At 41.0% G+C, this 144179-nt stretch overlaps 3 protein-coding genes across 8 annotated transcripts in view; all 3 read right to left on the reverse strand.

Moving 5' to 3' along the window:
* Nucleotides 1–12149: 12149 nt before the first annotated feature.
* Nucleotides 12150–65150, reverse strand: SIAH3 (siah E3 ubiquitin protein ligase family member 3). 2 transcript variants are annotated; one of them, XM_008929112.2, is made up of 4 exons: nt 65123–65150; nt 58596–58694; nt 57313–57429; nt 12150–12843 (listed from the first exon to the last, which is right to left on the reverse strand). In XM_008929112.2, the coding sequence occupies exons 2-4, from the start codon at nt 58647–58649 to the stop codon at nt 12250–12252; spliced, it is 765 nt and encodes a 254-aa protein (XP_008927360.2). In that variant the 5' UTR covers nt 58650–58694; nt 65123–65150; the 3' UTR covers nt 12150–12249. The 2 variants fall into 2 exon arrangements, with proteins under 2 accessions (XP_008927360.2, XP_017926533.1); XM_018071044.1 differs by lacking the exon at nt 65123–65150 and adding an exon at nt 65045–65092.
* Nucleotides 65151–88308: 23158 nt separating this feature from the next.
* Nucleotides 88309–134074, reverse strand: ZC3H13 (zinc finger CCCH-type containing 13). Of its 5 annotated transcripts, none has more exons than XM_018071124.2 (20): nt 133967–134074; nt 128332–128454; nt 122212–122323; nt 115523–115631; nt 113205–113344; nt 112303–112457; nt 110783–110980; nt 109227–109400; nt 105931–106241; nt 104471–104935; nt 103376–103558; nt 102473–102483; nt 100758–101308; nt 99591–99694; nt 98167–99183; nt 96678–97187; nt 93527–93682; nt 92645–92845; nt 89390–89553; nt 88309–88800 (listed from the first exon to the last, which is right to left on the reverse strand). In XM_018071124.2, exons 1-20 carry the CDS (start codon nt 134044–134046, stop codon nt 88630–88632), a joined length of 4935 nt encoding a protein of 1644 aa, XP_017926613.1. In that variant the 5' UTR covers nt 134047–134074; the 3' UTR covers nt 88309–88629. The 5 variants fall into 5 exon arrangements, with proteins under 5 accessions (XP_017926613.1, XP_029816863.1, XP_008927359.2 ...); XM_029961003.1 differs by lacking the exon at nt 133967–134074 and adding an exon at nt 127784–127893 and having other exon boundaries at nt 128332–128676; XM_018071123.2 differs by lacking the exon at nt 133967–134074 and adding an exon at nt 127784–127893 and having other exon boundaries at nt 88435–88800; nt 93533–93682; nt 128332–128676.
* A 1725-nt stretch (nt 134075–135799) lies between these two features.
* CPB2 (carboxypeptidase B2) overlaps nt 135800–144179 on the reverse strand; it is a 12199-nt gene continuing 3819 nt past the window's right edge. The window contains exons 6-12 of the mRNA XM_029960921.1: nt 143853–143954; nt 143215–143319; nt 140547–140663; nt 139514–139604; nt 138121–138323; nt 136197–136281; nt 135800–136069 (exon numbers count right to left, since the gene is read on the reverse strand). Coding sequence (XP_029816781.1) covers nt 135885–136069; nt 136197–136281; nt 138121–138323; nt 139514–139604; nt 140547–140663; nt 143215–143319; nt 143853–143954 — 888 coding nt within the window. The 3' untranslated portion in view covers nt 135800–135884. The remainder of the gene's footprint in view (nt 136070–136196; nt 136282–138120; nt 138324–139513; nt 139605–140546; nt 140664–143214; nt 143320–143852; nt 143955–144179) is intronic.

Raw genomic sequence — 144179 nt, forward strand, 5'->3', positions numbered from 1 at the left:
CTGCTCTGATTTCTAGCCTGGTTTCCTTCGGAGACGTAGTTTACACAGGCCTGCATCATTCAATGCCCCATCATGCCCAAACCATTGGGCAATTTCACCTGGGTGCACCAGAGCTGTGGATGGCTCGGCCTCACCACCAGCAGTTTATATCTAAGCCTGGATTTGGTTTCTGCCATGCCCATGCTCCTCGTAGATGTGAGCAAGCCCTCTCCTCTGCCCCATCTGTCTCCCAGCATGATGGGTTGTCTCATCCTCAGGGGAAGTTTAAGTGTGAGATATATGGGCAGCTAGGGAATCAGGTGTCCCACAAAAGCAAGTTTTCCAGGCTAACCTGGAGCTTCCAGATGGGTTTCAGGAGTATAGGTGACCAAGCTGAAGACAGGGAGCTCCCAGTGGTGCCTGCAACAGGGTACAGGCTGCATCATGTGTGCGCTCCCGGGAGATAGTGTAGAGCCTGGGAAAAGGATGTGAGAATGCAGAAATATCCTAGGCTTGTGGAAAATCCAGCTGGAACTCATAGTTTACCCCTAGCATAAGCCACATGTCTAAGCTTTGGACTGGAATAAAAAAATGTGTGGGTGCTTCAGCCCCCTGCACTTACAAACTGGGGAAAAATCAAAGTTCTTCTGTGTAAGAAATGTCCTGATCCCCCATCTAGGGCTGTGTGGAAATCCACCTGAAATATTATCAAAGCCTGTTCTAATCCACTTTGTTTGCTGATCACGTGTGAACAGCCTCAGGAAAAATAAAGCAACTCTTGCTTCTAGTTATTTTTTCCTTTGTCCATTACCATTTCATTTTCCTAAGATTAAGGAGAAAAAATTGAAGACCCAAACAGCCTCATGTTTCTGAACACTTTGCAGCAGCAGAAAGAAACAAAATGAAACAACCCCTTAAATTATTACATTTTCAAAAAGAATCATCATCTCATTGTACAGATGGTGTGCGCCAGGCTCTCATTAGCATCCTGCTCTATTTTTAGTCCCCCTTCTTGCTGCACATGAAATCTGGTTGCATTAAAGGAGGTATCATGCTGCCTTCCCCAAACATCATTTTGGTCCACAAAAAGCTCTCCCCCTCTCTGCCTTACGTTTTAAGGCACAGCTGCCTTCTCTGCGAACTCGGGACTGCTCTGCGACCACCAGTGTATTTGTTCACGGGGAAGTGGAGGAAAATCACCTGTCACATCTCCTTCCTTCCATCATCAGCAATTTTTTGTGTGTCTGCTGTGAAGAAAGTTGTTAATTCTGAAAGAGGTAGAGTTGTCCACTTTAGACCTTGTTGAAACAGAGGCTAAGATTGTGCTGGCAGGCCAGAGAAAACTAGGACAAGGGAAATTAAATTCTCTGCTGCTGAACTGGAGACCTGTGCTAACCCTCAGCCTCGGATTCCCCTTTGGTAGCTTTTTGTTATTGCCAGTTGGTAAATCAATGCTCTTCCTGGGCAATTTTAACATGTTGGATGAGCGCAGGCACAAGGTAACCTTGCTCCTAGCCTGCAGTGTTTGGGATAGGTTTTTTCCTGGAGATTTGAGCTCCCAAAAGAGTGGAGGTTGATGTGAGCAGTGTAAGGACTTTATTCCTTGCCTCACAAAGTACATGTCTAAATGCATCACATCCTCAAAGTGCCCTACCTTCACCCCCCCAACAAGGGAAACTATTGCTGACTTGTGCAGATGCAGGCATTTATCTTCCAGATATTTAAAATCAGAGGGGGTAACATCCATTCTTCATGTCCAAGGGGAGAAGCTGGTTCTTGTAGGTTCTTGTAGTCCTTTCAAGTCCACTTCCATTTGCACATACATCAGGGAATTTCAGGTGCCTTCACTCTGGATCAGATACCGTTCTCTTTCACACTTTTGTTGAATTACTTAACACGAGCTTGATGTCCCTTGCAGCTAGGTTCCAGAGGAATGAATGGTAATGAGGCTGTAATTTGTATGAGAGACAACAGGTCAGCTGAAGATACCCTGCTCTGAGAAGAGGGTGGAGATTGCTTCAATAAACCATGAATATTCATCTTGCATGTCTGGTCAGTTTTGATCAATCAGCTCTTTTCAAGGCAATTTCTATCAAGCTCTATGAGTGCCTGAAACAGGTTTTGGCAATAAGAAAGTAAAGAAAAAGATTGACGTTAAAAGGAATTGATAGGCAATAGGGTTAGAGATCCTGCCCCAAATCTGATCTTGTGAATAACCAACCTGAAATTAAATAGTTAATCTGCGAAGGTCCTTGACAACTTACGTGGTAATGCTAAAAAATATTCTCTGTTAAATATCCAGAAGAAAAAAACCAAACAGACAAAAATCAATGCCCAAAGCCTACAAGAAATAAGGAGCAGACTTGTGTTATTTCCATTTAGTGAAATGCCAGAAAGATTAGAATTCCCAAGAACACCTTTCTTTCTTTTCCCACATGACCAGTTTTAGGCTAGACACAGGACCAAAGCTCTGATTCCTATGTGCATTTTCAAGTTCCTGTCTCAAAATGCAGCAGTGCTGAATCCAGCTTATGAGGGCAAGTGGGGACAATCCAAGATGGGACTACTCGGACCTGTGTTTTGCCTTTGGTGAGAGTGACACTTTTCAAACTGATTCTGACTGCAGAAGATTAAAGGTAAGCAATAACAAATTGTAAGGCAAGCTTTAGCAGGCAGTGCACTTTGGCAATAGTTTTTTTCTTCCTAATATTTCATTTCTATTCTCTCGTGATGCACTACCCTCTTCATTAAAGTAGCGCTCTAATGCAAGTAGGTGATACAAGCTGAGAATGCCAAGTATGATTTTCATGGCAGACATTGTGAAATGTTTTACAGATACTAATAGAAAGGTTTATTGCTGCTCTTTCATGTAACACATCATCATAAAAATGTCTAGAAAATTATATACATTGGTCCAGATTAAGAAATTCTCTCTGAGGTGCCATTGCATGTTAAATTAAAGCACTTCATACAGTGTAACATGCTAAGTTGATGTAAAATATTTGGGGGGACAGTGGAATATGAACAATAGCAAATACAAATACGTGTCAAAATATGTGGGAAAAAAACCACTGCTTAGGTACTATGCCACTTTCTTTACTTAAATTCCGATCTGCATACCTCACCTGAATTCAGATAAGTTATCTGTGCCTGCCTTCAAGTCTGTGCTAGGCCAACAGCATCCTGGCCTGTATCAGTAATAGAGTGGCAGCAGGACTAGGGAGGTGATTGTTCACCTGTACTTGGCACTGGTGAGGTTACACCTCTAATCCTGATTCTGGGCCTCTCACAAGAAGAAAGACATGGAGGTGCTTGAGCAAGTCCAGAGAAGGGTAAGGGAGCTGGTGAAGGGTCTGGAGCACAAGTCTTATGAGCAGTGGCTGAAGGAGCTGGGAGTGTTTAGGCTGATGAAAAGGAGGCTCGGGGGGAACCACTCTCTGCAACTACCTGAAAGCAGGGTGTATCAAGATGGGGGACAGCCTCTTCTCCCAGGCAACTAGTGACACGATAAGAGGACAAAGCCTCAAGTTGCACCAGGGGAGGTTTAGTTTGGACGTCAGAAAGAATTTCTTCATGGATTCTAACAGTCTCTTGCTGGTTTTCTGCCTGCTGTGTGCTTTGCAATGCCTTGCACTCGTTTGCCTTAAGGTTAGATGTGTCTGTCCTGGGAAATGACATTCTGTTATGATATGTGGCATCTAACACAAGGCTGAAATGAGAGCCAGGATCCTCTAACCCTTTGGGAATATGAATACTTGTACAATTATGTTGACATAATACAGAAACAGTTTGGGTTCACTTTTTCAGCTGGAAAATTTTCATTTTAGAGAAATTAAAGTGAGGGTCTTTAAGCATTACAAGCCTATTCCTGTGGAGTAGTAAGGATAGTTTTGTGGAGTGTTTGGGCTGGGAGCAAAGCTGCTTGCCTGTGAAGGAGACTGCTCTGGGGTGTACTGATGAGGGGGCAGCCAGCTCTTCTGCCTTGGGGGTGGTGACCCCATACCCCATGACAGTGCCTGAGCTGGAGCTGCAGCCTGAAGGGTGTGGTCTGGGGGACTGAGGACCATGCTCAGAATCATGCATCACCATGACCACAATCAAAATCTCCCCCAGATGAAGTGATCTGAATGCAGTTATCACCACTGGATGAGAAGAGAGCAGAAAGCCATAGGTGTTTTAGTGATAATAAAAATGCTTCCCAGCATCACCACTGTTATTTCTGCCTTTCCCTAGAGGACCTCAAGCCAAAAATTTTTGAAGCTCTCCTCATCACAGCCTCACATGGGAGCTAGCCAAAATCAAACTCTAACTACACAGCCTTTTTCCAATATACTCCCACTTGAGAACAAATAAGCCCCCAATCCAGTTTGGTTGGTACTTTTCTAGTGAGAGAAAACTGCCATCAAGTCTTTTAACATACAGTTATACTTTGAAAGGTCACTCTGTGAAAATGGTGCCAGGAGGCTCCACGTTTATTGACTCCCTTCCCTGGGCAATTTGCTCAGTTTACATGTAATGAATAAACTCTGTTCTTGGCTGCTGCCCAATCCAGCTGGTCTAAAAGCCAAGCTGTGTTAGCCTTCTGCCAGGGCATTATCACCAAAACTAAAGGTTGTTCCAGAAAAACCTTTTGACCCGTAGCCTAAGAATGTCTTCTTCCTGTCACATCTGCATTTGGGCACTTTATTATAATCCCCATTTACCACAGTCAATATCAGCATTCCCCATTTTTCTTGTTTTCAGCTGCTCATGAACTCCACTATTCCTGCACCTGAGTTAAATCGTGGTGCCATTTGTCCCACTGTCAATCTTCAACTGTGCAGTAGCTCCTAACTTAGCTTTGATGGTTCAGACTTCTCTCTAGAACTGGTTGTTGTATCTACTCAAGGCAAATAGGAGAGGAAAATGGGGTTTGCTGTGTATATCAGTATATCAACCTTGTGGATGGATGCAATTTGTAGGGTTAATTTAGCTCCAGGACAGGCAGCTGACCCACCATGTCTGAGGAAGTGTCTTAACCTGGCAAAGTAGTGGAATTGTTATGGCAGGATGGCTTCTGATGCTTGTGCTGGCTCATCTGTAATTAAATCACAAACCTCACAGCAATGCACTGTGAATGTAACTGCTTTACAGATCTGGGACTGGAAAGGATCATTCCTACCTTGTGGTCAAATGGTGCAGATGGGATTTCTGCAGTAAGTCTGCACCTAGAGGAATATCATCAAGTCTGGAGAAGAGCTACACTGTGCCTACACAGAAAAACACTCATGTGAGTCACTGAGGAACTGAGTGCCCAAAGTGTGGCCTATTTGACCTGATAACCTTTGAGGCTGAATAGAAAGTGCATCACTGCATATGGAAACTTTGTAAGTCATGGTAGGGCTTTCACTTAGGTTACAACTTCAGTGAAGATGAGTGTGTTTTGCACTAATAAATCCTCTGTTTCACTCTGGACAGGAGGATATATGAAGTTAAGGCTCATATTCAAAGATTTCTCTGTATTTGAGTGCTCTTTTGTGTTTCTCTCTATGCCCAGCAACTGGATCTCCAGGATGAACACTCCTGTGGTGCTTCATTGCAGGCCTCGGTGGCCTGGACACCTCCATGGATGGTTCAGCTCTGGTTCATCCAGTTTTGCAGTGGAGAGAAGAGCAATCAGGAGGCACGGGTGAGGTGCGATCCAGCACAGACAGTACTCGCTCTCAGTACACTAAGGATATATCTCATGCAGAAATATTTTTTAAATATGACTGTCCTGTGTCACAGCCACCAGTCAACATATGTCAGTCCTGCATGACAGGCTATAAGGCCAGTGAGTTTGCCATAACCCACAGCCTAGCTGTCAGCATCAGCCAGTACAGACATACACTGCTGGAGGGCCCAGGTTTAATCTTCACTGGTTTTCATCATGGGAGTTATCACATGTAAGGACTGTACAATAGCAACAACAATTTACAGGCTGCTAGGAATGCAGCCAGTCCTCCTCAGACCTGGGGCTGTCTCCATTTTCTGCCAATCCAACAGAGGAGCCGTGCGGAGGCTTACTAGAGGAGACTGGATAAATCACCTTGGCAGCTCTCCCACTGGTCAGGTCACACCATTCAGTGGATATTTATACTCTTTTTTTGCAGCTCTGATTAAGTATTTCTCTGTCAAAATTCTGGAAGTGACAGAGCAGTGGCTGTGACATGCCGAAGTTCAACCCTCTCTGCCTACTGGAATTCCTTTTCCAAGGACACATGCCACAAGAAACAGCTGCCCAGAGGCAACACCAATATGTTTCTGTTTCACTCAGGACTCTTGTAGCTGATTTTTATTTTTCAGTTCAGCATTTCTTTGAGTAATCAGGGTAACCCTGAGACTGTCACTCTTCTGGATATCTTCTTCCACATCTCAATAAGGCAAAAACACAGGCCTCCCCTGAAGCTCATTTTGAGTAATGATCTCTATCAGTATCATCTGCTACTTATAAAGATGTTATCAGCTCTCCCTGTGTTATTATTTTATGTTAGCATATTATACAATTATTCATTTGTATTACTGTAGTTCCCAGAGACCTCTCTCTGGATCAGGACCTTACTGTGGAAGTTGCAGCAGCACCTGGCCATGTTTTGTAGTCTATTGCCATTGTCAGAAGCCAGAGAGGAACCTGCATTTCAAAACAGGAACCATCTGATAGATATATGAATGGGACTCATGTTTCTGTGCAAGATACTGTTTTAATTCTCAAAACTAAGGGAGGAACTCCCATTGATTTTGGCCGGTGTTGGACTGAACACCTCTGGAAGTGGTAGCATCCAGTTCTGTGGTCCAGCCATTTGCATGGTTTGTTAGGAAAAACCCAGACTGATCTCTGTGGGTGTATCTAGTGGTCCTGATGTGAAAGGCAGAGGCAAAGATGTAAGGCTTGCCTGAATTCCTTCCATGTACTCACATCAATGACTCTTGTGGAGCCACAGTGAAGCCTCGCTATCTCATGCCCTTAAACCTTCTCAGCCTAAAAGTGGATATTAGTAAATAGTCTCAAAGCCATCAAAGGCTTCAAGGTAGCTGCCTGACAGCTGTTATCTTCAATGGTTGAAGCAGGGATTGCAACATGAAGAAAATGTCTACATGGTCTGTCTTGGCAAATCTGGCTTCACCCTGAACAGGTAGGAGATGTAGCGCTCTCTGCACACCCTGCTGGTCAGGCAGTCTGGCCTGAAAAAAAAGGTCCTTTACAGACTTGTTTCATACATAACACTATTTGCTTTACTTTTTAAAGTGTCTCCCTTAGTAGAGAAATGAAGATTATCTGAGTGTTTTTGAATTCAAGCCAATAGGACCTGTCTGGCAGTGAAACATCTCTTGCTATGCAGACATCCAGTCTCAGCAACAAGAAAAGTGCTTTAAATATCACCTGAAAACTTTGTCCTAGATCGCACATTTGCATTTGAATAAGTTTGTTTCTTTGTCTAAAAGCTCTGATTTTTCAGTCTGCACTACAAGGATATTGAAGCAGTTCATCACTGTTGCTATGAAAGTTCAAAGCCATTTATCTTCAGTAAGGTTACTTGATACAATTTCTAACAGCAAGAACCTCTCTGTCCTGGAGCTTTCCACAAGATTAAGTGATGTATTCAGATAAGGAATGTCTCAGGAGGATTTTCAGTACCTGGAAGACATAAAGCTCATTCTAGTTGAGGAATGGCAGGTTTTGCAATCGGTGCTTCCCATTTTCCTACCAATAAGCTTTGTTAGTCTCTTTCTTGGAGCCTGGCATCCTTTTGTGAAAGTACTGCAAGAAGAGCCATCTTTGCAATGAAAGTTAGTTCTCATCCTTCTCTTGAAGATTATTACTGCTTGCTAATCCTTCATGTGCATGTTCTGGAGTGGCAGAGCCCAAAGGGAGATAAAAAAGCTCTTCATTAGTCTTTTGCCTTTGTGGAGAGAGAAAGAATGAGTGCTTGTAGTCCTAACCAAGGGTATGAGATATAGGTTTAATGTGATGTTCTGCCAAGGATTTTTTGCATTGTTTTCAACAAATGCTTTCCTCTCTTGGTGGGAGCTATGCACATGAAAGACAGCAAAACTGTCCTGTGTCAGGACCTGGAAGAATCACTAGCAGCTGCAGGTAGCTGGGTACCCACCAAAACCAAAGGAGCTCTTGGTCAGGATGGGACTGGGTGTTTGCACTCACTATGCAGCACCATTGTGCAGGACCATTTACACGCAGACCCAACTGATCTGCTCATCTGCACTGCTCCAAAAGACAGGGCTCCCAGCAGATGAGAGGCCCTTTTCCTGGGTGGAAGGTGCTGGTGTGAAGAGGCACAGAGCTTAACTCAGGAGGGCTGATTATTTTCCTGGCAGCCTGTGCTGTGACCTCACTGCAAGTGTTTTCTGTTGGGCAACTTTTCTGTGCAGGGGCTGAGCTCTGCCCTCAGCTCTATGTGAACACCTCTGGAGCCCACAGGTGCTGCCGTGTCCTACCCTGCTGTTAGCCCCCTTGTTTTCCGCAGGGCCATCTCTGTGAAAGATGAATCATCTTTCTCTGTGAACAGTTCTTGTGATGACACATGGCAATCTTTGTTTTCTGTCCTTCACTCTGATGGCATAAGCGTGCAGAGTTAACTGCATTAAAAAAAAAAAAGAAATTAAAAACCTATGCTTGTGTCTGAACAGTTCAGAATCTGGAGCTCTTCCATGTGAGAAGGTGTTTCTGATCCAATTGGAGAAGAAGTACATCTGAGTCTATTCTGACAGATTCTTCTCCGATGAGTGTTTTTCAGGTCTGTGTTGGGCTAGAAAAACAGATAAATCACCTGTGCTACAGTACTGTCAATTGCTGATGCACAAAAAAGAGAGTCATGCAGCAGTATCCAGCAAGTTATTGTAAATTACTCATTTTGTTATAGCTCTTTTATTGTCCAGGATTTACCATCTCTCCTTTCTTCAGTAGTTTACTGGCCTGTATTCATAAAGGATGGTATGAAGGAGAAGATGTGATATCAAGTCCAGTGAGGACTACTGCCCTACTTCTGAACAAGCCCTACAGCTGCCACTGGCACTGCAAGATCCTTTGTCATCTTCAAGATGATGAGACTGAGGATGCTTCAGCTGATTTATAAGGAGTCATGGATATATGATGTGAGCTTAATTCATAATAGGATTGAGCTGAAAGCACTAATGGTGTTTTACTGCAGATCTGACATTAACATTCACACAGTGTCTGATGGATAGTGCAGAAGAACCAAAGTAGGTTTTGTAGTGGATCTGGTAGCAATCCATCCTACTCAGCCTGATGAAATTATTGTTGCAATTTACTAAACCAAGCAAAAGAAAATCCATCCATGAACAGAGATGTGGAAGAAGCTTAAAAAACCCAATGAACTAAACCAAACCCAAAACCAATATCTTGTCTATGTTAAAAAAAAAAAAAAGGAACACCACTCTCAGATCAGGTAGGTAGGAAAATAGAATTTTGCAACAGCTGCACAGGGATTTTGCAACCTCATTTTCTCCTGCACCAAATGAAGGGTACTTCCTTACTTCAAACACATGTAAGGTTGTGTTCTTCACAGGAAGGAAGGAATTAATTAAGAGTAATTTGTTTTAATACATTATAAAGATGCAAAATACTAGAGTACAAAATTAACTCTAGAAGCCCTGATTACAGCCAAATTTAGGAATCAAACTACTTTTCAACCATAAGCAGAGAGCTGTAAAAAGTGCTATATTATGGGCACTGAAAGAGTGTGTGCAAATTGAACTTCACTGTTGATCCTATTTCCAGCATTTTGGATTTATGTCCTACCATGCAGAATATTTGCTTCACCTTTGCTTTATAACAGTATAAGGTTACTCATAGGCCTTGAATTACGACAGAATTAGAATGCCTTCTGTGGTAGAAAGCCCTTAAATATATCCTTAAACATTTGAGCTTCATGTTGAGATGCTTACAAAGGCTGGTTTTAGCACCCATCTCTCATATCTGCCTGAAATGTGTCCTCCTTTTGTTTCCTGGGAATCTCACTGGACAGATTTTCATCAGTACTCCAATGCAGTGTAGTACTCTAGTGTAGTACTCCAATCTAGATTTCTGAAATCCCTGCCAGAGCTGGGTCTTTGCAGTTGTGGAGAAAGCCAAGACAAGCAAGGAGTTTACTTTGTTGGGTTCACAAAGTAGATATTTCAAATACAAAAGGTGCCAACTAACAAGAAGTAAATAGTCTGGAAAAAGTAAATAACCAAGAAATATACCTCCCCCTAGAACTTCTTGTGATCAGGCAACAAAAGCATCATTACATTTGGTCTCTACCCCAGTGTACAAAGACGTCAGAAAGTTTAAGCTAGAGGAACTGTTTTTCTTGGGGTCTTATTGTTTTTGCTTTGTTTTATTTTTACTGGAGGAGCTGGAGAAGCCAGTTTCAGTCCACAAAAGCACCAATGATTTATTTATTGCTATCAGTTAAGGCAAGGGCAGTATTTGATGGTTCTGAATATTTAACATCGCAGGGAAAAAGCAAGCTGCTCTGAAGCCTGTGTGTTCCAGCGAAGCACTGCAAATCAGTATGTCCCCCCCGGCCTTCTGAATTCAGAGGTGGGAGAAATGCGTAGCTGTGCTCCAGTGTATTCTTACAGGGACTGAGACTTCTTTGGACCTCAGCAGCCTGTTGAAGAGACAGGCTCCTCTCTGACCTGCTATGAAAGTCCAGGTAAGGAGGTGATGTACATCTATGTCTCAGAAGACATTGCCTGCATGGTATTCATCTCAGGAAAACTTCAATTCATTTCACGTCATGCATAATTTATAATAATTCTCAGGAGAGCAACAGATGGGAGAGATCAGCATCAATAGTCTTGTCTACCTGAAGTTAACTACAGCGAGATGTGTTTTGAAGAACTAAGGACTATTCTCAGCTTGCTTCCCCCCTTCCTTGGCTTTCCAAGAACTCAGTCTCTCTATCTACTAACTGACCCAACCGACCAGATGTTTCTTGACAAAGCATTCAGGAGCAGCCAGACCACAGTCACACACAGGCAGAAGGGAAAACAGGAAAAGGCAGTTTCCCATGCTTCTCATGTGTCACAATCCCTGTGGAGGCCTCTCCTTCAACATGTCACCTACTGCAGTGGGATTTCTCTGTTGTTGTTAGCTATGGAGGAAACAGGGCTGACTGCAGATGGAACCGAGTTGCCAGATCCTGCCTCCAACTCTCCCCAAGGAGCCATCCAAGGAAGATGCTCTTAGAGAAGCCTGTGTCTTTTTATGATCATTGCTGTTTGTAAAACACCCTCAGCAGAAGAAGGGGACCATCATTCTTTCCCTGCCCCCAAAATGTATGGAAGGAAGAAAAGAGGTGGGTTTTTTTGAAGGAATGTATTTTAAATCTCACGTCTATATTGTTTTAAATCAATATTTAGTAGCACAAACTGTGGGTTTAAGGGGCACAGAATTCCATAGCAAGATCAGTGCTGAGCTTAGGACCGTCCTTATACTTTATTTTCTGAAAAGTGTTTTTTGGATGCTTAAGGAAATAGCAGCTAATAAGATGAATGCCCCAATGACTGGTTATGGTTATATCACACCTGTAGCCAGACTATCTAGCAACCTCTCATTGCCCTGTATGATACAAGAGTGATATTTAACCATGCTCACTGTGACCACCTACTAGCTGTCCTAAATTGAATGCAGGATGAGGGTTTCCAGGCCCCTGCTCAGCAGAGGTGATGACTTCTTCTTCTGAAGCTTTCAGTGTTTGAATGAGGAAGTTGTTCCCTCAGAAGCTGAAGGGAGCTGTGAAACTGCAGGCTCCTGCAGGGCTTGGTCATAACCACAGCATAAGAGTTAAATCACTGTTGCTAATATGGAAACCTGGGTGCTCTTGTCCCTTAGTGGAATACTTGACCTTTCATCAGGCACAGGGGCCTCCAGTCAATTAGGCAGGCAATGAAGGAAACATATTTGCATAGCATTCTCAGAGCAAAGGTTTCTGTGAGTCACCCTGGGTGCACTTTTCATTAACATGTGTTGTTTTCAGTGCTGCTGGAGGGCTACAATAAATTGATTAGCCTCTTTAAAATTTATCATAAAATTGTATTAACAAAATGGTAAATACATTACACAGAGACTGTAACCACGGGATGTTTACATAATGCCCACTGTGGACAAGTACTAAATACCATAAAAGACCTGAGACCCCCCCGAAAAGTCTGCAAGTTCTGGCTCTCACAAGGCAGCTAGAGCACCACTGTTGTTGCTGTTTCTCCTCCTGCTCCTCTTCCCCCTCACATTTCAGCTTCGGAGTTGTGAACTTTGCTGGTCGTTATTGCAATTCCTATCGCTAGGCTTCCATTGTCAGAAAAGAGTTGAGCCAGGGAAGTGTTCAGCACAAGGCAATCCCCGTCAGAAATGACAGAGTCCACACACTCCAGTACCGACCTGGGGGTCGCCTCCCACTTAAGGCGCCTCTGGTTCCTGTTGAGCTCCAGCCGGTAGGTGAAGTTGTCAGCTTGGGTCGGTGTGCCAATCAACATCATCGTGGCGAAGAACTGCGGGTGGCCTTCATACTTCTCCTGCTTCCTGAGTACCAGCAAAAACTGGTGGCCAAGGCAGGAGTGCATGATGATCCAGTCTGTGGGTGCGGGCAGGTGCATGTCCGTGGCCAGGAAGACAATCTCTGCACCCTGAAGGATGTTGATGTGATGGGTCTGCCTCAGGTGGGACACCACCACCTCCAGGTGCCCTTCCCATGGGCAGGAAAAGAGCGGGCACATGCAGGGAACCAGCTGGGGGTCATGCACTGCTTCGTGATGATGGCAGGGAGGAAGGATGCCTCTCTCCGTGGACGTCTGCGCAGCTGCACAGAGGGTCGGTGCATACTACAAGAAGAGAGAAATTACATGTGATAGCAGGTGGACCAAGAATCAGTGTAGATATGCAAGGTGCAGACCCCTGCAGATATCAGTCACCTAACACTCCACCTAAAACAGCACTAGTGGGATTGCAGGGAACTCAGCACTCTGGATATCAGAGGCAATTCTGACCTGGATCTGCACAACAAAAAGTGCCTCGTTCTCCAGAAGAGAGAAACTGTTTGAGTCATGGTAAATCACTTAAAATGAAAATGATGTATGTGTTTAAAGAGCAATTTCATTAGTTTAGGGGGAAAAATCTGATTAAAAGAAAAAAAAACAACAAAGCAAGAACAGCATGGGGCATTTTATATAGTTAAGGCTTTTGCTGCTCAGAACAAGGAAATGAAATATGTATGGCATTATTACTCTTTAATGAAACATACATGCAAATACAGGCATTTTTCCTGAAACAATAAGCTTTATAACATCCATAATTTGTGAAATAAAAGTCAAGTTTTTATTGTATACGATACCTTCATTTTTTTTTTTTTGTTCAATATATTTGTGCCTAATAGATGCACTTACCTCCATAAATCTTAAATTGCTCTCAAAGGTGAATGGATGGTAAATTTAGGGCATTTTTGCAATAAGGTAAATTTGGATTAAGGTAGGGCTGCTCACTAAAAAGGCAGTAGCTCCTGCAGAAGGTTTCCACATGAGGACTAGAAAGCAAATTGCTCTGCCTCTGTCAAGTGGATGTTGTTGAAGAGAAATAAGTCTTATTCAACCAAAAGTGTATTCACAAGTAATGCTATTCAGGAAGAGTAATGGCTTTCCACAATAACTCTGTGCATAGACAAACCCTAAAGCACAGGCATGCTGGTCATGATTCATTCTACCCAATTTTAAACATTTACTTCAGCATTTACTTCAGCCAATCAAGCCACCTTGGACTGCCTCTGAAGTCTGTAGGGTGCGGCAGCCCTTACAGCGGAGGATGCAGACCTCAGGTGGAGTAATTCACATTCTAAAGGTGACATCAGCTGATGCCAGACAGACTGAAATCCAGTCTGTCTAGTTGTACCTAATTTTTGGCTGTTTAATAAGTTTTTGTCTTTGAACCCCTCTTCTAAGAGCGTCTCATATATCCATTAATGTCTCTTATAAGAGTACATACATATGTATGCACATTTCGCTTAAACATATGTTTTTGGAAGATTCATGTAATTCCCTGAATACTGCCCCACATCCACTCATTTTAATATATGTACCCAAAATTCCAGGAACTACATTATAGTTCTAACATCTAACAGTTGTTTTCTTCCATACCACATCCAAGACATAGCAGATTTGGCATTTATTCGGTTATTTTTTGGGCAGAGACTTGTTTTAATCAGGGGCAAGCATAATCCTATAAAATGGGTGCTAAATTTGTTGCAAATGGTGTGTTTCTCATCTCTTTATGGATATCATGGTGCCTTTCATTACAGCCTTGCTGTAAGCAGTTTTGCTTTCCAGGATGTTTTGGAAGGCAATTTCTTGGGTGAATTGTCCTAACTCTCAGATGACTAAGGCTTCCTTGCCAACCAGGATGACAAGTCCTGGATCTCCATTCTCACTTTGTCAGTAGCTGCCCAGGAATGTGATGGGCAGAGCAAGGCTGTGATTGCTGCTGCTGTGAAATTCATGTTTCCTCCCAAGGCACTGGATGTCAAAGGGAGCTGTTTCTTCTTCCTCTGGTATTTGATGTGAAGAATAATTGACTAGTTAAGCCCTATTACTGAAACTTCCTTTTTCTTTGGAGAATTATTACTTCAACAGTACAGTTCTACTTTTCCCTTCCTCATTTTTTATTTGTTTTGCTGTGTAAAATTCAAGAATATAAACTTTCTAGGAACATAATGAATTGAGGACAGATAAATGACTATCATTGTCTGGGAAATAAAACAGGTCATTATAAACTAATCAAGGTTTGTGGCATTAGCTGCCTGCTTATCGCAGTGGGATTACTGGTTCACACTTAATTCTGCATTAATTTTTGCATCCCATTAGGATGAAAGTTATGGTTAATTTAAACTCTTTTTGGTGAAGGAGGGTATTGCAATGGAAGATCATAAAAGCCTAAAAAAAAAAAAATCCCTGAAATGCTAATTGCCTCATAAAATGAATTCTAATCTCCCAATCTAATACAGTGGGTGTGAGCAATTACTTTCTCTCACCAAACTGTTAATGCAACATTAGTGATTATACTAATTAAAACTAATGAACTCGTTCTCACATGCTGATAAACCTCTCAACCACTCAACAAGTTCCAGCCTTCTATCAGTTTTATTTAACTCTCCTTTTGGAAGATGAATCTTAAATTAACCTCTTGAATAACATTCAAAATTAGGTTTTGAAATGTGAAGCTTTATAGACTGTGTATAATTCTTCTCCAAAGATTACCAGAGTCAGAGAAACCACTTCCACTGAGGATGTAATTGAATTTAGAAATGCATTCTCCTAATTTGATAAGCATGGAGACCAACGGTAGCTCATCCATCTAAACTGCATCCAAGGTAAGAAAATAGAAATACCTTCAAAAAATCTCTTTATGATGAACACATTTCTATGGCTTAGGAATTAGGAATATAAATTACAATGAGCAATTTATTCAATGTATCTTTCTTCTTTCCTTAATCTGTGATTTTGTGTGTATGTGCACAAATAATTGTGAATTGTCTTTCACACCTCATATTTCTGAAACATTCTCAAAACCTTTCCATAAACCACTTCAGCAAAGGATTTCTGGTCTGACTCTGTTCATTTCAGGTTTACTGAAAATTCTGAAATCCAGGACAAACCACATGATCTATCTTTATTCTCTGACTAGGTGAGAACCATCTTCAAAATCTGATTTCTGAATTATTCAACATTCCTGTTTCTAAACTTTAAATTTGTAGTATTTTTAAATAAACGTTTAATAATTCTCTGTCACTGTAAAAAAAAAAGTCTCAGAGGAAACTATTACTTTACTCTTACTTTTGAGGTATGAATGTAACTATTGGGGTGTCTGTGCCCTTGTTGGTGATTCATATGACTGTGAATTGAAACACTAAAATTGAAATGCAAAATGGGCATAAAACGGTCACCTTGAGTGTATTTAAATGCTTGAATAAATATTTATGAACATTTTTTCTCATGTTTAATCTCCTCCAGTATTTACTTTCCATCATTTATTGCCCGATTACCTAATAAAATTAGGTTTATTATATTGTTGTGTCAGTCCAATATTATTCTCAATTATCTTTTAGCCTGTTGGCCAATTTTAGTCAAACTGAATTGTGGGATAGAAATCTCAAATGCTTTAATTTTCAATCATTTTTATGAGAAGAGGCATCAGGGTAGAGAAGTATGACCCTTGCACGTCTCCAGGGAGGAACAGTTTGCCACGTGTGCAGTATTACATTGGCAGACAAGAGAGAACCTAAACAATGGCAGTTTGATCCCAAATGTATTATAGACACCAGCGAATCCACATGAGACAGTGTCTTTGTGAACAGGAGAAAAGGCTTCAGCCAGAGTGCTCCTCATTAGACGCAACATAATCCCACCATGAGGCACCAAACTGCAGGAAACCAGGCTCTGCTGCTCACAGAAAAATTTCTTTTTAATGATGCAGCTTATTATGGTGTAATTCTTTTTAAGAACAAGTAATTTGGCAAAGAGCAATTTATAAACACATGGTGCTTTTCTCATGGAAAAAAAAATACAAACCATGATTATACTTGGACCTGGGACACAGGTTTTCTGCTAAAAATGCAACAAACCACATTAGATGTGATTCACTTGTTTTACCTTTGATGTCTGAGGAGTGGGTGGCTAACTCTGAAGAATATCAGTTCCTTTTACAGCAGAGCCCATAGAGAATGCAATTCACTTGATCCCAGGAGGTGCCAAAGGAACATCCCCCTGGACACCGCTCTCTACATGCAGCAGGACCAAACACATCCTCAGTGCAGTTTTACCAGTTTCTAGACAAAGAGCAGAAGGGCAACCCTATTTTAGCCAGGGAAGAGCTGTACCACCATGGGCTTCTCCTACTGCATTGGAGACAATACAGCCCGTGGAGAGAGAAGCAGATGCCTATTCACATAAGGGTGTAAATCCTTGGTTCCTTACCACTGGTACACTACTCAAGTCACCTCCAGTGACTTCGTAGAAGTCTTCTGACATTCAGGGGAAGTATGAAGAGTAGATCCAAGAGTTAGAGATCTCCAAGATCTCCAAGAGGTCAAAAAGCCACAAGTACATTTCTGACTCTGCAGCTGCAAAGGTGAGGCACCCAGCTGGGAGAAAGGTCTTTGGTATTGCTCCTCATGCTCTGAGACCTTTTGTATTCGAACTATCAAAGTTTTCAGTCAACTGTAGTACAAATAGTGGAAACAGAGGTAGCAACCCCCACTGCACGTCTGCTGGCTGAGCTCATGGCCCTGTGGGTTGCAGACACTGGCTACACCACCATTCCTCTAGCCCTGCTTCCCTGCTCCACATCGGCACAGTTTCAATAGGGACAGCAAGTGTGGCTGCTTCCCTGAGCAGCTAAATGCCTTGCCATTAAAGTTCTGACTTGAAAATGGTGAATTTACTCAAGATAAACTCCACAGGGTGAGGAAGGGTTGAAATCAGTCCTCCCATCCCACAGCAGGGGGCCCAGACACTGATGACCTGCAGTATATGGAGAGTGAGTAGCACCACCACATTGCAAAAGAATAAACAGGCTCAGGTCTTCAGAGAGAAGGTTAAGTGTCACCTTTCCACACTTTTCAGCATTTGCCAGTGTTATATTGGGAGTCTGGATGCCTCATTCATACTTTTACTTACTGTAATGCACATAATGTACAAAAATCAGCCTGTGAACAGTACCGGTGTGTGCTGAGAATATCCTAAGGAGGGAGGACAAGGACTAGTTCACTGCCCAGTGAATAAGGGTTTCTGACAGCAGAACAGGTGCTGCAAATAATCATCCTTTTCCAGACACTTCATGCCTGTGCAACTGTATTTTCTCCAGTGATCACACGCACTTTGCAAACACTCATTAATTCACCCATGTGCTGGGCTATTTGCTTGGGGAAGTCAGTGGTGTAGTCTGAAGGCCATCATTGTAGGGCTGTTGAGGAGGGTCACATAGAAAACAGCAAAGAGGAAAATAAAGCCACTGGACATGCCAGCCAGCCCAAAACAGAAGACAGTGCTCCCACTCTACTCCAGTCCCACCGCAACCTAATCCTCCCAAGAAGGAACTGCTCCTTCCATGCATCCAAACTCTTTCCTCTTCATCCTCAGCCTTCTTGGCTGGATTACAGGAGAGTTGATAGGAGCTGTATATGTTCATGGCAGCTGTGACCCTTGGTAGGAGCCAGGGGTTGAGAGGGGCTGTGCTAACACCCTTTTTACAAACCCACCAACTGTGCTGAGGCTGCCTCCTCCTATGGTCAGCTCCACTATGAGATATAGTTTCTTATTGTGTACAACTTCGTAAAACTTACATTGTTTGGGGAAATACCTGATTCAGGCTGACTTTAAAATACATATTAAATCACATATACACTTGCATTAACACACATACACATATTTATATATAGACTCATAATACATATTCATTTCAAAAGTTTCTGAGAATAATGCAGTGGGAGAAAACACACTTTTGTCCAGGTTAGACTATTCTGATACCTTTTTTGTTTAAAAAATAGTGGGATCTGGGGGGATGGAAGCCTATGCATCTTGATGATGAGCTTCTCTTATAAATTTTATTTTATTATTTCTCCTTGTGAAAACAGTCCCAAATTTTAGAATGCATATTTTTTATTAAACCTTCTTCTGAGAGGGGTGCTTTTTGCTGTGTAATTTTTTCTTCTATGAGGCTCATTGCTGTGTCTGTCTCTGTGCATAACAGCCACTTGCCAGCTGATACCCTTGATGCTGAATTGAAGAACAACAGCAGTATTTTTCTCTTACTGTTGGGTCAAGGAATTTAGGCATGGAGGGATTAAAGATCCAAGTGTTGTGACCGTATTTTTTTTGTCCAGCTTGTATCAACCAGCCCCTGATTTTTCATAGTACAATTGCCTCTGAGAGCACTTGATATTTTCTAAATCCAGCCTCCATTAACCTCAGATGCAGCTACAAGTGATTAAACTATCTGCAGATCAGGTCCAAGACTTTGGCAATGTGGATTTCCTCACAGCTACAGGAACTCCTTAATAACATGTCATTATTTACCTCATCTCCTCCACCGCCCTGTGTGTGACAAGAAAGAACAAGAGATGCAGTCACCCTATAGGTAGGTAAGTAGCCTACCTACCTACTCATTTCTACCTAGTAGAAATGAGCCTTGAGAACTCAGTGGATTTTTTACTGTGTCCTAAAGATTTCCACAGACAAGGAGAGACCCAGGCCTGCAGCTGTGAGATGCTTTGAATGAGCAACTTTTCAGGGTTTTCAGCAGCTTTAAGCAACCATGGCAACTTTCAGGGTTTCGGTTGAAACAAATTGGCAATTTCTTTGCTGGAGAAATGTACCATTTATTCAGTTTTCTTACTGTCTTCCTCCTCTTTCTGGGCTTCTCAGGGTCTGATTGCTTCTTCTCATCTGTATGGAAACTGCCTCCAATAATTTTCTAATTCTCAGCTTCTTTCTGCCTCACAAAAGCCTTGCCACCCACTAACATCCACCTCCACGTTACTTACACCCACTGCCTAGGGACAGATGCTCAAAAGAACTATAAAGGTAACATGAAGAAAGTAGTGAGTCTTTTAATCCTGGTCTCAATTTATCTCCTGCTCTTTTTTAATATGCTAATAAGATTTTTTAAATCTCTCAGATGAAAGAAAAGAGAAGAAAAAAAAAAAAACAACCCCCTGAACCTATTTTGTCAAAAGCTATATCTGAAATTAAGAAATCCAAGCCAGGGCTCATGTTGGGGATTTATTTAAAATTTTAATTACACAACATCTTGTTCATTATGAATGCATCAGTTGAATTTCTTAAGTACTGAATATTAGTTGCAGCTTTGGCTGTGGGAGGATTTGTTTTTCCTACTATCAAAAGACAGTGAGAGGACAACTTCAAGCTTATTTTGCTAATCTCACTTTGCAGTATAATCAGGTGTGATTTAGTGACACAGCATAGGGGATGTGTTAATGGCTGTCCTCATGCTAATTACACACCTCTGAGCATGCAGAAATAACTACAACTTTAGTATACGTCCACACTGTAGCACACACTTCGCTCTATCAGACAACCCTGAATTTTAGATGAAACCACATATAGAAGTATTTTGGGGAAAAAAAAGTGGTTTTGTAGTAGATATAGCAAGACTATGATACAGCATTTTAAATGTATCCCAGATAGAAAGAAAGACATTATTCCCATATTAAATTCCCTTGTTTTTTTTTCAAAAATAAGTTTTTTCAGCATAAACTGCCATGCAGTCTTGAAGTACAAGCAAAAGAATTCAAGAAACTTGACATTCTGCAATATATTGAAAACAATGTAATGATAATGAAATATAAACAGGATTCACACTAAAGCATTTCAATTCCATAGATGCTTTCTGAGAGACACTTGTGTAGACATGGACAGGGTGGAGCAAAGCCATGCTCTTCAGTTCTTCTGCGTTGAAACAAAGTTTGATGAACCCTTCCCAGCCCAGATGGAAGGAGACTGAAACTTCTTGTGTTTAAACTGAATGGAGACATACCACCTTGCTATCTCTCAGCCAAAGCTGCAGCTGGGTCAGGGACATCCAGGCAAATGGTCCTGGTTTAGCTTTAGCTGCTGCATTTGATGGATCTCACTTGACATCACTTTCTGTGCTCTCTTTGAGGAATAAAATACACTGAGTAGATATAAGCAAACCACATGCACGGGCAATTTCTGTGGAGCATCTGGCAGTTATTTGCTAGACAAAATAAATGAAAAGCATGGAGATGAAATGGGTGAAATGGAAACATCTGCACCTGTGGAGATCTGGCAAGTTGGCAAGCTGATACACATCACCTACTCTGGGATGATCGCCCTGTGCCTGCTCTAAGGGCTTAACTAAGGATGAAGCTGTAACAAGAGAAAAAAAAAGGCATTCTGGCTTTGGGTAAAGACAGTATGAGACCATGACTCTGGGAACAAATAGGACCAGATATGTTCATAGCGCTCAGAGAGCATCCTTGCTCAGTGCAAGGTGCTGGACCCATGCTCACTACCCTCTCCTGCATTTCCTTTCTGCTACTTGAAATCCCCTGATAGAAAAGTGGCTTTCTAGGCATTTTGAAGAGCTTTTCATATGAAGTGGAACAATAGAGGACAATAAACTACTCCTGTTCCTCAAGAAGAAGCCCACTAATGTTCTCTTGCCAGTACAATTTAAGCCCTTTGCAGAGGCACCCAAAAGAGGAGCTGAACTGAAGCTGTTGAGGTGGAGCAGGAGCTGATGCATACCATGGAGGGAGCGAAGACAGACTCTGCCGCTGTCATGAGGAGATTCCCTGTAGGGTAAATGGTTACTGGGGATGAATCTAGATCCTGGATCCTGAGCTACAGCTACTGTCAGCAATAGAGGTGGAAAGCGTGGACAGCTACAGGTCAGAAACAGTTCTCCTCTGTTGGTAGTTTGGAGATAATTTCCAAATTTCCAATTTGAGCATTTCCATCTCTGGTTCATATCTAGGAGTACCTGAGCACCCTCCGGGCAGACTTCCCAGGTTTGCCAAAAGGCTGAAACCATTAAAGATTTGCAAAAAGCCAGGCTAGAGGGTGACACATGCCCTTGGGACCTCATTTGCAACTTGTATTCTCTCTGCTGCATTTTAGGACTGGATACAATGCAGTGATAATAAGCCATAGTGCAGTGTATTTGATGCTGCATTGCAACTGCTGATGCACTGGGGCATGGAGATGTTTACCCTCTTCTCTTTGGACTAGAAGAAGATTTTATACCTTGTTTTAAGAAAGGGTGATGCCTCTAAACGCCATCCCCTTTGGCCACACAAGGCAAGTATCGAAGCCAAGGCACACGCTATCAGCTCTTTCTCCAGAAGGGCAGGGTGCAACCATTGTTTATCACCAGACCGCTCATGAGGCACTGCTGACTGTGGCTCTGGGTGATGTAGTGAACAGCCTGCATATGTAAAAAGAGATAATAAAAAATGCAGAATTATCTGAAGATTCACTTCATCCTTTATCCACTTTGTATTTTGGATAAAGCCTGTTAATAAAGTGCAAAACCATTATAGGCTTTAATTAAAAGCAAAATGATAAAGTAGTTCCAAGCTGCATCTGCTCTGCCTGATAGGGAAGGCAGAGTTCATAAGAGCCCTGTATCTGACCTGTTGATTTTTTGGTTTACATTCACACTGAGAAAGAAATTAATATGGAAAAGAGTTTAAAAAAAAAAGGAAGAAGAAATGATTGCCCACTGTGCTGATAAACTTACCAGTTCAGACTGCCTCTAAATAACTCATCATCTGATATTCATTTACAAGTTACTACAGTAACAGCGTGTCTCCAAGAAAGCAGATTTGCTTAAGTCATCTGAGATAATTAGACCAAATCCACCCTGAGACAATTGAAATTCTTCCCTTCCACCAGACAACCTCCAGCTATCACAATTATATGACACATAAATCCATTAACTGCTCTTTCAGAAACGCACCCTGGGAGTGCCAAAGGATGGCACAAAGGAAGGAGGTAAGGGATGAGGTAGTGATTGTTAAGCAAGCCCACAGACTCTCTTGGTAGGACCAATGTCTCCAATCCCATGTACATACCCCTTCTGGCCAAGGATCTGCTCTGTGGTCTATGTCACATTGGCCTTGCAACCGTCACAAGGTAATGTGCCACCAAACCTGCACCAGGCAGGTCACAGCTGAGTGCAGATGCTGTACTGGGGCCATGTACGTGGAGTGACAAGGGAGCACAGGGCTCACAATGGTGCCAACCCTGTCTCTCTGTCCTGTCTCATAGCTTGTGCCTGTGCCTATGTCTCTGTAACAGTCACTGAGCAATGAGAGACTCCTTGCAATGAGGAATGAGAGACTGAGCAATGAGCCGTAAGAGACTCCTCATTTTTGGTTAAGATCTCCTAAGAGCTGTGTCTCAGGAAATACAAGAGTGGCTGAATATCATGCTTGTCTCCCTCTTGCTGAGGCATTGCTAGTACCAGCAAGTGATGAGCATCTCAAACCCATCCACAATGGCCTGGTATGGTGGAGTCATGCTCAGGTTTCAGGAACACTAGGAAGAGAAGAAAGGAAAACAGATTGTTCTGGGCTCAGGGTTAACTCTCCATTGCCCTACACGTCTACCCCTTCTCCACTAGTGACATTCAGCTTGCCCTTGCTCTGGGTACCTGCAATGTGAGTGTGGCACTGAATGAAGAAGTCTACCTGTTACAAGACAACCTAAAATTCATGATTATTCTACTGTCAGCTGAAAGTGTGTCTTGAGTTTGTGCATTCAGGCTTAAGAAAGGGGAAAAACCCACAAAACACAAAACAACCCAGAAAACCTGTGTGAGCCATTAGCTTTGGGCATGAAAAACAAACTTCAAGTCTGGGTAAATTTATTTAGTTTGTGTAATGTATGCAGATGTTTCAATGATATATATTTTTTGCAGTAAGGAAAGGAAAATTTCTCTGGGAACATTTGGTTTGTGTCACAAATACTTCTTTTAATTTTGTGCAAATCATAGGCTGTTTCTTCTTTTTCCTCCCCTTCAAATTTTGGAAGATAGTTCTTCTAGAAGTTTTATTCACATGGGGAGGATGCAGGTGTAAAGAAAGAACAGAAAAGGAGGCTCAGCTTAGCCAGAGAAGACAATGTTCCAGCCCTATTAATAGAGTGAAAATTTAAAGGATTTTGTTGAAGGAAAAAAGCCCCAAAAATCCACAACAATGTTCTAGTTAAAATTCCTGCTTACAGAAAGCTACCGTCTATCCTATCCAGGAGGGGTTGAATCAGTCTCCCTGCTGTGCCTCCTGCAGCACTGCCCTTTTGGGGAGGGAATCCCCTGGCATCCTCTAGCCTGCTGGCACCTCCCCTCTGACCTCGTGTGTCACCCTCAAGAGAATCACAGAAGGTTTGGGGTTAGAAGGAACCTTTGAAGATCATCAAGTCCAACTGCTCTGTCATGGGCAGGGACATCTATCAGAAAACCAGATTGCTCAAAGCCCCATCCAAGCTAGCCTTGAACACTTCCAGGGATGGAGCATCCACAACTTCTCTGGGCAACCTGTTCCTCTGTCTCAATATCCTCATAGTAAAGAGTTTCATCATTATGTCTAATCTAAACCTGCCCTCTTTCAGTTTAAAACTGTTACTCTTTGTCCCGTTACTACAGGCCCTGGTGAAAAGTGTCTCTGTCTTTTTTATCAGCCCCTTTACGAATTGAAAAGTTGCAATGAGATCTTCCTGGAAACTTCTCCCACCCCAACTCTCTCAGCCTGTTTTCATAGGAGAAAAGCTCCAGCCCTCTGATCACCTTCATGGCCCTCCTTTGAATCTGTTCTAAGAGGTTCACATCATTCTTATGTTGGAGACCCCCAGAGCTGGATTCACTATTCCAGATAGGGTGTCACAAGAGGGAAGTAGACAGGCAGAATCATCTCTTCTGATCTGCTGGTCACATTTATTCTTATACAGACCAGGATATGGTTGTCTTTCTGGGCTGCAAGCACGTATTGCCAAGTCATATCTGATTTTATATGGACGTGTACCCCCAAGTACAAGTCTCCACAGGACTGCTCCAGATCCATTCACCACTCAGCCTGTATTGATACCAGGGATTGACCTGACCCAGGGGCAGAGCCTTGCACTTGGCCTTGTTGAACTTCATGAGATTCATGAGGCCCTACTCCTCAAGCCTGCCAAGGTCCCTTTGGATGACATCTCTTCCCTCGAGTGAATCAGCTGCACCCTCAGCTTGATGTCATCTGCGAACTTGCTGAGGGTGCACTCAATCCCACTGTCTATGTCTATCTTTCATGAAGATTTTAAGTAGTATTGGTCCCATTATGGACCCTTGTGGGACACACTGCTCATTACTGGTTTCTACTTGGATACCGAGCCATTGACTATAATTCTTTGGATGCCGCCATCCATCCAGTCAATTCCTTATCCATCTAACAGTCCATCCATCAAACCCATCTCTCTCCAATTTAGAGGTAAAAATATTGTGGGGGATTGTATCAAAGGCCTTACAGAAGCTGATGACATCTGTAGCTCTTCTCCAGTGATGCAGTCACTACATTGCAGAAGGCTACTAAAATAGTCAGGCATGATTTGTCCTTGGTGAAACCATATAGGCTGTCTCTAATCACATCCCCATCTTCCTCATGTTTTGACATCTTCCAGGAGGATCTGCTCCATGATATTATCAGACACTGAGGGGAGGCTGACTGATTGGATTTTACCAGGGGATGATGATGTTGTTTATGGGTAAAACATGAACAATCAGAGGTGAGAGACCCATCACGCAGTAGTGCTGCAGTCCCTAGAGTCTAGTTGTTTTTAAAGTTGGAAATCCATTGGCATAGACTGTGCAGCTCTGGCTGCAGCACCATAGGCTCTTTCTGTCAGTTCTGGTCTCCTTGGCTCTCTGTTTTAAAGTTTCCTATTTCAGTGAAGTGTAGCACTGGGGAAAGGGGGAAGAGAAGCCACATATCTTATTCAAAGCCATTCTCACACTTTAGTGTCCCTCCTCACAACCTCACTTGTCTTGTGGGAAGGTTTTATGTTTTAACTTCAGTCAGGTCCTCCCCATGCAGGCAGCTTAACACGTGTTCCTATAAACTTATCTGGCTGTACAATACTGCATAACTTGCACATCATAAAAGTGAATAATTTTACAACTATTCTGATACACTTATGGGTTTTGAGGATTTGAGAGTGAAGTAGATTTTCTAAATTTATTTTCAACTTTCTATAGAGAGCTTTTTATAGATCTTTCTGTGTGATGTTATTGAACAAGATGACAGACCATTCATTTTTATCACATCAAAGGTGTTCCCAGGACAAACTCTTTTCCTTCTTCCCAAAGGGCTGCAAGGAGGAAGCGTGGCGTCTGAGGGGTGAGAGACTGAGGGGAAGATCTTCTTCCTGTCTCTCACACTGCAGTGCTGCCTACCTGCCCCCTGGGCAGGGTGCACCATGTTAGAGAGGGAAACAGCCTCATCGCCCTCTGAGGGTGCCCTCAGTCCATAGAGATTCCTGCTGCAGTACCTGCTCCATGTTGGGCTATGATTCTGGGGTGAAGAGCATGGGTTTGCTACAAGGAACTGTCCACCCCTGTGACAACCTGAGTCAGTCAGGGTGGGCATTACACCACCTTCTGGTTTCATAAAGGGCTAGGAGAGCTCAGGGAAGCCCTTTGGGATCAGGCTTAACAAACAGGAATGTCTATGTAATGTTTTATGCAGCCTGCCATGCCAAAGGCACGAATCGTGTGAAGTTACTGCAAGAGAGACACACGTTCTCCCAAGGGGAACAACTCAAGTGTTTCTTCAACTTCACCAGCAGCTACTTGCTCAGTGAAGGCTGTTAGGCACCTTCATGCCCCTGTCAACATAGCTTCCATCTGTCTTTAAAAGCCTTCATTTCCTTCTTTTCCACCCTATAAGCATGCAGTGATGGCTTACTCCGTAATTTCCAAATCCACAGCGAGTCCATGGTAATTCAGGATAACATCTTTTAGACAGGGGGGCTTGCAAAGACTTTGAGGGTAAAGATAACATTACTCGGCAGAATAAATACCTGTGACAAACAACTGGATAAATTTTGCGTGGAATTTGTCTTGTCTAAATGTATTTATCTAAAAGATAGACATGTTCAAATCTGACCTACTCATGAAGCTTAATCTTCTTAATAATGGAGATAAGATGCACCTCCACAAAGTTATTCATCATCCTTGTGTTGAACATGTTCATCTTCAGGGAGAGATGAAATTACTGAGAGCACCTGCAGGAGATGTTCACTTCTCTTCCTTGTCTAGAAGTGGAGTTGGGGTCACTGGCCCAGCACTGGACATCAGACTTGAGAAGTTTCCCCATGTTCACTATATCAGGAGAATCACAACTCTTGAGTAGCAAGGGTGTCAGGACACAGCCACTGTGACTGTTCAATGGATGATTATGAGCTGCCTATTTGCCTAATGCAGAAAATCCCTGGAGCTGTCACGTTTTCTTCTCAGCTAAGGGATGGTCATCCTAATTTTCAGTCCTCTAGATTTAACAATGAAATAAAACTAATTTACAGCTCTTTCTATTAGGAGGACAAATTTTCATCTCTGTCCTTTGGGTGAGAGGCCCTATAACAAATGAATGATTACTTATCCATGATACCTATTAGAGATTGCAGTTGAGTCATCTCATTTGTTGTTTGAACACAAGGAATTAAGAGCCCTAGCAGGGCTGTCACAAAAATTGAATTCATAATGAGATGAACACTGCTTTTACCAGAGGTTCTTTCTAGAATTAAATATGGGAAAAGCTCAGTGATGACAGGACCTTAAGCTGTGGACCTGAATCACAGAGCCTAGTAGGACTTTCCACTTGCACAGGCTTCCTCCCATTGCTACTTAGAAGTGCAACCTAGCTGCCACACGGTGGAATTCACAGAGACAAAGGGGCAGTTAGCCATGTACTTGCTTGGCCCTTTTCCCTCCATCATTGTCAGCAGTTTACTGGGGACAGTTTACTCCGAACAGCAGCCACCCTGATAGATTCCTGTGTACTTAGTCTGATGCTGATTGAAGACCAGTCCCTGCTGCCAGGTAACAAAGCTGATCTCCTTCAAAAGCATCCTCAGTGCAGGGAAACAAATAGCTTTGAAGTTTTAGGAGTAATGTTGAAGAATGGCACGGATAACTTGACTTTGAGCTGTGTGAAAGCAAAATTATACCCTAGTAGTTCTGCAGAGTCTCAAGGTCAAGACACACATATTTGGCTTCTGCTCAGACCCTTCTGCCCCTAGACTGTGGAGCCATCACACCTGTGCACCTCAGCACCACAGTGCCTGTCCACTCTGGATCAACCTTCCCTGACCCAGCAACATTGCTCTCCTCCCTGCAACCTGCCCTGACTCACCAGGCATTCCCCATCGTGCAACACAGTGCCCTGGCATTGTCTCACATATTGAAGGAAAGAAAATTGTAATAATTGACTGCCATTTATTAAACTACAAGCTAGCCATTAGTTAACTCATTGTTCTTGTTTGTCCCAGTCATAAGATGGAAAACTAACCCATTTTCTTTCACTCATAGAAGTCTGTCCACACTCTGTTACAGAGTGTATCCACAGAGAAAGTACCCAGAGCAGTATTCTACTCTTACCATGTGCATTAAGGATCTTTCCTTTCTAAACTGGGGTTGCAGTTTGGCACTGGATGGAAGGAAATCTGAAATTATAACTCTTTTTTCTACAGCAGAGCAGGAGAGCTGACTGCCCTGTTTTTGTGGGCTCAAGGAAGCACAAACAGGAGGCTCTGCAAGGTTATGGTGGGAAGCTATATGGCAAGACCTGCTTCAGATTTAGACCAGAAGATAAATGATCAGTGAAAGACCTCACTGTTTTCCTCCATCCACAGCCACTCAGGTCAGTCCACTCCAGCACAGAACAGAAATGTATGAACATAGATCCTCCACCACTACAAACCAGAGAAACCCAGTAATGAGCAGCATGGAATGAAGATCATTAACTTCATCCCTGCTTAGCCTCATCCCCGCTAGGGGTCTTGTCACACAGGTGAGAGCAGCTAACTTCAGGGCAGGTAGTGGAGAACCTTTTTCCACAGAAAGTGCTGATGCAGTTGTAATGCTGCAGTCCCAACTTAAGGATCACAAATGCTCTTTCCCTAGAGATGCTTTGTGTCTCTGGTGGACTTGAGGAAGTGACATCAGCATTGCAAAGGCAGACCTGCAAGTCGCATCTCTACTTTGTTTTCCACATGAGCTTTCTCCCCATTTATTTCTGCTGCCTGTTTTACATGAAGATCTGCTTTAGCTTTGGGGCTTGCTCCAGCACAATTTGCTAAAATTATATCAAGTATTGATTGGTCACAGATATATTACAGGGCAATGCTATTGAGCATACATTAAGTAAATGGAGGAACAGGCCCATGCTGCTTTTCTTCTTTTATCAGAATGGTAGTCAGCAGCAGCAGAGTTGTACAAGATCTGAAACTGGCCAGAGATTGCCCAAATTATTAGACTACAGAGAAGACTAGGTGTTGTGTTAAATGCCATGGGCCTGGTACTGCCCTTGGGTACAGAGTAGTTACATAAAAGGTCTTGGGAAATAAGAATGGTTTAAGGAAAAGAAACCTTGCAATTCAAGACCCTCAGCACTGTGGTGATATGCCATACTGATCTGTGTTTCATTTGCACTTACTATTGCTCAATATTTAATTTCATTTTTACTTAGAAAGGTGCCCTAGTGACAGTGACGGCTGGCTACTATATGTCAAGTCATGCAACTCGGGCAATGAAGAAAGGACAGTAAGAGAAGAGCAAAGAGGAGATACAGTTGCAACTCCAGGTGGTGGACATTAAGGTGACACTGGTAGAAGATGAGAGGAAAGTGAAAGTTTCAGGATGAGAAACTGAGGTTAAAAAGAGTTTTAAGAAGAAATTTTTAATTAAAATATGGAGAAAGGTAAACTACAACTCTTTCTTAACAGTCAGATGTGAAAATGGGTATCATTGACAGCAGTATCAACCTAAAGTGACTTGCAAATGTCCTTTCGCTGGAGTTTCCTGCTACTAACCTTACAAAAGTGACTGCAGTTAAAGAAATGCAGGCTGGAAATTTAGAAAAGACTGTATTAAATAATATCAGGATTGAGTTAAACCATCTGAAGGTGCAGAGTGGCAGAGTTACAGATAAGCTTACTTCCCAGTTTGGTCTGACATTGTCCTGATTCTGGTATTGCTTGGCTATTTTTCTCCACTGCCTATAAGAGGAGTTGAGAGTGACTAAGCTGAGCTCAGATATCTGGTTTTTGGAGATGAATCCTACCTTACTCCTGCCTCTGAGCTTCCTGGTCACCTTCAAGCCCTTTGAGTCTGTCTCTTCCTTATCCATCAGTCTGGCTCCACACTGGCTTGTCCCCATGTTGCCTTGAGTTTAGAGCATGGTGCTAATAGTGCCAAGGCCATAGGTTCAATCCCCGGTGAGGCCATTCACTTATGAGTTGGACTCAGTGATCCTTGTGGGTCCTTTCCAACTCAGAATACTCTGTATAATGGGGTCCTATTGTTGTCTTTATATCCTTTTCTAGATCAGTGTTTTTATGAATTTAGGCTCTCCTGATAACATCACTGCTCTTCCTTGAACTCTGCCCTAACTGAGCCATGACACATCAACATCCAACTCTAAACTTAGACTGCTTTCAGGATCTCAGCTAGCCACCTGGAATAACTCTGTGCCCTCTCTTTGCCATGTGAAGATGTACATTGACACTAACCATCCAGGTGATAAATTCTGTTCCACCTGGTCCCTCATGTGAAAGACTCCCTGTGACAAAGCAAGCATCTATGTTTTCACCATGGCTTGTCGCCTTTAAAGGGTGATGGTATGCAGGTCATGTACAAAGCCTAAACTGCCAAATAAAGGAGTTCAAGGGACAAATCTTTGTCCCAAGTTCAGATGACACAACCTGGCTTACAGATATACCTTCATTGTAGGGAGACAGGGTAATCTTGAAGCTATGCCATTTAAAAAGTTCTGCAGGTGATCAAGGTCTGGATCTCAACCAGACCTCATTCCTAACTTATAAACCTAGTCTACCCTTATATAGGTGAATAAAACAGGTCAGGAGTCATTCCTTGGCTCTGAGGACAAGTGGCACATCTTCTGTCCATGTGGTTTAACTTGCCTCTCACACAGAGTGGCTTCTGCATTGTGCTTGGTGGAAACAGCCTCTGGTCTCTCCAAGGCAATTAAGGAAAATGTTTGCTGGTATGAGGCAAATCCAGGGAGAATGCTGCCCATCACACTGCTGTGACCTTGGCCTGCTGTGGCTTGGTGGGTACAGCCATATACAAATTTCCCACGCCCAGAGGTGGCTGCTCAGCATGTGCAGGCAAGAGGTAGAAATTCACATCAGGGAGTTCATGTGCTGCTTCCCAAGCCCTTGAAGGTTAATGGTTGCACAGAGACTGTCAGCTTTAAGGGACATCTTTTGGCACCTTTCCTAAGCACTCAGTCATTTGAAAATGAAAATAATAAGCATTTTCTTGTGGAAGGCCTTTTCTTTTGACACCTTATGTCAAGATGCAGTTACATGTCAGGTACGTGTTTGTTTTCACAAGGCACGATGTAAAAAACATCTCTTCCTTCAAGTGCACATTGTGTCAGCAGCTCTTTTGGACTGATTTCAACTCCTCAGCTGTACTGCAGCTCTTCTATGTCTAGAAAAGGGCATTCAGGCTTTACCTTCCCTGTCAGCTGAAGAGTCACACCACTTTGGAAAGTACCCTTGAAATCAATGTGGGTGCTATATTAAAACTACTTAGCACATAAATTGTAGGACACAAGGCAGTGTGTGTAACAAGGCATGATAACCATGCAGCGAACCTGCTGTACAAGCTCATTTCAAAATGTAGCACAGACTCCTTGCTCTTCTGCTTGCTTGGTTCAGAGCTTTAAGGAAGAGTGTGCTTATGAGGGTACACGGCTAACCCCATCCAAGCTCCAGTAAGTCAGAAATGGGGCTGAACTTTCTCACACATCATAATTTTTTTTGCTGCTGATATGCCCACACTGTAGGCTTGATGTTAAAATGAGCTTTCCCACCTAATTTGTGCTCTTTTGGCTGAATCTGAGGATGTTACTGGATGGACAGTGATGAAAGAACAATAAAACAGGAATGGAAGTGTCATAGCCACATTTCAGTAGGTGCTTCCACAGGGCTTGATCGTGTACACAGTAATAAAAAAATTATAAATGGGCACCTTACCCTGGAGTAGTGAGACAGCGAGGGAAAGAACAGGAACTATCTCTGCAAGTTTGCATATGCCTAGGCATTTGACCATGGAAAGGATGCATTTAGAAGGTGGTTTTATTTCCAAGCCTGCCAAGGGGAGATACATCTATGCAGGTAATTATTAAAGTGTATCTTCAGCTTCACAAACCTGAGCCTGTAAAAAGCTAAACTCATGTGCCCATGAAAGACTTTCTATGTGAAAAACTTAAAGGCTCCTTGGACGTGCCAAATTGATTTCTTTGTCTTCAAGTATGAATATCAATTAAGCAGAGGTTACGTCCTAGCTTAAAAGCTGAGTGAGATTTATGTGAACAATCAGTTTCAGTTACAAGGAATTAATTTTATGTATATACTATGACCACAGGAGTACATTATTTGCTTTCATGTCTTTTGTTTCCTGATACTGGCACTCTGGAGCAAGGGTATCTCAAGTAGATTTGGCTTCTCATTATACATCCAAATCCCAACCATACAACTAGAGACACCTGTTGAAGGATCACACTCAGATGAACATGATTAGCTGTGTGCATCCCGATTCAGTGGAGGCACCCCAAGGTTTTGCTAATAGAGGAGCCATGGCTCCAGGGAGAACAGCAGATGCTGAGTGGTCAGAATGAGACTCATTTGCACTGGAGTGGTGCATTTCTCACTTTGCTGCTTTACCATTGTACAACCCTCATTACTTCTGCTATTTCTTTTTCTCCAGCACTGAACATAACAAGTACCTTGAAAAAGCACCATACATAAAGGGTGAACAACTGTAAACCCAAATTCTTAGCTGAACAAAGCCAAGACAACTCCAGTGCAGCCATTCCACTGCCACTACAGCTAAGAGCAGGGAGACACGAGGACAGCAAAGGCTTTCACAGTTTGCATGCCAATGTGAAGGAAGATAAATTTAGGATCCAGTCCTGGTTTCTGTGGATTGTGTTTTACAAGAGACATTATCTAAAAGAAACCAGTATGTGGTTTACTCTTTGCACAAGAGGCATAAATATGGAATCATATTTCTTCTATGCCAAGATGCTTATGTTTTTGCCTGCATGTTTGCCTTGCTTCAACAGAAAGAGTGGAGGGTGATTCCTACTCCAATCTATTCCACCATTAGGGCACTTGTGTGGGAAGTAGTAGATGTGGCTCCCTCCTTTTTGGGAGAGACTTCTTGTTTGCTAGGTTGCTCTGTAAGCAGTAGATGAAACACAGACTGAAAGCTGCTGCTAGGGAGTTGTGCCTTCTCCTGCCCTGTGTACTGTCAGTTTGTGTAGGGTACACTCACAAAATAAATACAGAATCTAGTCCATTGGGCAGCATAGGACTATCTGATTTTCCACCCAGAGTAGTACAAGTGAAAGACGTAGAGCTGAACAAGATAGTCCAAAGACATCAGCCCTTTAAGGGCGAGGAGGTACACTAGGTACATTAGCACATTTTCAGTGGCAGCTTTGGTATATAGAGACTCTTATTGTGTCGAAGCGATTTGGAGTTAGAGAACAAATGGTGCCTAACTGTATTTTAGGAGCTGGATCCTGCCCCAAGTCCCCAGCAGGTCATGTTCATGAACAGGTAAAGGAAATGGCACAGTTTTCTCCTACACTGGCTAAGCCACCATCCATCATGGGAATTTGTCCATCCCCTACTTACTGGGGGACCACTGAAAACCTGGGGTGTCTCAGTCCATTGACTACAGAGAGTTTACTCTGATCTTAGGGGCAGGTAGATAGGTAGCAACTCCAGGACTCAAGAAGAAAAACACAAGCATGGGAATATATAAAATCCTAGAGTTTCCAACACACAGAGTTGGAAACTGGAAACTCGACAGCACTGAGAACCTGTTACAAGCGCAGTAGAAAGCAAACCCTCCCCATCTAATGGCTGATTGCTTGCCCAGCAAGGACTCTTCAGGTGTCTTATGGGGGACACTGAGCATTCTGATGCTTAGCCTGGCAACACATTAAATCCTAGCTATCTCTTGTCTGTGTCAACCAATAAATAACTGTGTTATACTTCAAAGTTGTTATATCCTGCTTACAGAATCTCTTTGTGCATAGCAAAAGGTGCCTGAACAAAGCGACCTAGAAAATGAGGGTTCCAGTTTCCTCTCTCCAATATATAAAGCCAGCATGACCAATAGAATAAAATCCAGTTTCTTTGTTCTTGTTCTCCCTTTTAATCTTTGTTATCCCTGCAGGTAATGAGAATGACACACTTTTATCGTTATTTGTTGGTGTTGGGGGTTACCACAGAGGCATAGGGGTAAAATATGCAGCCAAAGTTGTATTTCCACCTCTACACAAGTGGAAAGTGGTGTATGTAACATATCATGGTGTTGACTCTTTAGGGACAAAAAAGTTGTCTTTAAGGACAAAAATTCAGATTTTAGAAAGAGCCACAGAACAAAATACTTTTGAAGATGTGGGCCATTTAGGTAGTGGAAGGTGATGGTTTGCTGGGCTAGAGTGTTACGATCTCAAAAAGAGAAATTTGGTAAAAGTTTTGTGCTTGATCTCAAAGTTTTGAGATCACTGTAAGGTTTCAAAACCAAAAAGTTTGATTAACTTTACCTAACATCTGAGGTTCACAGATATCTCCATATGATCTAGTCAATATAGGATCTCTCAAAAATCAATGAAAATAGCATGGACTCACCTCATGATCTGCTTTTGCATCTACCCCAGCCATACCTATTTCCCTTCAATTGGTAAAATGACATTCTTCATTTAGTCAGGTATCTTTTATAGTTGGCACCAGAAAAGAACAATGTGAAAGAAGGCAGGAGTCACGGAGGGTGTGGAGTGAAATAAAATGAGCACTGGGGCTGCCTTGGATGGAACTAAGTTTTTAACAGAAGCCCACATGGTGCTGGACTTCGGATTTGTGACCAGAATGGTATTGATAAAACATGAATGTTTCAGTTATTGTTGAGAAGAGCTTGCACAACATCAAGGTCTCTGTTTCTCACTCTGCCTCCCCCCGCAAGTTTATTGAAGAATGGCCAAGAACTTTGGAAGGGACACAGCTGGGACAGATGACCTAAATTGATCAAATGTATATTTTGAAATGTCATGTTCATCAATAAATTGGGGGGAGGGTATTCTTTCAAAAGTAGTCTTTGCCTGGAGATCAGCTGACATTGGTCTGTGACTGCATTTGCATTACTTTTCTTTATTTTCTCTCTTTTCTTCACTTATCTGTATCTTAAGATCTGACTTTTTCTCACTATTGCTTCTCTGATTCTTTCCCCCATCCTGCTTGTGGGGATTAAGCAAGGTGGACAGGATTAACCCACCACAAAGGACAAAAGGGGCAAGAAATTTTAATGAAGATTGAAGGGAAAGGAAACTAGAAAATGGATGTTTGCATAAAATAAACCAAACTCTGTAGTCCCCTGACAGCATTACTAAAACACAAAGGAAATGGGAACAGCACTTCCAGGGTTCTGCTGTCACAGAACAGGCAAGGAGCCCCAGCCTGAAAGTAGTAATTTTTCTGGAAGTTTATAACATCTGTTTGAACAGATATGAAAAAAACCCACCCCACTTTGTATGAAGTCTCAGCAATGTTACTGTTGTAATACTGAAAATTGTGTTTGAACAATGCCTGCTGTGGGGGCACGCAGAGTCAATGAAAGAACAAAGCTGAAGGCATGACCCAAACCTGAAGGCATGAAGGCAAACAAAGCTGAAGCATGACCCAAACCTCAGACCAAAACAGCAAAGTGAAAAATTCTGAGATATAGAGAATGACACATTTGGAAATGAACTTGTGTTTGCGCCTTTTATGGAAAAGACAGGCCACAATGCTGAGCCATCTCTGCACTTAACCTAGTAGCAGGGAAAGACCTTGCAATGCCATAGAGATAAGGTGCAAGGGACAAACAACAGAAGAGCTGGTCCATGACATCCACCACAACAATGCAGAGAACACACAGGGTGTGAAACGAGCCCAAATGACAGCCCCCAGACCTACACTAGAAACAGCACTAGGGAAAAAACAGTAGGAAACATTTGCCTACACAGTTTGAAGAGTTGAGGCACCTCATATTCCAGTTGTCTGCATTGGAGGAACTGCATGGAGAGCAAGAAGTGTAGAGTGCCAGCAGCTGGAATTGCCAGACTGATTTTGTGATTTGCATCAGGATGACCAGAAAAGAAGTGCATAAGAAATGAGAGGTCAGCAGCCAAGACTGGCATGCTAGTTTTGTCCAAGGAGGCCTGCCAGAAAATGGACTGAGCTGGTAGTGAAGACTGGTCACATGGTCTTCAGCCCCTGCAGATGAAGGTTAACCTGCACTGTGATAGCCTGCTCATTTCAGGTGGGATGGCAAAGACAGCAGCTGAGCAGCTGCTGTAGGAATAGGGTAACACCATCTTTTGAAAATTTGTTTGTCTGTGATGCCTGGTAGGGAACTACAGAGGAGGGAAGTGGTAATTTACACCCCAGGGCTGGATGAGAGTGCCCATTTGAAATCTTAGCAGTGTTTCTCTCCACCCAGGCCTGACGTAGGTGAATGCAGAAGGGGAGAAGTGATCTTCTCTTTAATCTTTCCACATACCTTCTTGGTGTGAGGCTGTCTCAAAACACAGTGCAGGTGTACCCTGACCACTGGCACACTCAGCATCACGTATAATTACGTGCCTCTCCTCTGATGGCCTTCATGGTGCAGCTCTGCCCTTCCTTCCCTGCTGCCCCCTCCCCACTCTGTGGCACATAGCTCTGAAATTAGCATGACCCCCACAGCCCACCCTGATCCTCCAGTCTGCAACTTGCTGCCCATGGTGCTCCCCATGCTTGTAGCCAAATCTTGGCCCATTGGCCAACACTGCAGCAACACGTCTTTAGGACTTTCTCCCTGTTTCAGTTACTTATTATTTGACACAGGCTCCTTGTGGTTTGGGAGCATCCCGGTATTTTCTGACCTTAAGCTAAACTCCCTTATTGTTGCTTTAATTTCTGGTCAGTTTGTGTATGATATGAAATGCTTAGGAGCTCTGGCAACCAAACATGTTGTGCCAACACTTTGGCAGCTTTCTCCCAATGCACTGGTTTCTTGTGGTCCTCACAGCGCTGAGGTGAAGCTGTGATAAGTCAGACATTATGGGTGCAACTACAATGACCAGGTTTGGAAGCCTCTTTTTGTATAAAGTACACTTGTGGAAATGTGGCAGTTCATTGCTTCCAGATAAATAAAAAATGACTGAAGTGGGTTGCTCTCCCCTGCCTTTGGATGTGATGAAGGACACTGCATTAACAAGTCTAGCTGCCATGATAACATTTCTGAGCACGGAGCCAGCACTGGCACCCTCAATGTCTCCTTTCCCTACCTCCTCTGAGACAAATTGACCCTGCCTAAGTAAGAAAGGACTTTCCTAATCACATTAGGATCAGTTTAGATGGCAGAGAGGGTAAGAAAATTAGAGCTTTTAAACCATTATCTCTTCTTAATGAACATCTGCGTTGATACAAGCCCATGGAGAGTTAAGGAAAGCTGAGCTATGTCTGATCTCATTATAGCTTTAAAAAACAAAGTATGTGATGGAAAGCTGGTCCATGGCTGTAAGAAAACCAGAAGTCTTTTTGTAAGAGGCAAGAAAGGGCTCTGTTCAAGCCCAGAGTGGCTATATTCTGATTCTTGATTTAAAAAATAAAATTATCTTCAATTCCTCAAATCTCTTCTTAGGCCCCATATGCCAACTAATATATAGATATGTACCTAGTCATGTAATGTGTCTATAATTTCATATTATATGTGTTACACTATAGTGTTTTAATTGTGTTGTCTGCATCTTGTTTGATGCAATCAATTATTGTAATATTTTACATAACCAGAATTAATATATTGTATGAAGATGCTACAGATCGTGTCTGATCTGCTTGCTGTGACAGCAATAACTGAAGTGATATTGTTATTGTACTAGGAGAGAAAAACAAGCTCTGCAGAAAAACTGGACTGGATGAAACAGGAAATAGGACTGGATTTTGGCTAATGCAAAGTAGACACTATATGGCAGATGATAAAGTGGTCAGGAGTTTTACTGTGCAATATATTTTTCTTAAAAGCAATAAATGGGAACTGTTCACATATTTCTTAGAATCACAGAATCTTTTAGATTAGAAAAGATCTCTAAGATCATTGAGTCCAACCATTAACCCAGCATTGCTAAAACTACCACTGAACTGTGTCGCTGAATACCACATCTCCACATCTTTTAAATACCCTCAGAGATGGTGACTCAACCACTTCCCTGGGCAGCCTGATCCAACACTTTACAAAACCCTTTCAGGGAAAAAAAATTTTCCTATTGTCCAATCTAAACATCCCCTGGTGCAACTCGAGGCCCCTTCCTCTCATTCTGTCACTTGTTGCCTGGGAGAAGAGACCAATCTCCACCTTGCTACAACCCCCTTTCAGGTTTTTGTAGAGAGTGATAAGGCCCCCTGAGCCTCCTCTTCTCCAGAACACCTCCAGCTCCCTCAGCTGCACCTCACAGGACTTGTGCTCCGCACCCTTCCCCAGGTTCACTCCCCTTCTCTGGACTCGGTCCAGCACCGTGATGTTTTTCTTGTAGTGAGCAGCCCAAAACTAAACACATGATGTGAGGTGCTCTCTCACCAGTGCCAAGTACAGGGGATGATCACATCTTAACATAAATTAGGAAGAGACCAGGACTTCCAGTTGACTTATCAAAGTATAATTTACTGTTACAAAAATCCCCTCCTTTTATTCATATGTTTGCATATAAAAATAAAACTAAGATTGGAAAAAAATCAAATAACACTATCTTGAATTTGATTACATGAGACAAATGGGCCAAAACCATAAAGCTGGTATCTGGAGCTGGCTATATCCATCAAAAGAAGACCAGGTACTGAACCCGAGTACTGGAATTCTGGTCATCCACATGCCTGAACAATCATCTCACTCCCTGGCTCTCTTCACACCACCCTCGCTACATCTCTCCAAGGTGAAATTGTTGTAGCAAAAGCTAACCCTAACCTGAAGCTGAAGAAGTCATTTGCATGTAGCTTCAGGAAAGAGATTACTTCTCATCCCTCTTTTATTTAACAGTATAGACATAACCCACCAGATGTTTGTACTGGATTTCCTCTGTGCTAACATCACTTCTGCAGTGCATTTATGTTGATGTGTGTAAGTGCACATGTGCTGCACATACACACACACACACACACACACACACACACATATCTCCTTTGCTCCAATTTGGCAGAAACAATTTTGAAATTTTGAAATGCCAAATCTAAAATGTAATCTCCCAAAAGAGTTTGCAATGCAGATCACTTCAGCAGTCTGGTTCACGGCACAGCTCTAAAACAAGTAATAACAGTAACAGACTGAGCTGAGAGAGAAAAAACTTTTTAAGCCAGCTTCACCACCAAAGTCTATTATGAAACTGTTCTCTCCATCTGCAGACATTTAATTGCTACCTGGCTTTTGACCTCATTAAATTCCAGATAATTAATCCCCAAGCACTAGATTTTCACTGCCCCAAGACACTTTGAAAGGTTTTCTTAGCAGTGGCCCTGAAATGATCATTTCCTGCTCTCAGTGCTGAACATGCTGCGTCAAGCAGTTTGATCCATGTCCATTAATAGCAGACCACTTGGTTATACCAAGAGGAAGAAAAAGACAGGAGAAAAGTACAAGCCTTGCATTATCATCAGTTTTGGTGTGAATTTGAGGGATGAGAAAAATGTAGATTTGTCTACTTGCAGGACAATTACCCTGTTGCTCTCCAGGGAGCTTAGTTGGCAGAATGGCTAAAGAGCCAGGCTGAGCTTCAGAGCTGCTGCCAGCAGTGTGCTGCCATGCACCTCTCCTGCCTTGGGATTGTCACCTGCCCATCCACAGGGAAGATACCAAAACCCAGTCCCCATGTTTTGGCATTGAAACCATCTCCCACTTTGACTTTCCATTCTCCAGTTCTGGTTCAAAGGTGGACGGAAAAACTCTAGGAAACGAGGACAATACGTTCCCGGTTGTAGACTAGGGGCATAAAAACATCGCTGCAATTTATTGCTAAGTGAATTCTACCACAGATTTAATTTAGTTAAAACTTCCCTCTTCCTCTTAAATAATCAGCAGAAGGCATTTGCTGTAGGTTTCCCCACACTGACCACCACCAGCAGAGGCATGGCTGGAAGGCAGCATCCCACAGGCACTGCCCAAGCAATATCCTTAGGGACAAACAGAAGGCATCTTGCAGGCTTTTGCCCCTGAGAACTCAAGTGTCTTCATTTTTTTCTATGATCTGTATAACAAGTTAAGTATAATCTTGAGACAATGCAGTGCAGACTTGAAAGTAACTTTCTTAATTAATTTTCTGGACTGTTGAAGGTAGCACAGCAGCCCTGCCAGGAGCTGAGATGTTCTTACAAAGCTCATCTACTTTAGGGTGAGACAAGAAATAGCATCTGTCCTTCAACAGGCACCTTTTCTCAACTATAAATGCTATCAGCTTACATTTACTTTTCTTTTTTTTTTTTTTTTTAACTGCATTTCTGTTGTTGTACGTGACAGGTGCCTGGACTGATTATCTCCAAAACCAGCATAATTAATGGCTTTCCGTAACTTCAAAATCAAATGTATTTTGATCAGCTTCAAAAAAAAGCCTTTCTTTCTGCTGATGGGAGGTGTGAACCTGTAAGTGCTGAGCCCGTGAGACTTTCCCTGACTTCAGAAGTTCCATCTCTCATTTAGCAAAATTACTGAGAATGGCATTTAATGAAAAGGGAAGAGACTGGAGCTTTCTTCTTTCTGTGTCACAGACCTTGCCTTAACCTCAGAAAGGCCTTAGTTTCTTCAGCTCTAAAACACAGGTGACAGTATTTATAAGCAGACTGGGAATTTCTACTTGAGGAACATTTTATGAAAGCCTGGCTATTTTCCAAAGACAAGTGTGATATTTTCCAGACCAATGAGCCATGGACTCTCTACTGCAGGTATAAAAAAAAAGGTACAAGAATATCTAATCCCCCAAAATAGGAGTTTCAATACTTAATTAGAACAGAAGTGGCATTAAGGCATTTTAACAATGCCAGGCTAGTAATGTCAAGGCTAAGGGAGCAGAAAGCCTACAGCTGATCCCCCTGATGTGGGATGACCAGGGCTGCTTCAGGAGCCTGCAGAAGCAGATGCTCTGTGGGGAGTGTGTTCTCTACCTGCTCTTGGATGGTGAAACTAGCTGGATTGATCAGGACGTGACTGAAGGAAAAGTAAAGGAGCAATCTGGCAAAATGGGGCAGGGGGAGGATGCTGCAGCTACTGTGGGAAAGCAGTGGAGAGAGCTGGGCCTCTGCTGTTGGGGGGTAAGTGGTGTGTGCAGATATTGCTGGCTTTTACAGAGTGCTGAAGCACCAGTCAGTGGTTTTACAAGCTGGGGTGACTTTCACAAAGCCTTGGAGGGCAGAAAGTGCTGATGTAGCAGCCAAGAAGAGCTGTAACTGCACCTACAAAAGCTGATAAAGAGAGGAGCACAGGGAAGAGGTGCTGTGGAGGGAGCAGGCTCACGTGGTAAGCACTGAGGGAATGTAAGCCTACTGCAAAACTATCCTGGGGAAGGAGAATCTCACCAAATTGATACAGCCTCTATTTTGAATCAGCTGTAATCTGTTTTTCTGGGGTTATTTCATCGTCTCCCTTCCAGCCTCTAGCTAAGTTACTCTATTTTTACAACAGATGCAGTGTTTTGGTAGGGATATCAAAGTTCTCCCAAGCAGGAGGGAGGGGATAATTCCTGTTTTTTGTGGGGGATCTTAAACTGGTGCTATTTTGTTAACATTCAGGAAAAAGAAAACACTGAACAACGTCTTCCCAGCTTCCCCAGAGCCTTCCAAGGTAATCAAATGTAGCCTTCTTTTTTTTTTTCTGCTGACAGTACCATTTCTAAAAATATCATATTTTGTCCATAGACATGCGATCTTTATTGATGAAAATCATTGTGTCCAAACTAGAGGTCTTTCTGAAGGACGTCTGGCAGCTGAAGTTATTGTCTTAAGCTCCTGAGAAAGGACCTTGGGTTTCGATTTATGCAGCTAGTCTGGTTAGGTTGCCCTAGGAGCCTCTTCTAGCTTTAAAGGACGTGAATTAATGTCTGCGAGGCAAGAAAATTTCACTGTACCTTCATCAAAGCTTCACCCTGTATTATGTCTGCGATGTTTCAAATGGGATCCCTCCTTTTGCCTGTCCCTGATGCCAGCTTCGCAGGGTTCTCCAGATGCTTGTTATCAGAGATGGATAAACATGCTGTGAGTAGACAAAGTCTGACAAGCAGGGGAAAATCCTCAGCCTTGTGCTCACTCTTCATTTAGGCCAAGGAAGACAGGAGCGTAATGCCCTGTGGTTCCTGGGGTTGGTGGCTGAGAGACAGTTCAGTGATCCTAGGAGACATTGGCATAACCCTAATTTAAGGGACCAGTGCTGCACTTCCCAAAACTATATCCTAAGTACAAGGCAGATGTGGAAGAGCCATTTAGCTTGGTAATTTCCATGTTATCCAGGGATTTACAGCAGATGGAACCCTTGAAGGACCACACTGTTGCTAGGTCCTGACAGGTACAAATTCCCTTCCTAATTAATATTTGTTAGCATGTGTGTATCACTTAACCCAGATCTGATATACAGAAATGTGTTGTTCATGGTAACCACCTCAGCTCCTTTGATCATGACAGGCCAGCAGCTTTATGAAAGCTTTTGGTACCTGCTGTGTCTACAGAAGAGTTGATTTATGGTTCGCTTAATGAATATTGTTCTATTACATATTGATTTTCTGTGTGGCTAATAGCTTAACTTTAAAATGATGTGAAGGCCATAACTACGGTAAGTCCATATGAGCAGCAAAACACCTCAACATAATAAAGCAAAAATCGTTGAGGACCTGCAGCTGGTGCATCCTCTCTATGAGAACCTGCTTAAGCATCATAGCTAACATGTTCTCTGAAATAGTATTTCTCAGAGGTGAGCTCATAAGCAAGTTAATTAAATAACAAATTGGTTATTGTGAGTGCATTTGCTGGGCATGAAAATGTGATGCATCTCTGACATTTCCATCTGTAAATATGTTTTAAATAAGTCATTGGTAGTTAATTACCATACTGTAAAATTAAGGCAAATAGATGTATTCTGGATGCAATAAGGCATCTGCTGTATGGTAATTAAATAACATCAGTGGATTATTCTTAGAATAAAAATTTTGGAAAAGCAAGAGCATCACATAAAGATATGGCATTTATTGCTTTCCTGGGCATAGCTTCTGGATTAGACAAGGCGCAGAAGATACATTCACATCAGGAAGGAGGGGGCTGATTTGCAGCAAGATGACCTGTCCACACCCCCTGTTTCCTGGCATGAAGTCTGGGGTGGTTGCCAATGCTGCAGTACACCACAAGTCGCTTCGCACCAGGAGACGATCCACGTGTGAGCCACAGAGCACAGATGCAGGCTTGAGACCTCAGGGTCTCAAGCACCCCTGCTGTTCTTGTCCAAAGAAGGATTTACTCCCTTGAGCTCATGTATTTATTTCTTTCTTCAGCTTTGGGATTCGGTTTGAGAGGCAAGCCCACCAAAACAAGCAGCCTCTTGCTCTTGCTCCTTTCTTTGCTTTCCAGCTAGGGCAGCCACCTCCAGCTGATGTCATTTGAGCCTTTTTGCGGATTTGGCCATGACACCATATTGTATCCCAGATGCAATTCAGCTGGTCACATAGCCTTATCTCTCACACTGGAAGATAATATGTGGGGAAAAAATAATAATTTGGAACTGTGACAGCCTCAGTGCTCATTTCCTATGGTGACAGATATCTGGAAAATCAAGTTCCTTGCTCGGACAAAGGAAGACCTTGCCTTTGACTACATAGTACATAATCATCTACTAATGCTTGACGTGCCCCTCCATTCTCATTCTGCCCTTTCCTGAGGCAGTGCACAGTACACCCTTGAATTTTATGCCAGTTAAGAACCTCCTGAATATCACTGAGCTGACAAGTTTTTATTATTTTCCACTTGACATTTGGACATTTTGTATGAGAATTAACTCCCCCCCCAGAATTAAGGCCCAGAAACTTTATGGTGGCTGTGCCGCAGACATGGAGATTTCTGCCTCTGCTGGAAACTCCCCATACTTGGGACTGGATGAGGCACAGTCTTATCACTGTTGTGCATGGGGAACCACCAAGAAAACTCAAAGTGATGAAGAGCATTTTTATTTATCAGTGAAGATAAGGCTGGTGAATACTACCACACATTTACTTTTTTTTTTATCAGGTCATTGGTGTGGTGAAGCCTAGATGATTTATGATTGCCCTCCCAAGGCTTTTGCATTTGCCAGGGAGAAGCACAGAGGTTGCTGCATTGACACACACTTTTCTAAAACACTACCTTCAACCTTGACCTAGGTGGCTGAATTTTACTCTGGTTGGAAGCTGAAAGAAAAATGTGCCGACTTTGCTATCTTTGTTAGGGAAAAAGTCAGGATGTTGGCACAGATCTGCCCCGAAACCTTAATGCAGGATGACAAGGGAGGTTAGGGGGCTGTTCATGCCTTGTATTGTCTATCTCAGACCATCATTTTCTGTCCACCTCTGCCTCCTCCCACAGTCCCAGGCTAAGCAGACATCCTCTGCTTCCCTCCTGAAGCCAGGAGGAGACAGCGAACTCTGTAATTCCAAGGTGGCATGATTGCTTCATTCCCTCTCAGTGGTGGCTGCATATTAACTGTGGATTAGTGAGCCCTCTAAGTATTACTTAGTGCTCCTAAAATGCTTTATATTTTCTACTTACAATATAATCATCATTAAGGGATTAAGATTTAAAAAAATTTTAAATTTAGGTGGCTACAGTTAAGCTTCAGCATCCTCATTTTATTTCTTACCTATTTACAGTGGTGAGAGCAGAAGAGCGTATCCTTCCAGCCTTACTGACACCAAAAAATTGGCAGCTTTACGCTATTTATGGCAGTGCACCAGTTTTGCAGACGGGTCCTTCACACACATACAGAAGATTAACCTACACCAGGAGATTTAAGTATTTTGGCATCCACCCCAAACCACTTAACTGATGTCAGAGAACACTGTCCCTCACCTCATTTAAAGAGAGAGAAACCAAAGGCGTAGATGCCTGCAGAGCATCCCAGCTAGATGATGCCCCCTGCAGCTCTGGCAGCACAATGGATTGCTGTAGCACCTGGATGTGCCCATCAGGCTTGGAGGCAGATAGACTACAAGGCCTTGGCAGGATACTGTATTGAATGGATCCTGCTTCCTGCAGGGCTTATTAGTTCAGGCACAGCAGCCGCCTAACACACCTATTTATCCCGTAGGCTCAGCCTGGCTCATATCCAGCCTTGGCTGCATCTCTGTTCGTCCATTCTTGCACTCCAGGTCCAGGGTCAAGGGGGGCAGGAGACGAACAGCCTGCTGAGGCTGTTGGTGTGCTCAAAGGCTCTGTTTGTACATGGAGGGAAAAGGTAGTCTGGGTACAGAGGTAAGCACAGCAAACTCTCTGTCATCTTTAGCTGTAGCCTGGGCTCAGAGCATTGGGTCAGTCAACAAGGAGTGCTCTCCAGGGAGGTCAGTCTGATTTTACCCATGAACTCAGGAACAGATGGATGATAACCACCAAGACGTAGGGTTGCTCCCTACGAGGGAAAAAAATTATCCACAAAACCAGACTTAGGCTGCAGAACTTGGTTGCAGAGGGCTGGACTAGATTCTTGCTCAACTTTCAACACTTAGCTATTTGCGAGCACCAGGTGGCACAGATCTTACTGGAGCACTGGAGCTGTAATTTTGGGTCATCCAGAACTGGAGGTAGCTGCAACCCACTGCGTGACTTGCCTGTAGAGAGTATCAAGGTCCTTTTCCATGAAAAACAGTTCAGAAGCTACTTGATCTGCAAGTTTCTTCTGTGTTGTGAAAGTCAAGAAGCAAAAGTTACTATTACAGAAAATGCTGAAAGGCTGCTTTTGGCACATTTTCCCTGTGAGTGAGTAAGGAGAAGGTTTTCCCTTCCACAACATCTGCTTCATCGGACTGAGTTCTCTTGCAACCGGCTGTTGATTGGCCTCTGGCAAATTAAAGTTGCTTTAGTTAAAGCAGAAAGTAAGCAGAATACCCAGACACAGCCTGGATTTATCTGTGAACTGGGATGTTCTTTTCTAATCACTAGCTTATTATTGAAAAATCGTTAGAAGCTTAAAAATTGTTATGAGATACCTCACCAGTATGCTCGTGTTTAGCTGCAAGTCTAAATTATCTCCAGTTGCCTTGTGAAGCTTCTGGAGATTAAGCTGGTCTCAGATCTGTTTTCTGATAGTGCCTTCATCTTTTACCAACAGCCTGAAAGAAAATTCAGTCTTTATAATCAGTTATTTACAAATCAGTGGTCATGTTTGTGCAACCATTCATGACCCTAACATTTTTGAGTCTCTTTTTTGAAATATTTTCTATGGCAGAAGAAACTCAGTAAAAGTTTAGTTTTCTTTTTAAGTTATATCATTTCCTGTATGATTTAGACCCTTGAGATTCCAGGCAGGAATTGTAATTGCACAAAGAGCTTCAGTTTGGCTGTATAGGGGGAACCAGAAGCAGCGATGGTGAATTACTGCAAACATTTGCATCTGTTTTCCTGCCACAGTTTAAATCTTGACCTGGGCATAGCCGTGAATTGTCTGCGAGTAGACACATGCCAGTTTGTAATGAATGTGCTCCTGCTGCATTGCTGCCTTCTTTGAGTTTGCACTCTGACGAGGTCAGCATGTGCCTGTGGAAAACTTGTATGACTCCCTGAAGTGCAAATATTAAGTTTAAACCTGGGTTCGTGTCTTGAGGGAAATATTTATATGGGATACTGCTTGACTGAACAGGGATAAAGACATCCAAAAAAACCATTTTCCAGAATGATGGCAGAGAGGAAACTGAATGAGTCAGACAAGCCCCTGACCACATCACAACTATTTTGTAAGAATGTGAGGAGAGAAAATAAAATATGAGCATATGCCCAAAGCCAACAAAACTTAAACACAAGATTTTTCAAGGACCTGTGTCTTGGGCTCCTGTCAGCTATCCTATGGTGAAGCCTAGGCCATTCCTGATTCCAGGACCTGCACAGCCACTGCCAAGGCATCAAAGGAGAACATGTGCCTGCATTTCAGTTGCCTCTTTAGTCTGACATACTAATGCAAACTATTTTAATAAACCCATAAAGGCCTGTGAAGTGGGTTGGGGCTGGCATAAGGACCAAGCTTTGTCTCCCCCTCTGCTGCTGCTGCACCAGGACTGTGATACCTTTTAAGGGACTAAAAAATTCATGGGGGATGGCAGTATTTTAAGATCTCCCAAGAAAATACAGATCACCCACAGACTTCCATACTGCAAACCATAAGCTGGGTGAAAAAGGCATTTCCTCACCTCTAGTGATGCTATCTCATCCTAAATTACCAAAATCTGTGTAACGCCTCTGGCTTTCAGTCATCAAAGAAACAGAAAGAGACTCCCAGAGCCTGTGAGCAGACACAGAATCCAGGCACAGAACAAAACCAACACTACTTAAGTAACATCTCTGCTTTGTGCCTCTTTGCACAGCTAATTAACACAGCTTGCATGTCCAAAAGCGGATCTGAAGCATTAGGGATCTTGCCATAGGGGGGAAGTAATCATGAAGCAGTTAATTGAATAAGCCCAGGAAAAGTTTGTTCTGCCGGCAGCCATCCCATAAGGAGAATGAAAGACAGATTTGCCCAAGTGGATTATTTTCTCCTTGTGACTTGCTCTGCTCAGCACTCTTTAGGAACATGTTTGTTTACACTTGTGCTACAGTGCAAAGTCTTTTCTGATAGATGTTGAACATCTGTCCTCTACTCTTCAGAGTTTATTTAGCATAGCTTGCAATTACCAATAAGGGTGCTTATCCCAAAGCATATTTTGGAGTATGTCTTGCCATCCCTCATCTGCCACAGTGACCTCCTTTCCAATCTGGACTGATTTAATTAGCTGGTAATATCCCTGGGCTTTGGACCACCTATGAGGATTTGCATTTCTGATGAGTTTAAATTACCAGATAGTTGTATAACTCATATAGCTCCATACTTTTTCACTGGTGTCAGTCCCCTGTGCTGATCCTTGGATTCCCAAGTGTGTCCCACATGACCTTCTGTCTGCCTTCTTCATTCTTTTCAGATATGTTTTTCTGGTGTTACTTTGGTTTGGTCATTGTTGAGGCAAATGTTTGAAGATTGCTGTTGACACCTTTAGGCTGCTGTACCTCTCTGTACACATCACGTTCTGTTTTTATATAGTATTGCAGCATTAGAATCTCCTTGAAAGCTTCCTTTTTGGGAGTGGAAAGAAGATTGTGTTACCTGAACCTCTGTAAAATAGTAATGAATACTTGGTGGTACTGTGGCCAACCTTTCTGGCTTTATATTAAGGAGACAATTATCATACTTGGTTTTTCTTTTGCATAAGTCAAAGGAACTGTACAGTATCAGTGGAGTTTATTTAATTTACCTTCAGTTAGACAAAAATGACATATCCATTCCAAGCTAGTCTTCTGCCTCCCTTGATTGTTGGTGGCAAGAAAAACAGTCTGTCTTTGAGAACAATGAATCTCAGTAATTGTAGATTTGAAAGGATGTTACACCACAGAGGGATCTTCAGGTCTCAGGTAGGACAAATAGGGAATTCACAGTACTGCCCCACAAGCAAAGCCTGGCTCCACTAGCCTGTGATGTGCCTTTTCATACCATGGGAGTCCATCCAGCATGGATAGCACATCTCTGCTTGCAACGAAGTATCCTCAGGTGATATTGCTGTCCTTGCAATGCAGCAGTCAGACATTCCTATTGAAGAGGATGTCTTTGGGCTTCCCTCTTCAAAAGAAATGGGTAAGTTTGCTGAAGTCCATCAGGTTTTCCATATGGTCTTTTGCTGGATCAAGTTCGATAATTTCCAGAATAAGTATGTCTGACTAAAGGTCTGCTCCTGCAAAACATCCATTTTATTCTGTCTGTGCATGTGCTTGACACTGAACCCCTGAGTGTTCTTGCTGAGGTCAAGGTACTGCCATGATCACCCCACTTGCCACCATCCTGCTGTTCCCATTTCACCCTCTCATTTTTGCAAAGCCTGAAGGTGACCATAACTCTCCCCTTATCTCAGCTGCCCTATGTAATCATTATGTGGTGGTCATTTACTCCATTTTCACGCTTATTACTTTGCTTATTTTCCACATGGCAGTTCTTAAGAGTGGAAGAACATTTCCATCCTCTGCTGATGTGGTTTTCTGGTCTGTAGTATCCGCCTCCTTGCTCATCTACAGCATTTGTCTCCTGCACAAGGAGACATTACCAATTTAATCTTTTTCTGTCTTATTTATGCTCCATTTCTCTGTTTCGTTTTACATTTCAGCTGGCATTTGATGAGAAAGAGTGTGTGATCTTGTGTTTAAGGTATTCACAAGGACACGTGTCTCTTCTCCACTATGCATTTACTCGGGGTTGATGGGCATTTCACCAGCCACTCTGGAGCTTAATATTTCCGCGTGTGAAATACTGATGCCTAAGGTGTCAATACCAATAACATCACTAAAGCTCTTCAAATGATTTTTTTTTTTACTGGGGAGGCCAATCTGGAAGTGAAAAAGAGTTTCATTTTGGATCAGTTCAGAATGAAATTGCTATGGAAGAAAAGGCTAGAACTGAAAGCATTTCATCTGGTATGGAAATAGCTGGTTAATATCTTCACAAAGTTGTTGCAAACATTTCTGCCTTTAAAAAAAACCCACCAAAATAAACACACAGAGTACTCGGAGGTCTCTGCTGTTCTCCTACAGGGATGCTTTCATGGTATTGAGGAGACTAAAGGAGAGAGCTAAAGATAAATCCATTAATGTTATATAAGATGCTCAGAAGTGCCTCTAAATAAATAAAAGTGCTTCTAATTGTACACTGTGTATGCGTACGATTTATTGGCAGTGCCAGGACACACTTCCCTCTTTGGAGAATGCTGTGGGAGAGCTGAGCAGGAGTGTTGCAGGTGGTTATTAGCAGCAGGTCACCCTGGAGATTTTCAGATCTCCAGATGCAACTGAAATTTTTCCATTCAGCACAGCCCTCAATAATCCCAATGGGTAAGAGCCTTGCGGGAGGTTCTGAAAAACAGCTGAGGCCACTCCCCTGCCCAGCTGCTTGCTCCTGCTGCATTGAAGAAGAAGGGATGTGTGCCTACTTTGGCAGTGCACACAACAGACTGCCAGCTTAAATCCACACTGAAAGTGGATTTGCTTTGCCACACCAAAGCAGAGGGAAGATATTCTCTTTTACCAGATGGTGTGATCATTATCATGGCTCACTATACTGGGTGGACAGCAAGTGCTGTGGCTCCTTCAGTTGGACCTGCTTGCTCGAGCCCTACTCCAGTGCATAATGGCAACTAGGTTTTGTAGGCATGTAGAACACTTGACTTCCTTGCTTGAGCTACATCCACAAGTGGTGACAGCAATGGTTTGCTGCCTTTTGTAGCTTTCCTTATCTTGCCAATGACTGTTTTAAAGTGAGACTTAGTCAATGGAGAAATTGGTGGCACCAAACAAGCTGAAGATTGAATGATTGTAATTTCTTCTGAAAGAGCTTACAGGAAAATAAGAGTTCCAAAGTTAGTGATGCTTTCCTTTCAGCAGGAGCAGAAAAGCCCCAAATTAGCATATTGAACAACAGATGAGGAGAATCTTTTGCTTTGAGGCTTTGGTACAGCAGGGAATGGGAAGCATGAGAAGGAACAATAAGACAGAAGAAAAGGTACTTAACAAAAAGAGGTAAGCCATGGAAAGAAAGAAAAATAATGCAGTCTGATAAGGTGGTTGTCTGAACATCCATGCTTTCCATTTCCAAATACACCATGCATATGTAGGTTGGCTGGGAAGTTGCTGTCATGTTCAGCCATACCCAAGTGGAAACTTCAGGCTCTACGCAGCTCCACCAGAAGTTGAACATGGTGGCTCAGCTCTGCCCACTTCTATTGCAAAAATCACAACAGAGGCAGGTCCAGCATATTGCCTCCAAAGGACAAGTATTATGGCTTTTAAACAGCATAGGAAAGCCAAAACCCTGGGAAGATAGGGCACAGACACAGTAGCTCCTTTCTCTCATTTTACCAGAGCTCTTTGGGATCTGATGTGCTTCTTTAAACACAGTTGCTTGGATTACTTAAGAACCTCAGATTTTTTCTGAGAAAAAAAATGAAATTTCTATGTCCCCCAGCTAAGTGTGCTGTGAGTTCTTGGATACCAGGAGAGAATCCTAATGGTTAAACAAAAAATTACACTCTCTTTAAATTCTGACTTTGAGGCAAAATCCATGGTAACTGGGAACCTGGACTAGGACTTTATTGGACTTGAGGGTTTGTGGGAATGTCCAGGGGTGACTTCTATCTGCTGGGAAGCAGACTGAGACCTTGCTGCTGATTTCATGTAATCAAGGCTTATATTAAAACACCCCTCTTTTCTCTGCACCCTCTGTGTTAGCCATAGCAATTCATTTGGGGCAGTATTTCTCCTGAGGGAGTTATTTGGGCCATTATGTCTAACCCAGAGGCTGCACTGAGAAATTCCTGATATACTGAGCCATATCAGAGTGGGTGGATTACAAAATGATATTTGGCAGTGTCTGATGGCTACTTCTCACCCTGCTGTCAAACATCCTGTCAAGGGGAGAGAGATTTCTCTACTATTAAAATAACAGCACTGTCTTCCATTGATAATATCTGACTTCTAAAGTTCTGCATCCAGGTGGGATTTATTGTCAAGTCATAGAATCCTAGAATAGTTGAGTTGGAAGGCGCCTTCTGAAGGTTGTCTAGTTCAACCCCACTGCAATGAGCAGGGATGTCTTTGACTAGGTCAGGCTGCTCAGAACCTTGTCCAACTTGACCTTGAATGTTTCCAGGGATCGGGTATCCACTACATCTCTGGGAAAACTGCCAGTGTTTCACCACCCTTATCGTAAAAAAACCTCGTTCTTATATCTAATCTAAATTGATCCTTCTTCAGTTTAGAATCATTAGCCCTTGTGCTATTGCCTCAAATTCACCCTCAAAATCAAATGTGGGTAGGAAAGGACTCAATACCTACCCACTGTATCCCTTCTCCAGAGCTGCAGCATAACAGGCAGGACCAATTAACAGTGGTAATTAATTTTCGGCAGTGGGTTTGGGGTGGGAGGTGAGAGAAGGAAGCCAGAGCCTATTAACGCAGAAACTTCTGAAGTGGGAGCTCTTTCCCTCCCTCTCCCAAGGAGACATTGTAGTTGATATTCTGTGAGACCACACTGAAGCTCAGAGCTGTCCTGCTTTGCAGCATGCTTGGAGTAAAGTCCATGCTGCCCTGTGTTGTAGTCCCATGGCTCGTGCAGGTGCAGGGATCTGCAGGTTTAAGGTTAATGCTTTACTGGATAGAGGAGTTCCTGGGACCAGGTAGCAGCAGCAAATGGAGAGTCCCTGAGGAGAGCTGCCAGAGCATGCTATGCCTCACCTCTGCAGAGCACCATTATGCTCACATCTGCAGGACAGACTGAGGCTTCTAGAGTGCTCGTGGCCAACTCAAGTTCCAGTTTTGCCTGCTGAAAGCCCTTCAAACAGAGGCAGGGCTGAAGGAGGGCTGTCAAAGCACTACTTGCTGCTATTCACATACCTACAAAAGGATTTAAAAGTCTGAGGTGCCCAGTGCTTACACAGCCTGTCCTACAGCCAGGATGGGACATAGGCACCTTGCCAGGAGCCCAGGTTTGCAGGCAGCAGTGGGTATTGCAGGTCCCCTCGACACAGCTGTCACAACCCTGCTGGACACCAGGGCCAAATGCCACTTAGTCCCCAAATCATAGCCCTGCAGGGGAGATTTGAGGGTGTTTGGGTTGAGATAGTGGCAGAGGACATCTGGAGGTTGTTAGCAACAGGTTTCAAAGTCATTCTCCTCCCTCCAAACAAATAAATCTCATGGGGGTGTAATGTATCATAGCACTTTAATCCTACTGGGGATAAAGTGGATTACAATGCTATTTAGCTGGCCACTGCATGCAGAGCCAAACTGTTGTAACATGATTCAAATCCCTTCCCTAAGTCAGAGCAGATTTGCTTTTTGATTTAAAAAATTGCTAAATGACATCTTGGCCCCATAAACCATGTTACGATCCTTTTCAAATATAAGATTGAACTATTTATATCCTCATTTGAATACACTTCTTTTGTAATTCAGCAAGTTCTTTGAAGTTCTACAGAGGTGGAGATCAGTGTTTTTTACAAGAGCATTGTAAACACACATTTTTACTCTTTATAAGAACATTTTTCACACTCCCCAAAGAGTTAAAGTTGTGTGTAAAAAGCCAGTAACTCCTTGAATGAAGATCTGTTTTATCCAGCCATATGCAGCATCTTGCCAAGCATCTGCACCTGGCTGAGCTGTGATTGCACTGCAGTCCCCTGCTGTGTGTGGCTGGTTTTGGGGACAGGGACTGTTGCCAGCTAAGGAGTGAGGACAACCTCCCACACCTTCAGCTTCTTCGCAGGGTGCAATTAGCAGTGCTGGGGAGAATTGCTATTAACAAAGGGGGAAGTGTGCAGGAATTCATTGAGCCTCATTTCTGCAGGATCAGCAAACTCTGCTCATTTTTTCCATGCACATGGAGCACCTTAAAACTTTCCCTTCACATTGGGACCTGCAGCCAGTGGCATAAACGGTGTTCCTTCAATTAATACAGCCTTGGAGGGACCATCCACTTGGCTGAGGAGCTCTACTGCCTGACTGTGTCTCTCCAAAGGGAGATGTCAGGTTGACCACACGCTTGAATGGAAACAGGTTACAAGGTAACGCGTATAATATGACTGAGGACGAAGGTGACCTATGGAAGTGCGGTAAATTAGTGGTTTTCTCTGCTTGGCAAGTGAATTTTGATCCCAGTGTAGTATTGTGCTGTAAGATGCTGCTGCTATGTCTGGGAAACCTCAAGGGAGGACAAAGACCAGAAAGTGGCAAGAAGGACAAGGAGGCTCTGGAATACCTCCCCCCCTCATTCATACTCCTGACAAACCATCGAAACAGTGGGAGACATTTGCAAAATTGTCTTTCTTGTGTCAGGAATTGTCTTAGCCTGTGTCAGGCTGTTGTGCACAGGGAAAACAGCAGCAGATCAATAGAGGTGTCTGTGCTGACACTTCTACCATCTTGCCCTTTAAAAAACACTGAAATGCTCATCAGCCTTCCCAATTAATGAGCCTTTCAGTGGGAAGAAACACATGGGTTTCTTTCTAAGTGTGTATTTCTCTACCAACCTCTGGACCTCTCCTAAAAGAATAGGTAAGTGATGGGCTCTGGTCATGGTCAGAGGTCCAGGCTGTGATTATGATGACAGCTTGCTGGCATAACTTTACAAGAGAGTCCCCTTGGTCCAGCTGTGGGTCTGTGACAGCACAAGCTAGTGCAGCCTTTCCCTGGAGGGTACCCTGCCCTCTGCTGCTCACCAAGTGCTTTACGTGATGCCAAGTCTCTAACATACATATGTGACCACCAACCATGGATCCTCCAGAGTGGGCTGGATCCCACTATCATCCCTGAACACTCTCTTGGAAGTGGAAGGAGCAAGAATGGAGGTCCTGCTGCAATTTGACTTTAATGGAGTTATGTGCGTTGGCACTGATTGAAGACCTGACCTGCGTGAAGGATGTCAGTGAGGATAATCACAGCAGAGTATGATGCCTGTCATTTATCATTTGCACCAATCAACCAGGAGCCCCCTTGCACCAGTGTTGTAGAGATACAGAATAAAATAATCCCTTTGCAAAGAGCTTACAGTTTTGGAGTTAGCACAAACACTTAAGCCTTGAAGAGAAGGGAGAGAAATGACATTGCTTCTAGCCCTTGTTTCCTAGCAGGCTTGTATTCATCGACCGCAAACCTTAATACAGATTTCACTCCACTTGTCAATTGTTAAGATAGATTTGGGGGCTGTCAAGAAAATGTTACAGTTGAAATGACCCAGGTAGAAATAATAGACTATGAAACATACAGCCATAATACTGTAAAGCAGCACAGAGGAATACATTTGGCCCTTTCATGTTTAATGGTCCCTCAGGTGTCATTTGAGAGCAACTACAGCCTCCCTGTGTATCCCTGGGGGAGAAGTGGGCACCCGGAGAAGCTGGCTCATCTGGCTTGTGTCTGACACCAGGTTTTGGACAAGGTGCCTTGCTTACTCGGAGCCAGCTGATGCTGGCCCACAGGCTGCTTTGGGTGGGAACTGATACTGTCACGCTGGGCACAAAGGGGTCCAATCCACCCATCTCCTCTGGGTCCCGCCACAAAGTGATGAGTCATTCCTTACAGAGCTCATGGGAAACGAAAGTGAACACCTGGGGAGTAGACCAGAGCTAAAGCCCACTGTATTTATGTAGCTTGATGTGAGCTGGGTAACTTGGGAGTACTTTCAAAGCATGTTTCACTTTACAGAGAGATGGGTTTTCCAGAGCAGAGAGCTTTCTTGTCAGCTTGTCTATCTATATGGTGTCTCAACAGGCTCCTGTGAAGAAACACTAGCTGTAGGGTTCCTAATGTAACTTTATCAGGAGAGCAATTCCTACCCAGGTCAAGATAATTCTTGCTGGGGCTTCGCTAACACATCAGACCTTTTCCTAGAGGGTCTTGTTTGTTTCCAGGAGAGTTTTGTGTCCAATGTCTGCATTCAAATTATTCAAATCCAAGGCAGTATCAGGATTATTCATCTCTCTACTGGGCTCTGGGTCTGAGCAGTGAAGAGCTTGGCCATGGCGGATTTTAGTAAACTAAAATGCCCCATGAGTTTAACACAGAGTAACAGTCACCAACTTTTTTTTGTATGCTCAAAGTGCTGCAGTTCCTACAATATAAAATCTGCAACTCGGGAGGACCTGAAATGATAAATTCAGGTCTAGTCTTAGATACCAGTGGAGCAGTAGTCACCCCTTAGTGTGCTTATGGTGTCTCATCAGACAGTTCCACTGGCACTAAAACTGTGTTGTGACCTTCAATAACCTTTTTTCTGCTCAAAATTTTTTTTATTAATTAAAATTATAGATGAAAGTAGCAGGAGACAGTCACATAAAAGGAGTCGAGCACAGAAGCATTCACTTACAAAATCCCCCCATGCACTTAGGAATGCAGTTATTTCTTTTATCCATTCAGACAATCAGATTCTTTCAGATAATGAGAGGGCTCTGCAGTTTTAACTCAGCTTGTGTTGACTGGGGAGTGCAATGCTGGAAGAGGAGTGCCTGCACTCAAGCAGTTCATCCCCTGTGAGTGCCTGCCCCAGCCGGCAGTGCTTAGAGCACAGCCTCGCGGGGAAATCCTCCTGGAGCTGGCACTCTGCTAGAAATGACCTCTTCCTGCCTGAGCGCAGCCTGAAACTGGAAATATAACTGTGGGAAACATGCCATTTTGGGGGAGCAATGCTGCTCTGAAAAGGGATTTACCCCATCAATAGACCTCCCATGGACCTGTAGCTCAGGAAAGATGCTCCCTGCAACCCCTCCAAGTACCTCACAGGGACCGTAGCAGAGACGAAAATAAGTTGTCCTGAATTAAATTAATTTCTGAGCTTGTGTCAGGATAGCAGAGCTACCTCACAGGTCAGGACCACAAGGACTGACCACAAAACAGAAACCACTTCATTAAAGTTGGTCATTCACTACAGCAATAAAGTAATTAAAGCCTCCTGATTGCTTTCTCCCCCTGCTGCTTCTTCTCTACTACAAACATGAAGGCTCTGATATAGATGGAGCTGTTGACACTTTGTCAGTGGAAATCCAGAGCTGTCGGAGTAAGAGAAATGTTTTGTGGGGGCTATAAATAGTTTTGCATTAAAGCAAATGTATTCTTCCACCTAAAATAGATTCACCTTGCAAACAGCTAAAGGACGCTTTCAGCGCCAGAGGAACACCTTCAGACTCCCCTCAGGAGACAGAAACAGCCTTTTTCCCCTGAAAGAGCAAACAACAGCAGTGAAAATGCCTCTGCTGCCACCTCCCCTGTTCCTGTTCCCCACTGCCTGGTAGCATCCCTCTGTGCTTAGGTGCCATCCTGGGAGACCACCCAGCATCCTTTCACCAAAAAAGGGATGTTAATTAATCCAAGTAACTTTTCCAATAATTTTTTACTACATGCTTGCAACATGCCTGCTCATTATGTGGGTGAAAGGGATGAGAAAACTTTGGGGAGAGGGAGCAGCGACTTCCCACAATCACTCAGAGCAGTGGGTTGCTTCTCCTTTGCTCCAAAGGGAATCATGCATTCAGACAATGCAAACATCCTCTCTGCCAGGGCTGCAATGTGTTAACAACATTCTCCTCTTGCTGCCAGAGCATAATTTCATTCTCTATGGAGAAACACGGGTGCTGGTGGTGGGGAAGACAAGGAGGTGTTAGAAGAAAAAAAATATTTTTAACTCACCTTGAGGCTATGTGTTGGGTTGACGACGCAGACAAGTTGCCCGGCAGCTGAGAAAACCCTCTTTGCCTTGTAGTGCTGAAACCGCAGGTGAATAAGATCTAACACAGCCCCAAAGCACTGGGTGAAGAAAAGCATCACAACTTTTGGCGTTGCTGCTGCTGCTGCTGCTGCTGGCAGTGGGCAGGGGAAACAGTCAGGGAGCCCCTGAGTCCTTGAGCCCGGGGAGGGAGTGCAGTTGGAGAGAGCTACTCTCCAGCACAGCTTAGCATGCCTTCATATTCATCATCAAAATAAGACGGGAAGAGGTTTGCAGCAGCAGGGCGGCCAATGGAAAGGACAGAAATGTTATCCTTGAGGTCCGGAGACAGCCAATAACAAATGCCTCCCCTCCAGAAACTCCCTGATGAATTGAGCCTGGCGGAGAATGTATTATTGAACATTACCATACATCAGCACATTGCATTTATCTTGTGATTACAGCCAGTCATACGTAAGGCTGTGGAGATATGCAGGCAAAATTGATTGCTTAACATCTCCATTTATTAATTGCCTTAATTTAACAAAGGAGCAGTTGGATACCAAAGCTACATGTAAGGCATAAGGAAGAACCCCGCCAGTGAAACTGTTAGAAAGTAGCAAAAATAGGTTAAGCAGACTATGTTTTACTGAGGGAGAGAAATCAAATATGCAAAGAGAGTCACAGTTCCTTGCAGCGGTTAAGCAGAAGTAGAGCTTGCTACATAAATAGACTCGCGTCTGTGCATTCACAGGCTTCAATTTGGATTTTCACCACTCTGAAGTTTTCTAAATTTTATATTCTGCCTACTTCACAAGAGTCTCAGCACACAAATAACATTTCCCCCATCACTAAAAATAGGAGAGGTCACATCTCTGCTCTGGTGCAACTTGGAATAACTACATTTAGAGTCAGTGATGTTTTCCTGATTTACACTTGCTGGTGTAAATCAGGTCTGATCAGGTCTGTTGGACTCAAAACATGGTAATTACTGGATGCTGGAACTATGAGAGCATAAAAAGGCACAGAGCATGCTTCTAAAAATAATGAAATACGTGATGCATGAGAGCACACAGAGAGAAACTTGCACTGAGGGAAAAGTGACTTCTAAATCAACAGAATAATTAAACATGCAGAAGGTTTTTGCTTGTCATTCATCTGCATATCGGTGAGCAGGAAATTACAAATTAGCCATTAGATAGTCCTAGGCATTAAAAAGGAATTAGGGAAGTGTAACAAAAATAAACATGCTTTTACATATTATTACCAGTGCATATCTCTGTTGGTGGGCAGGGATCCCTCTCGAGCCATTGAGTCTCATTAAACTTGAGTCCCTGTAACTGGGTTTTCCAGGAGGTGACTGCAGCTGAGGGAATCAGAAAGCACATTCATTTCATGGGACAATCCTGTGTGATATGTTGCTCTGCTTGTTAATAAATCAAAGAGAGTTAATTTAATTAGCTCTCTGCCAGAACTTCCTATCAGGGTGCTATTTAGGCTTGCTAGCTAAGTACTCAGATGGCTTATTTAGCCTTGGTAATCCTTTTTCCCTTCAAAGCAGAACAGAGAAAAGTAGCTTTTCTTTAATTTTTTTTTTTCTTTTAAAATGTGAGCCCCATGCTTGGGGTCACACTGCAGCTGCGGACAGAGCAGCCCCTGTAAAGCGCAGGAATTAGCCTGGGACTGTATTGTCACAACTACCTCTTCCTAAATCAATACTGCAATTCTGGTTCTGCCAGACTGCAGAGAACCTGTGCATTAAAAAAAAACAAAAACCAAAAAACAAGGAGGCCTGAGTAGATAAATAAGTGAAAATTGTGAATGCTGGAACAGCTGATTACACAAGCCCCCCAAAAAACATTAAGGATGGAAGGAGTATGTATCTCTCAGTTCTTAACATTTGGTTGTAAATGAGAACTGGAGATAATTATTGCAGTGCTGAGTGACACTTTGAGAATATTTTCGGGCAGACTTGAGGACAAGTGAGTGAATTGATTTGCTTAAATGTATTTTTTTTCCATTCCCAAAGTAACTGTGAGCATCCAGCTATTTATTATTTGTTTCTTCCTGATTTGTAGTTGGTAGCTGCACAAATACTTTATACTAGGAAATTTCAGTCTGCAAGTTACCAGTGCAAGTATTCTGCCTTAAATGAGCAAAACATCCTCGCTATTTACTCTGGTTATTGCCACCTGAATTCCTGGAGATTAATTCTTTTTGACTGATTGACTCAACTGAATGACTAGACTTGGGGGGCACCCCCATATCCATGGGCAACAGAGATTGAACCCCTTATCCCTACTGTCCAGATAGTCTCACGGCTCTGGCAGTTCCACAATCCAGCCCCCTTGAGACCCAGCTACTTTCTGGGGGTTGGCAGGAGAGGTGTCCCTGATCCCGCAGGTGCATAGGAGCATCTTCAATCTAAATATGCATCCATGCCTCTGGGCTAGTATACAAAAAGGGTTGTTGTTCTTCAAAGCAAAGACTACCTTCAGGGATGGTGAGGGACCTTTGCAATGCCCAAATCCCTGTATACATCTGTGCCCATCTTGCTTGCTATAGGTGACCTTCCAAGGAACAACTCTCCAACACCAATATTTGTGAAAAAGGATGAAAATGGGTGTTTAGTACATCTGAAGGCAACTCCTGTTCAGCACATGAGTTCACATTCATGGGAGCACTTTTTGAAATTGTTTTACTGCCCATATTTTGTCCAGAGGCCTACACACCGCATCTGCTTACGGCATTTCAACACAGGATTTAGCACCTGCTTGACAAGGGACCCAACATCCACTGAGCACAGCAGCTGGCTGTGCACACAGCTTCACTTGCAAACAAAAGCTCAGCAGTGTGGTCTTGCATGCATGTATGGATCCAGTTCTTTCTTCTCCTTTTGCAAACAGAGGCTCTTGACCAGCATAACCCCATTAATCGGAGTACATGGTGGTCTCATCCAGGCTTGGGGATGCAAGGTCTGCTACCCTACCTGGCCTCAAACCTTGGAGCGTGTCCTTGATGGCATTATTGAGCTGTATGGGGGCAGCCAGAGAGACGAGGAATAAGTTCATGTGCAAGGGGCACGTGGTGAATCCCATTAAATTGCTGGTTACAAATTTCCGGTGACTGCAGCCATTATTTCCAAGATGGTTTATTCTGTAACAGACAAGTGCGAAGTGGCGGAAGTCCATAGGCTAAATCTCCATTAGGATCCAGATTTTGCCAAATTAGCAGCTCAAGTGGCATCACCGTAATACACATGGGATTACAGTGCTCTAACAGCTCAGCTGCTGCTGCGACTGCATCAGGTTTGCGTGGTAATAGGATCAGCTAGACATAAAAACTGACTGCAGCAGCAGTAACTTTCCAGTTTTTCAGTTTTCCGGTTTTTCAGGTGAAAGGAAAATGCTTGTGGAAACCCTCAAGTGTCTAAGCACTGCGTGACTTGTCAGGATGATAGCCTGAAAGATGCATTGCTCGGTCCAAATCCAGCATGAGATTTTGAGTTTCAATCAGTTTTTTTAATCTTTCTGACTGGGCACTTGTAGAGGTGACCATCCTACATGATGCTCTCTCTCCCTTCCTGCTCTGTAAGACATTGCAGACATAGCAAACCCAAGCTCCTTTTCATCCTATCTGTATATTTTGCTGACACCCATGGGATGATTGCCATGCAGCTGATACTAGGGTGCTCTCCATTACCAACAGCCATAGGAGAAATGTAACCTGACTTGGACAACATCAGCACTAGTCATTATCCCAAGAACAGGAGAGGCAGTTGCTGCTCAGGGTATCACAAGTGTCCGTTCGGGCAGCTAACCAGCCTGCTTGTGTGTCCATGTTTCTGACTGCTGGTAGGACTTCTGGCAAGGCTGGCTGGTGTGGGATGTACTCTGGCTCCACTGTTTATATTTCCTTGGGAAAGGAGCCAGACCAATCTAACTGGCCACTGCCCTCTAGCAGGGACAGCCTGCATGGGCGCCTTGGTGCAGGGAAGGATCCCTCTTACATTTTCATCCTTGCCTTCTAGGGATGTTAACTGGGTGTTTAAATGTGTCACTGCCTCCATCTAGCTAAGGTTCATTTTCTGTCTGGCCAGGGGCTGGAGGAGCAGGATCCATGCCAATTAGGCACTGCTCCCTTGTGTGTCTACATCTGAGTGCATCAGCCCAGCTCCTTTTATAGTCCTTTATAGTGGGGGGAATAGGGCACACTAAGGGTGCATTTCCTTTGACCTGACTGGGGCATCAGGCAGTTTTCTGCATCCTTTGAATGCAAACAATGTACAAAGCTTCCTGTGTTCTCCCAGGTCTCACAGCAGGTTTTGAGGAGAGATGTTTGCACTGTTAGTTATCATTTTCCTCTGTTGTCTTTTAAGCAGGAACATAAGAAAAGTCTCACTAGTTCAGCGCAGTGATCTCTCCAGCCCAGCCCCCTGTCCCCAGCAGTGATTACAGGAGATGCCATTTTGAACTGGCTCATGGGCAGGGACCACCATCTGCTGTCCATTCTGCTAGTATTCCCTAAGCACTTACAACTGTCATCTTGCGACATTAGAGGGCACATCTCTAGAGAAGCAGAACCTTTTGGAAGAAGAAGCAACTTTTAAAACTGGCAGAAGAGTTGCAGCCCTCCAGGCTGCCCCCTGTAACGTACATGTAACTTCATACTGACTGCTTTGTGCTTTGACTGGACCCCATCCTTTCCAAAAAGCCTGGCTTTGAAGATTCCTTTGAAGGAGACCAGTGGTACCTCCTGCTAAGTTCTAAGTTCTTCCAAAGATTATTTATCTTCACCACTAGCATTTTTTTATCTTTTTTTCCCAGTCTGAATTATTTTCCTGCATGAGCTTCTGCCTTCATAAAGTCATTGTGCTTTCCCTCACTGTCGTCACAGACTTTCTCCATGTGAAGACATAGTTTTGCCTAAAACCTCCATCAGCAAACCCAATAGACAGCACCTTTCTTGCCCAAGATAAGGTCACTCCTGCAGCTTCTCCATGCATGTTCTCTACCTCCTCCTCTGCTCTTGTCAAGCCTTGTCCGCTTCTCACCTCCAGTGAGTACAGAAGCAAAAAGACCCATTTGGCTCACAGTGTCATGGTGCTCTGGTTACAGGTGTGACACGTCTGCTCCTTTGGCTCTCCATTCCCACGCTTCCACTTCACTTGCAGGGCAGATTTGACACCACTCAGTGCAACCACAAGGGAGACAGAGCTGCCTGTGGACAGGGAGGAGAACTGCAGATCTCCCTGGAAAATGCATGGAGGTATTCCCTCTTCTCATCTTTTTTAGTGTCTATGATGATGAGAGGTGAGAACATCAACAGATCTTTTTTCCTGTTTTTTAAAAATCAGCTGTTTTTTCAAAAGCAAAGTACTGCCAAAAGTTGTTGACTTTACCAAAATACTTTATCTGTGGTGAATTATTTTGCCACATAGGTTTTCAGAAATCTATTTTGACTGCATGCAGCAATATAAGCCATAGCTGTTCTGGAATTGTACACAAGCACTGGAATTGTACACATCAGCAGAAACTGATCTTAAATGTCTCAACAGTTTTTGTTTTCTCCAAAGGACAGCTTTCATTGGACGAGAACTATCAAAAGCAATCTATGAAGCAGTTAAATAACATGCCAATTAAGATATCAGTGACAAATGCCACAGACAGTCTTATGAAACTACGGAGAAAATAGAATTTGCTGAACTCGAACCAATTTTGCAATTCAGAGGTTCTTCCCAGCATTTCCTGAGTGCTGCCTTCCTTCTCCCTCTGGACAGCTCGCTTTCAACCGTGTGTGGTCATCGCCCCCAGAGCTACTTTGCAACACTGCACATCCAACACCATGACTGGTATAACTGGGGATGCATGCTGCTGCTGTTCACATGCTTGGGCCATGTCTCCCCCATCTATCACAGAGCAAAAGTCATTTCTACACCCTCTGGCCACCTGCAAAGCATCATCACTGCACAGCTGCTGAGCTGGGCTTTCCTGTTAATCTCCCTTTGGCAGAAACTTACATTTCCCTCTGGTATTGAAGGACACTAATGTGGTAAGAAGTGTTTTTCTTTTATTCCTTTCGAAGCCATCCTTCCTAGATTGATATTAGCAGTACATGCATTTTCTAGTTGCTGGGTCAGGAGGGGAATCCTTCGTTTCTCCTTGGGGTACCTCTGCTGCCAAGAGAGAAAGGTTTCTGCCTCCACCTTCTTAATTTTGTCCCTTCACACGGCTGCATTAGGTATGCGCTGTCTTCCTCTGCTCGCTTATTAACGGGAGAGTTTATGGCAATATCTCATGCCACTTCTCTGCAAATGTTATACCCGAGAGAGCATCTCCTTTAGCTCTCACTAGCAAGCCAGCAGCTCAATAAAGACACTTTACATTTTCATGCTGTTACTAGATAAAATAACTGCCATCATTTCCTATTCATAGTGGTTGTCTGGTGCCTAAATTACCATAAGGACCTATTGCTTTCAATTGCCAGCCTAACAGTGTCCACCAGAGATTCCTGATTCCTCAGGCCATATCACCTGGGTGGATGGACCGTATCTGCCTCAGTTGCCTTGTGTTGGAGAGAAAAACCACCAGCAGCCAGAAGAAATGGATGGAGGAGGCTCCTTTTCCTGCTGAAAGCACAGGCAGTGGCTTATTCAGAGGCAGCCTCTAATTCTGAGTAGGTTTTAAGGGATGGGGAGCTTTTCATTTGCTGGAAAGCCTGCCTGAGAGGCTGTCTCTGGCCCCTCTCTTTGCTCCCAGAGGGAACGCTCAGCCAAGGGAAGTGGCAGTGCAGTTGATGCCCTTTTATCTCCTTAGTGTGCTCTAAGTTACACACACTGGTTTATAATCAGGAGGCTGGGTGCCTCCCTAGGAGCTGCCACAGTCCCAGTGGGCTTTTTTTTCAATCCAAGTGCTTTAAAATAAACACAGAGACACACACAAGGGGATGTGCGAAGGACAGACAGGTAGCAGGAATGAGACAGACTTGCTGTGCTCATGTCAAAGGGTGAGAAACTTTTGGCAGTGCAAAGGAGCCCTGATGAAACAGGTACTGCTGTTCCTCGCTTCCCCACCAAGGAGGAGGGCCTAGACAAAGCAGAGGTGGAGGGCTGTATCCAAATGACCCAGCAAGACAGAATGAAGTCCCTCCTCTTCTGGGTCACAAGAACGATAAATTATTCAGGCTGGGAATGGTTGAACAAGTGTTTTGATTTCAGACCCCTTTTCTAAATTTCCAATCCCTTTTCATGAGAGTCCCTGGGACAGATTACAGCAATATTTTTCTGTGCAGTCCTGGTCCCTGGTGAAACTGGGGTCCACCATCACTATCTGAAGGTCTCACAAGCTCCTGCCATCTAAAGGCTTGCGGATCCCACTGATGACCAGAGGCCAAGTGGGACATGTAGTCTTTCCAAATCTGTATTTAATAATTTGAAAAATGTGCCTGCCAATGCCAGTGTTTCTGAGGCATTTCTGCAAAGTTCAATTAGCTAATGGCACAGAGATTCAGACTGATGTGGAATGAGAGGTAGTGTTCAGTGCCAAGTGCTATTAAGAAGATTACTGTGTCCCAGTGTATCACCAGTGTCACCCATCCCACATGAGCTGCACCCAGTAACAGCTTGGAATACATCCTTTCCCATCTGCACATGTACCAAAGGCATCCTGGCAGCCAGCAGCATTTTTTCAGCCCACAGATAGCTAAGGTTGAGCCCACCTTGGTCAGCAATGGTGCAGGGACCCATCTGCCCAGAAAGTGCACACAAAAAAGGTTGCTCAGCAAGAAGGGCCTCACCTGGAGGACCAGATCCTCTTCCCATGTTCCCCCATGGTGCTCCCATGACATCAGTGGCATTTATAGACAGGTATCTGATGGCAGAATTTTACTTAGACTATTTATTTTACCCTGAAAGATAATCTCAGGAAGAAAAAACAGAGGTGGCTCTCCTCTGTTTCAGTCCTCCCTGAAATGAATTTTTTGGGCTGTCCTTCAGCTCAATATGCTCTTGTAATTATGCTGATGTCAGCAGAGACGAAGCACACCAATGCCTGCCATTGCCATCTGTCCAGCATGGTGAAAGCCACCCAGCTCCCTCTCGGCTACATTCTGCAGTGACTGTTTCTTTGCATCTGGACTAGTGTCTTGTGAGCCAGAGAGACAGGCTGTGGTGTCCTGAATCCACATCACAGCCCATCTTGCCTTGGCTACCACAGCAAATACCAAGGCAAGAAATACTGGGGAGTGTTGTCCAAGTACGACCTCTTTTTACCTTCTCTTTGCATCACAGGTGGAAGAGTAATGCTGTGCAGTGCTTCAGCTGGAAGCATGGACAGGGCAGAGGATGCTGGTAGAGCAGCGGAGGGGGGCAGAAGGCGAGATTTAGGGGGTCAGAAGATGTTCCTATAAATATCGACCTGCCTTGTGTGGTAGAGGAGGTATGTCTAGAGTTATAAACCTTGAATTCACTCTTTTCTTGGAGCAAGACAGCAAAACTTCCCTTCATGCTGGTGGGCATGTCACCTCACCAAGTCCCTCTGGGCAGGTGGTTTCTCACCAGTACAGGTTTTCTACAGTGCTTGAAGTAAATTTAAAATACATAGCACTGGAAATGACAACAACCAAATGAATATTTGCGGCCACATCACATTCTTGGTTCCCCTGAGGAGAGCAGTTTCAATACTGAGTGTTGCCTGTTTTGGGGCACAGCCACAGGACAGACCTTATTGCTTTTCTTCCCGTGTTTGTAAATTTAACTAAATTAATTTGATTTATATAGCAAATAAACGGGTGATTCTTTCTCCTGGTGTCACACACAATTGTCAAATGGACTGCTCCTGCAGCCACCTCTCCACCAATAATAACAACATCTTTTAGTGGAAAATAATCATTTGAAGGGACAACAGTCCTAATTGCATGATGTCTTAATTTCGGCTCTGTTTTCCAGAGAATAACCAATGTTTTTCAAATGAGATCGGTTATCATCTCTGGGGATACAGCCACCTCCTTCCTGGAATGCTTTTCATGCCGGAGGATGCACATTGAAACCGAGAGCAATATTGTCAGTGCAAATCCCAGCTGACACCACGCATTTCTGGCTGTGATACAGCCAGCTCCTGAGAGGCGAGCAGAGCCTGACCTTGGCGCAGCCAGCAAAGACCAAAGCTGAAAGCTTCCAGCCTGGGATATAGCTCTGCTGCTTTACACTGAAGGGAAAACTCCCAAAGCCTGGTCTCCAAGATTTTTCCAGCAAAGCGAATGCTTTGAGTTAAACATCTTGATGTGAAAGCATCCCTCTGCTGGCAATAATAGCTGAGGGAGCATTCCCAGTGTGATTTGTGTGTAATAGCACTGGGACTAAAACTGCATGCATTGCTCATCATGGCACATCAGAGTCAGGCAGTAATTCAAAGCCTTATTTCCTTTCTTTGGGGGCTCAGTGTTTCAGTTGTTTTTGACATTTTTTACCAAATATCTGAGCCTTCAGTAAAACTGAGCATCCAGATAGCTCATCATGAAACCCAAAAGCAAGCTATCAAGACCATTCTGACTATGTCTTGACCTATTATCAGAAAACAAACAACTCCTGCATAACTCTTGCCAGCAATTAGCTAGTGGATAGCAACCCACTCCTCCCCAAGCCCTTCCACCACTGCCTCCTACCCACCCAGCTGTCACCCTCAATCAAGGAAAGCCCCACTGAGCAGATGAGCCCTGACCCGCGGCCTTGAGGCCACCGCACTCCGGCTCAGGGGGTCTCAGGAGGCTTCCTTCCCGAATGCACACTGGTTTACATTTTAAATGGCAATTTATAAAACCATGATGCAGCTAATGTCGAAAACACGACTTGTTTGAAAGCAATCCCTGTCACACAGCATAACAATGGCATGCCTCAGGGTTTGCCTTGTGTTTTTTTAATGTAAAGATATCAAATGATCAGCTGACTCTCCTGGTGTTATTTCACCTCTCTGTATGAAGCAAGCTCATCGGACACACTTTTCTTAATTTCTCAGCAATCCCACTGAGATTCATTTTTCTCCAGGGTTAAAATATTCCAGGCATTTAAAGTACAAAGCAAATGATTGTATTAAGTTTGCCAGAAGGACTATCAACCTTTTATGGGTGTAAACAACCCTATTTGAATGATTTGGAAAGGTGGCTGTGATATATTTTTCACTTCCATTATTTCTTTCGATAGCTTTATAAATGTGCTCTCCACTGTCTACAAGCAGTGTACATCTTAATTATATATGACATGTTTGTTTTTAACTAAAAGCAAATCAATAAAGAGACTCCACTTTTTTTTTTAATGTTACTATTGGATGTTTGTGTACAACAAAAAAACCCCACAAATACTAGTTGAATCATAAAAATCCAAACAGTTGCTTAACAGAGCACAAAAAATAGATGCCAAGTTTTTGTATTTTGGAATTAGATTATAAACCATGCCCCTACATCTGAAATGCAAAGTAGCAGAGCTGGAGGATAAGGCATGAAGCAGCACCTTCACCCCTCTGCCTGTTGGCATGGTGGCTTTGATTTAAAGCTCAAGAGAAGTCATCCTGCCTTGGAGAACACCTACCACCCACCCTGGCCCATGGCCCATGGCCCATCAAAAGAAAGGAGGAGCTGTGACAAATTGCAGTCACAAAGTTCAGATCAGGATTTTTTTTCTTTTTTTTTTTTTTTAATCCCAATTTCATTCAGCCCCTGATCCAGTGTGCTGCCCAGGCATCACCACCTCATCTGCATTTCTGCTGTGCCTGCTGAGGGTGAGATGCTCCAATGCACAAGCACAAATGGTACAAAGTAATAAAGGAGGACCTGACATCTTGGGTGCTAAATCCATTTCCCTCTAGCAAAGAAAATAAGCATGTTTTGGTTCCTCCGAAACATCAGTGAAGGAGGCTTGGCCACTCTGTGTCTCTTGGTCCTTTGGTCCCTGGCTGAACCTGTATGGAGCTGGAGCCATTTGGCAAGAGAGCAGAAGTGTCAGTTTGGGGACAGCAGAGGCATGTTCCTACAGCAAGATTGGGCACAGAGGGCATCTGTGTGCTCTAGGGTGAGGCAGGGGTGGGAAGCACTCATGGCACCCTAATCTCAGCTGTAAGGATGCTCATACCACACGTGGGTGTCCTCAAGCACCTGGGAAGCCCAGCCTTTCCCAGTCCATGCACTTTTCATTCTCACAGCCCCATTTATCTCCCACTGCCAGTCTTAGAGTGGTGATTCCTTGCTACCTGTGGCTTGTCTGGATGTGGATACATCCATGGATGAGATGGACTTCTCCACCTCAAAGGTCAGGGCAAGGAGAGTGGCAGAGGAAGAACACAGAACCCAGACTAATTTACACTTAGCAGCTATTGCTAATATTACTGGTTTCCATCATGAGCAAGGTGAGCAAATAAAAGAATTTAAATGGCTTTTTCTTCTTGTACATATGATTTTTCCACTGTTGGCAGATCCCTTCAATTAATTTCCCCTGGAGAAGAGTAAGCCCTCCTTGATTGTTTTCCAAGGCCTTGTAATTAATGTGATCATAGTCCTGATGGACGTCGATTTGTGTTGAGAGTGTCAGTCTCATTTACAGTTAATCTGGGACAGATCCACTCCACTTCGCTTTGCTGGGCTGTAGCACAGAGTCAGATCTGTTCATGAGATGCACTTTATTACCAGCAGAGGTACCCTCAGGGCACTACATCAATTTACAAGTACTTAGTCGATGCTTCCTCTTAACCCTCTGACCACCAGGATATTTGCATTTTGTAAGTTAAATAAACTGCATTCAGTGGCTGACTGGGGCAAGTAGCAATTTCTTTAGCTAGTGCCTTCTAACTAACAAGATATGAATAAATATGAAAAACACATATCCTAGGAATACTGCCATTGAACTATGATATTTCAACTGAGAATCCCTGGGATCTTTATGTGACAGTGCAGGGGACAGAGCAGTGGGGTGGATCAGCAGTGAGTATGAGAGTGTCCCTCTGCAGATGGACACGGGAGCAGAGTGACCCATCACTGCCTGCAGAAGAAGTTTGGGCAGTGCCTGGAAGTTTCCCAGACTTCAGTGCACTTCTCCCCTTTCCAGCTCCAGCCTTCTACTTCCTAGAGTCAAAAGTAAATGAGAAATCCATTAGTCGGTTTCCTCCTGACACCAGAGCACCACAAAATCCCACTGGTTACCAGGATATTTAAACAATGCTGTGAGCCTTCTGCAGGAGCTGAGCCAGGTAATGCTGACCCTTTGACCACACGCTCACTTTAACCATGTGCTGACCCTTCAACCACAGCACCATCTCTGTCAGTGGAAGAGGGAGAGGCACAGTTGGGAAAAAGGAGGTGAAATAAACAGAAATGAAACAGTGTAAGAAAGGAGATAAGGCTCAGATGTGACTAGATCTGCTAGACTGAGAAGAAAATTGCCCTGATGTTTACAAGTAAAAAACCAGCTTTTCCACTCAATAAACATTATCAAGAACATGATTGTTTCAATGATTTTCCATGATCTGAAAAGTTTTAATTGTCAAGAAATTCCTAGATGTTTTCATTTTGTAAACTATGGGTTTCCCATGGAGAAACTTGAAAAAACATCAGCACAGACAACAAAAGTCCCCAATTCCTTGGGGAAAAAAGACCTCTATGAGCTCTGGCTGCAGCCTAGAATCAAACATGCAGATAGGACCCGGGAGCAATTTCCCATCCAATTTGCTCAATTCACTGACAAGGAAAAATTCTCCCTTGGTTAGGGCTGCAGAGCAGGCTTCCTCCTGCACTGTCACAAGAGGGAGTAGAGGTTACACCCTGTAGCACAAGGAAGATGTCTTATGTCAAGGTCAGTCTTCTTCTAGACTCCTACAGAAAATATTGTGAGAGAAGAGAAATGGACACCCATTGTAGCAGCCTGTGAGCCATTTTTCTATTTGAATCACATTTTTGTTGGAAGTTGGGGCAGGAAAAGCCCGGAAGAGAGGGGCAGTAAAACTAGGATCTGTAGTAAATGTTAGCATTTCAAGAGGGTTTAAATGGACAGCTTACATCCAATGGAGTAAATGTGGTTAACACAAAGCATTTTAAAGCTGATGGTAAATGACAACTGTGTGCCTTTGTACCTTATTATTAAATCGTGTTGGATTAATCTGGCATTAAGTGGTATTTCTGTCTCTCCTCTACCAAGCAGATGCATCGTTCCTGTGAAACACTGTTTCATATGTGCCTCAACCAGCAGTGTGGGATCAGCTTCTGTTTGCAGAGGTGAGAAATGGATTCCTCTTCCCTACTGCTCTCATAGACTGTTTTCCTACATATTACAGGGGGAAAAGGAAGTCTACATAACTGGGACATTGACTGTTCAGGTTCAGCTTGGCTGGTTTTGTTCTTCCTAATCAAAATCTGTCTGTCTGAGAGAAATTTTCTCCTTGTGAAAATTGCGGTGTGCTATCATAAGACAAAATTCTGATGTTCCACCTTGGAGAAGACAGTAATTAAGAGATGTCAGGACACATTTTCCTTAGGTGCTCTGGCTTGTCTTGGAGTGATGGGTCTCAACTGCACACAGAAACAAACAGATCCCTTAAGGAAGTTCACTTTTATTACAGTCACAGTGGAGAGTAAAAGCAACAGCCCTGAGAGGTGTGTTTCTCCTGTGGAAGTGGCCCTAGGACTGTAAGCAAAAAGTCATGGGTTCTCTACAAGATTTTCCACCAATCTCTCGGTCGCTTTGATAATTTTCAATTATTCCCTTTTGGACCTCAAAGCTGAACTAAAAATAATAATACAGAAAGAAACCTAAAATAGCAGCAATTCCTGGAAATTCTCCTGAGCTTTCTGGTACAGTCCTAGTAACGTAGCAGGAAGCAGAGTATGACTGCATAAAACATTTGGCATTGATTGAATATATAGATTGGTGGTGTCTCAACCCCTGTTTTAATCTTTCCATTACCTATGGTATTTTTTACAAAGAAAGTCTTATTGTTTAGAAAACAATTTCTAGCAGCCTTCAAATAGATGAGAAGCTGCAGTATCTTAATGGAAGGCAAATTACTGGTGCTTTCACAGCCAGAGCCTCTCCCCGGTCTGATGGAAAGGTTAAACATTTACCACCTTCTCTGAACACCACTTTCCATGAATGAGAATTCAGCAGAATTTGTCACAGTACAGTCGATAGTAGGAAAAGCTTCTCCACATTTGCTGCAAGGGATAGTTACTCCATGCCAAAGGGGGCTAATTTTTTAGCAGTGGGGAAATCCCATATGGGGAGAGCATGTGGCAGGGGAACAACTTGCAGGGAACCAATGGCTCCAGTCCCGGTGACAGGCACCCCTAGGCTGCCAGATGGGAGCTTTTCACCACCAGGGTGATTTAAGTGATCTGTCCCCACCTTCCTCCCCCAGAGCAAATGAGCAATCACACTTGATTCCAGCTGATGTGTCTAGGTGGGGAAGGCAATTCCTTTAATCCACTAAGCTACTTTAGTTCCTGGTCTTTATCTAAAACTCACAGACAGAAAATGTCACTGGGAACTTGATGAACTTAACTACCTAATGCAATCAGCATTCCTGGGTGCAAATTGGGGTTTCTTGGATGCCTTGCTTAAAAGATAAACAGCAAAAAAAAAAAACAAACCCACAAACAAACAACTCTATTATAACCTTGGATGAACCATTTTGGAACCAAATCATCATCAGACAACCTGTGCCAATCAAAAAGAATCTCAGAAAAGGATGAGTACAGGAGTGGTGCGGGATGTTTGGTCTGAAAATGGCTGCAAGCCTGAAAGTATGTTTTTTAAAAGCCAAGCAAATTCAATGCAAACGCTAAAAAGCGTGAACTGGTTAAATATGTCAGACTGCCAGCAGACACTGTGTGATGTTGATTTTCCTGTCTCTCCCTGTTATTTTGTAAACCACAGAGGCTTCCTACACCTCCCCATTGAATCCAGCTGTCAGAGATCCATAATTTAGGGTGGGCACCAGCATTGCAGCATTTGGATGACTGAAAGCAGCACGATACATAATGAAAGTCGCTCTTGGTATCAGACTCTTAAAGCCCCCCCACCTATTTTTGTGCTTAGATTTTGACACGGGGGAACTTTTTTTGACAAGAGCGAATGCTAAAACCCACCTCTAGCTCTGCCTGTGAGTGGGCAGCAGGTGTGAGGCTCAGACAACCCCTCCCTCCATCCTGCACCCTTGTACTGTCTCAGCTCTAGATTTGCACACAGAAGTCACAGAGGTACTAGGGAGGATCTGGAAAAGGATGAGGAACTGGCACTGATCATGGGAGGCAGCTCTCAGGTGAAACTGCTGCAGAAGCAGAACCACAACCCTAGGGCTGAGCCTTGGGATGCCTCATTCCCATCCCAGGCTCCTTCTTAAAGGCTTCTCAAAACCTTGACCAAATCCCCAAAGCCCCCCTTTCCCACCCCCACCACACCAGTCAACTTGATGCAACACTTAAAATGCTTCATTTACTCTTCACAAGGTTATTAAAGGCAATGAAGTGGGGGACTCTGGGAGGGGAATTCTACTTCCAGTGCCACTAAAGCAGGAAGGGGTGTAATAGCTAAAAAACATGCCCTCTTACAGGTCTTTGAGAATCAAAGGCAGAGGCACCAGGAGGATTTGTTGTTATATTTGCCTTTATAATCCACAGGCATTTTCTTCCATGAAGGGTCCATTCTATGTTTTGCTCTGACACCCTGACACATGCCAGGGCACCTCCTTTTCCCGCTTCACTCCCTGGATCAGGAGATGACGGCTCTTTGGTAGTTTCACACTTGACTGTGTTTCAGTGGGGAAAAGCATTCTGCCCCTATGTCCATCGAGTTCATCTCCAAACAGTGGTTGTTACCCAGCATTTCCCTTCATCCATCCCTCCTTACTTCTTTTGCCATACACACTCAATCCTGGGGTTTTTCTCTTACTATATATTCCCCTGCAAATTGAAAATTTCTGGAATTTCTGCCTCCTCTCTCACCTTTGGGTCAGGTCTTTGTTCTTCCCTGGGTGACAGCTGCCAGCCTGGGACTTAGCAGGCTGGCAGAGGAGACAGGAGATTGGTAACATGGGGAAGAGATCACAGTCTCTTGCAGAACAATTTCCTATTTGTGGAGCCCTGAGTCCTGCTTCAGGCTTGATGACAGCACAGCTCTCCCTGTGTTTCTCTCATCACTCTCGAAGGTGGCCTCCAACTGTTTTGTAACCTCATGGCTGTTACAAATGACCCCCCAAAACTGAGATGTACCATGATTTGGAGGGAATTTATTCCACAACTCATCCCCGAGGATGCAGGGCACTGCTGACTTACGGTTAATGGCAACAGCCATGTCGATGAGAATCAGGAGTAAATTGAAGGCCACCTTGAAAACCAGGGAAACAGATGTTCAGAAAGCTCACACTCCTCATCGTTAACTTCAGAATGTAAATGCCTGATAATTCCTCATATTATTGCGCAGCGTCGTGCTCAGTGTCAGAGAGAACAATCCTGCAGGGGTGATCCATATCTTAGCTCTGAAGGTCACAGCAGTGGTTGGAACATACCTAAACAGGAGATGGGAAAGGGGGCGGGGCCAATGGATGGGCTGTGGTTGGGAACAAAAAAGTCTCCTGAGCAACCGTGATAAAATGAAATATCGGGATCTGACAGCAGAAAGAGGAAGAGGGAGACCTGTGCTGGACAAACAGGACTACTGGAGTTGAAGATTATCCTTAGCTGGATTCCTGATCACTTTTGGTGTTCAGATTTTTATCAGTAAAAAGCCACAACATTTTTTTGCTTGGAAAGAATATTGTGAAAGACAAATCCCTGAATCCAACATGATTTTGTTGGGAGCTGAGTCTGTCCTGGAAAGCAAACGATTTTTTACTATGTAGTGCGGAGATAGAATCATAGAATCATAGAATCAACTGGGTTGGAAAAGACCTCCAAGATCATCAAGTCCAACCCTTGATCCAACACTGCCATGGTTACTAGACCATGGCACAAAGTGCCCCATCCAGTCTCATCTTAAAAACCTCCAGGGACGGTGAATCCACCACCTCCCTGGGCAGCCCATTCCAATGTCTGATTACTCTCTCTGTAAAAAATTTCTTCCTAATATCCAACCTAAACTTCCCCTGTCAGATCTTAAGATCGTGCCCTCTTGTCCTACTGCTGGTTGCCTGGGAGAAGAGACCGATGTCTGGCTACAACCTCCCTTCAGGTAGTTGTAGAGAGAGATGAGATTTTTAACTACCTGATGAATAGAGATTTAACATATCTGTTCTGTACTTTTCTCGCTCTTATGCTTCTTTTTTCAGATATTTATTTGTACTCTTTCCCCCTGCTTTTCCTTTTCAGCTTTCCTTCATGTTCTTCCCAAGCACTGTCACTGTTCAGACCCCAGCTGATAGTGATCAGGACCACAGATGTGGTGGTGAGGTGGGAGGGGATGAGGTTTTGCACTCTGACATCGTCACTTAGACCTCCACACTGAAGCTCACACTCCCTCGGGATCTAACTCTTTCTGCACAGAGAGGATCCTGCAAGAATAGCATTTGTAAGGTGATTTTACCAAGGACAACACATGGACAAGCGTGTGGTATTGCATCTGAGAGGTTCCTGCACTTACAGCAGCAGCTCAACTGGCCTCCACTGCAGCAGGAGGGACCTGGAAGAAGGTACAATGGAAAGCAAGAGCCTAGAAAACACAGGACATGGAATGGGTCCCACAACCCAGAGGAGTGGCTTACTGGACCTTGATGTGCAGCTGGGAGCACTGGACCTTGATGCACAGCAGGGAGCACTGCTGATAATATTGAAGTTGGATTTACAAAGCAAAGGCTTAACTAGTGAGCTGTATTTCCATGTAAATGGATTTCTATGAATGCATGTACGGAAAAACAGCCGCCTGGAGGAGTGGAGTGGAGCTGAGGCAGACAGGTGCATCCAGCATGAGTAATTTACTATGTTAGTTGGGAGACCAGTGGAACCTCCTCTGATGTTCTCCTAATGTCTAGAGTTTTGCTTAATAAGCAGAGAAAACGCATACTTATTACAACCTTTAAAAGTGCATACCAAGCATAGGTCAAATATATATTTGAAGACAGCATGACCACAGCAGTGTTCCTTGGGGATCTGAGTAATAGAAAGGCACCTCTAAGTTTTCCACTTAACAGACCTCTGTATATCATCATGGACACTTGTCCGCACTTGAAATGTGGCAGTTTAATAACCATGAAGCAACTGGAAATAATAAATGAGTAAATGTCTGCCGAGAGTGATATTAATTATTTGTAACAAAACCGTCTAGTCAATATGCTGTTGTACACATAAGATTAGCTTTGGTTACTACATTAAAAGGTCAGCATGAAATGAGGGGTAGAAAAACAACATCTCTGGTTCATGAACATATTCTGTGGACAGTCAGGAGTGAGATGTTCCAGCCCTCATCCTGATGTTTAAAAAAGCACAGGGATATGTTATTCTAATCACTCACATCCCATTTATGAATTTCAGGTCATACTCATCAAACAGAAATCACAAGCACATGTACAGACTATTTTTGATTAGCAGCTAAAGCCTATTCCTGAAAAGACCACAGGGACAAAGAGACTCTGCAGCTGTGCATACAACCAGGATAACATCTTGGCCAGGAACAAACCTCCATTATCCTTGACAAATAAAATATGCACAGTAATCAGGCAAGGGAGATGTCCAATGTACAGCTAATTTTGGTGAGGCATATTGATCATTTTGCAGTATTAATGAAGTGAGGCAATATTTAGAGGTCTCCAAGGGTATGTTAATCATGAAGGTTTTGCCTTGCTGTTTCAATGTGATGCATTAGAGACAGCATGGACACCATAGAGAAACCAGTCAACAGACCACTAAGCGATGATCTGTGCTATGACCACATTCCCTAAGTGAAAGACTTATCAATATTCAAGTGTGCCTAGCAAAAGACCATGAAAGAAACCTGTGAGATGTCAAAGGCTAGTCACAGAGGAGTCAGGCAAATGAGGCTTTCACCTCGTCTAGACATACCCAGGCTTTGGTAGGGGGGTGTGTGCAATATATTAAAAGAGAATAAAGATAAAGATAAAGATAAAACCCAGACAAGATAAAACCCAAACATCAAAAACACAGGTAGGCATGAATGCATTTTTGTCATATTGCTACTTTCATTATAAATTTTTTGTCTTATTTTTTTTGCTATAATTTTTTTGCCTAGTCTTTTCTGAGATTGTTTCATACAAAATAAATGTAATTGCACATTGAGTATAATATTCAGAACATGGGATGTAAGCATACAGAGTCAACAGCTCCAAGTTGGGTGTAAGGATGGAATTTGGTCTCATGAGGGACAGGGACTGGTGTGGAAGTGACTGTAGTGACAGAACAATATCCCTTCTGAATTACTAACACCAGACATTCAAGGGCAAATTATTCCTTTCCAGCCTTTCTTTTTATGGAGTCTTTCTCTTCTCCCAAAAGATGTAACGTGTGTGTTAAAAGGGAGTTCAAGGCAGTAGGTAGCTTCTCGTGCAGGGAATTATAACACCTTCCAAAACAAATGTTTAATATAAAGTATGTGCCCTCTTACTTCATGGTTAATACCTGAACATACACTGCTAAAAATGCCATGAAGCACAAGGGCAATCTGGTCACACTGCCTGTTACTGGGGCATCAAATTGTATCAAGCAGAAGGTTTATCCAGCTCATTAATATGAAGAGATTTTTGATCTTGTTTGTCTTTTTAGGATAGGTAGATGACATTAGAGTTTGCATCAGATTCTGCCTTCCTGATCAGTGGAACCTGCTTACTACAGATAAGTGTGACAAGTTTAATTTATGCTGCAACAGAACAGTGATGAAAAAACACTGAATCTAAATAAGATTATTGATAAAGCTTTTTTACCAGGAGAGGAAAACGCACAGTAATTCATACACGCACGTACACTCAGTCATATATACACAGCCACTGAATCTTATGACATTATTAATGGATTTGTTTGGCTTTGTTATTTTTAATGCCTAAAATATCTTTGTTGGATGGCTAACTTTAATGTCATATTTGCCTCAGATTTCCCCCTGAGGGAACTTGCAATCTGTATTAACAACCCAATTCAACAGAGAGGCCCATTTAACACTCTTATTAGCTCAGTACAAAGATTAATTAAGCAATGATCTCTTCCAAACAGCTCCTCATCAGTGGTTAATAACATGTTTGTTAGTTAACTTCCTAAGGCTAGATCTGTGATTGGAAATGTTCTGGTGAGCTGGTTAACTGTTTTAGCAATTGTTAAAGGTTTTATTGTCAATGTAAATTGTACTTCAGGATTTCTAACGGGACCAGTGTTCATAAATTGTTATCTACCAAGAAAAAAAAAGAGTAAATTTATTCATGTAGACAGAAAATTAGTCATTTAAACAGTGGGGGTTTAAAACTCAATTAGAAACTAGGCCATATTGAAGATAACTATATCTCTACAATGGTCTTTGCAATATTCTTTACAATGTGTTTTTAAACACGCCTAACACTTCTGTTGGCTTTTTGAATGTTTTTATTTGCAACAGCTTTCTATTGCCATCTAATAACCCTTCCGTGACTCCTTTTCCAGCAAGCCTTCTTGCAGCTGCCCACCCACAAACAGCAGCATGTGCCAGCAGCAGAGGGATGGAGTGGGTCAGGGGTGACAGCTAAGAAATAATTGGAATCAGGCTATATATTTCTCTGTCCACCACTAATCCAGGTCAAAAGCTGCATAAAATTTAATTTTGTAAGCATGGAAAGAAAGTTTTGCAGGTCTTGCTCAGTGAATCACAAAGCTACCCTAGTACTGAAGAAGGAAGAGGAGAAAAACCCCAATAATTCAAATTAATTTAGGGTTAGTTTGATTTCTCCTCCATTCCTTTATGGGACTGTGTCAGCATTTATCAGATTAAAGTTGGTTACAATGTTTCTTTTGGAGCTGCAAACCTTGTACTTTTATGCCCCGCTTAAAAACCATGACATCATGTAAATCCTCCTAAAGATGCTGATTGCAAACATTTAGGACACCTCTGCCCATGGAAAGCCTGAGGTGGGACCAGCCCCATTTGGCCATGGCCAACATGTTGGTGCTTCTCATCTGAGCTGCCCCGTCCCTAGCTCATGGCCAGGAGCAACACAAGAGACTACAGCAGAGGCACCTGACAGGCTTTCACATGATAGCAGAAACTCTGCTGCCTGTGTCCCCTGGCCAGACCAGAACAATTACCCTCTGTAAACTGTAGTAAAAACATATATATATGTATTTCAGTAATAATCAGGGACAAATCTAAGAAAACTCCTGGTTTTTAACTAACATTCCTTTTTTTGGATAGAAAAAACCAATACAACAATGATTAGGTACTTTCAGAGCAACACAAAATATTTCTAAAGAAAAAAAAAACCCACCTGATAAATCCTCCTCTTTTATTCTCGGGTGAAAAGCTGAAAACCAATTTCTACGGTTCAGAAGCAAGCAGGGAAGGAAAACATCTTTTCAGACATTGGATTTATCACTTTGGTAGTACATCAATTTTATCATGTCATTCTCTTCACACTTCACATTGGTTTATACAGGTGAAAATTAGAGTTGAATCTCCCATACATAAATGTGATCTTTCCTTTCTGTCCAGATATGCATGGCTGAGCCGAGCCTGGAACTGATATATGTCTGTTGCCAGAAAGAAAAAGTCTGACTCTCAAATTCTCTATCCAGTTGCCTTATTTACTAACTATCCAATGCATTTTGCTATAGGCTCCAGTAATTTAAGCAAAATCAGGATGTTTTATGCTCTTATGATATTTGAGCAGTATTAAATCACTTTTCCTAAAACAGTGCTGAAGTGGGACCCTATTTTGAGCAATTCCTTATAAGCGAATCTTGAGGTTATGCAGCACTCTCATGATGACATTTCAGTGTAGATGGTGATGCCATTGGTCCTATGTTTCAGGAAAAGGCTCACATGCCCATACAAACATGTACAATGAACAGAACAACTCTGTTTTTTACGGGTTTAGAAATATTTTTAAAGCAATGTTTATCACTCTTTTTTTTTTTTAAGCTTCAGATCTGCTAAGATTCCATGCTTCCACTTGGGCCAGAGGATGCCATGATTTATGCTAAGCTGTCATTAGACAGCACTCTCATTTATTATGTGCAGTTATGAATGCAGTGTTAACTAGACCAAACAACAAGACAGAACTGTGCATCACACCCTGCATGCACTTTAGATTCTACTGACAAATAGGCAAGGCCATCTTCGTAATTTGTGCACCAAGAAAGAAAAAAAGAGTGGGTTACACTATAGCAATAAAAGTGGAAGTTAAAGGCATGAATACAGCATACAGATTATACTATCATTCCAAAGCAGACAGCAGAGAAGTCACAGTTGCCCATTTATGTTTTGACAGTTCATGCATCAGATGAGATCTGCAAAGAGGGGTACCACTGCCTGGGGAAAGTGAAGAACAGAATAGTTGCTGCTAAGTGTGAATTTAACAGTGCATTTATTATTTGGGTAATTTGCTTTTGGATAAGCTGGCAAAAAAGACTTTTCCATAAAGAAAAAAAAAAATAGAAATTCAGATCATGCAGGAAAAATGTCACAGTCAGGCATGTTACCTGTCAGTTTATCTCTCTCTTACAGTGGTCCTAACCAGACACCTCAAAGGGAAATTCAAAAGCCATCAGATAGAGTCTTCTATTTTCTACCAGAATTAGACACAGGCTGACATAGCCTGCTCAGCAGCTCTTACAGTCTCCAAAAGATGAGCAGTTTAAGCCTATACATATGACTCTCTGAAAGATTTACACATGCCCAGGAGGGTTCTGAAACACAGGAACGTGATTGTCCGAGTCTGAATGACTGTGTGATGGAAGCTGGCTCATCCCAATCTGAATTCTCCACAAGCAAATGCCCCATGTGATTTGGCAGCTGGGTCAGAGGCTTTTCCCAACAGGCAGCTATCCTATTGCAGGAGCTAGGACAGCTTGCTCACACAGAAACAAACTGCTGGGTACCAGAAGCTCACAATGCCTGACATCCTTCCTCATTGTGTAAAAATTCATATAATATAAGCTGTCTTAGATGCAGACTTAGTTTACCTAGCAGGAACAGCTGTATATGCTCACAGCATGCTCAGTCCTTTTGAAAATGTTGGTAAGTTTTAACTTCTGCAATGTCCTATAACTTGAACTATAAGGCTAACTAGGCACTGTGAGGAAAACAGGAATTTCCATTTTATTATTTAGTTCTGTCACTTTTAATTTTACTGAATTACAACTGAACTCTATAATAAGGAGTAGGAAAAAGTTACTTTCTGTGCTTGTTTTTCTGGACCACTATTTCACAAAATTTAATAATATCTACTATTTAGATATATTTATATCTATATATTTAGATATATTTAAATATATCTACTATTGCTCCATTCTAAGGACACAGTCCCAAGAATTTTAATTTCTTTGATATAGGATCTTCCATGCCTTCCCCAAGTTCTCTCACCTGCTTTGCGATAACCATTCCTGCATTAGGAACCTACCTAGTGGAGTTTCTACCTTTGTGTACATCATCTTTTCTGTGTATTCTTCAATTTTTGACTTGACACACATCTCTCTACATCAGGCTGAATTTTTCCATGAACTATAAGGTTCTTTTTGGCACTGATATTGCAAACATGTGGCAGGCACTATAAGGTATGGACATTGATTAAATTTTCTGCTTCAGTGATATGTTGATGTGGTGGATTGACCGTGGCTGGACATCAGGTGCCCACTAAAGCTGCTCCATTCACTCCCCTCAGCTAGATAGGAGAGAGAAAACATAATGAAAAGCCTGTGGGTCAAGATAAGAACAGGGAAAGATCACTCACCAATTACTGTCATGAGCAAAACAGATTCAATTTGGGGAAAATTAATCTAACTTACTATCAATCAAGTCAGAGTAGAGTAACAAGAAATAAACCCCAAATCTCAGAATGCCTTGCCCCCACCCCTCCCTTCTTCCTGGGCTTAACTTTAATCTCAAATTCTCTACCTTCCCCACCTCAGTGGCACCGGGGGCTGGGGAATGGGGGCTGCAGTCAGTTCATCAGCATTGTCTCTGGGGCTTCCTTCTCCTCTGGGGAAGGACTCACACTCTTCCCCTGCTCCAGTGTCTTCCCATGGAGGACAGCCCTCCTTGAACTTCTCCAACACGTGTCCTTCCCATGGGCTGCAGTTCTTCATTAATTACTCCAGTGTGGGTTCCTTCCATTCCCCTGCTCCAGCGTGGGCTCTTCCATGGGCTGCAGGTAGATCTCTGCTCCCCCATGGACCTCCACAGGCTGCAGGAGCACAGCTGCCTCACTAAGGTCTGCACCACGGGCTGCAGGGGAATCTCTGCTCTGGTGCCTGGAGCACCTCCTGCCCCTCCTTCTTCACTGGCCTTGGTTCCTGCAGGGCTGTTTCTCTTATGTATTCTCACTACTCTCTCCATCTGAAAAGGCACAGGTTTTTTCCTCCCCCTTCTTAACTCTGTTATCCCAGAGGCGCTACACCATTGCTGCTGGGCTCGGCCTTGGCCAGTGGTGAGTCCATCTTGAGCTGGATAGCATTGGATTTGTTGGACTTCGGGGAAGCTTCTGCTAGCTTCTCACAGAAATCATTCCTGTAGCCCTTCCTGCTACCAAACCCTTGCCATGCAAATCAAATAGAATCAATTTGGACATCTTGATGCTCGCTGGCAGAAGGACTTGAAATGAGCCAAATGAATGGGCCACAAGGCAGCAAACGCATCTCCTTGGCTTTTACTCCAGTTGTAACTGTAATTTGCAAATTTTCTCATCTTGCTTCTCAGTCAACTCCTTCCTACATCACAAATGTACAGGGAGGTCACCCACTGTGAGCTGTTTGTGATGAGATGTGATCATTTAATCCTCTGTTTTACCTTCTGTTTCCCAGTTAATTTTAAATTCATGTCATTTCTTCATTCTTCACTTGCTACAGCTTGATTTTTTTTCTCGTAACCTTGTGTGAGACGTTTCAAAAGTCCCCTGAAACCTCTTGATAACATATTTTCTGTGAGCATGGAAGACACAGACAAAGGAGTGATGTCTAAGATAGAACAAACTGCAGGTTTCTTGCTGGCACAAGGCACCTTTGCAACTCAGAGAGAAGGTAAATCTTGTGTGCATCTATTCAGGTCCTTAGGGGGCTACTGTCTTAAAAGTACATATGAGCAGCTTAGGCCCACCTGTTCTTTTGCTGACCTGGAGTTTTTTCTCCCCACTTCTCACTTTCTCAATTTTTCAGAAGACAGAATTCATATTCCATGCTTCTCGTTTTCAGGGCTCCTTGTGTCTGTGGGTTGAATCCAGTTTCTGTAAGCAGAGGGAAACAAACCAGGGCAGACCAGGTGAGAATTTACGGGTACTACAGAGAGTAGTAAAACTACTCCTCTCCCTTCTGGAAACACCCATTTTGAACCATGTTACGGTTACACAGCCTGCTTCCAGAGTGTTTCATCAGTGCACTGTATGCTCAGTTAGCATACCTACATCCTTTTGTCTCCATCATTCTGATGAGCGAGCTCCTGGCTTCGAGGAGTGTGAAGCCACACTCCCTGGCTGACAACTACAACCTGTGCTACTCAGTTGTGCCCCAATTCTGTTATTCCCTTCCTCACATACTTTCCATGCAATGCCTCAAGCACTCCTCATACCCTTAATACGTTCAAACAACAAATTTAATCATGACATTAATGAGAAAGAGCATTTTTCATTCCCCCTAAAGCTGCAAGTTTTCTTGAAATCCTCATCCAAACCCCATTTCTTCAATCATCCCTTGTTTAGGAACCGCAAGCTTGCAACCATAACAATCATCACAATCCTTTCACACAGGAACATACACTTAAAATCTGGCAGCACACGGCTCTGTGCTACTGCAGTTTGTACTAGCATGTCTTCTGACACTTCACTCTTCATAGATAATACCTTGACTTCATCACTAAGGAGAACAAGTAAGCCTGTGGCAGGTGCATCCCCATCAGTGAAAGCTGATACCAAGAAATTAAGCTTTCCCAGAATACATTTATCTTCCCTCTTTCATCGATTGATCCCTACTGATAGGGCAGAGGCAATAACACTGGCTGTTGAGTATAAAAACAGTCTTTTTCCATAAAAATTCAGGCACTTGGCCATTGAATGCTATGCACTTGTCTCTCCCACACAATTGGTCTCCTTTATTGATTTTGATAGGACAAATTTCCAAATTCTCTGGAGGCTAGTAGTTTAAGAAACCCTTTGCATCTTTGGTGTTTGGTCACATTGCTTTGAGTTTAGGGCTTTCTTTAGAACTTTTTATTAATATTTTAACAGTTTGTTTGCCATTCTCCATGTGTTACCTGAAAGTGCATCCAAAAAACCTCGGATGCCCACGCTGCCCGCAATACCTTACCTCCTATACAACATGGTGTACCAAACCCAAGCATTTGGTACCATCTCCTCGGGCTTCCCCTTTGCATTAAAGCAAAGACCTCTACAGTAAAAACAACTGTTTTGTACAAAGACCCTTTGAAAAGCAAACTTTGACTGCTACTGCAAAACAGGAGGTTCCTGAACTCTTCTAGCTGGTAGCAACTGTTAGAATTGAACACACATGCTGTGTCCTGCCCCATACAGGCACAACAGCTCCAGTCAGCTTGCTCCCTGCTGAAGGGCATCCCTTCAGAAAAGGGAGAGCACAACTGCACTGAGGCAATTCAAATAAAAGCCTTAATTTAGTAAAATTGTTTAAACTCAGTCTTTTGAGTACACTGTGCAGATGGCCCACTGTCAAAATCCGTATCTCCCTCCACTAGCTGAAGCCGTAATAGCCCTAAAGTACTATTTGAGATAATGAACATGACAATATCCCAAGATACAGGTCATAGTCCCATTCGTGTCTTGAGGCTCTAAAAATCTGCTCTGTCTGTGTATCCGTCGTGGCTGCAAGAGCTGGGCATAGCATTTCACCTGGGTGAAAGCCTGCTTCATCTTACCAGCACACACGGCAGCTTGTTGTTCTGCAGCGCCACGTTCCACACCGCACTTTGGGGATGCTTAAAACTAATTTATCATCCAACTAGGCACAGCATGGGCTGAGCAGAAGAAAGGACTGACATCTCTAATTTGGTACAGGGACTGCTTTAAAGTTGCTGCAACAGCCTAAAAGGAGAAACTGAGTGGGGAAGATGCTTCTCCACATTTTCAGACTTGGAGTTGGAGCACACAAGGGCACTGAAGGCACACATTCAGCCCTGTCCATGGCCCACTGCCTGAAACATTACAGGCTCCTGTGTACCCTCTTGAAGCCTTGCAAAATGTGAAACAGAATAAAATTCTTCCATGTACTCTTTTCCACACAAAATCAAACTAGGGGAGAAATAGGGAGAAACACATGCAAGGGCTAAAAGGGCGAGCACACCCCATCAGAGAAATGATGATCAACACAGGGAAGGGGATGACAGGCTCTAAAGCAAGGTATGCAATTCAGACAAGTTTCATGCCTTTTTCTGAAACTGGGATGTGGGCAATTCTACTTTTCTAAAGTTATTGTAAACAATTGTCCTTTTCTTAAAACTACTGTAAAATTACCTAATGACAGTTTTTAACTTATATTCCCTGTAAACTAAATACTATTTTTAGTTAAAATGACAGAGACTAAAATACTTATATACAGGAATTTCACACTTACTGGGATCTACCTGTACAGTGGTTCCTGACAGGTGATGGAAAATTGCTTGAAAAAAAGCAAAAATCTTAGTGCTTCCCAGAGGAACAGGTATGTTTTCTGCCAGTGCTGTAACATACTTCTGCACTCATTCGGTGTTGCAAATTGAATCAAAACAAAGGTGTACAAGAGGCAATTTCAGCACTGTTCTTTGTATAATCCCAACAAATGATGGTACAGATCAGCACTGGCTTTGATAGAACACGGTCACTTCAGGAGATACTCAAAGCAGCCCATCAAACCTACTTTATTCTTCATTTTCTAGGGCAGTGTGAAATATTCTTCTGCAAACTAAGTGCATATATACACCTTGACTGTTTTACAGGAAGAGTGTTTTAAGTAAGCACAGTGTAATTAAGTGCCACACCATGAATCTATGTACTAGATAAGGCTGTTTCTAGCTATCAAACATTTTTATGTCTTCTAGAGACAGAGATTAAAATAGGCCTTAACATAATTGGTGGCAATGATCTAATACTTTCAGCTTAAAGGTAGCATTATTGTAGCTATAAAACAGGTGAGAATGCATTCAAATGTTGAATAGAATTGGTTTGTTAACTCTTGCTCAGGTACTAATGTGTTTAAGACACACTATTTTTTTATAAGCATATATGAAACTACCAGTGACATTAAAAATAATCATTAGCAGGTTAAAAATGTCCAGCAAGCAAAAACCAGAAGATAAAGTTTTGTCCAAATCATATAGTTTAATAAGAATCAAACAAATGGTAGATTTTTTATGTAATTTATATTTTACATGAGTACTATATACTGGAGTGTGGGTTCTTACAAAAATAGAAATAAAACCCCTCTCAGATCTTCTTTAACAATTCTTTAACCGTTTTACTGAACATTTATGTACTAGGTGTTACAGAAAGCATTATAATAAGAAATCTTTGTATTTGAAGTGAATTGCTATTCATAGTTAGGCCTTTGCTTGAAGCCAGTACAACTGTCAGTAATCACAAGAGATGTGAGACAGACCTGCTGTTCAACAGCACACTCAGCATCCCACTTCAACATGCTGGTTCCAAGTGAACAAAAAGGTTAAAAAACTAATATAAACCAACTGTCAAAAAACTTAGTGGTTCATAACTCATTTTCAACCTGAATGAGAAAAACAAAAGCAAGTTGCTTTGCAGCAAGCCAGTATCAAGGCATAACTATGGATTTTTCTTCTCATCCTCTATGAACAGAATTCAAAGCAACAGTTCAGGTTTAAATGCAGAAAAAGTATAGAGGTGCATACAGAGACATAGTCTGAAGTTTTAGAAGTCTCAATTTCACATGGAGGACTCCATAGACTACCTAAACACACTCTACTGGTATAATCCAAAGATCCCACACAAGACATTAACTTCTCAAACTGAAAACAATTCTTACAAAATTGAGCCAAGGCTTGATGAGTCTCTAATCAGGCCCACGAAATGGGCAAAAACATCATTGGTCACTGCCTTTACATCCAAAGCCTCCTGAAACTCATCAACTGTAAAACACACCCCAGTTGCTGCATGGGATTGATCTGCCCTGAAAATTAACAGAATGTAAAATATATGATACAACCACAGAATATCCCAAGCTGGAAGGGACACACAGGGATCATTGAAGTTCAACTTCTAACCCTGCACAGGACCTCCAAGTATCACACCATGTGCCTCAGAATGTTGTCCAAATGCTTCTTGAATTCAGACATGCTTGGTGCTGTGACCACTTCCCTGGGGAGCCTGTTCCAGTGCCTGATAACTCTCTGGTAAGGAACTTTTTCCTAACATCCAACCTAAACTTTCTGTGACTCAGCTTCAGGCTGTTCCATCATTCCTGTCACTAGTCACAGTGCCTCCCCTGTGCTTCCCCTCATAAGGAAGTTGTAACTGCAATGAGGTCTCCCTGCAATCTCCTCTTCTCCAGGCTGAACAGACCAAGTGCCCTCAGCCACTCCTCATACAGTTTCCTCTTAAGGCCCTTCACCATCTTTGTTGCCCTCCTTTGAACACTAAGAGCTTAGTATCTTTCTTATATTGTGGTGCCCAAAACTGCACAAAGGACTCAAAGTGAGACTGCTCCAGTGCAGAGCAGAGCAGGACAATCCCCTCCCTCGACCGGCTGGCGATGCTTTGCCTGATGCCCCCCAGGACATGGTTGTCCCTCCTGGCTGCCAGGGTACTGCTGACTCAGATTCAACTCGCCATCAACCAGGACCCCCAAGTCCCTTTCCACAGCACTGCTCTCCACCCTCTTGTTCCGCAGCCTGTACATAACATAGAGGGTTGACCCACCCCAGGTGCAGAATCCAGAACTTTCCTTTGTTAAACTTCATATGGTTGGTGACTGTCCAGCCCTCTTATTTGTCAAGGTCTCTCTGCAGAGACTCTATGCCCTCCAGAGACTCAACAGCTCCTCCCAATTTAGTAGCATCTGCAAACTTGCTTAGTATCCCTTCCAGTCTTGCATCCAAGTAATTTATGAAGATGTTGAAGAGCACAGGGCCGAAGATGGAGCCCTGTGGAACCCCACTAGTAACAGGTCACCAGTCTGATGTAACTCCATTCACTGTTACCCTCTGTGCTTGATCCGTGAGCCAATTACTCACCCACCACATGATGTGTTTATCCAGCTGTGGGCTGGACATTTTGTCCAGAAGGATCCTGTCAGAGATTCTGAGTATCAAAAGCTTTACTGAAATCCCAAAAGATTACATCCACTGACTACCCTCAATCAACTTGGTGGGTTACCTTGTCATAGAAAGAAATCGGGTTGGATAAGCAGGACTTTTCCCTCAAAGCCGTGCTGGCTGTGACCGATGACTACGTTGTCCTTCAGCTGTTTTTCAAAATGCATGTGTTAGTTCTTTTTGTAAGCCACCAGCATTTCCAGAATGCAGTTAGTCTGCTAAATATAGGCACCTAAAACTGGTCCTAAATCATTTCCTAAAGTTTTTTGGGTTTTATACTTTCTTTTTTCATCAACAAGAAGGGGAGCCTTAACTGACTAGACTACATTTTTGTGTCCAGAAATGACAGTAAAGGAAACCTATGTTAAAGATGGAAAAGAGCTAGAGTTTGGCCCAAATCCATACCAGAGGCTACTGTGACAAGAAAGGGATTCGGAATGTGAAGACAGACAGACTCCTAGGAAAGAAGCTACTTAAGAAATTCCAGACGTACTGAGGGACCAAGGTGGTAGCAGGAAAACCCACTCATAATAAGGAAAAAGATACCCAGTTAGTTTTCTTCAGTTTAATATCAAGTGGTGTTATAAACTGCTAAACCCAGACATCTTCACATTATTACACTTGATGCACCATAAAACAGGTTTATGTTACAGTGTAAGATTCACTATTATAAAAGTTGCAGAGACCTTCACACACAAGTCTTTATTTTTTACTCCTCCTACTGGCATCCAAAGCCAATAATTCTTATCTGTGTACAAATGGAGTATTTTCTTCTATCTTCTACAGTCACTTTCCAACCAACCAGTTCTAAACAGCAACACCAACACTCGTAGTGAGAAATCAACTGGTAAGTGCCACTGCAGTCATTTGCTCAAGTCACACACACTTCTTGCTGGATAGCTGGCTGTGGAATTTTACTGTCCTCTGTCTTTTCCTGCCCAGGAACCTGGCAGACAGTTTTCCGTTTGAATAACCGTAGACTTAACCGTAACAAGTCACTGTCCATTGCTGCAGAATTTGTGTAAGTTTGTTTTGTTGCACCCTGTTGAAATGAAAAATGAAAAATAAAAAAAGAAAGAACTGAAAACAATGGCTTTTAACATGCAAACTGAGAAATTACTCTCAAGTACTCTCAGTAATTAGAGGTTTAATCATACATATCCACTAGAAAAGGCTTTGAGAATTAATGATTTTTCTATTAGCATGAAAGATCATAAATTCCACTGCAGTAGCAAATATGGCTAAAGTAATTTTTCTTTCAATTTTAACTTGAATTCTTAAAATTCTTATAAAAGTATACAGAATCTTAAGTAGGAGAATTATTCAACAATTGCCTTTGAAATTGTATTTTACCCAGTTACTTTTATTATGCATTCTCTAGATATAGAAAATGTATCTCCAGAATTTAAATCCCCAAATGAGAAGAAACAGAACTTACCTCTAGTCTCATACTTAATCTCTCATTTTAAGCAAAAAATAAACACCCTAAAACCTCTCTAAATAACAGTCTCTTAATTATTTATAGGACTAGGTCTACTTCAGAACAACAAACACAAAAATTATCTCCCAAGAGAAATGCTCTGCTTAGTGGAATCCACACTTTGACCAAGCACTGTAAGCAAAGTACTTGCCTTTTCGTTCTTCATTAGCTGCTTCCGAATTGCAGAATCCCTCCGAAAGCACAGCGCTTTACAGCAAGGACCCAGGTTACTGAGAAGACCGGCTCTCTCTTCTTTTCGTCGAAGTGCAGCCATATTCAATGCCCCCAGTTCATGCTCAAAAAGGTTTTCTGCATCTAGAAAGAATTCATAGTAGCACAGATTAACATATACATGGTATTTTTGAACAGCAATATACAGTTATATGAAATTCCTTAAAATTTTACTATTTGTATTTCTGCCTTCTAAAACATACCGAGGTTTGGAAAAAAAAGGATGTTAGAGATTATAAAACAGCATTAACAAATCCTTTGCCATTCAAAGGGAAGGATGGGTATTCTTCTATTTAGCTTCAGCACTGGGAAGCAATTTTGAGACAGTCATCACTGAGAAGCCTAAAAATCAAGTGACAGGTCCGGACAGAAGACAGGGTATGATTTATGGTCAGACCTGTGTGATGGAAGAAAGGTGTTTACCACTTGCATTAATCATAAAGTAGTCTAATTTTCACTTCTCTGCAAGACATCAGATAACTGTACCAGTATCAACACAGGGTCTGTATGGCTAAACAGGAGTGAAATAGAACTATCTAGAATAATTCTTTTATATGTGGTGGATGAAACTAGAGAACAAGTCAACAGATGCTAATGAACTACCCCTTCCTACCAGCTCACCTAATGCATTTGTTAACAATACTCAAAGTGACAGCTCCTCAGCACATTTACCAGGAGAAACAGTGAGCAGATCGAACGCTTCTACAAGAGATGGATCCTGAGGAGAATCTTGTTCTGCAACAAGTCTGTTTCTATGAAATGCAGACAAACCCAAAAAGAGTGGTTGGACCACAGCTCACTGATTTATAACCCTTTTACAATAAATAGGAAGATTATGATATAATAGAAAGAAAAAAAAAAGATAAAGTATGTGGCTAAGTCCAATCCAGCTGCTTCTATATAGTAACTGGGTGTTCAGTAGGGAATTTAACACTTCACCAGAGATGCCAAGAAACCTGGGAAAAATATAGCATCTAACTGCTACAGCAGTTTGGCAGTACACATACAGAAGAGGACAAAGATGCATTTTTAAACCACTCAGAATTTGGATGAAGCTCAGTAAGACTACATTCTAAACAAGGTGAAAAGAAACAAAAAAGTTACATGCAACGAAGGGCAGGTTAAAGAGAATTGCACTGAAATCATCAAGACAACCTCAATGGTCCATCAAAAAATGGAAATAAGTGACAAGACACAAAAAGGTCACTTCAAAGGTAACACGGACAGCTTGCAGAGTCTTCCTGGGTGCCAGATGCTTGCTGAGCGTATCTGGCAAGTAAGCCTGTCCATATCCTTAGAGGAAACAATTGAATATAATAGATAGAGGACAAGTCAGCTACAAATCTCAGTTCCATCACGTGCTACAGATTTTTGTTTCCAAAGAAAAAATAATTAAAAAACCCCACCCCTAAACAACCTATCATTTCCTTTCTTTCTGCATTTCAGAGTATTACCATAAACTTTTCATCCTCAACAAGAACAAAGATGGGAACAGCAAACTCAGGAATAAGACAGGGAAACAAATTATACCACCACGAAGAAGTCCAAAGTGAAAATGCTGTGTTTTCACTGTAACACATGCTGAACATATCTAGCTTGAATTAATTCACTTTTTAGGGCATCATATTTGTGCCTTCCTTTAGAATACACGTGCTGTGGCTGTGGAATCACTACACCAAGAACATTCACCTGGCAGGTTACAGAAGAAGTGCATACATTGAAAGCCTGCTGGCAGTTCCACGTGTAGCAACTTCAATGCACGAGACTGCGCACACACCAAAGGGGCATCAACAGAGGTACTTCAAATCCCTCTTCCTCTCCAGAACAAAGTTCTGTTGAATTTGAGTACACTTAGGACAGTCCAGAGGCAGTGCTGGAGAGCCTCCTATTATCACTAAGGACTTTGTTTATTTCTAGGGAAGCATGCAAGGATCGCTGAGATTATTTCGGGTATCATTTTAAACAGCCAGGTACAGTGATTCTGCAGTGCAGTGCAAGGAATCCCTGGTAAAAAGCATTCAATTATATAGCAAAACTAAAGCTTACAGGGAAAGAGACACAGTCATACCTTTATTATATCAGTTTGTATCCTCAGGAAGACTCAATATTTATTGACTTGAGGAAAAAGAAAGTAGAAGCACTAGCAACAGCCCAGGATTAATAGTTATACAACTCAAATGGCTCAAACAAGCAGTGACATTGATGGAGATTAGCAGGACTAGGAGAAGTTTTGGATTAGGTTTTTTTTTTCCCACTTATCTGAGACTGTGAGGTTAACAAGACAACTGCATGAAGAATAATGTAAAGAATTGAAAAGTATTGTTTCAAATTAAGAACTAGAATACACAGAGTAAAAAAAACAAAAAGAACATGAGCTCCATAGATACCATTATTTATAAGCCATAATTTTCTAACATTTAAATCATGCAATAATTTGCACAGAGATCTTAGAGAAAGCAAATATTTCACAGCCCTAAAACAACCATTCTACCATGCAATTTGTTGCAAGCAGCTCAATTGTTTCCTGTGATGCAAAGAGAAAAATCAATAATCTTTCTCATGCAAAAGCCCTGCTTACACTACAGCACTGCAGTAAGCAGCACTGATACAGTTCATGCCCATCCCATCTATTATGCATGTCTTACGACACACTTTGTCCAAATTCCAAACCTGTGTATTGAACTTCCCACTTCTAGCAGAGGTATAATACAAAAATTTCACTTAGTGCCTTCATTCTGACCCCAAAACCCCTATCTATGAATTCTAGAGAGGATCCTCAGAATAAAAATAAGATGACGGGCAGTAGACCTTAAGAGAAAATAAGAAATCTTATCTCTTTTTTGCGACATTACTACTGGTTCACTGAAAAAGATATTTAGCTCTCTAAAACACTACTGATACACTTTGGGCTGGAAAGCATGAATGGTCTCACAAAAAGAATATTCTGCTAAGATAAAATTTTTTTGTTTTGGTTATTAGTCTAGACTTCCTCATCACTGCTGGAATGAAAACACTAATTTGACTGACATGCTGCTGTATTACATCCCATAATTTTCACACAATACTCATTATACACTTTCTATAGTCTCTGAAACCTAAAATAATGAACTAATGCACGTTTCACTAGGACTTTTTCACTAAGCACAAAAGACAGTTTAATCCCTGCAGAAATTACCTTTAGGTTTTTCTAACACTCTCTGGCAAGTCTCTTTTATTTTGGTGAAGAGCTCTGGTCCTGCCAATCGCTTGGAAATGCCAACTCTCAACATAACAGCACCTGGTGTAAATTTTAAGAGAGCAGCTCCAGGTTCACGTGGTTCTTTTGGCTGCTTTGGCATAAGACTGGACCAATCTACATCTATAACATCCACTGGATCTGCAAAGACATTGACAGAGAATAAGTTATCACATTTGATTAATTTCATATGCTGTGTACATCACTGCCTCCTAAAACAAATATATATTGGATGAACATTGTCTTAGTTCTCTTGGACTCTGAAAGTAAAAATGCCAAAACTCACTTAGGTGGAAAAAAGGAGCATAAAAATATAAAGCTTCGTGGATTAAAAAACCAAACCAAACAAACTACCACTAACATCTGTTTAATTTTTATTGTAATCCCTGTGCGAAAGGCTGCTCAGAGCCTGCTTAGCCTGCAGATTTGGACATATCATTGACACATTCACAAAAGTTACAGTACAACTAAACATGCTAAAACAGACTGAAATTAAATGCTTAAAAAACTAGTTACTATTTCAACTCTGGATGCTGGATTTTTTTTTTTTTCAAAAGAAAGATATACTATTTATTGTGTTTCTCTAGTACATTTATCAGAGAAAATACAAACACTGATCATACAGCCTAGATTACCCAACTGAACTTAAGATAATTAAAAGATCCCATGCTTCCCAATCCATTTGGAAAACACTGAAGCACAGACAGAATCTGATCATAAACTGCACTCCTAATTCAGAAATACTGTCAACACCACAACAGCATTATATACAAACTGATCTATTCTTTATATTCAAATAATCATAAAGGGGGGTTGATATACTTTTACCAGGCATCTTCTCATCCTCCTGTTGATCCTCACGCTTTTCAGCATCACCTGCCAGAATTTCGTCCAGTTCATCATCACTGATTGGTTCATATTCTCCAGCACCAGAACCCAGTGACTGTACATCATTAGTCTTTGTTTCATCCTCTCCTCCTACAGAGACAGATACATACTGTCACTTTAAAGCAATCATATTGGTTTTCTAAACACACTTTAAGATGCCTGAAGACAAAAAAGGTTTAGTAAACTAAACTGTTAGCTTTTAGGGACAAGTATATTCAACATAAAACCAGGCATTAACTCACAGAAGTTATTTCTCCCATACACAATGTGGCAGTTTGAATTTTACGTACATCAGTCATTTTTTTTTGGTGCAGTACTAGTCAAACTGCACACAGATGGCCATATTCACAAGAAACATGTTGATTATCTGGTATCTGACACGTAATTTATAATACAAATCTAAGTTAGTGCCACAAAGTCTTTCAGGTGCTTTTGCACATTAATCTAAATTCAAGATTCAGTCCCAAGGCTCAAGGAGAAGTAACAAAACTCCAAACTTTTACAAAAAGGTAATAGATATCCTGAATGAAAAAACCACGCAGAGTTTTTAGACTCTTTGCGGCAGTCACAAAAAGAGCTTTTAAGCCATGTCAACTTCCTCTAGTTGTTGTTACCCTCCCATCCATCCAGACAGTATATGCATATTACAGATACCAGTGCTGTATGTGGAAATGTTCCTTAAGACTTGTGAACACAAGACACCCAAACATTGTATTTTGCCTTTCACGAAAGGAACATCTGAAGGAATTCTGTCACCTCCAAGACTGAAAGATCTGACTCGAGCATTCAAAAATCCTATTGTTCTAAACTCAGGCTTTCCTATGGTTCTGCACCATGGTACTGGCAATGAGTTGTGCCACACAAACTGGACAGAAATTACGAGGATCCTCCCCTGTGGATTACTATTGTAATATCTTCCAGCTCCCTTAGCCAGAAGGGAACCTGTTTCCATTTTAAGTTCCCCTCTCACTTTTTTTTTGGCTTGCCTTCATAAAAGCTACAGAGGGAGAAGAAAAAAATAAAATCACCTCAATTAACCTAAAAATCAGCATGAAAAAAGCAAATAAAATACATGCTAGCAGAACATAAATTAACTACTCAGACCACCTGGTAATGGTTTGGAGGAAGCATATAGCATCTTATTCATTATTTAAGCCCACTCCTAGAGCCCACTCCTAAGCTTCAAAACATTACAATAATTTTATTATATCCTGACGCATTTTGTTAGAATATATACTACAGTAATTCATCCAAGTAAATACCAGATACCTCCTTAACATTATCAGACTTGGAAATTGTATTTAGTTTTCTAACAAGATTTTCCTTTTTAGAAAGGAAAGTAAGGTGTTCTGCACCAGATTTCAATTTGTGTCTTACAACTTGAAATATTCACTGCCTGTATGATCCACCTTCTGCATCCACACCGATCTACCAGATACACCAGCTCACCAGTACTACCTGTTTGGACCCATTAAAAAATTTGGTGTATTAAGCAATTAAAAATAATAATTCATAATTGTAAAATACATAAAAATTTTAACTTTGAGTCAAAGTTTGATAATTTCTGGACTATAATCCTATCATTACTTTTACCACTCTTTTGTGGAGATATCCTTTCATAATAATTCTGCGTTAAACACTCAACACACTACTCAGCTAAAAGGAACGATGTAAACAGGAGTTACAAACTAATGGAAGACAATGAAATACACTAAACCTTAGAAAATCATAAACATGCTATATATAGCATGCTTTAATAAAATAGAATGCCATCTCATATTTTACAAGAGACATTTTTCTAAAAAAAAAAAAAAATCCTAAATATACCATAACTTCCCAGAGATGATAATTTTCAGAGAATTTAGAACACAATCTCTGAAAAACAGACAAAAGAATACACACTAAAATACTCAGAAGTCTGCCGAAAGGCTGAACCTAAGAACACATTTAACATCCACAGCCTGTTTAGTTACAGGTGCCCTCTTGGAAACAGGTAAAGTATCTAAGAATAGCCTTTCATTATCTCTTTTCTGAAGCTACCACACTGTACTCTCAGATTTACCCATGTACCACTCCTTTTGTCTAGCTTAAAAATAGTTGATCTGTCTATTATAGCAAGACAGAGCAGATCTTTTGAGGCTCACTGATCTTTGTCAAGTGCTTCCACTTCACAGATAATCTCCATAAATGGAATTTTCTCTATTGTACTGGTCAACCCTAATGACCACTTTGTGAGTAAGCATAAAGGGGACACAAGTAACAAATATTTCTCATCATCCTCTTGAGACAGCATTTAACTGCCCAAATTAAAAATTAACACTACAGATAATTCTTATTAAGAATGCAAACACAATTAGCATAACCATACCATATACCAGTTACTCTGGGTTTAGACTCATTTATTTCTTGTTGATATGGGTTAGAAGTACTTCCCAACTTCCTATCCACGCAAAGCTCAAGTTTCTAATCCATGTGACAAACTCTTAAAGTCTGTCAATTGTTTGCCCCTTACTTACTTTATTTGTCAATCCTAAACTCATCTTCCCCAGGATCAGTAGGGCCAGCAAACTGAAGCCACATTTACCTCAAGAAAGCTATTTTTGGACTGTTGTGCCACGCCATACATATGTTTCACCTACTAATCAGACAACCATTTCTATGATAATAGGGTTCTGCAGACAAAAGCCCCAAAGAACAGTTCCAAGTCAACACTTTTTTTTTCCCTTCACTCATTACCTATCGCTTCCAAAATAAGAAATAGATCTTACAATGAGATAACCAGGCAATCAAATGTTCATGTTATCCTTTAGCAAACTGCCTATTCAGAAACATTACACCTTGGTGAAATTATATCTTAGATAACTTATGCTTCTTCTCCTCAAGACTTCTTTAGAAATTAACAGACAACACTAACAACAATTAACACTATGGAAGATGCTCATCAGATTTCTCTTCCACAGTAGAGAAGCTGGAGCCAACAAAACTTTGAGTAGAAAATTATTCTGATATAGCTCAGTTCAGCACAATGCTAACAGAGAAACAATAAAATATTTGTCAGTCTGGATTCTTTCCCAGAATATCTCACCTTCTAAACTCTCTACCTTTTCGGCCTCATTTCCATCTTCAAAACCTTGTAAAGGTCCTAAATCCTTGTCTGTTTTTTCCTTCTCTGAAGCTGCTGAATCCCGACAAACTCCATCAAACTCCTTTTCATGATCTCTGTCCAGTTTTGTTTCACTATGCTTTGTTGATTCCTTTTGAGAAGAGATGTCAAGAGTTCTCTCTCTCTCTCTTTCAGCAGTATCAGGTAGTTGTCTGTCTCTCTCTCTCTCCAGCTCCCGTCTTTTCTCCCTATCCCTCTCCCGCTCTCTGAGTCTCTCTCGTTCCCGGCTCCTTGGCCAGTCTTTGTCAACATCTCGGTCCCAGTCTCTCTGTCTTCCCTCTCTCCTGTCTCTCTCTCGTTCTCGATCGTGGTCATGTCGATCTCGGTCCTGAAGCCTTTCCCTGCTATCAAAGGACCCAGATCTGGAATGGACCTGACGATCTGATTCAGGAGAACTTCTTCTTGAACTGTGGCTTCTTGAATCTTGACGATCTGGATAAAATATTTAAAATATTTTAAATATAAGTATGACTATGACACATAAATGTAATTTTACTACCCAAAACATTTTAAATATTCAAGTATGAAAGTATATTTCTCAAAAGCATCATCTTCAAACAAATAATGCTTTCAAACTCCCTATAGATTTAGAATCACTTAAACATGAGGTAACTTCTCCCAGTTCCAAAAAAGAATTGCAGTGGCTACTTTTTACTATGACAGAAGCCAAACTGAAGGTACACAATCTTAACTCAGAAATTTAGGCAAGGGAAAAAAAAAGAATCACCTCAAAGTTCATATTTTTCAAAACATGTTTTCTAAAAGCTAAGAATGCCTTAGTTAGCAAATGATGAATTCAGAAAAATAATTTCAGGCATGTAACCATGAGGAGGACAGAGAGTAGAAATGCTTTAGGAGGAAGATATTTCCCTAGTGATGCTGTTTAAATTTTAAAATATTTTACCTATTTTTTTATACATGAAGTGCACAAATAAAACAAGTCAACTGTCATTATTTTGATTTGGGACAAAGATGATTTCCATGTGCATTGAAAGTATGCCTAACAAGAACCACGACAGATTTACCTAATTTTGCATAATTTCAGGAATTTCCATATAAAAGGTAATGCTAATAATGAATTTAAGCACATAATTTAGATGATAAAACCACCTCAGTGTTCTGCTAGCACAAGCATTTTCTCTTTCCATGAGGTTTTTTGTCCTACAAATTACTTTATTCCCCAGACAGAATGAACTGAATCCGAGTCGATGTTTTGGTATAAACAAAATGGTAATCCTGCCCGCTGAGGATCAGCCTCTCAAGTGTGGTAACACTTGCAGAACTCTTAATTAATTCAGTTTTACAGTGAATGGCACCTCCCTCTCCTGTCACGCTAATTAGAGCCATGCAAGAACGATCTGGGATTTGTACACAGAATGACAGTCAGTCTCACTAAAACGTATCTTTTTACCTGAAGATGTGCTGCGACTGGGTTCCCCTCGTTTCAACTGATCGATTCTGGACTTCCGTTCAGTGATTTCTAAGCTTTTCTTCTCTCTGTCCCTGTCCCTATCCCTGTCTCTAGAGCTACTGTGCAGGATCCTCTTCCGTCCAGTCTGGTCATCTCCACTGCGATGTGCTGACTCATTGGAAGGGGATCTAAGTCTGCTGGAGGCATGGCTCCGATTGCTACCAAGGCTGCTGCTGCGCTTCTGATCCACAGGTTTACGGTGTGGTCCATCCTCTATAGTAACATGAGGGGCTTCCACCTTTTCTCCCCTTGTCCTGTGACTTTTTCTATGGGAATCATCAGTGCTTCTTTCTGGAACAACAATATCACCACGTTCAGGAACATCTTCATCTGACCAGTCACTAAATGTTGTATCTTCTCTTTTTGTAGGGACTTCTGCCACAGCTTTCTCAGGTGGTGCTTCAACCAATTCATCTTTAGTTACAGGAGGGGTTCTTGGGCCTTTTTTCTTTTTATGGTGTGGAACAATTTCTTCATCAGAAACTTCAGAATCACCCTTGGATCTCTTCCGCTTTTTCTCTACATTTTTCCTTTTTTGACCTTTCTTGGGTGAAAAGACCTGGCTTTCCTCAGTTGTCGATTCATTAGCATACCTTTCCACCCCACTGTCATCATCTTTCTTCTTCTTTGTGGCCTTTTTCTGTACCTTAGACTTCTTCTTGCTGTCATCATGCATTCTATCAGAAGCATCTCTTTCTTCAGAGGGACGGTGTCCAAGATTTTCCTGAACCCTGGACCGGGAGCCTTCTGAAGCATCTGGTTGCTCTCTTTGCTTATCTGTTGAAGAAACCCTCTCTTTAAACTCTGGTTCTTCATAACGCCGGGAACTTTCTTTTCTGTCCGATTTTCGCTCTTCTTCTTTCCAGCGACTCTGCCGCTCTTCTGTAACATGAGAGGGGCTCAGTGACCGGGATTCCTGTGGCCGCACAACCTGGCTCAGCAGTCTGTGCTTTTCATCTACAAAATGTGAAAAAGAATGTACTTCTATTGTTTAGGAAGGAGAAAGTGTGAGCATTTGGTATCTTCTGCATGCCAAATAAAGTGTCAATTAAAACATATAATCCATTACTTCAGTTAGATTTCCTAAATTTTTTCTACTGCTGCAGCAGTAACAGGTTATTTCCATTTTGGTAAACATGCATCTTAAACAGCAGATGTGGAAGACACTATCACATGACAGACACAACACACAGTGACAAAATAGAAGACAAACAAGGATTCAGACAAATGGCAGTGCTCATAAAAATACGGGGAGGACACTTAAAAAAACTTTCCCTGTGTTTTTCTATTTCAGATTGCAAGTTATTTTCCATAGACATAGGGTAAACTGGATCCAGCTGCAGAGACAGCCCACTCCCTCTTACTTTTATCATCTCCACTGTTGTAAGCATCACTATCAGGAGAGTGATCACGGCGACGTTTGGGTGACTGACGAGGACTTGGACTGCTTTCGTTTCTGTGACGCTTCCTGCAGAACAAATATGTACCATCAAAGTTCTTCAGGAATCTCTGAATTTATCATCAATGCAATCCCTGAAGTCTAAGCACTTCATACAGAAGACAATACATTTAAAGATGCCAGGAAGTTTTGTGGTTTTTTAAGCTATTATTCCAAAACTGAAAGTATGATCGGTTTTTTGAGCATAGTGTAAGACGCCTTAAACCAAAATTCAAAGATTTAAGGTAACTACCTTTTTGCCAAAAAGTTACAAAAGACTATAAAGGTCAATTTTTCCTGTGGCAATGATCCTTGCAGCAAGCTGACCCCAGCTGGAAACTAAGTCCCCACCCAGGTGCTTGCTTACTTCATCCCCCTGTGGAGTGAGGGAGAATCCATATTAGATTATTTATAGGAATCCACAGTTCCCTCACACAAAAGCTACCACTTACTTCCAAGCAAAGCAATCACAAGGGCAACACTGTTTTGCTCATTACTAATGTAACAATAAGAATTTTATTGCACTAAATCAAAAAAAAGCAAAAACCAAATCAGTGCTACACACTTAAAGGAAGCACCACGCATGAACCTGGGATATTGTTCAGGCCTTCACTGGTAGCCTTCTGGTATTGAAAATATAGTAGTGTAAAAGGTAATGCATGTTCCACAGAAATCTGATGAATGAAGTCACAAACCCTGACCTAGTTAGCTGCTATTTGACTTTCAGGTTTCAAAAGGTACCATAGTCTTCTATTATGTTTCCAAGAATGCAAGCATTACTAGAGACAAGACCATGCAAGCAGACTTGGAAGGGAAAATGACATTGTCTGCCACCATTGTTAGCTCCTGAGTAGCTCCATGATTCAGCACTAACAAAACATCAGACTGACTTCACCAGCATAGTACCGATTTGGGGGCCACCAGTATGTGCCACGCAGATGCAGGGGAGACATGGCTCCAGACCAGGCCTCTGCATAAACAGGATGTTTTCTTCCTTATGACCCTCCCCTGTTTACTAACTTAAAGAATTCAACAGTAAAAGACTGCCCTTTTTTTTTCTCCTTTGACTGAAGTAATGCTTAGATCCACTCACTTGGATTTTCTTTCCTCATGGACATCTCTTGAGCTTCTTTCTTCTCGGATATCTTCTCTCTTATCCCTGCGGTCTTCCCTTCCTTTTTCCTTGTCATCCCAGTCTCTTTGGCGGTCTCTTTCTTTATCTCTGTCTCGACCTCTCTCCCTTTCGCGTTCCCGCTCCCGATCTCTTTCTCGTTCTCGCTCCCTTTCGCGTTCCTCACGCTCCCGTTCCCGCTCCTTCTCCCTCTCCCTCTCTCGTTCCCTTTCCCTGTCATGGTCCCTGTCTCGGTCCCGCTCGCGATCCCTGTCTTTGTCCCGCTCTCTCTCTCTCTCCCGTTCCCGAGCACGATCTCGTTCCAACTCTCTTTCTTTCTCCCTTTCTCTTTCCCGGTCTCTTTCTCTTTCCCTTTCTCGGTCCCTCTCCCTTTCTCGCTCTCTCTCCCGGGCCCTTTCATCTCTCCTATCATCAGACCGATCCACCCTTCGCTCTTCTCTTCTTTCATCCCGCTCGAGATCATCACTTCGTCCTTGATGTCGTACCGGTGAGCTTGCCCTCTGGTCTGCAAAGAGAAGCAGGTTGGATTACCAAGTGTTAAAGGGATACACACTGCTTCCACTACACTAATAAAAACACAAGAGCCTTTCTTTTGGCAATCTAGATATTGGTTTGCATAAACTCCCTGCCAGAAACTTGAGAATTCCCTTTGGGGATGAAAGAAGACAAAAAGCAGAACTAATTTTGAAAGATTTTTCAATATTTAGGGAATGAGCTTTCCTCTGATAGTTACCAAAAAAGGAATTTATTTTCTACCAGATTTTTCTGGATGGCTTCAGAATATAAATATATGTTTAAGAGCCTAGCTATTACTATTGTATTACTCAGTGATTCCAAATCTGGTATAAGACCTCAAAAAGCTGTGAATGACATATATACGAAATGTTAAGACTTATGCACAAAAATCTGACTTCCTAAACCTATCAGGAGTCATGTGCTTTACAAGTACTCAGACTATTTATAATACACAGTAAAAGCTTCTGCAAAATAAGAAATAATGGCCCATCTCATCACTGAAGGAGGTCCCTGCACAGAAATACACAACCAAACCCACAAGAAAGAGAGAAGCAAGGACGAGATACGGGAAGCAGAACTGCTAAAATTTTTCATACATATTCACTGCAGAGTCTTAACAGCTTTAGAATCTGAGTTTTTCATTTTTCAAACAGTAGGAAAACTAAACAGATGTAGAAAATTACTGATCCAGAAGGACAGTGCAATCTAATTGTACTTACTCTCCACAGACTTACCTACATATTATTAATTACATTTTGGATATTTTTTGAGTTTTTCTATAAGTTTTGCCCACTTCATAGTAATTTCTATGCTCATGTTAGTAGTATTTGAGCCACAACAAATCAATGAAACTATTTTCCTACAATATATATTAAGAGCACTTTACAAAAGAGCAAAAAATGGCATGAATGACGTTGGTATTTTTCGGTCCATTACTCTGAGGCTGAGAGTGCACTTTGCAGTAAACTGAGACAATGTCAACCAGGCAGGAATAGGAGGAGTCTGGACAGTACTAAATCAATAAAGTGTGCATTTCCATTGGTGTAATCAATTTTAATCTCTGAGTGAATTAACAATGATTTAGTGCTCCCCTGTTACCAGGTAAAATTAAAAGCTGACTTGAGTGACATTTCTGCCATGGATATAACACTTCTTTTTTAAAAAGGGAAATCATCAATCCATGCAGTCAGTTCATGGAACAGGTTTCACATTCTTTTAATGGTGCCTATAACATTGTAACATGATTTACTGTGCATACTAAGTATTAGATTTTATAAAGAAGTCCTGTAACTCTTATTCATTATGTCAGTTTTGTTGAAAAAACATCTATATGAAAGTCTTATATGAATCAAATATTGCAAGTGTATTAGACAATTAGATGTGCATAGTCAGCACTTCTTACATGACTTCACTTTTTGAAGTGCTGTTTCACTGGTTGTTTGGAACACTTACATATTTGCCCTAGTTGAAGAAAGACAGCTCAATTTTGCAAGCTTGTATTTTAAAATCACACTAAAAAGATTCTTTACATATCAGAGAACTAAGTACCAATCCAAATCTATCTCAATTTTTCTCGGAATGACGAATGTTAGAACTGTGGTCTAATTATGGAAACTGTGTCTTGAACTGCAATTCTGTGAAGGATTTACTCTTACAGAAGTGGTCTAAATTTGTAAGGAAGAAGACAATAAATTTTCAATTCAAGCTCTCTATATTTTTCCCCCCAAAGGGAAACACAACCCATTCAAAGCAATGAAATTCCTTGAAGAAGTATAGTTTGTTTAAAGACTACTTGGATGAATAATCACAGATGGTTCCAAAATCCAGCCATCCAGAGAAAGGAGACAGTATTCATGCACACATTGCCAATGGAAGATCTTACTACAGAAGTTAATTTATATCAAGAACAGGACTAGTGTCGGTGTATGCTGTCAAATGAGTTATTTATGAATCGGTGATGTGGAGAAAGAACATGAAAGGAAAAAGGAGGGAGAGAGAAACATACACATGTATACATATACATTTGACTACACATGTACATGTAAAAATGTATATTAGAATACCTCTTTCTCTGTTGTCACGCCTATCCCTTTCACTATGTCTTCTTTCAAAGGAGGAATCCCTTGCTTGATCTCGACTGTCATAGCGATCCCGATCAGCATAGCTACTCCTTGATTCCCAGCTGTCATGGTAGTTTCCACTACTGCTGTGACCATCAACCTGGGATCCTCTAGTCCCTCGACTTCCTAATAGAGATGTAGCAACATAAAACATGAGCTTCCACATGTAAGGAAATCCACTGATATTTATACCAACCAAAGCAATAATATCTAATAAACTTGAATTAGCAGTTCATGGACAGGGATTGTAGTGTCAAATTCTACTTAACCAAGAAATAAAATTTCATGTTTTAATTGTAAAGTTCTTATTTTCAAACTGCAAAATCAAGACTTTCTAAATCACCAGCCCCTGGTCATAGTACAAAGTCTCCTGACTAGAAATATAACAGTCCAAAAGCCAGTTCACATTTATTCTGAGTAGGATGTAAGCTTGCAGATAGCACAGCAAGAATAATCAGAGAAAGCAGAGATCCCTTTTCCTGTAAAAATTGCATGTCATCTCCCTCATGAAAATGTCACAATAAGCCTGAAAAAGCAAAATGTATTACAGAATGATTAAAAGGTGGTAAGCGAAACTATTTTTTAAAGTGCATCAAACTTGTAAAAATATTGCCAAAGATTAAAATCCCATTTTTCGGGGGATAAATCAAGAAGGGACGGAGGGGTGTGGCGGAGAGACGTGGGTGCGTGTGAAAGATGGTTTTCAGGTATTAAGACATGTGGTTGCTTTTGAAAGAAGACAAAAACCTCACTACCCAGGGGAAAACTCAGGGTTGCAGAAACATTAGAGTGGTGTAAGGGTTAGGGTTTGTTTTAAAATGGCATGGCAGAAAATCCATGTTATGTTACTTTAATGAATGGAGAACACAGAAGTGCTATAATTTCAACAGTACTTTTAATTTAACAGCAATAGAACTGAACATAATTTTAAAAGCTTGAACTATCTGGCTTCTATAGCAAATATTAAAAAGGCAGTATGAATGCAAATATTCAATCTCTAATGATAGGGACACATGAATTTTTAAAATTATACAATACCTTTGTCAGATAATTCTGGCCCTCTGCCTCGACTTCTGCCAGTTCTATCACTTCTGCTCTCATTTCTGGACTCACTTCTGGAATCGTTCCTTGTTTCAGCACGAGAGCTCTCCTCTCTGCCATGGGATCTTCCATAGCTGCGCAAGTCCTCTTGATACTGGTCATCCTTCTTATGGGCATCACGACTCTCTCTGTCTCTGTAGTCATGGGAATCCCGTGTGGAGCGTGAGTCTCTCTGATCACGACTGTCTTTGGTATCTCTGCTATAATCCCTCGTATCTCTGGAGTCTCGAGTATCTCTGGATTCCCTTGGCTCCCTCCGATCTCTGTTGTCTCTTGTGTCCCTCCGATCTCTTCCATCACGAGACTCTCTGTCATCTCTATGATCCCTGGAGGTACTCTGCTCTTGGTCATAATCACGGTCATCTCTTGTTTCTCTTTCTTTTTCTCTTTTCCCTCTAGTTTCTGTAAAATGTTTAAAAGAATGTTATACACCTAGCTTGATCAGAGCAAGCAAAAATTTAGCACGCAACACTAAAATAATACAGTAAAAAATACTTATCACACACACTGAATCAAAATTAATATGTAAATCAGAGAAGATTGTGTTAGAAATCTATCTACACATTCAGTAAGCTTTAAAGATCTTACTGTGAATACAAATCTCTACAAATATCTGACTGTTCAAAAGACAGTGAGTGTAATTAAAAAAAATTCAAACATACTAAAGAGTAAGTACATTTCAATAACTTTAAGGTAGGATCATTACTTTTCCAATCATAGGTTCCTCTCATTTTCTACACACACTTCCAGAAAATTTGTGCTGTATTTAGACCACTTGCAAGGCCTCAATGCCCTGTTGAAGTTTGTTTGGTTTTTTTGTAATTACATATTTATAATACTACCACTACAGCAAGATAAGCCAGTATAAAATAAAGCTGACATATGTACTCTTTGTAATGTGTCTCCTGAGAGAAACAGCATGTTTGCTCATCACATATTGCTCCACCAGTTCTACAGATTTCTCGAGGGAATGACTGTTTCTTTGCACGCACCTCATTTAATGTCAATTAAAAAGACAATAGACAGAGCAATCAGTGAGGACTGGATTTGGGCACCTCACAGAAAAGAGTAATAGTTACTTATGAGTATCCTGCTGAGAAAACTACTTACCAAACTGACACCATCACTGCACTACATAAGAACGACCTACATATACACCTACAGTTCTTTACAATCAGTCTAGCCTACATAAGCAGTCCTATCAGGAATACTCCTATGCACTGTCCCTGAAAACAGCACCAACAGCATAGGAAGAGTAAATACAGCTGGTATTTTCTTCACCCCTAGACATTGGGATGGGTGCAGGCAAATCATTTTCAATGATTTGAAAATCAAATTTCAAAATGCAATTTACCAACAAATAAAAATTATTCTGAAGTGTCATTTTTTATTCATACCATCCCGCCTTTCGTGGCGTCTATCATGAGACTGTGAAGTCCGATCGCGATCATGTCTTCCCTTTTCTCTTCCAGGAGATCGGTGTCTTGAAGGACTTCGCTTCCTCTGAGGTGGGGAGGAAGAATGTGGGGGATAGGGAGAAGATGATCGCCTTGCAGGTGGGGAAGTTGTCCTCTGATAGGATGGAGAAGGAGTTCTTTTGCGGTGTGGGGAAGGAGAATGTCTTTGAACAGAGGAACCTGACTGTGATGAAGAGGAATGATGTCTGGAGGATATGGGAGAATGATGCTGACCTGACGGGGAAGCAGATCTGCAAGGAAGAGTTAGAACAGGCATGAGTGTAATAATTTGACTTGATAAGTTCTTAACATACCATACGAAAAAGCAATTAAAATAATTTGCCTATTCTCTACCCTCTGATGTTTCTACAAAACATCAAATCAGTTTTCACTCTAGGTTGCCATGGATACACCTCCAAAATATGCTTATCTTTAAATTATTATTATTTAATATTCAAGAACAATTTGTCCAATCAAAATTATATTACATAGCTACCAGAATGCTTTCCTGGGGAAGAGAGGGAGGAGTCAGAAAAAAAACCATTATTTCCCCCCCCATCCCCAAATCAAGAACCGCTGTTTTCTTCAATATAAAATGCTTTTTGGAGGTCATGGTAAAATTAGGCAGATAACTTTTACAGTGCTACTAAGAGGAATTTTTGTTTACAACAGCACTGAATTTTTTTTGAAAGCAACAGTAGTCTCCTTCTTACACACTTTTAACATCTTTTATTATATGCATCGATCTTTAACCAATTCAGACTTGGATCCAGAAAAAACCATACACACAGTTACTTAAAATTCTAGCAAACGTGAATGTTTACTCGAACAGGGAAAACTCATCTGATAGAATAAAATGTACACAGAATGTCTGATCTTCAAAATCCCATCACTGAATTAAATATCATTTACACAACGGCAAACAAATTTCCTCATAATATGTTATCCCATGCACAGTCTAATGTGGACAAACAGACACTTCTAGTCTTTGGGCTCAGCAGTGGGGTTTTTTGCCCGTATCAGCATCAAAGTAACTTGCAAGTATCTTTTTCTAATAAAATATTCATTGCCCTTAACTCCCAACTCCCTTCCACTTCACAAAACTCCAGCGACCAAAAAGAGAACAGCAGGAATTAGAAAAGCCACACATGGACAACACATCTCCAAAAATTCTGCTTAATTTTATGTCCCTGCTTTTGAATGTCCTGTACAGTTTGGTAACTTCAAATAAACATCCAGACCCAAGGAGCAAAGCCTTGGGAACAGAATACCAAGTGAAATCAGTGGCAAACTGAGGTAGGAACTCAAGTCTGTAAGGATGTGCTTTTTATGTAAAAGACAACACAGATTCCATTACAAAACCAGATACATCCACTAAAGAAAGCACCTTGACTTGATTGTTGAAGTACTTCAGACTTGTCAATTTAGAGAAGTCAAACAAAATTTTCCAAAGCAATCAGAGTAAAATTTTGTCAGGGTCAGTCATAACTGACAGAATCCAGCAGACTATCATGACTTACTGTCTTTACACTAAGACTACATTTGCTTTTCCCTGTGAAACCATTATTTTGAAACAGGGGGTTACCAAAATTGGCTTGCATGGAAGGCTTTCAATGGTAAGAAGACAAAACATTTAAAATATCCTTTCCTGCTTCTAGTGGAAGGCCCATTTATCTTCCCTGTTTAACACTCTCTTGCACGACACTTGATAGAAGCAGGCAATGATGAGCAAAATACTGGATGTCATGGTTTAACCACAGCTGGCAACTAAGTACCACATAGCTGCTCACTCACTCCCACTCCCAACCCCAGTGGGACGGGGAGAAAAATCAAAAAAAAATGGAAAAAACCTGTGGGTTGAGATAAGAACAGTTTAAAAATTGAAATAAAGTAAAACATAATAATGATGATAACAATAATAGCAATTTTACTGCTATTGGGGAGATAACAAAAAGAGAGAGAAGAACAAAATCCAAGAGAAAATGTGATGCAAAATACATTTGCCCACCAGAACTGATGCCCAGTCCATCCCTGAGCAGTGACTGGCACTGACCAACTCCCTCCAGTTCATATACTGACCATGACACTCTATGGTAAGGAATATCTTTTTGGCCAGTTCAGGTCAGCTGTCTTGGCCATGATCCCCACCAGCATTTTGTGCATCTGCTTACTGGCAGGGCATGGGGAACTGAAGAGTGAGCACTACTTAGCAACAAATAAAACACTGGTGTGTTTATTATTCTCATGCTAAATCCAAAATACAGCACTGTAAGCAGCTACCAGGATGAAAACTAACTCTATCCCAGATGAAAACAGGACAGTGGAATAAGTCAGTTAGACCCTGGAGTTAGCAAAAAAGCAGAGCAAAGAGTACTGAAGAGGTATTTTTCAGACTCTGTACTACTGCCAGTTGCAGGGGGAATGGGCTGCTCTACTGTCTTCCCTATAAAGAATCCAATTATAGAAAATGTCCATCAGTGACATCTAGCTTAAAACAACTCAGTGTTGTTCCAGTTGAATTGAGTCACCACAGCAGCAAAAGAGCCTGCTTACAACTCTTTAGGACTGCTTAATGGATGGGTTTTATTTTGCTTGTTTTATCTGCATGCAGATATATAGGACATCTGGAGCTTCTCCCCCACCCTTCAACAGAAGTGCAGAAAGCAAGAATGTCTCCCTTTCTATTATTCAAACATAGGACTATAGTAGTATTTAGCATTGCCATTCTAAACCTAAGCTAACACTCTTCAGACCAAAATATGGAGCCTGCTCCATTCTTTTTATTGGGTGGTAAATAATTTTTTCTGAAGTCCCTAGAACTAGCAGCATGATATCTTCCTTAAAGCTTCCTGCAAGAAGCTTCATATTGTACTGTTCAGCCAGTTGTGCCTGCTTCTCAAGAAAGATATGAAGAGCCAGGGGGACGGTGTAGGGAATAAAAAGTTCCCAAAGAATCACAGGCAGACTCTGTCTCATATCAGACTTCTGAAATTTTACCTGTAGACAAAACATTTGAGAGGAACTCATAAATAGAAGCCCGCACCATGACTTGTGTTCTTGACATGACAGGTACCCTCAGTGTAGTAACTTGGCAAAAAAATCCTAGTCTCAAGAGTTCAGGTGTTTGAGGCACAAACATATTCACAACAGACACGTATAAACAAGTAGTCAAACCAACAGAGGAAGTCTCCAAACTAGTACTAAGGGTAATAAAATCCATGCAATTGACCTCCCACCTGCGAGAGGGTGAGAAGTTATGTTTGTGAGTGGTTGACTTGGCTGGAGCTCGGGAGGTTTGCCTTCGCCTTGCAGCAGGTGGTGAATACTCCCTGGAAGGGGAAGAATTACTGCCAGAATGATCTGCAGGACTAGGAGAACGCTTCTGTCTACGGGAGCTTTCAGAGGGATCCCTGGGAAACATAAACAGTAGCTTGTTTAACAGGTGAAATATGGCATTAGTACATTTCTGAGAAACTACAAACACCTCCAAGACAGAATTCGTGACTGCACTATCAAGAACTATGCTACAGAATCATTTGTTCCATCTATAATTTCACATATGAAATTAACTTAAGCTAGCAAAACTCAAGAAGGCAAAATATGCACTAAATTTCTTGCTATGTTGGACTGTGAAATATAAAATTAGAATATGGTAAAACCAAAAATATCTTCTTGTAATTTTACCTAATATTTCATGTGACAGTAAAATAGAACTTCCATCAATGGAGAAATATATTGCTACCTTATTTAAAAATTTCTGTAATATCGGAACTTTGAGAAGCCTCAATCTCACTCGCATTTTTAAAGGCTAATCCCAGCTGCAAATGAATGAAAGCAATCTGTCAGAACCTTCAACTATTTCACTCACTGTACTTCAGGCAGATTTGACATTACTACTTCATTTTTATTATGTAGGGGAAAAAAAAGACATAAATCCAATACTGAAACAAAAGGCTGTAGTCACCGCAGCAATACCTGATTATAGTACAGTGACAAGCCAAGCACTGTCTCAATCCTAGAATGTTCTTTTCTACTGCTTGCGACTTCCTTCCAGTAATGGAGTGTGCAAGCATGAGGGAAATAATATACTTTAAAGTAAATATGGTACAATTTATTTAATCAATTAAAAATACAAAATTCACTGTTCATCCACTCTTTGCTATGTCAGTTACAAAGTAAGACTTACAAACACGTACCCTATTTTCATCAAGAAAACACAAGACTTAAAAATGCAGATTATTTATTTTTCACCTTAAATGGATGCTTATGCTTCAGAAAATTATAGGAATAGTCATAGCAGTCCACCATTTTTGTTAATATACAAATATGTACATATGCAAAAGTGAAACAATTCTAAAATCCCAGAAGTCTTTGACTACTTCAGGAATGCTTTAACCTACTGAAGATTACGGAGAGTTTAAACATACCACTGCCAATTTATAAAGATAATAGTCCTCTAAGATTTCAGAAAAGTAGGCAATCAGACAAGTGGATGACTTTGATAAAGATTTTGGCAAATGACCTGCTCCACTGGTGAAGGACCAACTTCCTGAGAAGTAATGAATCTTTCAAAAGGGCATTTTACAAACTTACTATGTTATGTAATTAAAATCTACCCATCTGTTAGTTATAGTCTATCAATTCATCTACATAATGCACTTAAAACACTTGGAGTACTAAAATGTTGTTGGCAAAACAGGTATAACTCCCATATTATTCGGTGTTCTGTAAAAGATAGCTTTAAAAGCAAGGTTTACGTTACATTAAAAGCTAATAATGCAACATAACTTACCTCTGCTTCTCTTTTTTCTCCTTGTGCCTTTCGAAGTCACGCCCTCTCTCTTTCACCTCCCTTGCCTTTTCTTCTGAACGTTCTTTTGCTTTATGTTTTTCTTTGTGTTTTTTCCCTAGGGGAGTTTCCTCTTGCACTGGAGGAGGAGGGCTAGGGGTACGAGGACCTTTCTTTTTACTTTGGTTACTTTTAGAACTCCTAGAGATAAATTAACAGGGTGAAGGAGTTAAAAAATAAAGAACTGACAACTATTTCAAACAATGATTTCTCAGATGTTGGCAGGAAACTTATAACATAAAAGGCCTTGAAGCTTTTGGATAGGATTCACCAACTCCATTAGCAAGCAGCGTTCAATAGCTGTACTTGACTGGAGAGTGAATAGTGATGGTAAAAATTTACGTTGACCTCTTCCATTTATAGTCTTTACTTCTGAAGCAAGTGAACAAAAATAGGAATTGCTGAATTGCTTCCATTCAGACAGAACCAATTTTCAAAGACAAAATACCCTTACATGAACTGCACACATTAGAGAACAAAAACTCAATAGACTACCTTGTCTGTTTAGTCTCCCATTTCTGCAGTGCAATACCCCAACCACATAATACGTGGTGTTCAAGTAATTTTGTGTTCAAGTTAATGTCAACACAGGATAAAGCATCCAAATATTTTTGAATATGCATCTCACAATATGAAATAGTGTATATTTTTCATAAAATCTACCCCTAATATAAACCCTATCAACTAGGTCTCATTGCATACTGAATGTCAGTACCATACCAGCACATGCTGGTATTACATTCCTGTAGCAGAAATAAAATGGTTTTGTCCCTATTTTAAAAAGAATTTTTGCTTAGCAAATGCAGACGTCTGGTTATACTGCTTCAGTAATTTCCTTCCTATCTAAAAGCTGCAAACAATGATCCAAAAGGTACTGTGGCCTTCCTAAGCAAGAACTTAAAAACAGGTTTTAGAGACTGATTTTGGCAGCACAGCACACAGTTGAAATCCTGTGGTTTTTACATATCTTATCCTTAATTTTTCCCTCTCCCACACACCCATCACTTCTTATCCTCTCCTGAATTCTGAGAAATTCCCTGCCTTGGAAGTCAAACACTATTCTTGACCAGTAATATGCAATACCAACAGAATGTGCAGTTGCTCAAATTTTAAACATTTCATTCAGTCTAGAGAGGCTGCAGAATTTCAAATGAAAGTGTTTCCCACTTTTTAATGGTTTATATTCATCACCTCCCTTACCTCCCAGAGACTCTGGACATTCAAAATGAAAAAAATGTGCTTGCAAAACAAGAAATTAATCAACTGACAACAACATCCATGTAACAGTTTTCTGCATAAGATGATTCACAACACAAAATTAAGAGACCTTCCCCTAAAGTTATATAATCAGGGGCAATGAAAGCAAGGAAAATGGAAAACACACTGATTATGAAAATCCTGGTAATAATTATTAGTGCGGTTCTCTGTTCTCACTCTCTTGCAAGATGCATCTACATACTGACCTCTGCTGATCCAAAAGTGGTGAAGATACAGTAGATGCTTTCTTCTCTTTCTTACTAGTTGAAGAGGATGATTTGGGACTGGATCTTCGTTTTGGAGATTTGCTAGACTTTCGTGGTGATGGTGATAATTTAGATCTAACCACCTCTGGAGAAATCTTGAGGAAAAGAACATAATTAACCAATAAGATATTGATGCTCCAAAGTGTAACTGTATTCCGATATATGTGTCAAATATACAAATGCAGTAACAGTCTGTATCTGAGACCTTAACCACGTACACTTCTACCTCAAATAAACTAACCACATTGTTTGCAAAAAAACCCATAAAAGAAAGACAACAGATAAAGCGTGGAGGAAGAGAAAGTGATGCACTCTGCAATACATTACAAACACTGTAATTAAAAGTTTAAAATCGGTATGCTTACAAGAAACACTCAAATTTACCTGAAAAAGAAAGACACCCTTAGAAGATTTTTTTTAATCTTTCCCAAAATTTTAGGGTTTCTAACACTTGCAGCTTTGTCTCTCTCACTCTACTTTACTCTGTTACTACAAGGCATGCTGGAAAAGGAGACTGGCAAATGCCTTGTGTTTTCTTTTACATGTCTTCTCTGTTTAAGGTCTTACTAGTTTTGTATTATTAAAACGCATTAAATCCTATGTATTATTTAACAGTTGACTTCACAAAGGAGAAGACATGGTCATTGTGCTGGATGATTGACTAGATACTCACTACTAATACCTAAGTCACCTACTAATTACATAGGTGCCACTTATTTATTATCACGTAACACAACAGCACATTTGTAGCCCAGGAAGCTTAAGTCTTCCAGGAAACAGTTAGAAGTCTATGAAGTGGCTGATAACTTGTCCTTTATACTTCACATTAACATAATACAAACCTCTTTTTTAATTACTATTTCCTCTCGTTTCTCCATGTTTTCCTGTTCCAATTTCATGAGTTCTCTCTGAATCTTTTGGCGCTTCATTTCCAAAGACAGCTCATGATCATAATCATAATTGACATCTCCATTATCAGAGTCTTTATTAAAAAAAAAAGTGAACAGATTAGCAAACAATTTCATTTGAAATAAATAAAAATATTTAGCATACTGGATGCCAAGTATAAATATTTCCATGACTTTTAAGCACTGCACAAATGGATCAATAGAGTAAAGTCACATCTCTTCTCCAATTATGTGTGTAAACCTGAAATAACTTGAATTAGTTCCATACAACCTGCAGTTAAACTCTTTAACTTCATTAAAAAGACCACTCCAACTTCTTTCATGGATATTCATCCATTGTGAGGCTGGTAGCAAGGCAAACATGGTAAACCACTTATTTATATTTAAATTACAAAAAACCCTAAAACGGTGTGTCTTCACAAAGACAAAAAATACGTAGAACACTACTTAACTGGGAAATCTTACATGAGAGAGATATAAATATTGATGCATGATACTAGAGGGTTTTATTTAATACAGTATCTTCAAATCAATCGATACATTTATTTAATTACATCACACATTGATTTTAAAATAAGGTCTGTATGAACTCTTTCATCAGATAAATATACACTGAAGAAGTTTGTATCTGGTTTTAAAACATTATCACTGTTTGGTTTTCACATAAAAAAAAACTCAAAAAATCTCATTTTTTCATTAAGTCGTGGCTGGTTAATATCATATGCTTTCAACCTTGCAACCGAAATATTACTGAAAATTGAGCTTACTCACTCTGTTGACATTTCTTGTTTTTGTTATGGTTATTTAAGTCTAATGTTCAAAAAGCACTTAGGGAAAATGTGTCAAAAAAAATTACTTCATTAAAAAGTTATGAGCTTTCACTCCTTTCCTACACACAGGAACTATACAAAAGGTTTTGCAGTAACTAAACTAAGTCTACAAATTCCCTTCATGTGTCATAAATGAATGGGAACAGTTTAGAGAAATGTGCAGTTCCTAACAGCGCAGGTTCTTTCCCAGTCCGTCTGTCTTCTTATACAGCACTCACTAGAACTTAACAGACAGTAATTCTACTTCATCCATATACCAGTGATTGATCACTACTTTGAAAAAAAGCTTAATTCTCAAGTAGAAAGTCTTAAACACTAAGACTTAAGACATTCATACTATATGTTTATATAGAACTTGTTTTTATGTTCCAAACTTTTTTGACTTTCCATGGAAACATGTCATAAATTAATTTTTATTAAATCATGAAAAAAAAACCTCTACAAAGGAGTGAAAATTTACTATGGCTACTCTTCCATTGTTGTATTGTGCTCAAGACACAGTAAAACTATTTGCAACACTTATAGCACAGAGTATTGATAAGCTACCTAGTTAATGAAATTTACAGGGAGCTCCATCCTACAACTTGCAGTATACTTTATTGCAAATACATTCATTATATCTCAATTACCTCAGAAGGGAGCAGAACTGCCATTTTTTCTTGCAATACTGTAACTACTTGTGAAACACTGACACAAAACTACAGCAACACCACAATTTATTAGAAGCTGCTGTAACTTCACTGTGAGGTGAACTTGGACTCAAGTGAAACTTAGTAAAGAAGAAAACTGCTGACACAGTAATGGGACGAGTATTATCAACAAGGATCACGAAATCACCTTGTAAGTATTAAAAAACCAAAACCCCACCAACCCATACAAAAGTGACCACAGAAGGTAATGTAAGACCCTTAGCATTTTTCAAGTGTTTTCAGAATATAAATAGTTCAATTGCTACCTTCAACTGTTGTTATTGTAATGGAGCCTTTGTTAATGAGACAGTTCATATCATTACAAATTATGCAAAAAAAACTACTGACTTCTGAATTCAAAGGAGTTACACTCCCCTATCAGACTGACCAGTTTCAAAATTACTTTGGGTGCAACCTGGATTCAACTAGTGATCTAAATGTGAAAGATTCAGCCATGGAGAACCCAATTTTTTTTTTGTCTGAGGAGTCAAAATAGTAAAATGAAAAAAATACAAAAGTGTTTTTAAACTAAGGTGGTTTAACGACTGTAGCACTCCAACTTAGATAACTTCTTTGCTCACCTCCAAAAAAATTTAAATTAATAATTAATGGCTGCTGCATGAAAGTATTCTGCTTAGAAACCAAATTTTTAAGCTGTATGTAGAAACTTTACATACAGCACAGTAATCTCATAATTCTTTGAAGCATCAGTAGTTAGTTTCATTATACTTACCTTCTCTATTTGTTTCCCAATCCCCATTTTCCTCTTCACTTTCTGGTGTTCGCTCCTTTGTAATTTTGATATCCTCCTTTTCTCTATGTCTTCCTCGTGAAGATTCTTTCTATAAAGGGAAAAATGCTGCATTAGAGTAAACAACTTTACTCTAAACGAAGTCTGAAGAAGCAGGTGTATTTTACATGGTATTTTGGCTGTTTCTTTTTCATAGTACAAAAAGCATTTCCCCTTTCAGCCTGTTGAACAAATACCTTCTTAAACAAGCAAAGACTCCACAGGCAACATGTTCTAATGCGATTTCATATAATCAGTATGCAAATAGCAGATGGGGAAAAGAGAAGAAAGTTTTCATAAAATAAGAAGGTTTAAAGTCAGAGCAAGAGTTGAGCACGTATCAGAGAATAAAGTTTAAAATAGGCTCTGAAAGAACAGATTAAGTTCTTACAACCAGAAATTTAATGAACATTTAAAGAGGATAATTTTAACAGCTTGAGCAAGAGTTCTCAGCTGTAAATAAGAATATTTATATGCAAGGCAGATGAGACTCAGAAGTGGAACTATTTAACTCTCCAAAGGATAAAGAAAGTGGGGGGGAGGAGACAATAAAATAAGAAAAAACTGAGACCCGTGGCAGGTAGAAGGGGAAAAAAAGTCTAAAGTAACACATTAGAATCAAGTTTTGTTGACAGTTTTGTGTCTGACTTTCACTGTCCCTGAGACAAGTCTAACTACTGCAGTAGCACCCATTTTCTAGGTGGCAGATGGTCCAGTGGACATCTAAGAAAGCCAGAGACTATCCTTACAGGAAAAAAGAATTTCAAAAGTCAACTGATGCTGTGCTGCTCTTATCCCTCTGACAAATTCCAGTAATAAAGCTGCAGTGTTCCATCACTGCATCTGCTGAAGTGACATTCTCTAAATAATCTACCTGGGCTCAAGTGGAATAGAGGAAAAAGTTTCTTTGCTACTAGCAAAAAAAAGAACATTCAAGCTTAGAAGTATCTCAGGTTAATTTACTAAGTAGTAAATCAGAAGGAGCAAATAATGAAAGTCTGTCCTATATCCCTTTTGTTCTCACCTTTCATAGTGCCTTCTCTTTTCTGGGGGGATTCTTCCATGCTGATATGTGGGAACCTTTGGTTTTATGCCAAGAAAATGAGATGCCTGAGAATTTCACTAGCTATTCCTTATTGGGACTTAGATCTTAATTTAAAACCTTAACATGACCTTAGAAACACAGGAAGGAAATAACATAACACTGTGGGTAGTCACTTAGAAAAGAGTAAAATTCAACTATTCCTTTTTATTCACTAAGTGTTAAAATCTTATCTCTAGTTCAATGACATAAATGTTCACAGAACAAGTACTGCATTTATTTTACCTACAGAACTAAACCAGATGCTTCAACACAGTTATCCTCGACGCATTCAGTATATCACATTCAAAGCCTTAGAAAGGTTGGAAAAAACTGAGCATTCGCTACATAACACAACGGAACATCACACCGAAGAACTAATTTGTGTCACGTTTAATTAAAGCAGCTGGCAGAATAAGAAAAAAAATAAATTTCTCCATTTCATGACAGGATCTCTAAAATGGTGCAGAAGATCATAACCTATCGAGTCAAGTTGGTTGCTGACATCAACTGCAGACAAGTCTACACCCACTAAGCCATCATTGCAACATGTACTGAAGGCATTTCAGTGTAAGAGTCAGTACTGTACTATGCTCCAAAGCAAACTACTTCAAAAGAAAATGACTCTGATGAGATCTGAAAATCTGTAAGTATATCAACAAGCCTCCCCTGCAACCAAGCCTCCCCTGCAATCACTTTTTTTTCTTAAGACTGTTTTTCTTTCTAGCCCGCCCTCCATGAAGGTTGCATCTGTTCTACTAAACTGTGTACTTCTGCTATACGCTTCAACTAATTTCTACAACATTAACTAACAAATCCATAATTTCCTAAATACAAATACTAGTTTCTATTAATTCAACACTACTAGCAAACTGAAATATGAATGTTAGGACAACCTCTCCACACTGATTTAAAAAAACTTCTCAAAGTCAACTCATCAAATAACTTGTCAGCAAAGAACATGCAGTAAGTTAGAATGCTGCAAGACCAATTTAATAACCCATGTTAAAAGTACTACACAACCTGCATGTATCATGCCTACCTCTTCAAACTTACAACCCAATATTGTAAGCATCTTGAAACAGCCTGTATTTTCTCCTTTCAGTGGAAAGATTCAGTAGTGGCACAATCATATTTCTACAGAAGAACTGAGAACAAAAACAGCTATCAAACTGAATTACTGAATATAGGGGAAGGGAATAGACTATTTTTATGCAAGCATGGTATTTTACACTAAATGCTATTTAGTTGTCAGGAAAAAAGATTCTGGCAACATTGCATCTTGAAAAACAAATCTCAGTTCAGAAATTGAGTATATTTTTCCTGGGGCATAGAAACCAAGCATTATGATGGTTTAGAACATATACTTAAAATTTTCTCACTGAAAAGTCTTCAACATATTCCTTTTCTTTTACTTGTTACACTTATAACACATTCAGTTCCCTCATACTATGGAGATTAAATATTTCCTTCATATCCTTATAGACCTTCTTGTACTTTACATGTTTTTCCTCTCCCTTAACAAGCCAACTTAAGCTCTTGAACGCCAATAGCATGTCATTCACTGGTACTTGAAGATGCTGTACGCTGTACCCACTTCAGCCACACTTGTAAACTATTACTCTGCAGACTCTGAAAAAATGCCATTTACTAGTCAAGAAACAATGAACCTTCATAATAATGTAATTATTTACTAAAAAAATACATCGTAGATTGTCCTAAGAATAAACAACTTAGTAGACTTTGTCTATGCTGTTTTCAGTATGTGCTTCCAGCTAAACTATTTACATGTGTTAAATAGATGATTGCAGTTTAAGGTTGATGTTCAGGAGAAATGCCACATAAGAAAGGGGAAAAAAAATGACATTATGGCTGACTTCTGTGAGATTTTATTTTAATTTAATGCCTACTTAACTTGAAGTTCCATATCCTATGTGATCAGCACTCTACAGCACAAGATTTGATGTCTACTTGAATAAATGTTCTCACTACCACCAGAAAAGCCTGGTCAAGCACAAAAGGACTCATCCAGTCTGTAAAGCATATTTCTAGCCAAGAAGTGTTATTTGGCCAATACCGATGAAGAAAACAGAAGACTCTTAAAAATGACAACTCTTATATGGCAGAAACTTTGGTTTCAGCCTTATGTACATGCAGCAGTAAAATAAACTAATTCAAAAGCACAGATTCCTTCCAATCTAGACTAAACTACATGTATTACAGCTAGAATCTTTTTGGCAAGGACAGTACCGTTTTGGTGTAGCTATAATACCTTTTTAGTGTTAACTACTACCATGCTACAGAAACACATAAGACAGTGAATCAGAAGTTCCCTTGACAGGAACAGGTATTGTTTCCATTTCAGAGATGGAAGACAAAAGTGACTTCCATTTCCAGTGAAAACAGTCAAAAGCTGCAGTGACAAAAAGCACAGATATGAAATAAGTAATACAACCCCTACAAAAACCTTTCCTAAATGTACATTAAGTTCCTCCCACTGTTTCTCCCAAATCACACACACCTTCCAGGTTAAGACTTTAAGTAATTATACTTCTTACACACCAATGTAACTGACTTCTCACAATATGGAGAGAAATTCAATACAAAAATTTCCAACTAAATACATTAACGGGAACAATACAGGAACCTTAACTAATTATTTGTATAATAGCTGATGCACTAACATACAGTGCTGAAATAATTCTGAACACAAATCGGAGAAACGCAGACACAACTGAGTTCAATGTAAGTATCCACATAACACAGCATATTTTCTCTGAAAATAATAGTACAAAGCATGAAGAAATAATAAGGGATGTAATCTGTAAGCTGCCCATATAGGAAGTTTCTTCCTAAATACATACAGATCGTACTACTTATGTATGTCTCCAAGGAACGAGAAATCTCTTCTAAAAAGGTTTTATACTCGTTATAATGTCTTAACTTTTTGCGGAACTTATCCAGGGTTTTGACTGTATCTTCTGGTAAATTGTCATATATAAGGTAAATAGCATTTCCCCTTGTCACTTTCAAATTTGCCACCCTCTCTACTTGGATAAAGTATGAACATGACGCATCTAACTTACATTCTCCCAAACATACATTATATGCATTCACCCCACGATCTTTCTTCTCTCCAGTTTATTTCTCACCTCTTTGCCCACTTCAAGACCTTTGACCATAGTATTTTCTTGCATACAGATGATGACAACCGAACAGCATTTCAAATAAAACTGGACCATGAATTTCTACAGTAACACTGTAACACTGACCAATTTCTATTCCATTTTTATATACCTGAGTGTTTGCTTCTGAAACTGTGACTTCACTTTAAACAGATGGTTTCATTGAGCTGTCCACAATAACTTATTTTTGTACTGCATGGTTTCAGTTACTTTTAGAAAATTAATTCATGATTTAGTTATACTTTCTTCATTGTGTATTACTTTGCACTTGCCAACATGAAGTTTCATCTGCCATTGTACTGCAAAAAACTAACTTCCCAAACTCCCATGGCATTCCTCAGACTTCAGTAATCTCAACTACTGTTTTCATATCTTCTGCAAAGTTCAACATTTGAGATGTCCAACGTTTTTTCTACATTCTTTAAAGTTATAGCTCTTTAGATGAAGCACCACAGCATTCTCTGTAACTCAATTTCAAATTAATCTTCAAATTAATCTAAAATTTTCCCCTTAGCTAGGTTCTAAACCTGACAATACTATGCTTGGTATTCTTTGACTATCTATACATATGCCTATGCCTCAAAAGCCTTATTTCAAAAGGAGTTATTTAAGGTTTTTACCTGTGTCAGACAGTTCTCTCTTAACTACTAATCTTCAAAGTTTCACGGTAGTAGTCTGGTGAAGCACAAATTTTGACTGCAGAACAGTGCTGTTCCTTTTTTTTTATTATTCCTTTTTAATCCACAATTATGAAACTTCTAAAAATGGAACAAGCTACCTTTCATTATTTCCAAGTTTTCTTATCCAGCTCCTCTGTTACCCCAAAAGCTTTAATAAGAAATGGAAACATCACATATTAGATCTCCACCATAACAGTAGCTCTAATGGTGGAGTAAGATTTTTGTTAGTAGTTCAGTCACTCGAGTCTTCTGTTCTTTTAGATCTCGTGGTTCTTTGCAAAGCAACTCTTGCCGATTCCCCCTTTTCATCTATTTGTTCCAGAATTTTCTTTCGATATCCTGTATTTTGAGAGTTGCCTCCGTCTAATAATACAAAAGCTCAGTGTTTTCGTCAGCCTTCTGTTTTATGAGATTGAAACAGAGTATTTCTTACTCTGCAGTGTGCTTAACCCGTAAATAATTCTTTGGTACTTAACAGACCCACTAATTCTCCAATTCCTTTAGATGTTTGCTTCCAGTTCACTTTTACTTGGGGCTTAGTTGTTTAAAAGTATTTTATTATTACATTAATAGAACACTATAAAAAGCAAGGTTAACTAATCAAAAGTAAGAATTACATCAAAATTAGAGTTGCATCAGGACAGAAGTTACAGCAAATTTTTAATAACGGTTGGAAAAAACAATTTTCCCACTAACCATATACTCAATAACTGAACAGTTTATTCAAACTATTAGAAAATAAAAGAAACACACTTGGGAAAAAAGATTGAAAGCTTACACAAATTTACAGCAACTGAAAACATGATTGGAAGGTAAGCCATTCTGTTAATTTAATGATAGCAGCTGCTGTTTATTTATTTACAGCTGACATAAAAAAATTCATTTTACACAGCAAGTAGGAACAGACCAAGAGGAAATGATAGAATACTGTTAATACCTGCAGAAGCAAAACTGAGTTTTCACAAATAAAACCTTTTAATAATTATTCATCTGAAGATGGTCTTAAACATGATGCAGGAATACAGTGGTGCTACTGCTACACAGATACAGTGTCACACTACCAACTCTACCCCTATTTATTTGTAACATCAGGAACACATAACACAACTTAAAAATAACGAAGTTTTGATATTTGAGGGGCAAACGGTTGCACAAAGATGATTACAAAATGAGAATAATAATGAATGAATTTTTTGCAAAATCCAAAGGTGAGCAGTTGGAAAGCCTGATGAGTTCATGAGGAGGAAGGCGAAATGAACCAGCACCACAGCAACCTCATGGTCTCATCAAAAGCAAATCTGAGATGAACAACTTAAGTCAGGATGTATGTAAACACTGGATATGAATGTGCTGGGGAAAAATAGTAGACCATTGGGACAATGGTTAATACACCTTCTTGGTAATAATCAATACTATTAAATATTTGTTTTTTATCAGTATTTATAACATATTTTAATCTGCGGGATTTATAAAATCTTTGGGAACCAGAAGATCAGAAAGTGCTATAAAATAGCAAAATAATACAATGGTTAAGACATTTCATAACAAAATATGCGATATGCTATGTACAAAACGAGCAGTTCATTAAAACATTTTAAATATTACAAGTCACCATGATAAGGTTTCTAGGACACACTGCCTGATTGCTACCGAGGGATTCTGGAGTTCTGCAAACTCCACTCTTACCCTAACAGGAGAGGATGATTCCTCTGTACTTCGTTTCTGTGGTTCTGCCTCAATATCTTGACGTTTGTTCTTCATTCTTTCCCGAAGATCTCCAGTGGGTCTTTCTGGTGACCTGTATAATACAGAAACATAATATAACCAGCTCTATGGGACTATTTTTAAAGGAATATGATCTCTTTTAATTATTATTTTTATTAGTATATACAGAAAGATCTAAACCTCCCACGCTGAAGCAAAGTGGATGAGTAAGAAAATACTCTGTTCTAATGGGCTTAAACACTCTAAAAAAAACCCCAACTCAGAATGTCAAGGAAGACTTGACTCTAAGAAGAAAAATTATTTGTATATATGGCATGACTCAGTTACTACTCTAGATCAGTTCAAGTGATCCTCTTCAGAACAAATAATCTTTTTCTGGACATCATGCAAATGTGTTTCACAATCACTCCTACCATGTACTTCAAGATTTAGCCTTCTCCACATTTTGCACCAATTTTGGTAAGTATTATATATTATGTATGTTTTACATATACATATATTTTAAACCACAATTAATGAAGAGTCAAACTACTGTAGACTAGCAATGACAGACACAGAGAAACAACTCTGAATGCGAATGAAGTCTGCAAGCGGAGATAACGTGACCTAGGTACCATCCTCCCATGGCCTCAATGAGGCTGCCACACAGAAAAACACTGTTGCAAGACCATAAACCAGCAATTCACTCTTGGAGGCCTCCTCCATTATCTTTCAGTAATACAATTATTTCATTATTTATTTAATTACAAAATATTGGACGAACTCTAATAGTCATGCAACTTTAAGACATATTTTCTGTAAAAGATATTATCACGACATGGGATGGGAGGAGGAACATTCTACATTACTTTAATTTTGCCACCTCTTAGTATGAATCCACAAGTTCATTTATTCCCTATGGGTTAAAAGAGAACAACTCTTGCATTGGTAAGGTGTTGTCACAAGTTGCCCACGGAAGCTGTGGATGCCCCATCCCTGGAAGTGTTCAAGGCCAGGTTTGGTGGGGCTTTGAGCAACCTGGTCTACTGGAAGGTGTCTCTGCCCATGGCAGGGGGTTGGAACTAGATGATCTTTAAGGTCCCTTCCAACCCAAACCATTCTATGACTCTATAATTCAAACAAGCTCCTAAACTAATGGGATGAAGGAACTGTTTCAAATGATCTTTCAGTTCAAGAAAACAAATTTTCTCTTCATATACTTCTGGTTTGATACTGAGTTTACTACTGTGATGGTTGTCAGCTGTAAATATAAATTCTTCCATGAAATGGTTGTATGAAAGTACTAGATCTGTGTCCATCAGTTTACACTAAAGAATCACAAAAAGATACTAATGTTGTCTTATTTGATTAGAAGAGTTTTATGTAATATATGAATAACAAAATTTGCATTTCTTTTGTTTTTCAGACTGAATCAAAATTTCCACTTATAAAGGCGTTTCTCTCACTCTTCCTCTGCCACATAATATGCGAAGGGTAAACTGCCTTTCACAGTATGCATACAAAAATCTAAATTCATATAATTTCATTTTAAACCTGCACATATTTGAAGAACTGTAATTTTTTTCCACTTCTTCCTCAGCACTGTTATCTGTATTTAATTATTTAAATTTCATCATAAGGTTAAGTGTATGAAGATCTACAAAAAAAAGTGACTGCTCTCAGTTTTAAATGCATTTAATTCTCCATGAGTTGCAAATACAGGTCAACCTAGATCAGAGGTAATGTACAGAACAGTAGAGCCCTGCTTCTTTCATCACTAAGGATCAAATAATATCCAGCATACAAATAGAAACAAGTTATCTTCTTTGCATGCATGACTATATAATTGTTTAAGTGTCTCACTTTAGTAAAGGTTATGATTCAAAGTATTTTTTCCTTTCCCCTCATATTAGAAAGATAATCCCTTTGCATTATCAAAACTCTCTGAAGCATTCCATCCATCAGCTGCCTCAACAAATAAACTGTCTTTCAACACTAAAGTGCAATTCAATGCCTTAATTTCTAATAACATTTAAGCTATGATACAAAGGATTTGGATTAGTGAAACTGAAAATTAAGTTAAAAGGCAGAGAGATAATCAATACTGTACTAGTAATATTGTTCCTCAAGAGGAACACTTTCAGGAAAAATCCCAGTAGCTGAAGGAGAAAGCAAGAGAAACTTTGTAGAGTCACACTGATATTTTAATGCTTTTTTTTTAAAAGTTATAGGCTGGAATAAAAAATCCAAACCACTTCACTATGAATAAATTTTTTTCTTCCTTCCCATACTGAAAAAAGGTATTTTGCTAAAACATCATTGAAATATATTTAAATATTATAAAAGTTATCTAAAAGCCCATAGAAATTTAAAAAGTTACATGTTCAGGGCTGGGGTTTGTTGGTCTTCTTTTTTTTTTGGTTTTTCTGTTATTGAGTCAGCTTTTTTCAGCTTTAGGAGAATACCAACACAAAGTTATTGCAATAACCTTATCCCTCCTTCCCCAAAAACATCATAACCCTCAAAAAATTTTAATAAAATACGACCAAATATGACCAAATTGCCAAATTTTAAGAAATAATTACTCAGGAAGCCGTGACTGTTTTCAGATGCCTTGGCTTAATGCACAGAAAAACAAGCTGGTCTAGTAGCTGACTTTTCTTTTATGTGTACCACAGTTTTGATTTTTTACACAACGGCTTCTTTTCTACATAACTTTCCACCAGCCCCCTTCAAAAGGGATCTTTGGTTAGTCCAGTTTATGCTCACTGCTGAGTTTCAACAGATCATGATAATTTACCTCTGCAGTTTAAGATGATGTGGCTAGACTGACACTCGTAGAACCTTTCACACAAAAGACATTACGCAATTTCTCTTTAATGGTTTAATATTTCATGCTGGGCCCGTCTTTTAAGTAAGGCCTAAAATGCAGAATTTCCTCATTTCAAATTTTAAGCAGTGCAATTAAATGATTTTAAACAGCATTACTTCCTGCAACAGTTCAGTTCTCCATGTTCAACAGTATTTAGGAAATGCACATTCATTACTGTGCCTCCATTTGCTTCTGTACCTCTTACAGTGTCAGAAACAATTACCCAGGAATAGGCACCCCTTGCAACACACCCACCTGTGAGCATCCGTGTGTATGCATGTGAGAGCACACGTGTGTATACAGGCAGATGATAATTATTGGTGTAGCATGTATATAATTGCTCATGAAACATTGTCTTGTTTTCCAGTTTCCCATACTACAATATTTGAACCTTGCAAAATCCATACATTCTTTCCCAATATTACTGCTGGCTTGGTTTGGTTTTTAAATGCAGCATAACGATCCTGAATAAATATGATCAGACAGACTAAGAAAGGGACCCCGCGATGGCACAGATCCTGACAATAGTATAAAGGAACCACCAACTATCTACCTGCTAACCAACTATCTACCTGCTAACCAACTATCTACCTGCTAACCAACTATCTACCAGTGCAGCAAGACAGTAAAATTCCTTGTGGAACAGCATGTTTACGCACAGCTCTTTCCTTGTTAACTCTCCTTACTTGAGATGCCTAGAAGGCTGGCAGGTCTATTACTGAATTCTTAATATTATCATCAGGCAAGCTTTATATATAAACATGCTAGGTTTTATTTTCATAACAAGATTAAAATTCATGCTGTGAGAGGTAGCAATAATGCTGAAAGGGAAGAATCTTTTTCACACTGTAGAGCCAAGTTTTCCTACTGTCCGGTGATGTTCTGAACTATGGGATGCATTATAGTCAGATAAAACCATTAACAATGAGATTTATTGCAGACAGGTATGAAACAGAAGGAACAACAGAGAAAGGTAGCAAGATATGCTTTGTCCTACCAAACTGCAGACAAGTGACTTCCCCGGCAGGCGTGGTTAAACACATGTAGACATGCTGCCACTATGTTATATCCCAGATACTTGAACAAGAGTATTGCTTTAACTGAACTGATGTGGAAGCAGCATTAGCTCAGCTTGCATGAAGCCAGTAAATTGCATTCAAAATGCCTGGATAACATTTGTGAAAATCTCTCTAACGTTAAATGACATGAAAATGCCAATATTTTATTAGGTACATAAACCAGCTTTTTCTATGCCTGGCCAAGAGCTATCAGTAGAAACTTCTGAAGACAAGTAGACTTCTTTCATTTGTCTGGTTTGGGGTGTGTGTAGGGGTGGTGGGCTTCCTTCCCCTTTTACTTTTAAGAACACCTTTATTAAATGTTGAATGTGTCAGGCAAATAAGCAGGAGGATTTGTCCTTTGACTTTTTCATATAGTCCTAGTAAAAAAAGTCAGCAATAAAAAGCAGCAAATCAACGTTATTCTTAAATGCCAGTGGTGAGAGTGAAGCAGAAACACAGTTTTAATCATTAAAAGAAATGTCACCTTTCTTCAAATGACCAAGCAGAACTAAGCACTGAGTGTTCCAAATGCTGAAAGCAAGGAGAAAGTGACATTCTATCAGTTTTAAAATTTAATCTCTACCAGCAAATCACTTACTTCATCCATTTGGAACATTCAGTACAGAACGGAGTAAAACTGTTTACACACCAAAAGAAATATTAAATTCAGTGATGTATTTTGTATCCCAGCAGTCACTACCCTAGAAGCAATGGAAGATCAAACAAGCAAAGTCAATATCATCCTGAGAGGATGCCAGAGGAATAGGAAAAAGAACAGGAAACGGAACCCTAAACTCATGCCAACACTTCCCATTGTTGCTTTACACTTTGATGCTTCAGTGTGTCCATCCATAATCTAGAGGTAGCATTGGCATTATTATAGCATTATGAAGGACAGTTCTTTGTAAAACGTGAAGCTAAAACCATAATAATTTTTGTCCTTTATAGCAAGAATATTACAAACTTACTGCCACATTCAGTTTCAGTTAAGCAAGGTGTTATGTCACATAAAGGACAGTTGAAAAAAATTTAAACTGTAGTAACACATGAAGAGCAGATAATAAAAAAATATTCTCTTTTGAAAAGTGAAGTAACTCTGGATCTCCTTCTATGACACAGGATATTTTTTCTATATCTGACAGATAAAGTCACAAAACTATGTCTGAAGAGAAGTGTTTTCTCACAACAGGAGAGAAAGGATAGACACCTTATTCATCAAACAACATAGCAAAGGCAGAAGGGCTGTGTGAGTACTGCTGTAAGCAATTGCAAACCAGCATTTTAGAAAAGGACAGACAAGTATACCAAAAAGCTGCAGTGACACTATGCCAAAAGAAAAAAGTATTAAGGTACTTGAACTTCCCATTTCAAGTAATATAAGTAGTTAATCTGCATCCAGTGGACTCTATTTTTTTAAAGCTATATACACACAAAAATCCTGCACGTTGCCAAATTAATTGTTTTGAGCACTTTCACAAGGCAATTGGTTATTGATAAAACATATGATTAGGCACACCACAGCATTTCACTTAAAAAAGAAAACAAAACAAAACAAAAGACATAGTTGCAAAAGCTATTTTCCTACAGCATGTGAAGAATTCAAAGTGAGTTCTTGATTTACCTTCTATAACTGCTGCTATAGCCTTTACCTCGTGGTGAAGGGCCATGTACGAATCTACATGTGTTCCCATAGAGGCAGTTGCCAGTCTTCAGCCAGTTACGGCACTGTGTCTAAGAGACAGACATTACTGGGTGAATTTCACACTCGTTTCTGGAAATACCATTGGTGTGAGTGTGGCAGAACAAACAAATGACTCCACATTAACTCCCAATTATCTGTAATTTCTGTCCACCAGTAATATAACTCATTAAAAAAAAATAATCAACAATGATCATCAGGTCTGGCAAAGAAAAATTTAGGTTGGTGGAAATACTATTAATATGTAAAATACTACTGCTCCTCTCCAGAAGCTGGGACAACACATGTTATTTGAAAATTCTTGTATTAGTATCTTGAACATCCATGCGTTAAGGAGTTCTTTTCACCTTTACTTAACATCAGTGACATCTCAGTATTTGGTACTTGTGAGCTACTCTTTCCCACCACATAAATCCTGGAAAAGAAGATGATGGGGTGGGGAGGAAAAGAAGAACACTTTTACAACTCACCTCTGCAGTACTTCCAGTGCTGGGTCCAAGCCTTTCAAACACACTGGGTCTTCGGGATGTGCTATCGGATATGGTCTTGGTATTTTCCACTGTGACCTTCCTTCTAATTTTTGACATTTTGTACTACTTCAACCAAAAAAAAAAGCAAAACTGTAAAATCCTTCAGTTTGGGGCTATTGACACTGAACTCACATGAATAAAATAGTATGGATATACGTTGTAAGAGTTGCTGCAGAGGTGATGAAGAAAGAAAAAGAAGTCATAAATGAGTGAAATGTATCTAATAACAAGGAATGCCTCTGATTTGAACTAGTCAGCTGAACACCAGTAATGACAATTTTTATTTTATGACCTGATTTGTATTCTTCAGCTTCCCCTTGGGAAAGATCATATGACATGTTATTCATTTGGGCAGCAACCACCACTCAGAACAGATGCTTTCTTTCATCATGTATTTTTGGGGCATGAACTCAAGTGACTTAAAGTGAATAGAACTTTTAATGTTATTGTACCAACCTCTCAGAAACCAGTTCCAACCACTAAAAATGGTTGCCATTTTTGAAACAAATTTCCAAAACTTAGAGCTCCATTTTTCCTCCTTTGTTGTGTATGACAACCTACTGAAAATCACCTTGATATCAAACACAGTCTGTGTTTGTTACTGGTTTGATTCCTACAACTATTTGGAACCACATGAGTTTAGGAAAAAAACAAAATCTCCAAAACAGTGATACATTTCTTAAGGTTCTCAAAAACTAGCTCTTTTTCATTAAGAAAAACAGATTTTAAAGGAAATACAGCATAACTTCGATAAACAAGAAGTCACAATTTATCTTACCTGAGAAAAGGAGTTATATATAGAAAGAAAAACATATTAAAAAAAAAAAAGGAAGACACACATTAAGCACTAGAAATAGGTTGTATAAAAAGGGCAGAATGGGCCCCAACATCTATTGTCCATTCTTTACATGCTACTTGATCTACACAGAAATAAAATCAATTTGGGAACATCTGCCAGGTGCTGGACAATTTAGATACAGCTCAGAAAACCACCTCTTTGTTAAACTGCAAAGTGCCATCACTCTCATTAGTCAGCAGAGCATGATTAGCCAAACACTAATCCTCCTACCCTTCTGCTGCTGCCTCTTCTGCTCCTATCCACGCGTCACTGCATTTAGAACACACACACACACACACACACACTCTTAAGCTAATTTCTCATACACTAACAGATTACAAATGTCAAGAAGTTCATCCATAGAGCCAGAATAATACAAATTTAAACTAACATCCACCAGAGTTGATTAATACACATTTTAACCATCTGATCAGCAATGTGTTCCCAGATTGTAAGGTTACATTTCACAGAAAAAAATATTATAATGCATAAACATGGACACTTCATTATCTGAACCCTACAGTTACTTCTATGACAATATTTCCTTAGGAGTCTGACACCTGTGCACTTTCTACAAACAAAATGTTGTGCTGAAGCTCTTGCTAAGCACTTTAGCTCCTTTATAAACAACAGAAGAAAGCAAGCTTACACCATGTACTTGAGATTCCTCAGTAGAGCTCTACTCTACTGACTGCTTCTCCAAGCCTCTGATTATCTGAAGAATTTTGTCTCATAAGTAAGGTTCAGATAACCAAGACATTAACCAAGATGCTCAGGGAAAGTGAAAGTTAACCATATGGTGTATACCAAACATTAAAAACAATGGTTAACATCAATTAGTGGAAGCAGACAGTCAAACAGTAGAATTTGCCTGTAGTATGAAATTATTTGGGTTAGTAAAAACTGTGGAGAACAGAAATTTCCAGAAAGATCTAACTGAGTTAGAGAATTGAGTAATACAACAGCAGATGAAATGCAAATAAATACAATGCAATGCACACAAGGAGAAATGATTTTATCTAAATATTTGATGAGATCAAATTAGTCCAGTCTTCTGAGAAAAATAATTAGAAGTCATTGTGGACAGCTCAATGTGCAGCAGTAGTTATAAAGTCTGACAGGATAAACCATTAAAGTTAGAAAGCAAAACAATACCATGTCTCACCTAGCTGAGCACCCTTCCATTTCAGGATTCTCACTGAATTTCAGGAAAAAACCTACTAAATTTCTACAGTTTCACACAGCCACACCCTTTAGTAGAAGATATAAAAATCAACTGACACATGCAAAAGCATTTTTAGTAAGACAATCATATAACAACTACTGAATTTGGTTTAAATATTTACAGTTAAAAGAGCCATATCTGAAATAAAAAGGGTTAAAAGAATGACACTAGCAATGGCATAAGGAGAGCATTCAACACAAGAAGGACAGATGAGTGCACCTAATATGTAAGTACAGTACACGCTGACATAGTAGTAGTATACAGAAAAATTATATTCATTTTGCCTTTCCATTTGAATGTACTTAGATTTTCACAGAAACAGAGGCAAAACTTTTGGTTTGAATGTTACTTTTTACTCAGCATATAGTTTCTTTTTGGAATTAACTTCTATAGGAAGTTATGATGATGACTAGGCTTAAAAGGATTGCTATAAGCATGAAGAGGATGAAGGGGGCAACATCATCATAACCGAACAGATAATTTAATTCCAACTGCATTCTTCCCCGTATTTTGGACAATAATTTCCCACAGGGAAATTAAGAAGAATACCATCCAACCCTGAATCTTCTAAGCTTTGCAAAATCCCCTATTAAAAAAAAACCCAAACAAAACAAGACTTGAGACGAGAAATGAAAAAACATACTATTTCCAGTAGCATTGTGTCAATTCTATTCTTCTATTCTGACCCATATCCACCAGTTTGCAGTTAACAACAGATATTTTATTAACAGAAGGGATATTTCATGATAGATTACTCCAAGCAAACAAAACCAGCATGCTGTGAGTGCACAGCATATTCACTTCTGTATGCACATATCACATGAGGATCTCACTCATGCAACAAGAACTCCAAGACATTTCACTGTTAAGTGAATATAACTGTTACCAAAGGCTGCAGGATTAGAGTCCAGACAGAGGCAAACTGAGGAATTTTCGCTATGTCAAACATTATATTGGAGAGATTGCATCTGAAAATGCAGATGCATTTTCATTCTTTGAAGACTGAGTTGAAAAAATAAATAGACTATTAAAACAATATTGAAAATTTCAGATGTATAATGCCAGTTTTTGTGTTTCTGACAAGCTTCCTTGTTCATAAACAAGTACTGTGAGGTGAAAAAATTACATGTTTCATTTCCAAATTTCTCAGTGTGCACATCAATGGACAATCTAAAACACTTTAAATGGAACATCCCATAAAGATTCCCATAACTCGCTCAGTTCTCACACATTTTCACCTTACGTTGTTTTAGCACTCATGATCACAGTCCTGCTATCAATCCCACACTGACAGCCAGTACAATGACTTTCCATCAAATGTCTGCCTCTGGATTACCATCTCCATAATAAACACTCACGTGGGTTAGACAGCACTGAGTATCAGTGTGGACCGAGCCTTGAGCATTCTCAACAGTTCAAATAATACTACCACGATTTAAAAAAAAATTTAAAAATTTCTAAGTCGAAACTTATGCACTTTAGGTACGTGATATTGCATTGCCAAATCTACTTCGGGGCCCTGAAGTATCTGCAACTTGTGAAACAGCTAACTACCACTAAGTGAAATTAACTTCATCCTCCTAAAATAAATTCTATAACTAAGATTTTAACTGTAAAGTATCACTTTTCTACACATAAATAAGATCCATGACAACCTGTAGCAATAAATTAGAAATACTATAACGCTATGATAACTCACACACAGATGGTCTATGTTACTCTTTAAAGGAAGTAACTTTCCCAGACTGAGAGAATCTGTTAATAACATTAATTATACTACCATTTGAAGGAAAATATATTTCAGAGTATTACTCACATGAATAAACCTAAAATGTAAACAGACTTGAGAGAAGTGGGTGCACCTAGTGGGCACTAACCAAGGAACTGAAATCAATGAAGCATGATGTAATTGACACAGTACTCACTGAAATGTTACATTTTTATTACTAGTACTCCTGCATTTTGGTGTCAAGCATGCTTAAGATTTTTCTTCCATATTAGTGTGATATTGCACAAGCCACAATCAAGACACATCTGAAACATCTACTTTTCTAGTAGAGAAACCTAATCTAGCCCCCTGAAAAAAATGAATCCTAAAGGATTCTACCAGAAAACTAAAAACTGAGATGTAACAGAACAAAAGCAAAACTAAAAAAAAAAAATAAGAGGTAAAATCTCTTAAAGAAGTCCAAGACATCACTCGTAAGCATGTCAATGTCTGTGCATGCACACACCACACAGAAGCTAAACATTATGTCACTTTAGAAAATCCTACCTGTGAAGAGATAAATAATATGACTTTTAAAATAACAAGCAAAATTATTTTAAAGTCCTACAGAAGTTCAGATACAAGCTGATTATAACACTCTATGAGAAACTAAATACGTGTTGAAAACTTAATAACAGCTTTGAGAATGGTTCCCTGCACTTTTCAAAATGAAGAGCTTTTACCTGACAAGGTTTTGGTTCCGATTACAATGTTAACATTTCCATGTCACAATACAAATAAAACAGTGATATTTGAAGGAACTCCACAGGTTTACTGCCTAAAAGTAATACTAAAAATGGTAATTTGTGTTCGTGTCGAACCTTCCAAAAAACCAGTCAAATACTCACACAAAGCCTGTTTGACAAAACAATAGCATTCTAAACTTACTTCAACAACTCCTTGCTGATAACCCATCACCATATTAACTTGAACCTGTTCCTCTAATTTAACACATGATATTTCTCCATCGGTAGAGACAAGGAACCGCTAACTATGTTTGCAAAGCATACAATCATGGTTGGCTTTCTACGAGTGAATAAATAAAAATATTAGGCCCCAGTATCACATTAGCAAGTATATAGTGTTCCATGTCTAACAAAGTGCTCATACTCAAAGAAGATGTTTCCCCAGACTGAGAGAGAGTCTACGCAGACTGGTGTGGACAGGTAACTCAGCTTTCACATGAAGCTTGCTGGATACGTGTTACCTCCAACCTGTGAGTTGGATCACCACATTAGCAAGCTGTCACTCTCAGCAAACATGCTGAGAAGCAGTGTGTATGATCTCGGGCACAGCCACACAGAGCCACACTTTTCAGATACTTCGTTCATGGGCCGAGTCTGTCCACTCCCGTCTGCACAGAAGCACCGTGAGTGTTTCACCACCGGCCCAAGATCCCTCACGGTCCTGGCCGCTAACCCACTATATGCCAAAAACCTGTTCCTCTTGCAGAAGGTTGACAAGAAATCAACGGTGGAGTGAGAATCCATTGAGAAATCAAAGGTGAGGACCGAAGCAGACTATCCCTAACACACTAACCCAACACACCCAGGCTACTTCTGGAACGGATGGGAGTTAGCCGTAGTCGCTACCTGAAGGAATGGTGATAGCAGAATTTATACGAGCGAAATTAGTAGTCCCTCTTGAGCGTAAAAAGCAGAAACTATTTCACTGCCAGAAAGTGGGAGAAGAGCCCTACTCCAGTGGGGAAAAAACCAAAACCCAAACCAAACCAATCACGAACAACGAAGATCCGAGTACGTGGGAAGGAGTCTGCAGCACGGCCCCGGCCGGCGGGACGGCACCCCGGGCACAGGGCGGCATGCCCCGCCGGGCACCCACCGCCGCCGCTCCCGGGAGCCCCGCGGGCCCGAGCCACCACAGCGCTGGGTGAGAGCGGCGCCCTTCCCGCCGCCGCGCTCCTTGGGCCCAACTCCCCGAGGCCCGGCGGCCCCGCCCAGGCCTGGCCGGGTGGGAAAGGTGCGGGACGCCGTCCCCGCCTCCCGGCCCCCCCTTCCGCGCCCGCGCCGTGCCGCCGCACTCACCTGCTCCCTTGCGCTGCGCGCCGCTCCCCCGCCTCCTCCGCCGCCGCCCGGGGCGAGAGGGTGGGAGGGGCGAGGGGGGTCCGTGCCGCTGAGCGCAGAGCGGCGCGGGCAGGATGGGGAGGGAGCGCGGCGGAGCGGCGCGCGCCCCGCGGACCCGCCGCTCCCGCCCCGCGCGCCGGGACAGCCGCCGAGGGACCGCCGCCGCCGCCACCGCCTCGCGCGCCCTTCCCGGGGCCCTCGCGCGCCCGCGCCGCCACCGCCGAGGGTGATGACCGATGTGAGGACGATGGTGATGGCGGTGACGGTGACGCCGATGGACGATGGCGCGGGGAAGGGCGGAAGCGGCTGTGCCGCCATCTTGGGGAGGGCGGGGGAGGTGCCTGGCTCCGCCTCAGAGGGAGGCAACGGAGATGGTGAAGCGTCTGGAGTTCGAGTGGTGTGGGGAGCCGCTGAGGGGGCTGGGAGTGTTTAAGCTGGGAGAAAAGGAGACTCAGCGGGACTTATCACTTTCTACAGCTGCTTGAAAGGAGGCTGTAGCCAGGTGGGGGTCCGTCTCTTCTCCCAGGCGACAGAACAAGAGGACATGAGTTTAAACTGCATCGTGGAGGTTTAGGTTGGACATTAGGAGGAGTTTCTCCACAAAAAGGGCGATTAGACGTTGTAATGAACTGTAATGAACCTCAGGGAGGTGGTGGAGTCACCATCCCTGTAGGTGTTTAAGAACAGACGGATGTGGCACTTTGCACCACGGTCTAGTTGACACGGTGGTGTTGTCCAGTCATAGGTTGGACTGGATGATCTCAGATCTTTTCCAACCTAACCATTTTTGTAATTCTGTGATCTTCAATTAAACCAGGTTGCTCAGAGCCCCATCCAACCTGGCTTTCAGTGTTTCCAGGGATGGGACATCCACCACCTCTGTGGCCAACTTGTGCCAGTGCTGCACCACTTGGATTGTAAAAAACTTCTTCCTTAATCTCAACCTGCCCTGTTTCAGTTTAAAACCATTGCCCCTTGTCCTGTCACCTTATAAGGGCCTTATAACATCTTATAAAGCCTAAAGGCCCGTGTTTTGCCACACAAACCCTTGGCTGCAGGATAAATGAACTTGGCTAATTGTAGTGGAGGCGCCTGTGGGCAGCTGCCCCTTGGTGGTTTAGCCATCTGTGTGTCCTTGCCTTTATTAAAACGTGCAGCAAGTTCTCATGTGAACATCCTTTTTATTTGACAGCAGAAACGATGAGTAGGGTTGTTTTCCTGGAAGGAAATCCTTTAGTAGCTCAAGTGACGGAAACGGAGGAACCTCTTCTATGAATGGAGTCTGCCCAGTAGTTGGTCAGAGGCCCATTCGAGGCTACATCACCTGGACCTCCCACTATCTGGTAGTACATCTGTGCTATTTTCTTCTTATAGAGTGCTCTCTCTATATGTGGTGCACTGAGCTACCATTGCAAGTATAGGTATATAGGTATGGTTGAAAATGACTGATGTATCCTAAAATATAGGAGGTGCAGTCATTCTTTTTTTTTTCAGCCTATGTGGAAATAATAAAGCAGCAAGCTTTTTTATTACTTTTATAACTAAGTGCAGTAATGCTGGAATAAATTATATTCAGCGTCACAAATTTTGGAGAACGTGTTTAGCTATCTCTTTCACAGCAGAAAGTGCTTCTAAGCAAGTTGGCTTAATTTCTCGAGAAGGAAGCAAAAATCCATAAGTTCCCGTGTCTCGTAGCTCAAAGGTAAAAGAATATTTAATGCCAAGATCATAAGCCCAGTCGTCGGACCCTCCAGGAGCTAAATCTATGTCAGGAAGGGAAAATAGATAAATTACCTGAAGCCAGAACTTCAGTCTTCTGTTCAAAAGCTGTCTTCTGTTGCCAGCAAGGACATGCTGTAATGCCTGTCATTGCAGGAAAGTCGTACTTACAGATTGTCTGTGCCCCAGGACCAGGTCTATAAGTTTCCTTTGTTGTCCTCCTTATAGCTTTAGCTGCTTTCTTTGCCAGAGTGTCCTGAAATTAAAGAAAACATTATTAGCTTTAAGACCCTGTGATAATAGTTAGTATGTATTGAGTTAGAATTTATTTACACTGTGCTCTGGATCTTGCATTAGTTAAATACTTTTATAAAAAGTTCTAGAAAACCCACACAATGTGTAAAAATTTTCAGCATATGCCCATGCTGCAGACTGCCTTTCTGCTGTAGATAGATGAAAAAATATAGATAGCAGTAAACTGTTGTCAAACCACTTGTTCTCATTTGTCTCATATTTTTTCTTTTCTGCCGCAGTATTTACGTGGTATTGACAAAAACGGCAGGAAAATATTTTAATTGAGAGAACTCTACCCTTAAGCCATAAAGAAAATTTAAATGCCCAGAATTAGAGCACCTCTTTCTACTTTACAGGGAAAGAGTCACAAATGCATTATTACTGTTTACTCACAACTTCACTTTTTAAATTGTGGTATATAAAACAGTTCATTTCAGGAAATTAATTGGTAACCAAGACATCACAGAATATATATGTTATTAGGAGTTAGTTTGTTCTATATTTACATTACTGCATTTTTTTTCATGTCTTCTGAACACACTGGCCTTAGTTACCAGTGGAAATGCTATACTGGACTGTATGGGATTTTGAAGTAGGAGGCTTCCAAAGAGTTAATTGTGTACTTTTTACAGTCCTCTTATATATACAACATTTCTTTTTAAAAAATAAAATGTTTTTTAAAATATTATTTTAAAAAATAAAATATGTTAAGTGGCATGGTAGATGCGGACGTTGAAAAGCAGTGTTGAAATGACAGCAGTGTGTGCAAATGTCAATCCTCTATAAACTCTCCTACTGTCTGTCCTTATGTCATACATGAAATTACCTGTCAGTATATGAAATTACCTGTCCACCTCAGACATGCACTGGCTTCCCAGATGGCAAATCCCAAAGCTGTCACCTGCTTTCTAATTGCCTTCCCATGTTTTCTGCTCCTTTCTTACCTTTGAGGCAGAAGCCCTTGCTGCAAATAGCAGAATTCATTGCCTCCGCACTTGGAGCTTAGGAAAAACTGAAAGTGGGCTAGGAAGTACTGGAAAGGGAATCCCTTGCTCTGGGGATTTTGACATCTTTACATAAGAAGAATATAACTAAGCTGTCCACCTACTCCTATGGCTTGATTACTCTGTGCTAGCACATCCCAGTTTAGCCTGGATATTTTTAACACATCCAGACAAACCCAGAGTTTTATCATCAGTGGGAAAAAACAGCAGCTACTTTTTCTGCTTTGAATGCAGTCTGTCTTCAGGGAGAGTTTTTCCTCTGTGATTTGGTGGCTCAAGAATGTAAAATTCTACATAAGCAGAGTATGTATTCCATCCTACCATTAAAACTATCGTAAGAAGTATCCCTAGCAAAAACCATAACAAAAGTAGCAAGGGTCCACCAGAACACCTCATTGCTTCGGTGTGTGAAGGGTGTTTTTCAGAGTTACACACCCAAGTAATTTCAGAATTTGTGTAAACCGTACAACATAATGAGGAATTTGCACATATATGTCTTTTCAAGGTGTCCAAAACAATGTGACTCTGCTCTTTTAACAGCAGCTTCAACATATCAGGTGTTGTTGATGTGTTATCAATCTGGAATAAATATTTTCATTTTTCCGTAGTCTTCAGAAGCAGATTGCTGACTTATGCACTACTAGACTAGCCCAGACTAATTTGTTAAGAGCATCAAGAAAAATCTCATTTTCTAATTCTTGATCCTCAGAAAACTGTGACTTCCTCACTACAAGGCTAACCAAGCAGGGTAAGTAGTTCTGAAATAATGTGAAACTTCAGGAGCTGGGAAGACTTACCAGCTCGTCATGGTCTTTGCTTCTGTTCGTAGTGTAAGAATATGGGAACAATACCAACTGGGAGTAAGAGTGCATGGTTATGTAGGCTTTAATGGTGTTTTTGTGGTCTCTGACAAAGCGAGCCACTGCTTTCACTTCAGGCTCAGACTCTGGGTAGGGTCCACAGTATGTCTCCTGACATTCATAGGGAGATGCTCCTTGACCTGTAACAAAAAAGATGCACAGTTTTACTCCTTTACTTCTTTCCTTCTTCGTTTCTGTTCATCTAATAAAAGAGCAGTGTATGATGCAAATACACAAGACATCATGGATTCTGCCATGCTGTGGAAAGAACTTGCATGCTTGTAGAAATCTGTGCAAACCTACTAGGATTTCTCATCTACTATGCTCTTGGAAACAATTAGAGAAGGTAGAAAAAAAATTGTTCAAAGACTGGATAAAAAGTCTAAGAAGAGAGGAATAATATGCTTAATTTAAAATCATCACATGATTGTGAGATCACGTCTTAAAATTTAAGGGAACTACAGGAAAAGGGCAGTTCTAAGTGATTATTTATTCTTGGGGGAAAGCAAGCTCTCAATGCGGAGCTGAAGAAACACAAATCAAAATTTTTAAGAAAATGCTGGAACAAGTTATCAAGAAGACAACTAGGATTCACTACTTCTGCTATCTTCTGAATAAGACCAAATAACTTTCTGGAAGCAGTCAGGATCCTTAGTGTATAGTGAAAAAATGCATGTTTTCCTGTAATAGCCATGGACAGTATAGCAATGGACTAAAATGACTGAAAACCATATAGAACGTTAATGTCAGCTCTGAGTGAAGCCAGATCTGATCTATAAGGTAACGTTTTAAGATAGCTGTTCTACAGACTATTAAAAACTTGTTAAGTACTAAAGTGCCTGGAGTAAATAAATGCGATATAGCCTTCACAAGAAACACTAAGACCCAAAAAATCTTGGTCTGCTAGGCATTGTGGAAGGATGACTGAGGTGATCAGTTTGTACACCATGGTGGAGCACCTACTCAACTGGATAGTGCAACAGGCCTTGGGTGACATGGCAAGGGCCATCTCTTCCCTCTTTCCTCCTTCCCACCAGCAGCCTCCACCAATGTGTCATGGTGTGATGCAAGGGGTGGGATACAGGAGCCTGGATCTCTATTGTGCTGTGAAGAGGCTATTCCCTGGTTTGTCATCTGGGGAGAAAAAAATCCAGAGTCCCAAAAAAAGTATCTAAAGCTGAGAAAGTTTTTACCGGTTCATAACACATACTTAGCTACATTTGTCTTTATATTAACTTTGTGAAATGGTAAATGAAAACGTTTTCAAAATAAAGAATTTTAAAGGCTAAAAGTGAGGCAGGGATACAATAGGAAGAAAATTATGTCCTACCACACCAGTGCGCATCAAAATTCCGGTTCATGTCAGTACCAATGCACTTGCTGTTACCATGCTTTGAGCGGCTTTTTCTCCAGAGGCGATTCTAATGAAAGAGACACACAAGTCGTGTTCAGGAAAAAAGCTGGAAAAATCAATGCACCATCTCCCTGGTTAGTTAACTGTGACTTCCCACTTGTGCCTCACAGTAATGTGCCAATGAAGGCCAAGGAGTATTCTAAAACCACAATCTGTTTGCCAGCAAGGCTGGATGATAAAAGGAAATGTTTGGGTAGGATAAGAAGTGGTCATATCTTGTCTGATTTCAATGTAATTTGAACTGTGGAAGGAGAGGAGAAGACATACAGTTTGGCCAGGTATGTGAGTTTAAGAGTTCACATAGGCATTGCTGCCAACACATAGAAAGTTGGAAATTTGGTGTGCAGCTGTTGAGGTGATGGTGCATAGTTATATAAGTGCGAGCCAAGCTCTGTTGAAGATTAAATGAGTAAGATTGGAGAAGGAGATTTATTTTTTCATATAACTTGAGTGAAGGATTTAAAAAATCGAAGAACCATCTCAACAGCTTGGGATTTCCAGCCAACAAATAAAACCCTGGACAAAAGGTACTTGTTGTACCTTCGTTTATCTCAAACAAAAAGTACTCAGAGAAGAGAGCTGCCTTGCAGGAGAAAGGAGTGAGTTATTGGCTGTGCTGTAGGTGATGCAGGACACTCTCCAGCTTGTGATAGATTTTGCTGGTATTTATAACCTTGCTCCTGAAGGCTGACACAGGTGTTTCCCGACATCTGGAAGTATTAAAACACCAGGATGAGATTCTGTCATTTCCAAATGCATTTCTAGCAGATTGGAAAACATGAAGGTACTGTGGATAAAATGCCAAATAGTTGCAGTATTTGTTGTGATTTAAATAGGGCAAAGATACAGAAATTCCAAGCACGGGTTTAGAGTTTGGGGTATGCAGTTCCAGGATGAAAATGATGTTCTAAGCATGCACAGTACAACCTGTCAAAAAAGGTCTACATACGGAGGGATGACTCCATGTGTACTCATAGCCATCCACATTTATCACAGGCATGACGTAGAAATCAAAGTGCTCCAGAAGCATTGTCATGGTTGGGTCTCTCTCACGCACATGGATTGCCTATAAAGCACAGGGGAAACTTATTAAAAGCATTCATAATAGTGTTTTTCTTGCCTTCCTAGAAAGGCACCTGGTGACATGTGTAAAATAATTGTGCAATTATCAGACAAGTCTGCCTCCTGATAAGGCACATCACATCATGGAAATTGCTGAATAGCAAAGCAGCTCTTTGCTTAGAACTGCCGTGGAGAGGGTAGGAATTGAATTGATACAGTCAATCAGATACACTCCAGTCCTTTAGTGTTAATAGGTGGTCATGAGATAGAATTGAAGCCTATTAATAGGAAGGTTTGAGCTTTTGCTGCTTCTGTAAATAATAGGAACCCTCCCTTCCACCCAAAATACCACAAAAGTAGCACAAAGTATAGCAAGCCTGAAAATAACAAGTAACATTTCAAGTGGCTTCTGTATATAACATTATTTCTCTGGTTGCATCGTGAGTTTAATGCAATCATATGACAAGAGCCAGTAAGATCTACTTTGCTAATTTTGTCTCACAGCTTATTTTGAAGGCTTTAGTGATACCTACCCTGGTTGTTGGTCCATGACGCAGGAATAAATTTTAACCTAAATAAGTGGGATTGTTACTATTAGAATAGACTAAGTCCTTAGTCATATATTTGCTTCTTTTTTTCTTTACAACTTACTTAAACCACCTTCTTTCATTTTAAATCCTTCTCGGTTTTCCTCAGGCAATGGTCTTCTTTTGTCTAAATGAGAAATGTCAATCTTTCTACAATCTTAACGACAAAATTAAATGATAAAGAGTGGACCCATTATAAACAATGCCTAGGATTTGCTAGAGAGAGAGGGTGGTTTTAATGTATGTGTGCAGATCTGTATTGATGTCAGATTTTAAAATGTTACTTCATGGAGTGATATGGAAATAAAATTTTAATTTAAAACATGTAAATTAGATCAAAGGTATGGAGAACCTAAATGTTCAGCTTGTTACTTCTGAAAATTGCTGCAGGGACGTGTCACTGGCAAAGTGACAGCACAGATGGTAATTATTTGGAGCAGCATGAAAAGGGCAAATGCATTTCTCTCAAATGGAACCTTGAAGGCTGGAATTATCAGTGTGTCACAAGGTACATTCAGCTGTATCTGTCCCTAACTCCTGTAATATCCTTTCAAATATTATAGTTATTGAGGCTTTATAGTTGTGACTGATGACAGGAATAAATACTTCTTCTCCTTTATTATTATTATTATTATTAAAATTAACATTATTTAGTTCCATCACAACCAAACCACAATTCATGTTCAAGGACTCATCTATGTTGTTTTTTCTAACTACAGTACTGGTGATTGTGAAGTCTCATCTAGCTTATTTTTACTGTGAGCTTTGCTTTTGTAAAAAAGTAACAATAAATAATATCTCAGAATATTAACTGAGCAAGATGGACAACCTTGTCTGGGCCAGAAAGGCCTTAGGAACCTTTACCTAGTCCATAACAGGAACTGGACCTGCAGCTCAGCATAAAAAGTAGAGCAGAGATGCCTTAGGTTCAACAAGACTAAGGCAATGTATGTTAAAATCCAGGTGAAAATTGTAGGCATTATATCTTTTGATGTACTTTTGTTCACTATCCTGAGCAGTATAGATATCAAAAATATAAAGATAGATGTGACTATTGGTCTGCAGCTGCACATCAAGACTGATCGATCTAAACCTGTTCTACAGGCTCATCCCATCAGTGATTTTCTGGTTCCCATGAACTCTGTGCATGGCTGGTGTTGTTGGTCACGTTCTGGAGGTCTGAAATGAGGGTATCTCTAGCAGGGCTAGAAGGTGGCTTGTGTGGCTTTATTCTCTGCATAAGGCAGATCCAGAAAAAAGCAGGAGCGCAAATAAAAAACGCAGAGGCAGGAGGAACAGTAGCAGCAGGTGATGCATCCCAGCAAGTGATAAGCAGAGATTGCTGGTGTGCATGCTGGTGTTGAGCTATGCCATGCCTGGATCAGGCAAGTGTGGGGTACCTATTGCTCTAGAAGGGCATCTAGGGAGAGAGCCAAGAGTTGTAGGACAGCTTGAGCTCACCCTGGATGTCTTCCGATCCACTCCAGGCAGTGCCAGATGCAGTAATATGGACATGAACCACTGTGTGCTGCATGACCCATAGCCAAGACCATTCCTTGAATCCACATGGCAGTGAAGACTTAGCCCTAGCAGATTACCAAAATGTGCTTTTGCTGGCATGGCATCTCCTTCCCTGACCATTCTTAATTATAAATGTCTCTGTTGAATTTTCTGCACACGTTTTTTTCATACTTGAAAGTACATTTGAGCTCATTTGCATTTAATCCCTGTGACTTTGTGCCTCTCTCTCTCACACACATCCCCTCCTATCTACTGACACGAACACACATGCACACACACACTCACTGTTATGTATGCAACTTAGACACAAATCTCATGTGTTGGTGTTGTGGAAGTAAATGGATTAAGGTTTTATGGAGCTTAGAGCACAATTGGACAAAGGTAAATGGCATCAGGATTTTTTTGCTTTGCTTTGACAGCAGTAATCAGATGTGATTATCTACTCACATGGCCTATGAACCACAGGCAAAAAGCAGGAGAAATCCATTCTCTAGCATGGATACCACAGTCAATCCATATGGCACTTTTGGATTTTTCCTGGCTTTTAGAAATCTGACAAAAGAGAAATTGCATTACAATGTCACCATTGTAAAGGGTCCCACAGAAAAGTGGAAGTGAAAAGGTAAATAAGATGGAAGAAGAAGTATCTGTCTTGTAGGGAGAGCTCAGACTGATCCTGGGCCAGGATGCAGCCACCAGTTATGTTCACATACAGACAGCCACATTCAGTCTGCTTGCAAGGTCCTAACATAAACACCAAGATTACAGCAAGACCTGAGGTCAAGAGTGTCTGTCATCAGCTATGCAGAGCAGCAAACTAGATTGGCTTCATAGTCAACAGAGGAGGGTATCCACTGTGCCAGTATTTCATGCCTTTGGATGATGGCCAAATGTGACCCAACAAGGAACCTGATGTCATCAAATGCATTTGCAGCAGTAATGCACCTTACTAGAACAACTCAGGAAACTTCTAAAAACCACAAAAAAATGCATTTAAGTATAGATTTAAGGAAGTGTTCTAGCCAAGCCCCATCACTTGCTTACATTATTACTTGGCAAGTTTTTGCAGTAAGTCACAGCTGTACCTTCAGGACATAAAGCGGTCTCTTTTCATATGATGATCCAATATATATTTTCTGTAGGAGATCAGAGTGAACTTTGACTACTTCTTCCATCCAACGGTATATCTGCAAGGGTGAAGTTAGGATATAGATACTCTGTTGTTTTCCTTCATCTCTGAAAGTGACTTAAATTCATTCTACCTTTCAAAATCCTACCTCTTTACATAATGGGAAAGAAAAATGAATAATTTGGCCCACTTACTACTTGCCTGACTCTAATTTCTCTTAAAACAAATAGTAAGATACAATCACAACACAGTCCAAGTATAGGCCTGAAATTCCTCTTTAGTT

The sequence above is a fragment of the Manacus vitellinus genome, unplaced genomic scaffold, assembly GCF_001715985.3.
Source record: "Manacus vitellinus isolate BGI_N305 unplaced genomic scaffold, ASM171598v3 scaffold_2_pilon, whole genome shotgun sequence".
Lineage (NCBI taxonomy): Eukaryota > Metazoa > Chordata > Aves > Passeriformes > Pipridae > Manacus > Manacus vitellinus.

Coding starts and splice junctions, on each gene's coding strand:
- SIAH3 (XM_008929112.2), bottom strand. CDS start 58,649: ATGAGACTCAATGGCTCGAGAGGGATCCCTGCCCACCAACAGAGATAT. Junction 57,430..58,595: donor ACCAACAGAGATATGCACTG/GTAATAATATGT, acceptor TTCTTCACCCAG/TGCTTTGGGGCTGTGTTAGA. Junction 12,844..57,312: donor ACCCAACACATAGCCTCAAG/GTGAGTTAAAAA, acceptor CTCTTCTTGTAG/TATGCACCGACCCTCTGTGC.
- ZC3H13 (XM_029961003.1), bottom strand. CDS start 128,448: ATGTCAAAAATTAGAAGGAAGGTCACAGTGGAAAATACCAAGACCATA. Junction 122,324..127,783: donor TATAGCAGCAGTTATAGAAG/GTAAATCAAGAA, acceptor TGTATTATACAG/GTCACCAGAAAGACCCACTG. Junction 110,981..112,302: donor CCACTTTTGGATCAGCAGAG/GTCAGTATGTAG, acceptor ATTTATCTCTAG/GAGTTCTAAAAGTAACCAAA.